Source organism: Gavia stellata, chromosome Z (genome assembly GCF_030936135.1).
Source record: "Gavia stellata isolate bGavSte3 chromosome Z, bGavSte3.hap2, whole genome shotgun sequence".
Classification (NCBI taxonomy): Eukaryota; Metazoa; Chordata; class Aves; order Gaviiformes; family Gaviidae; genus Gavia; species Gavia stellata.
Genome location: NC_082637.1, coordinates 7,301,538 through 7,445,716, shown reverse-complemented (window position 1 = coordinate 7,445,716; position 144,179 = coordinate 7,301,538).

Genomic DNA, 144,179 nt, shown 5'->3' with positions numbered 1-144,179 from the left:
ATAGTGGACCTTAAAGAATGAAATCCCTTAAACTCAGCTACAACAATGCCCATCTTCCAGGTGTGTTTAAACCCTATTTTTTTTTCTTCTGAATTACAAGCTATGCAGTTCAGGAACGATAACACCAGCAGCAGCTGGTTATCTTCGATTAATTTTTTTTGGTTAGCAAACATATAAACGTGTTAGAGGTTGTGTTTATAGAGAAGTCTGTTCTTGAGAAATCATTTTGGTGTATTACAAATTCTACCTCTGGGCAAGCCTTACTCTAATCTTTCTCTGAATAGGTTAGATTATCAGCTTGAAGAGTCCTTAAAGATATCAACCATTTCTTTTCATCCCCCTTCTTTTACCAAGATTAACAATTTCAAACTTTCATATTTGCTAACTGTGCATAATGCATTTCTAGATGTGAACACTTGCTTAACCCAGTGAATTCTCCTGCACAGTAAGATTTCCACCTGAAGAAACCTGGAGTTCCAACAACCTAAACTCCCAAGCTTTTCTCTAGTACTTTGCCACCAGTCACCATCTCTCTGTCAATCTGTACGAAAAGCCTGTTACAATGTGAGCTTCCACCTTGGAAAATAAGTATTCCAGTATCCTCTTCTCAGTTTCTCTAGGAACTTGTATGTCTATGACATATATTTCTTCTTCCTTATTTTCTAACTGTTGGCATCCTCATTGAGATATCTTTTAAAATTAATAGTCAGCTCTGTAGTAAACTGAGTATTAATTTAACTCTGTAGGAAGGGAAGAAAAGGCACCTCTATTGGTTCATCTAACAGCACAGATTTTTCTCTTTACTGATCATACAGTGTGTAAAATTACAGTCTTACCTCCTGCATCTCGTGTAGGGAACACTTTATGTGTGGTGAATCCATGAAGTTTTAACTGTATGTAAACAGTGTCTCTCAATTTTTATGTAAAGAAATTAGTCCAAAAGGGGACCTAACATCATATGGATTGTGGAAGTATGACCAAAATATCTATTGTTCATAACAATCAAATAATAATTTTACATCATTGATACCCTGTCTCTTTCCTGTCTTCCAAAATCCCCATTATTCTCTGCTCATGCATCTCTCAGAATCACAGAATCACAGAATCTCTGCGGTTGGAAAAGACCTGTAAGATCATCAAGTCCAACCATCAACCCAACACTACCATACCCACTAAACCATGTCCCACAGTGCCTCGTCCACACGATCCTTGAACACCTCCAGGGATGGTGACTCCACCACTTCCCTGGGCAGTTTATTCCAGTGCTTCACCACTCTCTCAATAAAGAAATTTTTCCTAACATCCAGCCTGAAACTCTCCTGGCGCAACTTGAGGCCATTTCCTCCTGTCTTATTTCTAGTCACTTGGGAGAAGAGACCAACACCCACCTCTCTGCAAACCCCTCTCCATACTCCCTTTCTTCTATTACTTTGTTAGTAATCTGTGTAATACTGATTTTGAAGCTCTGAACACAGTTGATGTTGCTGATAAAAAAACAAACACCCCCCCCCCCCAAACCCTCACACCACGCTATTGCGAAGAAAGCTGTATTGTGCTATAACACAAAGCATGTGAAAAACAGATTTATGTGGAGTAATTTAAAATTTCCATTTCCAGACATGGAGGAAGACAGAAAGAGAGTAATAGGGGACTGGGATGGAGGGAGGCTTGGTTTAATTTATGGTTTGAAAGCATTTCTATTTAAACCTTTTCACACAGAGGGTCAGTTGCGTGGAAAGAGGTTCATTTGCATGAAGTGCTAAAGGTGTGAGCCCCTGAGCAAGTCAGCTCTTGGTGTTCAGGTGCGAACGGTACCGTCCATCACGGCACAGCCTTAGGTTGGGAAGGTGCTAAGGCCTAAATGAAGCTGAGTATTTTTTATTGCGGTGACCCCAGCACCCAGCAAATATTGTACAACATCTTGTGCCAGCAGCCAAAGTGATTTACATATTTTTTTTTTCTTCTCTCTGAATAGAGTGGACAGCTGGTGAATCCTTACGCCTATTAATCTTTCAGTGCACAATCATCTCTTGGTATGTAACAACTATTTTTCAATCTTTGGGGCATCAAGTGAAGTAATGAATAACTCTGTTATATTCTTACAGGACTGATGGGCATTGCTGAACAACACATTAGGTTTGAGGATGAAGAGAAGGAGGTAGAAGGGAAACGCTGGCATAAGGCAAACAGCCTATTATTGCCTTTTCATTGTGGCAAACAAAAAGAATTCTTTCTAATCTGCTCCTCAGGGGATCACCATAAAACGCCGACCATCTATATATATTTTGAGTGTGTATGCATGCATGTGAGTGTCTGTGTTAAACTTTCTTGCTGTCAGGTAGGATTTTTAGTACTTCAAAGCTCTTGGTGTCTCTAGCCTTAAACTAAATTGGTGAAGCTATAAAAGTTTTAATCTCTCTTGGCCCAGAAACTGAAATTTCTTTGCCAGCTGCACAGAACAAGTCATGACAGTATGTAGCACAGAATATAAGACACTATGTGTGGTTGAACAATGAACTCAGGCACCCAGTTTTATGCAAAAGGGAAAGGAGATGAGCCAATACTTTGATAATTTAATCAGCTCTAAATTGAAAGGAAGATATGTATTTGATGGAGAATGAGGCAGTGAAATTTATGGGATTAGGTTCTGATGTGAGATTTTAGAAATTTCTTGTTAATATGTTTAAAACTAGAATCTTGATTATTATTCATAACAAATCACATCAGCCTGAAATGTAGCAACAGAGGGATGAGAAAAAGGCTGGATAAGTTTCTCCATGTGAAACAGAGATCCTTATTCCAAAAGTTTCTTCTTCCCCTTAACTTTGAGGAATGCTTAGAGAGTTTAAATAACTTTTCATGGTCCTTCCCGATGATCAGCCCCAGGTGCAATCCGAATGTGCAGTCTCTAAATTCAGTGAGTGGAGGATTGCAGTCCTTCCCAAATGCCATATCACAGGAGCATCAGTTCTCTTGAGATCCCTGTTCTAACTCTGAAGGGTTATGATGTGCAAATACTTTAGATCAAGGTAAAGCAGACTGGAGCAAAATCTGGAGACGACACACTGATCTGGCTTAACGCCCTTTTGAGGTATACCTCTCGGCTTTGCTGTCTGTGTCTACTCCTTTGCATTTTCTTTTACTGTCTTGCCTTATTGCAATGTGCATAATTCACCTTTGAGTGGAAGCCTTTGAGTCTGTGACAGCCAAACATGATTGAGAGAAGACACGTATTTCATTTTAACAAAAAAAAAAAAGAAATCAGTCACTGAACAAGGAATAAGGCTGGACTCCTAACAGAGGCAGGAAGATTTTTCTGAGCAGTAAGTATATTAAATAGCACCCTTTGCTGTGTGTTGCAGAAAAGAAGACAGAGAAAAAAATCCAGTGTTCAAAGAAAACTGTCATTAAAGTTCACAAGTTAGCAATTTGATCGATATTATTAGTATTATTATTAGTCTGTAGGCTAGATAATTTGGCAGCCTAAAAAAGAGGAGCACAAGCAGTATAAATCATTTACTCTATTACAAAAGAGAGGTGCTTCTGCAGAATGGGATGCTGAGAACATTTCAAGGGGTTACCCCACAGAATGCTGATTAACTCCTCCCCAGATCCCCCTGTAAAGATGCACAAAATATTACCATATGATTAAATATGTGTTCTTTGATTATCAGTCAAAGACTCACTGTGAATGGTACCAACCCCTCTGGAAGGCACGCAGCCCACTTCCAATTTAGAACTACCTGACCATAAATAATAAAAGCGTATTACATACACAGTAAATAATAGTTCTTAAAATAATGTATATCAGGAGCTATATTTTAAGAACACCATATGTGTTTCCTGTATAATGAGCTCTTCCTTCTATCAGTACAACCAGCAGTCTCTCAAATCTAGAGAACTAAAAAGATTAATTTGTTGGGTTATGTTTTTTCTAAACGTTAACCATTTGTTTTTCTTTCTCTACCTTTAGAAAGAAATTCTCTGTTTTCTGCATTCCCTTTCTCCTTCACAGTAGAGAACAACCTGAAGGGATGTAAAGGTCCCTTCCAACCCAAATCATTCTATGATTCTATGATTCCATGAAATTTAAAAGTAAATTTTCTTTTCTGAAAATTCTCTTTTTTGAATGAAGATTCTCGTTTTTGAAGATATAATCTTAATGCATGCATGAGGATGTTTGTATGGAATATATATGTCTCTCTGGTGTGTGTGTGTGTGTTTGGTATTATGTTTATGTATGTGTGTGTGTATATATATATGTGTATATAATGTATACAAATATATACAATGTAAATAAATATATACATAATGTAGACATAATGCTAAAACCAGCTGCATTAGATATTAATGACACACTGAATAACAAATATTTTATGAAACTTCTTTTTAAAATATAGTGTTGATTATTCAAAACAAAGACATTATGCAGTTCATCATGTACTAATTGAAAAAAAACCCATGGAATTACTGGTAAAAACAGGAATGGGATTCTTCCATACTCTAGAATACACAATAACCCCAAAGGACACTTCCTCACTGTGAGTTTGATGTGACAACACATCTGAGTGCGTGTGTATTTGGCTATTTTGAGGAGGTGAAATTATCTTTTTCCCATCTGAAAAATCTTAATTCTTACATTTTGGAATTTTGTAGTGCTTAGACCTTTCCCCACAGAGATGTCTATATGTACATACACACAAACATAAATAAATGCGCATTATACCTTCCACATTCAAAGCCCTTAAAATGTTTTACAAATTATGTAGAAAAGAAACTGAGGATTGTCTCATACTATATATATAATCCAGAATTGAAATTTATTTTAAAGAGAAAATGGGAAGAATATAGCTGCCATTCCCAGTTTGAGGGGGGAAATGAAAAGCATTCAAAGTATACTGTGGACAAGATAACAATTTACATTTCCACTCTTGGAGAAGCTTATACATGACTTTGAGCTGTCAGGATCATGACTTTCGTTAGGAAGAAACTACACCAACTTAGAGGTTATTCCATAATTGGCTATTTGAAACGTTTCCTAGCTTTCTGTGCTACAAAAGCACAAAACAATTGAAAATGAATTATTAGGAAAAATGGACCAAAAGTTAGGAACAGTATCAGGAAAGGAAAACATTGAGGATCCACCAATGTCAGCCACAAACACTGGAGTTAAAGCAGTCTGTTTTCCAACAGATTCATGAGGTTTTTGTTGATTGACTTTTTACTAAATTATGTCAGAATTTTCTGTTATCTCCACATTTACTGATAATATTATTTTTCTTGTCCTCCTATTAGTGATATGTAGTGGTTTATGCTTCTTAGTAACAGCATCAATGTAAGCAGCCACCGAGCTGTCTGCACTCATGAAAGAGAGACAGTCTGTATTCCTCTGTTTGTGCATTCTTGCCATTAAATGTTAGTATTTGCAAAGCCAGGAAGTTCTGCTACATTTTTTTTTTCAGCTGATGTTGGAGCCGTCAGCCTTGATGTTTTATTGGCATTTGAGGCGACTCGGACTTGGAATTGCTTTGAGTGTCAGAAGACTTGTATTCGACTTCCACCATGAAGACCTCACAAGATAAAAACATGTTTGTGTCCTATTTAGCTACTGCAAATATCTCATCTGCTTTATCTGTTATTATTTTTCAAATCTGTGAGTACCTAATTATCTTGAGACTATCACTCCTCAGCCCCACTGGGTTTAAAACAGTCAAGAAGTTCAGAAAGATATTATGGCAGACCCAGATATACGTGCAGACCAATTGATCATGTTGCCTCCTTCCCACGGGAAAGCAGCCTACACATAATTATAATTTATTGCAAAAGAGACTGGAACCCCCATGTCCCACAGATAAGTATCTAGGCCATGGAAATGTGCCTCTGTGCCTGCCTGCATCTTCTGACCATCTGCCTCTGTTTCTCTATTTCTTTTGTTTTCCTTTGTTTTCCAGCTTCCACATAAACTAGAATAACTCCAACAACAAACGCTAAAAAGGAAAACAGTTTCATAACATTACATGTTCTTTTCTTAATGGTGGCAGTTTTAGGTCTCAGTATACCCTAAGGAAGAGGGGGAATTCGATACTAAATCTTTTGTAAATGTGTAACCTCACTGTATAAGAAGGAGCATCAACTGCGTAACTGCCTGTAAACATTAATTTTCTTTCTGTTCTTTAAAAACTTTTGAGGGATGTTTCCCAGAAGTGAAGTAGGTAGCATGGGGATTAGATCTCAAAATAGACTGAGGTATCTAGTACAACTGGAAATTAGGCATTGTATTTCTCTTTCCACCGTATTGAGAGAGCTGGGTATTTAATGGGAGTTACAACTGTGTCAGGAAAAAGCAAAGGGACATTGAGGACAGCAGCATGTTTGAAAATACCCCTCTTTTTTAGTAGAAGCACTTCTTTGAACAAGCCACCTCTGGGAGCATGGTCTCCAGGGTATAAACTAGCTTTCTGAAATTAGCCATGTATAGTATTCCCTTGGGCTGTCCTTTACTGATACTCTGTTATTTGAGAAAGAAGAGGGCAAGATGATGCAGCAAGCATTTAACATAACATCTAGCCATTACAGCCCCTGTACAGAAACTGAAACATTTGGGCTTAGTTCAGATCTCAGTTTCTATGGATTAAAATCCATATCCGTGAGGAAAGTGGCTTAAATGTATAAACACAAAACAGCACCTGTGACCATGCTATATGCCTTTCCAGCTGCAGTGAAGGCATTACACAACAAGAGCCATGGGTCCAGAAGGACAAGAATGAAACATTGGCTAGCGTGACTTAGCAAAGCACTATTTAAGGGAGACCTGGATTTAAGAGCAAGTCTGTATTTTAATCATCACTATTAGTGAATGAAATTCTTTTGTGCAGGGACCATTAAATGTGTCCTACACAGAGAGCTCAGTGAGCTGACAGCAGAACCCCTCTGCCCTCTCACTGAGAGCTTCCATGAGACGTGCATCACGGTCATTTCACCTGATGAAAGGCAACACCTCTTGTAGCCGTTTTTCACCTTCACACAATATAATGATGCAAAACAAGAGCTTCACTTTGTCACTGCTTTGAATGCCCGGCCCCTGTACTTGTGACCACCTACCAACAACAACCCAAAATAACCCAGAAATTTTAGAAAAGGTTGCCCTATCCCTCACTCAGGTTTCATGGTCTGATCTAATGAACCCTGCTTTATAATATCCATATACACATCATCACTGTGGCTACTACTTGACTTCATGGTTACCTTGGATTCAACCAGAAAGATAATCTCCTCTGATTTCAAACCATCTTGTGCTCCAGACTGATAATGTTATTTTTAATGCCTATATTCCTTCACCTCCAAATCACTAGATTAATCAGGCTTTCTGCAGCCAATTAAAAATTACTGCTATCTAGACCTGGAGGGAATAATTCTATTAGAAGTATCCAGAAAGTTTCTGGTGAAACAGAAAAGATGTATCAGTTGTCCCCTATAACTTCTGTATAGTTTCATGGGAATTGATACCATAAATGATTATTCATTCAGGTGAATGAGGAAGGTTGTAAACTTTAGCTAGCAATAGAAGAACTGGAACAGATTTTTCAAAGCATTGTAATTTTGTCTTATTCTGTTTCTTCATGACTGTTATAATTTCAAAGAGACAAGCTGTATTTTTTTTTTCTTTTGTTGTCTCAGGAAAATCACTGCTATTAGTAAAAATCAGAATATTTTACCTGTGTCATTTTTAATAATTCTCTGTAATATATAGGAAGCTAGCAAACAGTTTTCTCATTCATTAATAAACCTTTATTGTTTGTTGTTTAAAGAGGAAATAGAAAAGGAGAGGGGAAAATGAATCATGAACAAGTCTCAGTTAGGAGATGATACCAGAAATCTTTCTGAGGATTTCTTTTCACAGTTCTGTGGCTCATTGCTACTCTATGTATTTTTTTACATTGCTTAAATTTTTTCCCAATCTCAGGCAACGGTTTCATTTGAAGTAAGCTGGAATCAATTTTAAAATGGAAGACTGTTCATCCAGAAAGAGAGTGTTCTTATTTGCAACCAGATAGCCATGTGTTGAGGGAGACAAGTTTCTGTGGCCCAGTGTCCACATCCCAAAACTGTGAAATGAATTTAGACATGTGTCACAAGGCAAATACATAGGACCTAACCAACGCCCCCCCCCCCAAAAAAAAAGAAAAAAAAAGAAAACAAGAAAAATAAAAAGGTGTTCTTTTTTCCTTTCTACTTTATCTCTCAGCTCTATATGAGCTGATGTGATACTTGTCAATCAATGCAATAGGAAATGAAACAACTGGAGTAAGTCTCTGTTTATCTGAGATGTGCAGAACTGCTTTCTGTTTATTTTTTTTTCCTTTTCTGTAGACACTATTACATTTTCCATTGCCACCTGACAGAGAAACTTATGATTTACTGCGATACATACTAATATGGTACATATACAGTTTAAAAGAAAAGGGTAAGAAGAATCTATTGCTGAATAAACTTTTACTAGGGAACATTGATTTGGTAGGTACTACCTTTTGAGAAGAAGAAGCTGTGAGAAGACTCATCTGGGGTCTCCATCCTTTGGCTTAGGAGCTACTGTTGTTGTCTGAGCCCTTGGTCCTTGTCTGAGCTACACTGCAGGCATACCTGTGCCCCATCCTCGCTGATGCTTACCCTGACCTGCTGACTGGGCTTCCTGCCTTGACCTCAGACCTGTTTCATCACTATGGACTTGTCTGGGAATCGCTGCCTGTGGCTGGCCCTGGGTACCATCACTAGACCTGCTCTTCTTGCTGTCAGCTTTGGTTCCTGGCTCACCTTCCCCTGCTCAGTAGTCTGCTCTTGTTGCTCCGTAGTGATATATGAATACTGCTATACCATCTTCCCAGGCAAAATATAAATGTGCTAGGAGGACTGAGATTTACAGGGCTCAGAAGAAGTCCAGTCTATTGCCACAATCCATTTTACATACCAGGTGGCCAATGACAAAGCTCTTTGAGGATGTACTTGCAATACTCATTTGAAGTTGTCAGATAAATAATAATAAAAAAGTTCTATTTATTATTAATGGAGCACATTGATCCTCAGTGTTGTCATTTTCTCCTCTCATGTCACATGTCTTCTTTCACAAATTGTATTTAAAATACCTCCAGCAAATAGAAAATGACTACTTCCAGTCTCTTGAGAAAATGGCCAGATCATCATCAGGACACATCTCCATTCATGTTACTGAAAAAAATTCTCTTTAATAACATATTGATGAATTATTATGCTATATATATGAAAACAATACATTGATCCTAATTTTAAAGTTAGTCAAATATTCTTTATTCTTTATTATTTACTTTACCACAGCATCCAGAAAGCCCAGAACATGCATTGTAATATTACTGCATTAGACGTTGCTCAGCACATAAAAATTATATCAGTCCTAAATAGGTTTGGTTTTGTTGTTTTTTTTTTTTGCTGTACAGCTTGCTGAGCTAAATGCTGTAAAGGCGAATTTTGGGGATAACTTCCTGGGAAAAACAAACAAAGCAAAGCAAAGCAAAGCAAAACAAAACAAAAGAAAGAACCCTGTAAGAATTATTAACTCTTCCTAAAAGTCTTCAGATGAAAATGCAGCTAGGTCTTATTGTAAATACAGTGATCAAGGAAGTCTAATGATTACTGCCCCAGGATAGGAACTCAGATCTTCAGAAGTTCTTATTTCTGAGTCTGTGTCTGTCTTCTTGGTGTGTCTTTGAGAAGACACATTCCTGCATCTCCTTGTTAATCTATAAAATGCTTCTAACACCATTTGAATGCACTGTAGGTCTTATTTACACATTTTTTCCAAAACCATTTTGTTATCCTTTGTAGAAGTATCCACTTTTATACAGATATATAAGCATGTTGTAGTGTGAGATTTCCACTGTGCCCCAAAGCCCTAGACCCTTAAGAAGAGAATTGCTCTCTGAAGATGCTGTTCTCACTTTTGCAATTTGTTATACAGGGAACCTAGAAAAATCACGCTTCCTTCCCCAGTTCCTTAGTGAAGTGCCAAGTTAGGTAGGCTGAATAACATCAGTGATGTTTCCACTGCTACCTAATGGCCCATGGGTCATTTTAGGAGGGTTCGCTGTTAATGGTGGAAATCTGTGAGTCTGTAATACCCATCAGCTCTCTCCATCATTGGAGAGCTTCAGAAGAAAACTTCACTTTCAGTACTTTCCGTACACAACTGACTTTCCTTTTCTCTGTCAAACCCTTTTGCTACGGTCTGGTCAGTGCATACAGCATTCTAGCTTAGGGTTGATATCATGTTATGGTAGGACCCAGAAAAGAAAAAACCCTCTGGTCTCATTCACAAGGTGAAGCTAATGAAAAATCAAATTATATGGTTAGGCAGGTCTGGCGGAAACCAGGTAACATGAATCTTTTATTACCCCAAGAATTTGATAGTATCTCGATTCAGGCAGTATGTCTTGGAAATAGTGTCTCCCCAATGTCTATAAGATTTGTTTCCCATGTTCTCTTTCTTTTTTCTGTAGGTCAATTCTTATTTTCTATATTTACTATGGTATGTAGGGCTGACCTAAAGACAACTCTCTCTAAAGTTAATTTATACTCCAGCTACTTCCATGATGAAGGAACTCTATTCTTCCACCTTCAGTGGCTATCCAGCTTGACGCTGAGAGTTGTACTGAATGTCTGCATATAAGGTCTGACCTTTTCTGGAATGTATCTACCGGTTACTGCTGCTCTAGCATGGCAGCAGCAAAGATATTTCAGATTCTGTTTTAAGAGAAACCTTCTATATGACCTCAGAAATGACATTTATTCCTTCTGTGACTAAATCTCTTCTATTTTCCTACCTCCCACTAGTGCTCAAATATGGTGATAACAGGACCCTGTCCCCTGTTATTACCATAGATTGATGTGTATAAGCACTTGTCCCCTCAATCAGCAGGTATCTTTGCACTAATTGTCATTTGAAATGTTTGCTTTTGCTTTCTGTATTCAGCTATTTTCAATACTGTGGGGTGCATGACCCAGTGAAATAGTGGATCTCTAGTACAAAACACTTTGTCCTTTCCCTAAATGACAGGGCAGACTCCAATCTTGTTCTTGGTATTTTGCACCATTTGTTCCTTCTGAGCCCTGAAGCCTTGTCATTCTGTTTGGAGTATTAGTGTGGATCAAGACTATCCAGGGGAGGATGTGAATTGAGGTTGGCACAAAGCATGTGATTGGCACCAGTGATGAATTCTTATTGTGTTGAGATTTTAGGCATGACAGTTATTGGTAAGCCAATCCGAAATAATCCCATTCAAACCTGCCAGATTTGCTACAAAGTGATATGTTCCTGAAGATCCTTGCCAAAATAATGATTGATGCCTGCTGCCAATCAGTGCTGAGACTCAGTCGTTTCTTGTTGTCATTGAACTATGGCTACACAGAACATTTAACAAAATGAAGGGGCATATTTGATGTTTAATGAATATGGCTACCTATAGTGGCTCATTTAATAGGTGCACACCTTTGTTCACTGGAAGGCAAGCCTGGGCAAATCACTTGACTTTCTTGTGCTTCAGTCAATACATCACTTGAGTAACAATAAAACAAACAAACAAACCATACACATACACAAAAAAAAAACCCCACCAAAACACAAACTCACCTGAAAACCAGTCAGCATTTGAGCTAGTACTTACTAGGGAAATTGTATGTGCATTGCCTGTGTTCTAGTATCTTATCAAAGCAGCTCTTAGCTTCAGTGATTGTACATTACTCCACAGATGGCATGAAGATATCTTTGCAGAAAAAAAAAAAGATTGTTTGATTTTATATTATGTTATTTTACACTATTTGTCACTTGCAGGTGAATATAATTAATGGATAAGGAAACCTATTTTGATGTTATTTTGCTTTATTTTTATAGACGTGGGATGCCATGTTTTTGCAGATCACTCCTCTCCAGAGAAGTTCTAAATTTTAGAAAAATGCCTAAATTTCACTAGTAGCAATGGGATATCAATGTATGCTTGCATTTAAGCATGTATTCAAATACTTTCTGAACAGGAAAACTACTCAAAAAAAAAAGGAACATTTGAGCACATCAGACCTGAGATGCATATGCTAAGGGATTATAAACATGCCAAGAAATGTGGATAGGCCACCAGCAAAGGTAGGTATAGTCAATAAAGACACCAGTACTTTACCTTAAGCTTCAGTCTTAGTGTATTAATTAAAAACTCCCTGAGACTCAGGACACAGCAATTACATTGATGCAATTTTTCTCTTTTATGCAAGGAGAAACTCACCTGATAATACTAATAATGGCACTTGCATAGCACTTTACTTTCGCAAAGTGCTGTACCAACAACACATAAACTACACCCTGGTTTATATTATTTCTTTCACTGCTGTTACAGAATGGGTTTTAGAGGACAAGGAATAGGGACAAAGCTCCCTTGCAGTTACTGCGCTAAGGGCTTCATCCAAACTAGTCTTTCCCTTGGGTTCCTGCTAAGTCAGGTTCTTTTTGCTTACAACTTTTGTACCTTTTCCAGACTAATTAAAAAAAAAAAAAAAACAAAACAGAAAACCACCATTCTTTTCTTGATTCATCTTATAGTTATCTTAAGCAGCATTACTGCAATGTTTGGACTGGACACCAACGAATTCTGTAGAACCTTGAGAGCTGTACTTAAAATATTGCAAGCACTTAGCGTCAGCACAATTTTATACTCATCTGAGACAAAATAAATGACACACAGCATGTTTTTAACCAAGTTTAACAACATTTAACAACAGGGGGATGAATTATAAAGTTTTCTGTGATGCACATTGAGACCTCCCAACAGAAACCAAGATGTCGGTTCACAAGTCTAACCTCAAAGAGTCAGCTCTTCTCAATATGTATTACTCCACTTATCAAAAACTGGTGACCATACTAATCCTGTTAAATATTTTACACTCAGCATTAACTACAGATCCCCCCCCCCCCGCCCCGTATTTCTGCACTACAAAATATTAAACCAGTTCTGCCTTTCTGTGGGAACATGAACTAATGAGCTCTTTTACAACTTCTTCCACCCATGTTGGGAGAGAAAGGAATAATTTGCCTTTTTAGTTCTTTCTTTCTTTTCATTTAAAAAACTCAAAGCTTTGCAGTCCACACTGCCATGAAGTCATGTCCATGCTAGGTCCCAGAATATTGAAGATCTCAACTCCCAAAATCTCCTCTGAGTGTAGCCAATACTCTCAATATCCTACAACAGCAGGGTCTGCTCAGGAGATGTAAGGAACCATTGAAACTTTCTTTTCTGTCCCATCATAGTGCTCTCATATTTCCTAAACTTATTTACCTTGCTGAAATAAATCCTGGTATTTTCTCCCTAAAATCTTCCCTTTACTTCCTAATCTTCATCTTTGTCTACTAAAGGAGTCTTTTACTCACAGGGTTCAGCTGACAAAGTCCAACTGCAACAGATGAGTCAGTGAGCTGTGCCTATATTCAGCTATATTCAGTACATATTTTATTAGCCACAGGCTAATCTGCATTAACCAGAAGCATAACTTGTGTCTTCCTTCATAAGAAGGTTTTTTTTGTCATCTTCTGAAAACGATTTGACCAAGTTCATATGAGTAACTTCTGCATTATTCCACTGGCTTTTTTCAGAGGCATGCAGCTTGCCAATTAAATCATTTGAAGTTGCTGAATCATTTGCTGTGTGTGATAGTCATGTAGGTGTGTACAGAATGTGCTGCATTTAATCTTTAATGGATGGAAAATTGCTGGCACTATGAATTTTGCCAACCCTTGCTTCTTCCCTCCCCCCTCCCCCCACTTTGCAAATGGTTTTAGAATCTAAATGCAAACACATTAAGTATAAAGAATGAATTGGCCATATAAATTAATGGTTTCATGTCAGAGACAGTACAGGTTTTGTTTGTTGGGGGAAGAAGCTAAAACGTGAATTAAAGCTGCTGAATGGCTTCAGGTGATTGACCAGGACATTTTGTCCATAGGATGAGTTGCAGAAACAGATCTCAGCTGTGAAATGGCTGGCTGACTTTCAGTATTATTTTTTTCCTGTTTTTTTTTTCTTTTGCTTCAAAGTGTCTTTATCCATGAACCAGTAGAGTTCCTCCCAATACAAACTATCAAGTTTCACACTACAGGTTTTCAGTGGCAGCCAATCTGGAGGACTGCATATATCTACCCCCAGACAGCTGCATTATGGAGCTAAAGGAACTGCATCTAAATTCATGAGCCGATAAAAAGTAATCTGGCTAAAGTCTTTTTTATACCAGAATATACACTGATAATCACACCCCCTTGAATTACAAATGTTCCATAACCATTCAAACTGGTACCAAGTTACTGACATTATTTGAAGTAATGACATAATAAAACACACTTTAAAAGACAAACCCATAATTTACTTACTTCTCGCTTAAAAAATGTTTCAGAAATCTTTTGAGATGGTAATTGATGGGATACCAGATTTCATAGACCATCAAAAACTTGAATATGTTTTAATAAACCAGAAAAATTAAAGTCTCTTTAGCTTACCAGTTGGCTATAGGGTTTTTTTATTATTATTATTTCCTATGCTTTTCCCCTTTCTTTTATCTTCCTGCTCAGTTCTCTCTCTCTCTATCTCCCTAATATTTTAAAGCTGCAGCTCAAAATTAATTAAAAACTATATTGACCCGCAGCTTTATCTCATGAACAAATATATGCGTTTTTCTTTTCTCCTTAGAGACAACAGATATATCTCCATTCTCAACTTAATATTGTTATAGAAAGGTAAACTGAAATGAGGCATTTGATGCACCCAGTTTAGACAAGGCATCTAACTTCCTTCGTAACCGTATGACTACCTCCCTGTCTGTGCTATACAAAACAGTGATAATTAATAAGGTTGCTCAGCATAAGGGCTTGGAGAAACTTGCAGTGTCCATCTATCTTTCTAATTGGCATCCACTGTATACTAGCTGAGATTTCAAGGAAGTCAAAATCATGTTGATACCTCTGCCTTCCCCTCTCCCTTCCTTCCACTTCAGGAAGAAGTCAAGCTAATTAAACTCCCCAGCTTTTGTTTTAAAGTAGAAGTGAATTCTTCATAGCTAGTTGAACTGAGAAACTCAAACAAATTAAATTGTCTAAATGACTACGTTACATTCTTCTCTCCAGGTAACCTCTCACATAACTGAGAAAATTTTGCGTAAGGACAGAAGAGTGATCGAAGTGTCAAATTCTCTCAAAGTCATGTGATTAAATACTCTCATGGGCTTGAAAAGCAGACTTAATAGGTCTTGGCCTTAAAATAAAGGAGGGAAAATTGTCATTTCCTGGGTGAGTTCCTTAATCTTTTAGCTTTCAAATATGGCAAAAGAAAGTGAATCAAACGAGTTTGCCTGTGTGCCTGAGTGAAAAATGGTATAACATGTGGTTACATATTTCAAGGTATATATTTTCATTAAAAATAAGAAAAAGGCAAACAAAACGAGCAGATTTTTCCCCTACTCAAAACAAACCTAAGCACATAGTAGTCAGCATGGATAAAAGGTTGCATTTTTCATGGGAAGTATCTTTTAGCTGAAGATGGTGGTGAAATAATGAAATAAAAATAGTTCATTTTAGAGTTGCAGGGAAGTTCACAGTCCCTATTGTCAGGCTCCTAACTCCTAAGGTGCCCATAGAGAATCCTGCAAATCTTAATTGCCTTAAGTCACTTCCATGAACAACCTCCACGCCCAGTTCTTGTGTACCCATGCCCTAACCTGCCTGAAGCTGAAAGATCTTCTTTATTGAAAGGAAATGTGATGTCATAACAGTACAATGACAGTTTTGGGGCTAAATTCTGTATCTGTAGACATTACTCTTCTCTCAGTTTGCATTTACATGGTGGAACAGGGGATAAGTACTTTACAAAATGCTAGCAGGTAGTGGTTTTGTTGCAATGAGTACGAACATCTGAGTAGACCCAACAAAAGACTACTTAAAGAGATTCATCTTAGCATCACCTGTGGCAAACTGACTTGTGGAAGACTCTCAGCTGCTTATCTTTAACACCCAGACTTGTCTTTTGATACATCTGGGTCCGGCTGCCAGGGTGCAATACTCTACCTGTTCATGCCTTAAACCTCGGTTCTCCACCCACATGTCCACACTCACTGAACATGAAAGTGAGGGGCCCTGTGTGTGAAAATGGAGTGGCGATGTGACAGCAGGAGAGGACAACCTGCTGGCCTACAGCACTTCACTGCACTGCGGGAGCGGCTGTGTTCTTTCAAGCTGGTGGTCCATCTAGTGGCTGTTCACATGATACCTCGGAGAAAGATATCAAAAATCCTCTAACAGGCAGCAACTGAATAACCTGTCTTTTCATAGCTGCTTCTGCCTTTTTCACAAGACTCAGAGTTGGACACTAACCTAAAGAATGGCAAATTATACTGATATATAAAGGACTTGTGTCTATTATCTCTTTGCCTGTTATACCTTTCACTCTTCCACCTGTCTTTTACTTCTTTCTTTGTGTTATTTCCCCTTTTTAATCAGGGAACACATCTTGTTTCATGAACAGGAAGAAAGGCAAAGATTAATTCCACCGAATTTTGGGTTCTTGGCTAAGACCATTTACTTAGTAGCTTAGTCTATTTATATAATCAAAAGAGAAAAATATACCTCCTGAATTGGCAATTTACTCTGTTTAGATCTGAATCACCCTGGAGGTTCCTGTAGCTTTCCAGCAGCTAAAGAGGGAGCAGAGAATAATTTATCTAAAGTATTCTAGCCTAAATACCTCAGTTATGAGTCTAAAGCTGGGTTCAGCTTGGGTCTTCACACCCACAATACCACCTGTAAATCTTTCCTTGCCTCTCTCAACCACCTATTTCTATTCAACCATTTTGTTTGAAGTGTGATCTCATTGCTGTCTGGATACCACATTTTCCTCTGTGGGCGAGATCTTGCTGACTTGCTGAACTATCGTAACGCAGCTTAGCTCAGGAGTCTATGTAGAAATAATCAATAGTAGGTTAACAAATAAGAGAAAGCAGCATGATGCATCATTGACGGAATTACTCTCTCCTCAACTGTAGTAAATTGAGGATAGGTGAACACTTGCCTTTACAGAATCCTGGAGACAAAGACTGAATTAATTATTAAAGATGATGGTATCAGTACAACTGCTTTTCAGCCAGGCACTTGACTCCCATCTCTTTAATAAGAGAGACCAGAAGCTGGGGGTGGGGATGAGGTTGTTTGTTTGTTTTGCTTTTACCACAGCCTATCAGCATAAATACCACTTCCTTAGTTAGAATCCATCTGCTCTGTTGACAATGTACTCAAATTGCAAGCAAGCATTTAATGGTGTCATGCTGAAGCACAACAGAGTGGATGCTGAGAGAGCCTTAGGAGTCACTAAAATGAAAGGGCTTTTCTCTTAATTTCAGTCACCAGAAGACTTTGAACAGAACATGACATCTTAACCATCTGAGCTTTTTAAATGAGACTTTGGCAGATACACAATGCTCAGCTCTGTGGTACCTAAATAATTGAGGCTTTGAAACATCAAAGTACTCACACCTTCAAACACTCAAGTAGCTTTATTTGAAAGATTCTTTTTACAAAAGAAGACTAACTCTGCCATTTGAGATCAATGGATGTCTCTGAAACATAGTGTCCCCACTTTAGATTGGAACACATTGGTTGTTTACTACATATTGACTAGCAGTGTCCCAGGTGCAGAAGGCATTTGATTAAATGGATGTCTTTGTGATGGCATGATACACTACAGAATTAGGGATGACATTTGAAAAAGGGGAGAGGGGGATCATTACAGCAAAATATAGAAATTCCCAGATATTTCACTGTTTATATGTGAATTTTATTTTATTTTTTATTAATTTAATTTAATGTCATTTAATTTAATTTAATTTTGTTTTGCTTTACATTGCTATGCTTTGTTTTATTTTATACCCAACTGATTTCTCCAGGACTAAGAACTGAGATTTGTGGCAACTCAAAGGATTAGTCATTGCTGACATACTCTTTTCAAAGGCCATGCAGTATCTCCTGGATCGTCTTCTCATTAGCAGGTTTTGCTCTGAAAAACTTAACTTTGTTGTTAAAGTTATTATAGTTGGTTTTTACAATTATTAATTTATTCTTCTAATTGGTACATACAGTAGACATTTATACTTCCTGTTAGCACATAATAGACAAGAAACCAAACCCCAACAGGAAAATATGTCCTTAAACTGAGCTTTATGCAAAATTTATGCCCCAATGTCCAAGGCAGTGATCCTCAACCAACACTTCTTAACAACTTCAGCTTCTGTAAAAACATAGAAACCTGTATTTTCTAGTATAAACTTAGAAGGACCTCAAGTTCTGGTTTTTCACTTGACTACTGTGGTAGCCAACTTGGCATACCTATACTCATTTACAATTCTTCAAATCTCAAGTGGAGATTTGAACAACCTGGTCTAATCTGGCCCTGATTCTGGCCCCTTCTTCTATGATAAATAGGGATTCTCATGCCCAGTACCCTCAGGAGGCTCAACTGTTAGAAATGCTCACAGCTCAGGTACTATCTATCCATGGAGTTGAATACAGAACAAAGTACAGTAATTAAGCAGTTTTACATGTAAATATGACCGAAAGAAGTAAGTCTGTGTATGCCTTTCAGTACTGTCACTCACATATGAAGAAAACTGCTTATAACTTCTGTCCTATTCTCAGTAGATCTGAACTCTTATATCTTGATGGTATTACACTCAAAATGTTGTTGGTGCAAGAGGGAACACTATCTCTTGTATTTGGAGCTAAGACTTTATTGTTAGTTTAATTAATGTTTAACAGTCTAATAAAAACCTATTCTTTTTCTCTTATTAGTTGCAGTACCAATACACATAGTGAAAATTAACACAGAAAAGCCCTTTACAGCTAAAACTGTTATTCATAAAACTTACTAGTTCTCTTTGCTTTTATGCTTACCCTTCCAATGTGCCTCTGGGTCACAATGTTGAAAGCTTCAGTCCTCCCGAAGAGGAATGCATGAGATGGAGTTACAAGTCAACAGTGTCCTGATACAGAGTTTGATGTTCATAGTGGGGGATTCCTTCTCCTCAGTTTTCAGTCCACTTTTAGGTCTTCTTTTTTTCCCCCCACATTTTCTTTGCATGATCTGCTCCCTCTTTATGGGTTCCCAGCTGAAGTTTGAAAGTGCACTATAGCCTCCACCAGTCCCAAATAACACAAAAAGCTATTGTTTTTTACGCAGGTGTGACATGTACTCAGTTCAGAGACCCTGTACTGTCAGGTCAACAGAAAGCCTGTGGGCTTGTACCAACAAAAATCATATTTACTGGGATAAATCAGGGGAATACCATAATTATCTATAGTCCAGGTATTTACATGTACCCATCTTTGGATTTCAGCCATTAGGCAGCAAATTTTGCAGGGTAAAGAGGAAAGAAAACAGAATGTCACTTTAGTATTCTACTGTAAAAGAAAAGGTTTAAATTGTCTCATTTGTTCATAAAGTTGTTTATTTATGTTATCCAGTGATAGGTTTTAAAAATATAATTAACTATAAAATGGTCTTGACTGTAGCCCAAGATCTTCAGCCACTTAGGTAAGTACTTTAATCTCTAGAATGCAAAAGTACTTCCTCTCCATGTAGCTCTGAATCCATGATGACTGCTTTCCCAAGTTAAACAACTACATGCAGATCAGTGCAAGGTATTTTAGTTTATCAACCCTGTAAAGATTTGAGATCCTCTTGGACATGAAGTTCACTTGAGATTTGGCATTCCTTTTAATTTCTCTAGTAAGGTGCTTAATGCAGCAATGGCAATAACATATAACTCTGTTCTCTTTCATATATATCTATATATATTTATATCTATAGCTATACATACAAATGTTTATATATATAGACTGGAAGATAGATGCAAAATGGAGGAAAAGTATATTTGCTGTTTCTTTAGTCTAATAGTTTAATGTTTACCTCGGTTCAAGAAATGATTAGATAAAGAAATGAAAGGAAAATCCATCTAAGGCTGCTAAATACAGACATGCAGCCTCTAGCTCAAGAAGTTTCCAAGACACAAACCACTAAAGGCTGTAAGAGTACACTAGGAAAATGTATTGCAGTCCTGCCTGTTATTCTAGTTTACTTTAGTTATCAACTGCTAGCAAGTAGTGGAAAGGGGATATTGGCCTAGGTGAACCTCTGGTCTGATCCAGCATGGCCAGTCTTACAGTCTGATGCCTTTTCTCCCAAAATGAGTTAGTGAAGCAAGAACCCTTACAGCAAAACATGGAATATGTCTGGTTTGATCTCATTTTAAAACTGGCATGTCTATCAGCTGCAAAACCAAGGTTTAATAGCAAAAGAGATGACATTTTCTCAAATTCCTGATTAAAAGTATGCTTTTGAACCAACAAAAGTCTTACTGCTTTCCATAATGTGTTGTGTCAGCCATATGTTCACTATATCTATGACAGAAAAAAAGTTTCAAGGAGTGTTGAAAAGTTATATTAAAAAGAAAGGCAAATGAGGTAGATGATCATGCCATTTATTGCTTTGTTGGTAACTCTTCTGATATCACGGTGACAGATCCTGTCAGATAATAGAGCAAGGTAGTACTGCAAAGCTTCAAGTAAGAGATACAGAAATTTGTCTGGAATAAAACTAGATCACTGAAAAATAATCTTTTACATTTCTGCCAAAAGTTCTATACCTCTGTCCTACTGATGTACAGAAAGAGGAAAAATATGACCTCAATATTGCTCTTTTACCATTGACTCATCCCAGAATTGATACACTTGTGCTGTGGTTGCCCTGAAGTGTAATAGTCTACCATTAAATTCCAGCTGCAATACCATTATATTGCTATTAGAAAAGACTGCCAAGCAACACAATTTTTCAAATAAATATAAATTGTGAATGGCTGAAATGTGAAATGCCCTCAAGTGCCCAGGAGTAGGATTTTCAAGAGTCCTTTTTCAGTGGACAGGTTTTATGCTCTCCAGCAAAGGAATGGCTCAGTTTCTCTTTTGATTTTTAGTGGTAATCTTAACAGGCACATACAATAAAGAGCCATACAGAAGTCTGGGCTATGACCTCTGTGTAGCCTGGTGAAGGCACTGAAGTTCTTCTGAGTATTACCAGTGAGGAAGTTGCATCTGTGGACTCAAAGAGCTGGTTCAAAACCTGGTGTGATTCTCAGTCCTATCCAGTTGTCATCCTATTATTTTGTGCTGTTCACCAGCTTGCTTTGTTTGCCTTAAACTGGGGCAAAATTCATCTCATAATAACAGAATAATACCAGAAACGTACACGACCCTTTATCTAAATAAATGAAACAAATACAAATCTTTGGCTTTCATCAGGCTTGTCTCCCTGAAATTCACAGTTCTGTGTCAAGAGGATGGTTTTTACACCTACTCAGCTGGAATACAGTATACACTGCATGTTGATAGCCAGCATTTTCACACCCACTTATTCATGCATATGCTAATAGTTTTCTCACTACAACTGCTGTGCTTTGTTCAGGACCCCTTACAGCTGTTTCAAGCATGCAGCACCAATCAAAGAGCTTTGGAGTAATTTACACCTTCTGCCTACCCCGTGGTATTTCCATAGCTGAACATACAAGATAGGTATGACCATCAACACTGACCACTGAGAGACTTCATGTTCTTTCCTATCATCTTAAAGGTGTAAAACAGATGGGATACCCAACAGAAATAGTGTGAGTGATGTTAGCTGCAAGTGGAACTCTAGAGTACCGTTGCATACAGTCACTTAACAGCACTTTGTTCACAATTTCCAACTGCTTTTATGATAATGTTGACAAATATGCATAGATATAGATGCTTTTAATCCTCAAGAAATATGAGTTTAATCATTAATTTGTATTTAAATAACTATTTAAAAAAGGGAGCAGCATCGTTTAAATCACAGATAGGTTGTGATTCCTTGCTTAAAATACTACCCCAATTGTTCAACTAGTGTGCCAGACTGCGAATTACAGCTTCCGCAACTGCCAGTACATTTTATTGCTAATTCTGTTGATCTTTGTTCATTTAATAACTTTAAATTAACGATGGGAAAATCTCCAAAATAAGGTTGGGCAAACCTGTCAATGGCAAAGAAGGTCTTTTTCTCTGTTAAAGCTCTGCCTTGGGACTTCGGAGAATTTTCTTCATTCATCACTGCACTACAATTTTTGAGGACTTTGACTTAACTGCCTTTGGGGATTTCACTGCAGGATCTGAAGAGATCTGCCTAGCCATAGGTGTCTGTCCCATATTTCTGCTGGAGGTAGAAGAATGCTTCGTGTTTTCAAACATCTGCTGTTACAAATCACAACCCTGAATATTAGATAAAACCACAAACAACTTCACTTTCTATTTTTACACAGGACTGGGAATCATGGCCACACCACCCTCTCTGCCATTATTGCTAAGGGTGGGGAAAGCTCTTCAACTGGTGTGGGGGCTGGCAATTACATAGTGTAATCTCTTCGTATATCTCAGGTGAACATCTACCAAGTCTGAGCACTTCTGTCACAGCAGGTGAACTGTGTAATCATTCTTTGTTTCAAGAATCCCTCTCAAAATTTTCCTTATCCCTATCCCTGTGTCCCTACCTGTTTAAATTTCAAGTTCATTTGAGGAAAGGACTTGTTCATACAAATATTAGCACAACAAGGTTCTGACCTTAGTTAGTCTCATGAGAGGATGAAACACATCTGAGCTTCCTGAAATCTCCTCCTATGATAAATCTTTGTTGTAAAATGAGATTTTTGTGAAACATGGAAGATTAAATAAATTAATTTTTGTCCAGTGATTTCGTGAAAGCCTTGGAGGGATTCATCAGAGTCCTTTCTGTAAATGTTTTTTAATATAGTGGTTTTTTCATTATCTTATGCACCTTCTCCCTGCATGGAAATCCGCTAGGTATACCCCTATTCAGCAATAAACTTCCTCTGGAGGCTCCCTGGGGACTGACTTCAGGGTTTCATAGGGATCCACTTTGGCTGGGGTTATTTGCTCATGTAGTCTGACTTCCTGTACATCAAACCCCCTTTTTTTACTAAGGTATGTTGTATTACATTCATTGATCTTAGCTAAAGTAATTTCACTATTTTGAAGGCCAGATTATCCTATTGAATTTAAATGAGGGGAAAAAAATTATGAGGTTGAGGTTCTGTGTTATGACATAAACCTAATTAAATGACTCACTACTGCTGAAAGGGAGATGACTTCCTCCCTCCCCTTTTTTTGTCTATCATCATTCACGCTCATTTGAAACATCTGACAATAAAATGAATATTTTTGCTACAACATAACTGAACTTAATCAACCCAGAGAGGGATCAAATGAATGCCTGAATCTGTGCAAGGTGTACACAACAAATGAGGGAGCCAGGGGAGGAAGGAGCTTGGAGCAAAAATAAAATCATAGGATAATAGAATCATAGAATCATTTAGGTTGGAAAAGACCTTTAACATCATCGAGTCCAACCGTAATGAGCAAGGGAAAAGAGACGAGGGACCAGTAGTTGCTCTTTGGTGAAAACAGTTTAGATTGGCTTTGCCATCCATGGGCATGACGAATCATACCACACCAGCTCTCCTTGCCTGCCTTAATTTTAATCTAAGCGTATGAAAAAGAGAGACTACATAGGCATTTAAAGAGAAAAATTCTCTGCAACACAAGTATATCCAGGTAGTTTGAACTGATCTATTTTATTTGCTTATTTGGTTTTCATTATTTTTTTCACTAAAATGTTATGGGATACTAAAACTGTGTATGCTGAAACACCCTTCCCAGACTTGAACAACTAGACCTTTATTTTGTCAAAAATAGGAAATGGGTTTCAAGACACACCTTGCATGAAACTGCACTAATTACTATTAGCAATATTTTTAGCTTCTAATTCTTTGTTGATACATTCTTAGGATATGATGAATGACACATCTAAGTCAGAGTTTAGAGCAGTGACAAGTCCTTTATAATAACTGGGTAGGTTAATGACATTGGAGAAAAGAGTTTGCGAGTGAGTGTGTGTGTGTGAGAGAGAGAGAGGTAATTGTGTGCCTGGCTTGCTCAGGCTGTTAAAATCAGCTCCATCAAATGACAATGGTCTGAATGAGAACTTGTCTTAGATGTTACATTTCAGCCCAGGATTTTTAAAGAGTAAGTAGATTCACAAGGTGAAAAGCTTACAGTTAACTTCTAAGCTAATGTTTTCTTTATTTTTAATTAGAATTGATGTCAGATTGATCTGCCTTTTATTCCCTACACCATCTCCTCTTATATTTTTTGTAATATTGGAGTCTATGTCAGTCTTGTAAAAGAAATCCTTACATATTAACAATTGCAAAAAGAAGAATATTATATTCATGATCCCATCAGAATGCGCAGTGAACCAGGAGGAGGCAGTAATGTGTAGTAAGCTCTTGGTTGTTGTCAACCTGCTGATTAGAAGTGATGCCTGGGATGGAGCTATCTGATTCCATCATGAATCAGGTGGAATCCAAATATTCTAGATCTCATGAAAAAAAATCAGAAGAAACTCCATATGGCTCCTCATATTGAAATGCCTGGAGTTTTCTTCCTTGCTGTGGATTCTCCTTACTCAGGGCAAAAATTGCACTCTTTCAACTGATATAGATCTTCCTTGGAAGAAATTTCATTTTATATTAATTTATGGTACCTACCATGCCTCTAAACAGAGCAGGAACAGGAACTACATAGCCACATAGCCATGTCTTCATCATTCAGATATGAAAGCTACACCGCACAATACAACTGGTGTGAGGGCACAGAGAAAACAGAAAGTGTACTTTTAGTTGACCACTGGTTTGGAATCTGAGTAAAAAAAATGACCTCTAAGAATATTAGACTTTGGAGTTCAACAGCAAAAAGAAAAGAAATAAATCAATGGGTTTCGGTTTGTACAGCAGGAAGTTTCATACAAATCAGAAAATGTTGTGTTTCATTTTAAAGTTATTTAAGCCTTTTCTTTTTCTCTTTTTCTTTTCTTACCCTTTAAAAAGATCAATTTCAAAATGAAAATGACATTTTGAAATGAAACATTCTAGTTCATTCTGAAAATGTTGATATAAAGCATTCTGACATTTCCTAAAACCATTTTCTTTTATGTGTGCATGTGTATATGAAGACTACTTGAAGGATGAGACTTGACCTTATAAATTCATACTTGTTGATAGAACAAAACAGGTAGAGGTGTGCATAAAAATGTACTTTTTCTCTTGCTAAAAATATTTCACCCAGCTGTAAAAAGCCCAGAGGAATAGCTGCAGGATTTAACCAATTATTGTGAACCATATGAAGCAGAATAACCCTTTGTTGTAGGCCCCACAATGTTGCAATGTGAAATAGCCACAGCCCTGCCTCCTTCCAAAACCATTTTCTATATCATCATGCAACAGCAAATCAATGAAAAAACAGCAACAAGAAATTTCTTTTAGGGATTCACTCTTTGTTCCAGGAAATTATATTTTAAACACCATCTATACCAGTAGGCACAATGGCTCATAAATACCCACTTGAATACAAATGACAAGAAAGAGGGGCTCTTCTTGGACATTCAGCTTTACAAGGCCACGTTTTGTTATTTTCATGATCTGGTCTATCCCCAATACAAAAATTTAGTACAATATTATACTTGTATTTAAAAACAAACAATCAAAACCCTAACCATTTTCCTTTTTGTTCTGCAGTGTCAGCAATTTGCCTGTGTGTGTAACAGCAGGACTGAGACATGGTGAGGTGAAAGGGACTCAGTCTTTGGCCCTGCTGCACATCTGATCTGAGGACAGTGAAAGATAGTACATAACCTTGACGCTTGTTCACAGTCAGATCAAATGTCTGTGTAGGTCAGTTCAGGATGGCAGAGGAGTTCTCAATTTTCTGAAAGGTTTTGCTGGTCAAAATACCATGTGTAATCTTGTGCAGCTAAGGGATGCAATCCATCTCAACGTAGTTAGTATCTCCAAATTTGCAGGAACTTGTTGAGAAGACTTTATTGATAGTGCTCAAGTCTAATTTCCTGCGATCACCTTGGCTGTTATCTAGAAGAGGAGAAGAAAAGGGCATATGCAAATCTGTCTGTATTGCCTCCTCTTTCTCGCTCTTTTTCTTTTTTTCTTTCTTTCTTTTTTTTTTTTTTAAATTTAAAAACAAACAACATGTAATTGGTTTTAATCCTGCTGAAAATTGGGGAAGATTTATGAAAAAGGGACTTGAAGGGCTCATTTTCAGTGGATTTGATATTATTGATTAACTGATATTTAGACTCCTGAGGCATCGCTTCTCATTGTGCAAAATAAGCATAAAAACACTACAAGCAATTAATTGCATGGTTTTTGTACTATGCTTTGAGATGGCCTATCAGCCCTTTATTAATATTAATGAGAAGAATTAGTACCAAAGATCAGGGATCCATGATAGCTGGAAGAACCTGCAAGGACCCTCCAGCTCTCATGCTTTATTATTTTTTAATCAAAGTGGCTGACTTGAAGGCACAAAATTAAAGAACGGAGTCCTTTATGATTCCACAATGATTCAAATTAAAATGATCTATACTTGCATAATTCCAACGAGCCATTTTGTGCTAGTTAAAAACAGTTAAAAATTGCATAAATGCATGATTTAAGGGCTGCAGCTTTCTAATCTTAATGAAAGGGCCAGTTTTTGTATATTTCTCAACCCACACATGTGATCAGAATAAATCCACCACAGAAGAGCAGGGGAGGGAGAATATATTTGATAGAAACATTCTGCTAGTAAGTTATCTTGAGAAAAGGTGGGATTTGGGATCATAGGAAATATTTTCTGCTTGTCCAAATAGACAATTATCTTCTTGTAAGTATATAAAATATCCTGTCTTACTTTTATTTCTATTACAACAGGGTTTAAAAGTCTCATCCAAGATGGCTTTTCTGGAAGACACTGTCTACACAGTAGTTAGTGATAAACCAAGCTGTGATGAGCTCTTCACAAACGATATAAAAACCTAAAAAGGCAAGGCAGGAATGGAAGGGGAAACAGTGAGCAGCCTACGGTCATCCCGCAGGTAAAGAGCAGAGTCAGGGCTGCAACCAAAATACAATGATGCAGTAATATTCAATGGATCATACTGCCTCTCTAGAATTTGTGTTATTGTAATTTATGTAAATTCAGCCAATCAATGAATTTCAGAGAACAGTATTATGGGCTATTACTCCACTGATGAAATAAAATAAAGGAGAAAAGAAATCCTTAGATCCAGACTCTTTCTTTTGGATACTTTTCTTGATCCCTGACAAAATGTGCATAATCTGTGTGGCACTGATATACACTAGCTAAATGAGGCTTCCGTATCTACCTAGCCATTGCAGCGCAGAAAGCAGTGTGAGCTGTAAGACCCTCCCAAGACTCTAGGAAAATTCTTGAGCCTTTAGTTTATGCTGAGATCTGTTTTACTGTGCCTAGGATAACATAATTTCCCAAGAGAGATTATTTGAGGAAAGCGACGTTTGGACTATGCCAGATTCATGACAGCATGATTATGCCCTTAAAGTAGTGAAATTTTGGCAAGCTCTAATTCTTAGTTCCTCTTTGGAGTCATGTCAAAGTGCACTGATTCTCGGTGCCTTTAACAAATCCTCAAAGAACCATGCTATGGATTGTAAGGCATGGTTCAAATATCTACAAACAGCCCATAATCTACATATCATTGATACAATATAATGGATCACCAGAGTACTCTGCCACTGTGCATTCAGAAGTCCTAAATCCATGGATCATGAACATGATAGACTGTAGCAGTCCCTTCAAAGTGTTTACCATCTATCCTATCAAAGTGGATTTAGAAAACAGCAGATTTCCACTTGCATAGCCCCTCTGCGTACTAAGAAACCTTACGTGGTCTTAATGGACAGAAGGTATGGTGTGTGAAAAGCAGGAACGTTTTATAATTCTCCTGCTAGGAAAAAACACCTCTTTTTTTCAAACATGTATCAGATGTGCACGAGCTATGAATTTTGTCCCCTTTAGATATGCCAAGAGGTTCTGTGTAACCTTCCTGATAACTAGAGCTGAAAAACTACAGAGTTGCTTTTCTGTCAATGTATTACATAAATTTTGTGAATGGGAGCAATCATTTGGTCCCAGTTCCCCAAATGGTGTAGTGAAAATGGGATTAGAATAGTTGCATGGAACGCAAAGCTCCTGTGATGATACCAAATATTGTGGTCCTTAATATTTTAGTCCAAAGAACAAGAAAAATTTACACGTAGGTCAACTTTTCCTACCCTTTAGTATTAACTGGAGGAGTTTCTTGGTTAATTCAGTCCCTATGGTTCAATCAATATGTTCCCCCAATTAATTTCTATGAGGATATCTATCTTCAGCTGTGAGTTCAGTTTTTCATTAGAAAGGTTTTGACTTTCTTTGCTGCTGAAAAAGCCAGAAGCATGAGTTTAAGCCTCATCCAGACTTAAGGCCAGCCTAAGTAAATGTAAGTATGTCCTGGGGCATCCAGGCTGAAAGCCAAAGGTAGCCTCATGCGATACTAATCACACTGTTCCTCTGACACTGGCTACAGAAACCTTTGGGACTTATATCAACCTGCTAAGCTATTTTTGCTCCAGTGGGTTCTTGACCTTAGCAATGACCTTGTCTCTAACCAGGCCTGAATTTACCCATGAGAATTTTTAACAGTTTTAATAGCCTCCACTTGAGATGGGGGAGAAGAAGAAGGAAACTCAGCTGATGTAAACTATTTTCTTCAGTACACACTGGAGTAAGCTCAGTTCAGTTACACCAGTTCATGAATTTATGCCAAACAAGGGTATATAAAACACTACAGCCCATTTCCCAGGTAGATTACAGATGCTTGATTTCCAATTGACAAGTATTAATGACAATGTGTTTTAATTGTGTAAATTCTTTGAGATGCATATTTACATCTGCAGTAGCAAACCGCTGCAACACATTAGATCACAGAAACACAAAAATGGACATAAAGGACTTATACTAGTTGGTTTTCTTTCTTTTGGTGCTGTGCCTCCTTTGGCCCAGCTGGAACTTCTGAATAAGCTTCTGTGATTTTGCTTTCTGAAATTTACAAAAGAAATTTGCTCTGGGACTGAGACCGTGCATGTCAGGTAACAAATTTATACGGCTGGCATACAATGTACGTGGCCCAGAACGTAAGGCTTGATAATGGAAAACCTGACAAAATCATAAGTGGTCCTAGTGGGCAATACTATAATACAGTGTTATTATGCCAGGTTTCCAAAAACGTGTATTACTCAAGAACTGAAATTACTGTTTGGCAGCCCAGGAGCTTGTAATGCATTGAATAAACTATAGTTTCTGACTAATATTTGCATGCCTGTCTAAGAATATGTAAATGTGACAGTTTCCCTCCTGGAAAAACTAAAATCCCTAATGAATTGAAGGGCCAAACATGCAAATAAACCTCATGATTCACACATGTGTCTCTCATTTAATTTTTCAAAATGTATTTTGCATTTTGATTACGCTACAAAATGCAGCATGGAGGGCAGAGCAGTGAGAAAAATAGAAGTGTGTGTACAACATATTTTTCATATCAAACAATGTGATTTACTTTAATCATTCCAGGACTAACAAATAACTGTAAGTGCATGCTTTGAATGCCTTCCAGGTGTATGTAGTCAAGTTCAAAAAGAAGTGATGCTGTTTATACTTGCACTTTATAGTCTGTAGGCCTGATTTTTCTCTCAATCACTCTGTCTTTCTTCTGGTATAATTCTAGTTTTGACTTTAAAGGAATTGTACTTGATTTTTACAGATGTAAGTGAGAGGAGAATCATGCCTCAGATGCCTCTGCTGTGGGGGAACTGAACCAGTTCGCTTTGGCTATGTTTACGTCGTTGGACATAAAATTCAGTATTATTTATTTGGACCCTCAGATACATTCAGCAATGCAATGACTCTCCAAGCAGGAGGAAGCTCACCCAGGAAATGCCCCTCAATGCATCCCTGAGCAATGTACAGAATTTAGCATTAAGCTTCCCCAATCTCTTACAGGTGTAGGCAGAAAGTATTTAACTGTCACTTGTCCTTCATCTCAAGGTCAGGGAACACAAAGGGCAGTGGAGTAGAATATCCTCCTTGAAAATTGTTCTGAGAGAGCAGATAGGAGAAGTCCTCTGGCAAATGGGGTTGCAGAGGTTTTAAGACGCACATTCATTCAGCCCTTTGGCTCACAGCCTCTAAGCTGTTCTCCCTCTAAAAACGTAACAGAAAAGAAAAACCTAGCTGCACCTCATCATTTCAGCTCACAGTTAAAACCACTCGTGGAATTTAGTGCAACTTAACTTCCAGCTGACACAACTGAACAGTGGGTGCTTCTGCCACCCACGCTGTAGGGGTAAGCAGAAGGGGATGGTGGGTAGGTTGGGTTGTGGTAACACCTTATGCTGCAATGAAAATGTTCACCAGGAGATGCCCCTTCAGCACCCAAACACCAGTACTTTGCTAGTCCCCATCATAGCTGCAAAGTATCTGCAAATTACAAGTGCCTTATAGTTAGTTTACCTATGGTATCTTTGCCCCAAATAAAGATTAGAACATTTCAGATCTTCATATGCAAGACAAACTGTTGTGGTTGAGCTACAGGCTTTTCTGTCAGTCAGCAAATGACATCTGCTTTTTTCTCTTTTCAGCACCGCTGTTGAAAAATTGAAAGGATCAGTTTTGTTTTGTTTTGGTCCTGGAAGGTGTTTTTGTCTTCATTCAAAAAGTGAACAAACAAACAAAACTGCCTCCTTTTTTTTTCTTTTCAATTTTGAAAAGATGATTTTTTTCAAATACAATTTTCCAATCAGCTCTAAGGTAATACAAATAATAACCAAGTGAGACCAAAGAAGGTGATTTTTTTCATAACTGTCAAATAATGACAACATGAAGCAGAGACAAACATCATCCTGAAATTAATCATACCAAAGGGATCACAGTGAATGTCCTTTCTTTCTGCCCAAAAGATGCATTTCATTTTCCTATCTTTATTCACATACAGATTCAGGCAGAGAAAGCTGCCTCCAAAAGCCATTTCTTTAAGATACCACAAACTAGAAAGGTTAATAGTTAATGCTGCTAAGAGTCCCATTATTAAAACTGCTTTGCCATGCAATACCAGGACAAATGGAAAATGAAAATTAGCCTAGACATCTACAACCCCACAAAGGAGATTCAAAGTCTCCAGGGTTGTCATTCCAGCATCTTTACATGATAATCAAGCAGGTTTTGTGTACTTACTGTAGTTAATGCCACCTCTTCCCATTTTCATTTTGTTGCAAGCACAGAAAATATAACCAATAATGTGCATGTTCTTTTTTCTTTGAGGGGAGGAAAGGGGAAAAAAAAGAGTTTAATTGACAGATAAAACGGATGTAGAAAGGGTAATTTCATTTTCCATCAGAAGAAGTAAGGTTTTATGTTGGGAATTAAATTAACAGCACATGAAATTGGTTTTTCCTAAGTTCATATTTTTTAAACTTTTTTAGAAGAAGAAGAAGAAGAAGGAGAAGAAGAAAGAAAAAGACCCCCAAACCAAGGTAGAGTTGTAAAAAGCCTGACAATGAGCACAGATGATTTCCAAAGACGATAAAACTTCTCCATTGCAGTGTGGTTGTGGGCCTGCTTGCTTTTCAATCACTCTGCATTTTCTGCTTGTGTGATACTAAAAAGTTATGCTTATAAATGTTTCCTGATTTCTGTGTGTGATGTTCCATCTTCTGACTCCAGCTGGTTTCAAGCTGCACTCCCCACCCCACATCTTTTCCTCGCTTTCCTCAGCTTATTCACGTTGCCTGCAGGTTGTGATTTATCTTTGCAGTTAATACATTTGTATTCACATAATTTTTTGCTTCTGTTTGGCTAGGCAAATCTCTATTGGAATACCAATATGTATGGATTTCCATATTGTCATTACTGACAAAATAGCAACATGGGAGGGAAAAAAATCTAAGTGATGAGCAAGAAAAAAATATGCAGAAAAGGGAAAAAACATTTTGAAATCACAAAATGCGGTGGATTCCCCCTCCCCCTTTTAATGCATAAAAGTGAACTTAATGAAAAAAACCCTTACTAATGTTGTGCTTAGGAGAAACAAAGAGGATATTTATAAAGAGAACCCTTGATAATTGATCAAGACAAATGTGAAAATCAAGTATGAACCAAGCGAAGACAAAAATGTGCACACGCGCACGCACACACACTTGATATGTGCCCATTAAAAAAAGAAAAAAAACCCCATAAATTATAACAAACAAAACCAGAGGCTGAGTAGCATCATAATCAGCTACAAGCCAAATGGTTTTGACAATTTTTGATTTATTGGTGAGTTGAAAACAAACATTCTCAGGTTTAGTCACACAACAACAATATCCTTTAAAAATTATTTTTATTCTTGAGAAATCTGTTATTGTGTTTCACTAGCAGAACACCCTTTAATACCAGAAGGTCAAATTTTGTAACAGATTTGCCTGGAGTTAAATTTCTGATAAAAACCTCAAGGAATTTAGTGGAAATGGTGTTATTTTCAGACGTATCTCACAACTTCGAATGTCCCTGAAGTGAATACCAGCTCCGGGAGCTCAGAATCCTTAGGCAAATTTGTGTAAGTACACAAGAGGCACTAAATGCTTAAGTCCATGTAACCGGTCATCTAATCTTCTGCAGCCTGATATATTTCAATAGGTGATAGTCAAATGTATGTCTGTCTTTGCAGTGCGCTGACCTTGGCCAGCTGGAAAACGCCCATCCAGCTGCTCTCTCATTCCCCTCCTCAGTGGGATAGGGGGGGAAATGGGATGAAAAAGCTTGTGGGTCAAGATAAAGGCAGAGACATCACTTACCGATTGCCATCACAGGCAAAACAGGCTCTACTTGGGGAAAATCAATTTAATCTATCGCCAATTAAAATAGACTTAGGTAGTGAGAAACTAAGGCAAAGAATTAAAACAACGCTTCCTTTCCCACCATCCCTTTTTCCAGGCTCAGTTTCACTCCTTCGCTCCAATCCTGTCTACCTGCCTCCCTTGAGCGGCGCAGGGGGGTGGGGATGGTTACGGTCCATACAGAGGAGCTTCTCACTGCTGCTCCTTCCTTCTCACACTTGTTCTCTGATCCAGAGTGGATCCTCCCCATGGACTACAGTCTTCTTCAGGAATATCCATCTGCTCCAGTGTGCAGTCCTGCACAGGTTGCATTGTAGATATCTGCTCAGCATGGTCCTGTACCACCGGCTACAGGAGGATCTCTGCCCCGGGGCCTGGGGCACCTCCTCTCCCAGCTCCTGCTCTGTTCTTGGTGTTTGTAATGGGTTTTTTTCACTTTTTTCGTCATCACTCTTCTGCCCATCTGATGGTTTTGCCCTTTCTTAAATATTTTTTCCCAGAGGTGCCATCAGCCTCGCTGACAGGCTCAGCTGTGCCCTGTGGTGGGGCTGTTGTGGAACCAACTGGAACCAGCTGGAACTGTTGGTCTGCCACAAGGCAACCCCAACCACTTCTAACAGAGGCCACCTCTGCCACCTCTGTGTGTATATATATACATATGTGTGCATGTATATGCTGGTGTGTGTCTACATTTCCGAGCGATTGTACAGGTAGCATCCTGTGGAGACAGGCTACGATTTCACATGATGGGAAAGGATCACAAAAGCCATATGGAAATCACACAGTCAAGGAGGAGGTTTGTCTTTCTTTTGATGAAGACCATGGCAACGTTGCCTTGATCAGAGTGGTGGTGTCATGGTAAAGACTTGCTTAGGGCTGGTAGGTGAGGCTCTCTAGGACTGGTTGATGGATACAAATAATAATGTTCATGTCCATCGTGAGGTGTGATCATCAATACTCACTGACACTAGTCCTGACAGCTTCAAAGAACTCTGGACCAAATCTCTCCAGCAAACAGCTTCCAGTTGGTAAACCAATATAATCAGGTTTGCCCATAACTTGTCTTCATTTTTATTTCTTTTCTAACTATCCACCTGATCATACAAACATTTACTTCCATAATTGGCCGTGTTTATACATGCTTATGTGGTATTGATAAAACCAAAATTAAGTAATCAGATTACATTTTATGTCATTTTTAAATGAAATGCCTTTGGTTTAGATGTGATGCCAATAACCCAGGTAACTTGCTAAAGCTCTCAGTTATTGCCAGTGGAGAAACTGGACACTTCTGAAGGCCACCAGATTTCCAGGACCTGATTTTTGGAGTCAGCCTCTGCCTACTGACTGTCTGTAGGGTGAAGGCACGAGTATTTGTATGCTGAAAGGGAACCACAGCAGCCAGCAAAGGGTTATAAGTAAATCTTATTTGAGGTGTCTCAGCAGGGGACTTTGCTTCTGTTATCTTCCTTCTACTACATCAGCGAATGCATCAGTGAAGCTAAGAGAAGTAAGTGCAGACAGATGAACACATCAGGCCTTCCTCAACAAGAGTTTAGGCATTTCCCTCTCCTCACTCTCAGCAGACATTAGCTGCTGGCTGGCTCCCACCCATCTCTTCAGGACACTCTTAGCATCTTAACATGTGCAGTAGCTTTTGTTTTGACCCAGCCTCAGCTGTAATCTAGAAAGAAAGTGTTAGTGGTTTAATTTGATTCCAGTTTTTTTTTGGATGTTCTGGCAGAGAGCATTTCTATTTTGATATTTAAAGCCATGTGCTTTTTTTCACATTTTTCCCCTTCTTAGTTGTTCCTTAGAGAAGTGATAGCTGGGATTCTGTGAACAGATTTAAACATTATCCTGATAACTTCAGTGAGGATGATTCAGTTGCTAAGTGCTAGCTATAAAGAAAGATAACAGGTGGGATTCATCTGCCCTAGCTTAGACATCTGGCTTGTAAGCTTCTAACTCTGAGGGAGTCATCCCCTAGAAACAACAGAGGAAAATGAGTACACCCAAAGAGCAACTACTCTCACTCCAAGATGAGTGTCTAAAATAGGTTCAAAGAAACTTCATCTAGAAGTATTTCTTTCCACTGATTAAAGAGGGTCCTTATCATAATTGGTTCAGACATCGATAACTAATTTTTAGACATGTTAGTAGGTGAGCATAGTCTTGATCTGATACATAATTATTGCTTGGGGGTTGGGAAGGCAAAAAGGCAGAATTTTTCCATCAGTTCAGCAACTGATGGGAACTGACCTGACTCACCTACTGCTCTGGTATTCCCAGTCCCAGTGCAAAGCAGGAACAGGAATGTTTACTGGGGATGGGGAAAATGTACACAGCCGTCCTTCTCAGCATTGTCCCACGCATGGACAGGACTAAGCAGGCTGTGGAACTGTACACTTCATCCACTGTGGCATCTGTGCAAAAGATAAAGGTTTCCTAGTGAACAGTTTGAGAGAATGGAACAAACTCTGGTAGGGTTTAAGAACCTGCACAGATTTTACCGTGTTCAGGGCTCAGGTCAATCTAACTGATTTTGCCCCACCATCTCTTATGTATACCTCCGTTTGGGTAAATATTTCATAAGATGAAAATAAAAGACTACCAAAATGAAGTAATATTCTGGGCATGTACAACTCTGACTGGAGAGAGAACGAGAGAAAGAAGAAGCCACACCAGGCAGATGTCAATCATGTTATTTAATACTTCACTGTCTTAAATATAAGTAAATGGATGACACTGAGAGCATAACGTAACTAGCCTCTATAATGACAGCTGAATCCCAGCTTCTAAGAGCTCCTTTATATCCATATATACATACATACAAAGAACCGTTTATAACTACATACATGCCTACATATATGTACTTATACATATATTTATGTGTATATATTTAAACAATATATCTAAATATGCAGATGTGGAGTTTTATATATATATTTGTGTGTGTATGTATATGCATAAATACATCTTTCATGTCTCAAAGTTTGGTTTTGCTCCTGTTTTTCCAGTACTGTAGATAGGATCTGTCAGGAGGGCAAAAATCCACATTAAAGTTATTTTATTAGGAAAGAAAAGAACATGAAGAAGAAAAGACAGGAAGAGAAAGAAAGGAAAAAAAAGAGGGAAAGAAAAAAGAAAGAGCAAGTGTGAGATGGAGGTATGCGTTTTAGGGTGACTGCATTCTCAGAGAATAAGAGCTTTATCTTGATTTCAAGCTCTCCTTCTAACAATAAGGGATAGCATCTCAGAAAATGGGACTTCTTTTTTCTTTTGCTGACCTGCTAAAAAAAAATAAAACACACTACAAAAAAAATCTCCATTGCTGAGATATTTCCTTTTTCTTACCTTTCTGCTGATAAGAGCTCTCAGTGTTTCTGGATAAGAAGAGATACTTTATTGTCTCCTGCAAAGATATAAGAGAAGAGAGAGGAAAAAACAATGCCTTTTGTTAGAAAGGGAACTAACTGCAATTTGAAGAGCGATTGTAATAGACAGTATTGCTGAAGGCAAACAGAAACTCAAAAGTAAGCTCTTTAGAATATTATCCTTCCTTAACATTTTGATAAAGTTCCTTAAAATGGGAGCCACTTTTGCCTCTGCAGCACTTTAATTTCCTATAATCATCTCTGATGGAACAGATGATACACACAGAGTTACCCCAGGTATTGTTTAAGTGGGGACTGAATTACTTTTATACTATCACTAAATGATTGAAAAAAGGAAGCAAAACGTGTTTTCAGCATTGCTCTGCTTCCATGCTGCAAGCCCAGCATAGTGATGCTCTCTCTAATTCTGTTTAAACTGCATTCCAGAAGTATTCACAAGTCAATTTTTTTAAAGCCGTTAAAAAGAATGTACAAGCGACGTAGGGTGGAAAGCAGAGGCAATGTTCATTATCAGGCCCAGAAGAAAAGGGTGTTTTGAAGAGAAAACCCACAAACTACAGGACTTTGAGGAATTTGCTAGTTATCTTTTCTGCTTGGGTGACTTTAGGCTTCACTACCAAATTGAAGCACCATTTTCTGAACAATAATACTATACATTTTTTTTGACATCACAAAAGAATGCTTTTAAGGCATAAAAAATGTATTTCCCTTATGTAATCAAAAACAAAACTCTATAAATTATAATGCAATGTATAGTTCAATTCCTCCATTCAATGCATTTAAATGGTATGTGCTGATTAAGCTCTTAGTCATTTATGTTAAATGTCTAATGAAAAGCTCTTTGAATCTGGTTTAACCCATATTAAATGCCCTAGTGGTGCCCCTGGAATTAAAAAAGAAGAAGAAAATTAATCCTATTCTTTGTTCCCTTTACACATTTTAATAAATTATACTGCATCTTCCTAATGCATTTATGTCTCAGACAAAATGCCAAATGGTTTGGTCCTTTCAACAAAAAGCCAAGGAACAAATTTGCACATTAAAATGTAGAATGATTCAACAATTCAAGGCATAGTGTCTTCCAGAAGGAGATGATGTGTTTTCTGTATCTGATATGAGAAGGCCTGCTTGTCTGTTTGCTTTAATGCAGGATTTCTTACCTTGGGAAAATTTTAAAATGTCAAAAATGGCGAAGTTTGGATATAATTCTGGTTAGTTAGTTACTTAAAAGAACTCCCTTTGTTCTAATGTTTTAGCTAGTATTGCCTGAAGAGAGGTTGGAGTAGCTAAACTGATTGAGGTGGAGGAAATGAGGTTGTCAGCAGTGGGAAGATAGGAAGTTATATGCTGGACCAGCTGTACAACATTCCTGCTGGGTACAGCTGTAAACTGCAGTGCATAAAACTGCAATGAGTGCTTCTGCGGCCTGATGAAAAAAATGGAGAAACTCCCAAGAAATTCAGGGAAATTGTTGATGGATATGAATGGGATATAAGCAAAGGCACTCATTGCATAGAAAATACCTCTTCTTGTTCCATATCTCTGGTAAATATGATAGAGAATGATGGGAATAAGAATGTTAAGGAGTGGGTGAAAAATAAAATATTGTCCCAAGAGCTGTACATTCTCCCTTCCTCATGAAGTCATGCTTCAAACCACTGTCACGGGCAGGTGGTACATCCTGAAGATGAATCAGCAGCAGCTCACAAACATCTGCAAAGACCTGGCACAAGCTTTCCCAGTTTGTATTTGCCAGCTCACTAGTCAACAAACAGAACTTAGTAGCAGGTTGAGAGTGAAGGGTCTAGTCACCTGCAGAGGTTTCATATAGAGAAGTGGGCCATATAGCCTGATGCTTTTATAATAGGTGTCTCAATCCCAGATCTGTCTGAACATTCATCCACAGTCATGCTCTGTACTCCCTCCACGCTGCGTTACAATTGCCTTCCATAGGGCATCACTCACCTTTGCATCCTCAGCCGTAAAAATAAACGATTTGGGCTGAAGTGTTCTGTTGGGCACAGAACAGATGGTATTAGCCACAAAAAAAAAAGAGCAACACCTGGTTTCAGATATTCAGGCAGCAAAGTCCCTGCCCCCAAAGCCATGGCTCATTATTCAGTCCAGATAATGGACCATTCATACAAACTTCTGCTATTTAAATCTCAGTTTCCGAAACCAACCAGACTCTCCAATTCCCTCTGCAGATCCAGCTTTGCCTTGGCTACATCTGTCCCCAACTGTTCTCTGCATGGACTTTTCCATACATTTGAAATCCTTTCCTAGTAACAAATATATGCAGCTGTAGCTGTTTCAAGCTGTTTTCTATGTAATAGTCCCAGCAGCTGTTTTCAATTCAGTGGTCTCCTGTTGAGCTATTATTTAAAAACAGTTATTCTCCAGTCTCTTATCTTCATTCATTAGACCTGTCATCTTCTGAATCAAGTTTTGAATTTTTCTTTTCTCTTAACCATTATTTGACAGCACTGCATAATGCGTTGTGTTTACTCTGGGTTCCTTCATAGCGGTTGACATGATATATTTAATAGTTATATCTAAACTATAGATTGAGGAGCAACTAGGAAATAGAGAATGACCACAAAACCCCTTTTTTGGCTCTACATTATGTAGATGTGGTCAGATTTCCCTGTACTGCAAGTTTCCTTGTTATGTCTTGCAGTTCATCATCAGAATTCCAACTTTGTGTGCAGAATAATGGGAGATGGTAGGGGTTACATACATCTCAGGATTCAAAAAAGTAGGCCACATCCATAACTGGAAACTAGATCTCTCAGTTTGAAATCTGGACCTATCTCTTGTGCTGCAGAGGCATTAGGAACAGTAATGTACTCTCTACGTTACTGAACTTTATAATTGGCTTCTTTTTATTTGCGCCCTCAAAATAAACCATTGATCAAAGAAATAGTTTTGTTTTTCAGGACCCTTAAAAGCAAAAAGAATCACATTGATTTAATTTCCCAACACTTCTCATTAGGGCCACCATGAAGGTTTGGGCATGTTTCCTAATCAATGAACTTATGGGGGGAAATCTGCAGTGACATCATTATCTGCCTGCCTCTTGCAAACATCATCAAAAAAACCCAGCAGCCATTCTCAGGGGATAAATTAATCCAATCATACCTTAACATATGGTCATTTCACCTTCCTCCAGTACATCTATTTCCACAAAAAGAAAAAAGAGTGTGTATGGTTCCATAGTTAATAAGGGAACTGCATTCATATGATGTACTATCTAGGCATACTTGAGAGGAAAGATTTTAAAGAATCGGTATTCCTTGTACAAAAACATGCCGGAACTGAATGCAAACTCTGTGACTCCTTGGTATGTTACATTATGCTGGTACCTGGGCGAGTGATATTGCATGGGTCGTGTTCTTTGATTTCATCCAGTCTGAAACGACTTTAAGGAAGTTCCTTGCGCTCATCTGGCAACTTCACAGTATCACAGAATCACACAGAACCATTAAGGTTGGAAAAGACCTGTAAGATCATCAAGTCCAACCATCAACCCAACACCACCAGGCCCACTAAACCATGTCCCACAGTGCCACGTCCACACATTCCTTGAACGGTTCCAGTGAGGGTGACTCCACCACCTCCCTGGGCAGCCTGTTCCAGTGCTTCAACACTCTCTCAGTAAAGAAATTTTTCCTAATATCCAGCCTGAACCTCCCCTGGTGCAGCTTGAGGTCATTTCCTCCTGTCCTATTGCCAGTCACGTGGGAGAAGAGACCAACACCCAACCTCTCTGCAACTCCCTTTCAGGTAATTGTAGAGAGCGATAAGGTGTCCCTTCAGCCTCCTCTTCTCCAGGCTAAACAACCCCAGCTCCCTCAGCTGTTCCTCATAAGACTTGTGCTCCAGACCCCTCACCAGCTTCGTCGCCCTTCTCTGGACACGCTCCAGCACCTCAATGTCCTTCTTGTAGTGAGGGGTCCAAAATGGAACACAGCATTCGAGGTGTGGCCTCACCAGCACCGAGTACAGGGGCACGATCACCTCCCTAGTCCTGCTGGCCACACTATTTCTGATAGAGGCCAGGATGCCGTTGGCCTTCTTGGCCACCTGGGCACACTACTTACTCATATTCATCCAACTGTCAAACAGCAACCCCAGGTCCTCTTCCGCCAAGCAGCTTTCCAGCCACTTGTCCCCAAGCCTATAGCATTGCATGGGGTTGTTGTGGCCGAAGTGCAGGACCCCACACTTGGCCTTGTTGAACCTCATACAATTGGCCTGGGCCCATGGATCCAGCCTGTCCAGATCCCTCTGCAGAGCCTTCCTACCCTCAAGCAGATCAACACTCCTGCCCAACTTGGTGTCATCTGCAAACTTGCTGAGGGTGCACTCAATCCCCTGGTCCAGATCATCGATAAAGATATTAAACAAGGCCAGCCCCATACCTGAGCCCTGGGGAACACCCCTTGTGACCGGCCGCCAACTGCATTTCACTCCATTCACCACTTTCTGGGCTTGGCTATCCAGCCAGTTTTTCACCCAGCAAAGAGTGCACCTGTCTAAGCCACGAGCCACCAGCTTCTCTGGGAGAATACTGTGGGGAACAGTGTCAAAGGCTTTACTAAAGTCCAGGTAGACAACATCGACAGCCTTTCCCTCATCCACCAGATGGGTCCCCTGGTCATAGAAGGAGATCAGGTTGGTCAAGCAGGACCTGCCTTTCATGAACCCGTGCTGGCTGGGCCTGATGTCTTCGTTGTCCTGCAGGTGCCCTGTGAGCGCCCTCAGGATGAACCTCTCCATGATCTTCCCCGGCACCGAGGTCAGGCTGACAGGCCTGCAGTTCCCCAGATCCTCCTTCCGGCCCTTCTGGTAGATGGGTGTCACATTGGCAAGCCTCCAGTCATCTGGGACCTCCCCCGTTAACCAGGACTGTTGATATACAATGGAGAGTGGCTTGGCAAGCTCCTCCGCCAGCTCCCTCAGCACCCTTGGGTGGATCCCATGAGGCCCCATAGACTTGTGAGTGTCCAGGTGGCATAGTGGGTCGTTAACTGCTTCCTCCTGGATCATGGGGAGTTTATTTTGCTCTCCATTGTTGTCTTCCAGCTCAGGGAGCTGGATACGCTGAGGATACCTGGCCTGGCTATTAAAGACTGAGGCAAAGAAGGCATTAAGTATGTTTTCCTCATCCTTGGTGACAATGTTCGTTCCCTGCCCCCCCGCATCCAGTAAAAGACAGAGATTCTCCTTGGTTCTCTGTTGTTAATATATTTGTAAAGACTTTTTTTGTTATCCCTTACGACTGTGGCAACATTGAGCTCTAGCTGGGCTTTTGCCTTTCTAATATCCTCTCTGCATGACCTAATGAGATCCTTATATTCTTCTTTAGTTGCCTGCCCATTCTTCCAAAGGTGATAAACTCCTTTTTTTTCCTGAGTCCCAGCAAAAGCTCCCTGTTCAGCCAGGCCATCTCTCTTCCCCGTCAGCTCATCTGGGGACTGCCTCCTCCTGCACCTTTAAGATTTTCTTCTTGAAGAAGGTCCAACCTTCCTGGACCCCCTTGCCCTTCAGGACCATCTCCCAAGGGACTGTCTCGACCAGTGTCCTGAACAGGCTGAAATCTGCCCTCTGGAAGTCCATAGTAGTGGTTTTGCTGACCCCCCGCCTTATTTCACCAAGAACTGAAAATTCTATCGTTTCATGGTCGCTAAGCCCAAGAAGGACTGCGACCATCACTTCTCCCACCAGTCCTTCTCTGTTTGTGAAGAGCAGGTCAAGCAGGGCACCTGCTCTGGTATGCTCGATTACCAGCTGTGACAGGAAACTTCTTTCAGCAGCAGACTAGCAAACATACTTAAGGTCTTCAAGGGCTGGAATGGCATATGATTCTTCTACAGTTAAGCAAACTTATGCTGAGTGATTTGCCAAATGTCACACAGAAAACTGTTTATAGGACTCAGGAGACCTTACTCCCAGTCTGGAGCTCTACCCATTAATGACACTCCTTTCCTCAGCAATTCTTCATGAAGCTGGTATGATTCACCCACCACCTGCTCTACAATGTAACTAGGCATGACATCTTGCAGCAAGATTTACTCCTAGGTGCTACATGTCGATGACATTTTGCAATTAAGGGGACTGTTTTTTTCCTCTGTTTCTCCCCTAAAATGAATTATTTGATTCCATAGACCTTAATGATTTTTCTTTTGCTTTTAATTAGATAATTAAACTCTGAGTTCAGATCATAACATGCTGCATTAATGATATATATTTAATCAAAATATCCATTTGTTTTCATTATATTATATTTAGTAGAGATTTTTAAGAGCGTTCCATGTTAGTTCAGTTTTTTCTTCCCCTTGGCCTTTTATTATTTATTTTGTATATATCTATAGATATAAAGACCAGCAAATGTTATAATAATAATAATAGCAACAATAACAACAACAACAACAACAACAATAATAAAAAAAATTATTTTTAGTGAACAAAGACAAGGCATGTAAGTCTGTTGGCATTATACTGTCATAACAGAAATGGCATGATAGTGTGTCCAACATTTTTGAAAGTTTGTAGTGAACACAGTCAATCCATCTAGCAGTTCAGATTTTGGATGTCATCTTTCAGAATATTTTAAGGAAGCTTCTTTTGAACTCTATGTTCTTCATAGACACTGAGAAATAAAGGTAGCTGAAAAATATTGGTTGTGTTTTAAAATCCTGTCTCATAGATTTGTAAAATAATTTCCATAAAAAAGCTGAAATCGTTTCTAGCACACCACTGATTTTGCCTTCATTATTTCCCATGAAGGCTTAATCTCCATCAGATGTTAAACTCAGGATGGAAGTAGTGGAAGTCGTGTTTTTCTCCATGATACTGTAGGTTGTTTTTTTCCCCTACATATTTGTTAGCATTCTTTTCCTTATTTCATTTTTTTCCTTCTTACAATGCAGGAGAGCAGCAATTGTACTTAATTTTTCAAAAGATAAGACTGAAAATGATGAACCCAACCACGTAGTACACTAAAACCACAGAGAAAATGAATGGCTGCCTGTCCTGTGACTTTCTTTTAAAAGACCTCCTTGGCCTTGCCAGAAATTTGGCAGATAATAATCCTTTAACATGACAACTCCATTAATGAATGCCCTGGTTCTTTCACTTGCTGACTCATAGCAGGACACCCCTCTAATGGAATACCAACTGCATCAGCTCTTTTTCTGCTGTTACCATTGAATGAGGAACTTTCTACAAAATCATGCCATGAAACCAGATTAGGAATGACACTGAAGCTTCTTGGTGGAAACGAAAATGGAGTCATTTGTCAGGAACATTTATTTAAGGACTTTAATCCCTGCAAGAAAACATACGTTTGTCAAGACCATAAAAATAAAATTGTTGATAGAGATATCCTGTGAAAACTCACTACAGTCACACAAAGGAAACTTGAATAAGTACATTGCTGTAACTTACTGGTGCAAGATTAATGTAGAAAAATTATGTTCAAAGTAAGGTACTAAAATGAAAAATAAAAGGTTGGTTTAAGAATTTGGGCAAGGCTCGTTACCTTCCTATGCCTGCTTCCAATCTCAAGAAAAAAACCTGCAAAACACAAAATGAAGGAGGGAGGGAGGGAGGGAAGGAGGGAGGGAGAAAGGAAGAAAGGAAGGAGGAAACGAAGGAGGGAAACAAGCTTTTTTGTCTCCTGTTTGAACTATGATAGTTAATTATATACCTACTACCACCTAAGTGGATGTCTTAGTGTAGACAGAGAAGTGTAGACTTCTTAGCCAAAGATGAGATATGAACTGTATTGGAATGAAATATGGACTAATGAGTCACCATTGTATCAAGTATTTCAATACCTTTTTCGAAATTAAATTAGATAAAAACCCTTACTGATTTCTAATTCAAAGAAATATGAATATAAATTTGTGGTTAAATTTCCATTATTGTTAGGAAGAAAAAGCATATTTTCTACTGTTTTGATTTTGAACATGGTTCAGATACCTATGGCTATACTACTCTTCTGCCAATCCTACAGCATACTCTCTTCTTACTACATTGCAGAATCTAACATGACACTGTCATTGCTGGTGAGAGCTGTTTTTATTGTACTTAAAAATCACAGACTCACAGAATCACAGAATCATTAAGGTTGGAAAAGACCTGTAAGATCATCAAGTCCAACCATCAACTAACACCACCATGCCCACTAAACCATGTCCCACAATGCCACGTCCACACGTTCCTGGAACACCTCCAGGGATGGTGACTCCACCACCTCCCTGGGCAGCCTCTTCCAGTGTCTCACCACTCTCTCAGTAAAGATAAGACAACTTAAGGAATATGTCAACATGGGTCATAAAATCTTTAGCAAATCTTACACAGACTTTTAGCTGCATTCATTTCCACATGCAGAGCACCTAACACCTTAGCTGGGCTTGAATGGTGTGGCACAAAGCATTGCATACATTTGAAATGGCTGCATGCTGAAGGAGTGGCTAATTGCAAAATGTATTCTGCCCATATTGCGTGCTTGTGTGCTGCTATTTACAATTCATGCTGCCAAGAGTTTTCAGTGGCCTACTTAGGAGATTTTCATAAATCTTACATCATTTATAAAGCATAACACGATAACGCAAATACTTTGGGAATGGACAGAACTGTTTGCAAATTAAAAAAATAACCACGCATCTTGATCCAAAATCCAAGATTTGCTAATATGTTTAGAAAACTGACGATTTCAGTCTTAATCCTATTCAATCCAGTGCCTTGTAATTGTGCACAACTAAACAGTCATAATTTATGAAGCAGTAGAAGAACATCCAGGCTGAAGCTTTGCATCTGACGTCGGGCTATGGGGACAGGAACAGTGGTGGGGGCGGCCTCTGAAAGCCATCCTGCTACTTGCCAATCTTATTTAAATTTTATTGCTGCCCAAATTGGAAAGATTAGATGGTAATTAGCAGTTTCCCCACCAGTATAGATTGTGCCTCTCCAAACAATCTTTGATAATGATCCCGTCCCTCCTCCCCGACAACTTCAGGGAAATTTCAGAGCCAAATATTAAACAGACAGTTATGAAATTGTGCTCAACCACCTGTTCTCTTGACCCGTGGCTGACCCACTTAACAAAGGACTGTATATCTCAATTAGGCCAGGTGATCCCATAGATTTCCATTCAATAATTAGCATGTTTTCCCCTTCCCTCAAGCTAATGCAAGGCTCTTTTCATTAAGATGTATTCTCTGATACAGAAGGGGATGTCAAAATAATGCCCTGTCAAAAACATAGCTATAAATTTGAGTGGTATGTTTGAAGAGTGATAAGGAAGAGATGAAATCATAGAATCACAGAATCACAGAATCACAGAATCATTAAGGTTGGAAAAGACCTGTAAGATCATCAAGTCCACCCATCAACCCAACACCACCATGCCCACTAAACCATGTCCCACAATGCCTTGTCCACACGTTCCTTGAACACCTCCAGGGAGGGTGACTCCACCACCTCCCTGGGAAGCCTCTTCCAATCCTTCACCACTCTCTCAGTAAAGAAATTTTTCCTAATATCCAGCCTGAACCTCCCCTGGCGCAACTTGAGGCCATTTCCTCCTGTCTTATTTCTAGTCACTTGGGAGAAGAGACCAACACCCACCTCTCTGCAAGCCCCTTTCAGGTAATTGTAGAGAGCAATAAGGTGTCCCCTCAGCCTCCTCTTCTCCAGGCTAAACAACCCCAGTTCCCTCAGCTGCTCCTCATAAGACTTGTGCTCCAGACCCCTCACCAGCTTCGTCGCCCTTCTCTGGACACGTTCCAGCACCTCAATGTCCTTCTTGGAGTGAGGGGCCCAAAAGTGAACACAGGATTCGAGGTGCAGCCACACCGGTGCCGAATACAGGGGGTCAAATCACTTCCCTACTCCTGATGGCCACAGTGTTTCTGACACAGGCCAGGATGCCGTTGGCCTTCTTGGCCACCTGGGCACACTGCTGGCTCATATTCAGCTGACTGTCAATCAACACCCCAGGTCCTCTTCCGCCAGGCCGCTTTCCAGCCACTCATCCCCAAGCCTGTAGCATTGCATGGGGTGGTTGTGGCCGAAGTGCAGGACCCGGCACTTGGCCTTGTTGAACCTCATACAATTGGCCTGGGCCCATGGATCCAGCCTGTCCAGATCCCTCTGCAGAGCCTTCCTACCCTCAAGCAGATCAACACTCCCACCCAACTTGGTGTCATCTGCAAACCTGCTGAGGATACACTCAATCCCCTGGTCCAGATCATTGATAAAGATATTAAACAAGACCGGCCCCAAAACTGAGCCGTGGGGGACCCCGCTTGTGACTGGCCACCAGCTGGATTTCGCTCCATTTACCACAACTCTCTGAGCTCGGCAATTCATCCAGTTTTTCACCCAGCAAAGAGTGCACCTGTCTAAGCCACGAGCCACCAGCGTTTCTGGGAGAATACTGTGGGGGACAGTGTCAAAGGCTTTACTAAAGTCCAGGTAGACAACATCGACAGCCTTTCCCTCATCCACCAGATGGGTCCCCTGGTCATAGAAGGAGATCAGGTTGGTCAAGCAGGACCTGCCTTTCATGAACCCGTGCTGGCTGGGCCTGATGTCTTCGTTGTCCTGCAGGTGCCCTGTGAGCGCCCTCAGGATGAACCTCTCCATGATCTTCCCCGGCACCGAGGTCAGGCTGACAGGCCTGCAGTTCCCCAGATCCTCCTTCCGGCCCTTCTGGTAGATGGGTGTCACATTGGCAAGCCTCCAGTCATCTGGGACCTCCCCCGTTAACCAGGACTGTTGATATACAATGGAGAGTGGCTTGGCAAGCTCCTCCGCCAGCTCCCTCAGCACCCTTGGGTGGATCCCATGAGGCCCCATAGACTTGTGAGTGTCCAGGTGGCATAGTGGGTCGTTAACTGCTTCCTCCTGGATCATGGGGTGTTTATTTTGCTCTCCATTGTTGTCTTCCAGCTCAGGGAGCTGGATACGCTGAGGATACCTGGCCTGGCTATTAAAGACTGAGGCAAAGAAGGCATTAAGTATGTTTTCCTCATCCTTGGTGACAATGTTCCCCCCCTCCCCCCCGCCCCCCGCATCCAGTAAAGGACGGAGTTTCTCCTTGGTTCTTTGTTGTTAATATATCTGTAAAAATATTTTTTGTTATCCCTTACGATCGTGGCCAGATTGAGCTCTAGCTGGGCTTTTGCCTTTCTAATTCCCTCTCTGCATGATCATGGATATGAACGTAAGATCAGCTACACTGTGTCACACCAAAGGCTCATCTAAAACAGCATCCTGTCTTTGAAATTGTCGAAAAATAGATGTCCAGTAATGAGTATAAGATCAGGGTCAATGTATGTGATATTTTTCTCCCTACCTCCCAAGCCTGCAATAATTGCAGCTCAGGGTTTTTTGAGCTGGAGCTGGGTTCTACAGATGTAATTATCTTCAATGACCTTGTCCAGTCTCCCCTTGAAACCATACAGACGTTCAGATTTGACGAGATCCTGTGGCATGGAGTTCCATGACTTAATTAATGCAGAAAAACTGAATAGAGAGTGGTCATTCATTATTTCTCAGGATACAAGAACAAGAGAAATCAGCAGGCAAAGTTTAAAAGCAAAAGAACCAGTTTTTCAAGCAAGGCACTGAGGAAGTGGTTGCTTCTGTACATTGTGGAAGTTGGAAGTACCAATGGATTCAAAAACGTATTGACATAATGGATGCATCTAACCATGACTATAAATTGTTGTTGATTTAAATATAATTTTCAGCTCTGGAGGACCAGTCATTATCAGAAGATGGGACGTTATTCAGGGGGATGAAATATATCCCATTATACACGTTCCTTGTTATATACAAGCACTTTATAAATCTACCACTGGACAGTTTGTAGGCACAATTCAAATGGCTCTTGTTGTCCTGTAGAGATTGTAGCTATATAATATAATCAATTTTATGGAAGTGGCAAGGGAATATGGTGACTGTGATGGTAGCAAATAAAAAAGGAGAAGGACTATGAAATTGATATGCAGATTTAGGGTAAAATATTTGTCTTTTACCAACTTCTGTGAGAGCCACAGTCATAAAAAATACTTGTTGCCTTACAGGTCCTTTAAGCTATTTGAAGGGAAGATGATTAGCGGACAAGACTGTCAGAGACGTAGTGTAGAATAAAGGAGGGAAACACAGCAAAAAGTAAGAAAAAGGGACTTCAAGGAAGGAAAAAGAGGCAGAAGGATTTGACAGGAAATCAAGGAAGACAGGAGAAAGAAAATATTGGGGAAAGAAGGGGGGAGGTGAAGGACCATTTGAAAAATGAGGAAACAGAAAAAGACGTAAAAAAAAACAATACAGAGGAAAAGATGAGAAAAAAATAAAATATAAATTAGAGCTGGGAGAAAAGAAACATAAGTATTTGAAGAATGGGATAGAAGAGTGAAATGAAGAAGTAAGGAAATTAAAAGAAGAAAACAAAACAAAACCATGAACAAGCTAATGTAACTTTGAAGTTGGTTCTGCTTTGTGTGAGGGTTTGAATAAGATGACCTCCAGAAGTCCCATCTAACCTTAATTATTCTGTGATTCCGTGAATGAAAATATCTCCGTGTTAAGCTTTAAATAGTTCTGCTTATGGTCTTAGTTGTGGATATAGTGATGGAAAAACATTGCTATTTTATGTAGTGTACTTTGACATCTACAGTTGGACGGTTCTATAAAAAGATGTAGGAATTTCACTTAACTTCAATACAAACCATACAAAGGCATTATTTTCCTTGAAAGAGTGAAGTGTATTCCAAAACAACAATGTGTTGATATGCAGATCTTGCCATTTCTTTAACTAGGTTATAAATTAATTGCCATGATTTAAAGAAAATTGCTGGTCTGTGAGCTAAAACCCCATTGAAATACAGAACTGAAAGCTTTATTGCCTTCTACAATCAATGCTACTAATTCTTTGAGTATTTTTACATACACAATTGCAGTTCCAAGCCTACAGTCTCAAGTGTGTATTTGAAGACTGCTAATGGAAAAATCAAACACGAGCACTGTTTTCCATTCGGTTCTCTAGCTCTTGGCATTCATTGTGATAAAACAGACTGGAGTGAGAGACTTTCTTCTTCCATTACCAACCATCATAGAAGCACACAGGTATTTTTTTCTTTCTTCATGTCCAATATCCAGGACTTTTGCTAAGTTTCTTCAAACAAAGCAGGTCACTAAGGAAACAGATGAGAAAGATAATTGCACAAAGGAACAGATAGCAACTCTCTGCAAATGCTACCTGTGTTGTAACCTGGTCAAAATACAAAGTATCAAGATTCCTAAATTTCTTTTAAGTATATCTGTAATAAATGGCTTTAGCAGAATTAATTTCTTATAAGAATGACCTGTCTGGCCACAGCTGTCTTCTGCCCCCCCAAAAAAAAGTATTTGTCCAGGTACAAAGTCCTGGAAAAATAACCAGTATGCTCATGGAGATCTCCTCAGCCTCATTCTGGTTCTTCTTGCCAGAGCAGGAGCAAATCTCTGCACAGCCCTAGAAGGGAATAGAGGTAGGGTCTAGAGAAAGAACAGGAGAACCTCCTCATGCTCTCCTGAAAAGCTGGAATAGATAATAGAGAAGAACTGCTCTGCATGGAGGGGTCTATGGCTCCATCTGTTCTAGTAAATTAAACATTGGATAATTTAGATTAGAAGAAAGCTCCAATTCTAATTTCCTCCTCAGATTAAAAGTTAGATCACATTGGTCAGGCCTGCATCGTTGTTACTGTAAAGGGATTTTTACCTTATATCTAATTGCCTTGCATTTTTTCTCCGTGCATGAAAGCCATACATGCTTGGAAATATATCTGACAGTAAGACTAACTGGCACAGAGTGCCGTATCCAAGCTATTAAATCCTCTTACCCTTCAAAATGGGGTGTCTGCTTCTGAATTGCCTTTTGCAAGTGGTCTTTGGCTGGTGCCAAGTCTTGAGCTATGGTCAAGAATTCTTTGGGAGAGTGCTAATAGGTTTGTTCCAAAATCTTGGTACAGACCGCTGTGACAATTTCACAGTATGACTAACGCTCAAGAATGTTTTCTGAGACTGTTAAATCTGGCAGTGTAGACAGACATCCAGGGAGGAGACCATAACAGTAAGTGATCACAAAGCCAAAAATGGGGAGAGGGGGAGAAGTGTTGAAGTACCACAGCCTCCTTCAGCTGTGGGATAAAGTCCTCCAGGAATGGACTGTTCTTTCATTGTGAATGTATTGGTTATTTCTCACAAGTTGTAAGAAAAGCAAGCTTTTTACAAGTGAACTACGGGTCACCAACTTGTATCATTGGTATCAATAGAGAAGTAGAATGTGTTTTTAATGTTACTAAGATCCATCTTTACTGATTAGGTTTCAGAGTCCTTCTGTATAGCATATATACATATAATTTACTTGGAACTCTAGTTATAGAGTTTAACTTCCCTTACATGTGACTCTTCTGTGTTCCTGAACAATTCATACATATTATGAAGCATCTAAAACCAGTTCAAACACATGCTCTCATATGTCGGAGAGGTTGCCCACCACTGACTTATTCTCTGTCTCCAAAGTTAAAAGCATCAACCCTGGAAAAAATAATTTTCTCTGTCAAAAAATGAATTGTTTGTCATCTTTTTTTGTTTGTTTGTTTGTTTGTTTGTTTACTCTTTTATTCATTCAGAGTCTGCTGCCACCCTTTGGAGTCCTTCTGGTTTGCTTTCAGTTAAAATTAAAACCTCACCATCATTTCTGATCTCTTTGTTGTACTTTCTCTGAGCTCTGGTTGTTTGTGAGGTCAAAATAACAGCCTACCAAGCAAAAAAGGACAGTGATACCATCTCCCTGTGGCTAGTGCAAACAATTTGATTGCTATTAAGTATCCATACATATGAATATCCTTGGGACCTCAAGGAAGAAAATTATGAAATAAGATTTTCATATTTCTTTTGCTCAGCAAGCAAAACTGATGGATCAGGTACTCATCTGGTGTAAATGGACGTAGTCAGAGGCTCATAATGGGAATTATAAGGCAATGTTTAGGTGGCTGGTATGAGTCGGTGCCTTTCTAAACTTTACATAAATAGGTTTCACTTTCTAAATTCAAATACATTTTCTTGCAGCGATGATTGATGGTTATCATCAGAAGAAAAGCTATTTCCATGTAAAATGTATATAGAATGGACCACGTAATTAGCAGGAAATTGTCAGTCAGTTAAAATTTCCTGATTTACTCATGATTCTTCTAGGGAAAAAAGCCTAAGGAGCAAGCCATTATAAAAGTGCTTGTTACAGGCCATCAGGTCATTGGATGCTTTAATCTCTAGATGGTCATATGTCATAAAGAACAGGACTCCTGAACCACAGCCAAGAAAGTTCCTGGTGGGTAACTGTCTGCTACTGACTTTTCCTACAGCACACAAATGTGTGCTCTGAATGTCTCTAAAATCCCTCAAAAGTTCTTTTGTGACCCTAAAGAAGAACAAGAAGTGCCTGACATTTTGGAGAATGGAGGATCAAAGGTAACGCAGTGACATTCTGAAACCTGGCTTTGTTTTTCATGTCAGTGGAACAAAATATGTCTTCTTAGAAAAAGGCATAAGGATTCATTCCAAGTGAAGGAATCAGCACGTTTTATTTGATTTCACAGGACTTCTAAATAGAGCAGCCTTACATCTCCATATTAAAAATTGACACAAAGAAAAAGAAACAAATACAAACAAAACCAGTTAACAGAAGCTTCTAATCCCTTAAGCATACCTGCAAGTTAAGAAGGTATATTACTGTTAGTCTGACTCCTGAAGTGATAATATTTCAGCATACCTTCACTGAAGTTAGCAGAGTTATTGGTTTAAAATGCACAGTAATTTATTTTTATTTGTGTCTCTTAAAGCCGCCTTATCTCTCACAATAAAAACTGGGCTGCAAGAGGCATAGTGTGCATGTTCAAGACTGCTATGATCATATAGTTTGACCTTCTATGACACAGTTTTTCTTGAAAGGAAAATATCTGGTCATGCTGGCTACATTTTATTTACTGAACAAGTGAAGGGACCACATTTGTTGCCCAAGAAGTTGCTCTCAATTGCATAAAGTAAAGAACTGTGAGATCTTCAGATGAAAGTTGCTGTGGAGAAGCATGGATTATGTATTTACAAAGAAAAATTAATATAAGACAGGAGCAGGTAAAGTTTGTTGAGTGTTTTTCTGACCCTAACTGCCCACAAAGGCACTTCAAGTACCAGCTAAATGAAGGCTAAGGAGAGTCAAACACATTATATTAGGAAGCTGCTAGTTTCCTAATGAATCTTCTGCTTCTATAGCAGTCCAAAGATTTATTCTGACTTGTAGACTCATATCATAAGTCGGTTTCCATTTGAGTGAAAGCATAAACCAACAGATTACCTAATCAAGAATAACACTCCCTAAGAAAGTGGAAAGCTTCAGTGAATCATGAAGTCATTCTACCATTTGTGTCTGATAACTCAATACCTGTAGTCTTTGCTTCACCAAACAATCATAAAGGACATTTAGCTTCCTATTGCTTTAAAATCCTGAACATTTGCCCTGTGGAAAAATCTGTATTAAGCAGGCATTTGAGTGACATCGTTTACCCAAATTCTCCACCCATTTTCAATGTAGGAGTGTGTTTGCAGATGCCTGAGTAGCACAAGGGACTTCTGATGGAGAAGGCTTTTCACATGTAGAGAGATTTCCTGTTCTGTCCTGTTGGAAAAAAGTGTGGATTCCAAACTAAACAAGTGTATTATGGTTGTTATCAATTTAACAGGATCTAGGTGAAAGTTCATTTGACAACCTCAGTCCACTTCTCAAGAGTCAGGAGCATGTGTCGCAACCCACAGCTGGCTTGCTGCACCATGTGCCCCCTTTTTGGAAGTCCTAGCTTCTAGACAAAGAGTTTGGAAACACGGTTTGATATAAGAATTTAGTATGCTCATTAATTACAACTTTAATATTTTCTCCTACCTGGTTAAAAAGTATCCCTCTTTCTTTAAACACCCACATGACACTGAAAAAAAAAAAAAAAAATCTCACTTTTGTCCCTGATGCTGTTTTTCTCCATTTGTCTGTATGATTTTGAAAGCATAGTGGAGTAAATCTGTTCAAGACCTCAGGTATTTGAAATATATGCTGAATCACTGTTGGTAATTATAGAAATAGAAAAACTAGTCTAGAATCTCAAGGTAAGCTGGATACATTTCAGTATTTTCTGATCAGAAATGCAGCTAATGCACTTGGAATTAGTCTATTAAAGATACTTTGCAAATTCTCCTGATATCACTTCACATTATTTCCCCTTAAATCTCTATCTTTCCAAAGAACATTTCAATATTGGGTCAGATTATGAATATTAAAGGCTCTCCAAAACCCACGCTAATTTTAAACTACAGGCACTGTGAATTGCAAATGACCTGAACTGTTTAAGCCTCATAGTGTATGTGACTCATCTGCTTCCAAAAAATCAGGTCATGAAATTTTCTGTCTTCACCACTCAAGTCCCTGAAATACCAAGTCAGTGTTATGATTCTCCACACTTTCTTTCTTTTCAGACATATTTTTAAAAGAGAATTTATAGCCTGAAAAAGACCTGCTATCAGAGATCCACAGTGCCCCAGAGACTAGATACGTCTCTTCAAGCACTGAGTAAGGTTTCCCGTGCACCACAATACCCTGTCTTGAACATAACTGCTGCTGTTCTTCTCTCCTAGATCACCCCAAAGTATCGTATTATCATTTGTGACTACAGGGCAATGATTTTCAAGAATTCCTTTGCTGAGATTCAGGATGGACAATGCCAGAGGAAGCCTGTATTCTGCAGAAAAAGTAATTATTCATGAGGGTTAAACTAATGAGGCTGAGACTCATCAGTCTTTTCTTGTCAGAAGACTAGATAACTTATCTAGTTACATTTACATATACATATATCCCTAAACATATCAACAGAAATATGCAAACTTTTATAGAGGTCAACCACAAACCCTGACAAAATTCATTTTGTAATCCCACCTCTCCTCATCTTCCTCTTCCTTAATGCAGAAGCTGTTGTCACTATTTTTCATCACAATGCAATAAAAGGTTTTGAAGCTCAAATAAAGATCTAAATAACCTATACAACAGCATAGTGAGACATGGGTGGTTTTTTTTTTTTTGCATAGAAAACTAGCTAAAATAGATGACAGAAACTCCAGAAAACAGAAAAAATTGGACACAATGCACTTTTTCATTACTTTCCCTGCTATGCTTATCCACAAAACTATGAACTGACACAGAATGGCTGGTGAAACCTAGGGATAGGTTGACCAGCCTTGCTTAGAAGCCCCACTAAACCCTAAACTTCTTGAAGAGGCTGATTTATCCGATCTAAAAAGCTTTTTTTAGGATCAGTTTTCTTGCACTCTGGAGTTGCCTATTTCTCTCTGTAATTTATAAAGGTGTTGTGGGTTGGCCCAGGCTGGCAGCCAAGTACCCACACAGCTGCTCCCTCAATCCCCATGGAGGAAGAAATAGGGAGAAAGAGAGTGAGAAAACCCATGGGTCAAGATAAAGGCAGGAAGAGCACTTACCAATTACTGTCACAGGCAAAACAGACTCGACTTGAGGGAATTAACATAATTTGTTGCCAATTAATATAAATATTTAATTACTGATTTGGGTATTGGGAAACAAAAACAGCAACAAAAAAGAAACATTAAAACGCTTACCAAAAGCATTTTTCTGCCCTTTTTCCCAGATTCAACTTCACTCTTTCCCACCAGACTCCTCTCCTCCCGCCTTGCCATCACAGCAGATTACATTCAGTCCCTTCAGAGAGAACACAAGTGGTACAGAGGGGTGGTTAGTCAGTACGTAGCAGTTTTTCTCTAGCATTCCTTCCTCTGCTCCAGGTGGGTCCTCCATGAGCTACAGGACACATCTGCTCCACCATGGAGCGCTTCCCTCCCTCCTCCTCTGATCTTGGTGTTCCCTCTGATGTTTCTCACTCTTTTCCCTTTCGTCCTCTGTCAGTGTTGTATTTTATGCCCTTTCTTAAATACGCTTTAGCAGAGGCACCACAGTTTGTCTGGTGGGCTCAGCTGTGGCCTGCAGCGGCTGCACTGCAGAGCTGGCTGGAAAGGGCTGTGCCTGGCACGGGGCAGCCCTTGACCTCTTCTCACAGAGGCCACCCCTGCAGCCCCTCCGCTACCGACACCTTGCCTCATGCACCCAATACAAAAGGAAGCCTACATAGTGAAAAGAAAAAAAAGCTTTTTGATGCTTAAGTTACTACAAATCTTTTCCATCTCTACCATTTACCAGCTGCAACTTTACTGGTTAAAGTGCTTTCTGGTCCCTATGGACCCACAGACAACCAGCAAGGCTAAATGAGTGCCCTGAATGAGCTCTTCTTGTAACTGATCCTTAAATCTTTTCAGTAAAAATGAATTCAGGTAGAGAAGTTAACTGTTTTATAGTTGGAACTACATAACATGTAGCGCACAGACCTTTTCTCCTGGACTGTAAACATTTTGTATAAGTTTTAATTAACCCTTTCTTTTTTTGACCAGCTCAACAAACAAAAGGTCGTAAGTCTATTACAATTAGCTGGCCTTTTGCATGGCAGCACCTTTCCGAAGATCTCTATTAACATTTAAATGAAGAAAGGTCAGCTACACACATTATAGCTCAATTGTACAAAGCCAGCCAAATGATCAGGGGAAAAATACAATACTGCAATAAAAGCAAGAATTAGGAAGCACACTTGGAAGTTATTCTTGGCCTAACTCATTTTAAAGAAAGGTGTAGAAGCAAGATGAAAAGCTACTTCTGAACCCAAAAGTTTTGTTCAGATTGTTTTATTTGATTAGTGGCAAAATGCTTTTCTGTTTTCTCTTCTCATTAGGCCAAAAATCTCTTTGAATTTATACAAACCAGAATCTGAAGTTACTCCAGATTCATGTTGCTCTACGTAGAAGCAGAATTTGACCCATAAGCTTTCTAAATCAGATCAGATTACTGACTTCTGTAATGTTAGAGGTTCAGTTTTCCACTTGGTTATTGAACCGGATGATCAGATTCAATCTCTGGCACAGGAGTTTCCCACATTCCTTTTGCTAGATGGTCAGTTCTGATGAAAAAATATTTCATATTTGCTCTTTTTTTGTATTTTTTCCATAACTTTCAAGGTATCATTTCTGACCAAAGTCAGAGGCCAGATATAATATAAATGGAATTTCATTTTGATCCAGTGTGACAGTATTACAGTAGCACTACCATGACCTTCCCACACTTTCTCTAATCTGTGGAAATTTGCTGTAAAATACTATATAAGTGGGTGTCTTTGTTCAGTTCTGCATGTATGGTATTGTACATTTGCCTGAGTATCATAGGTGTACACGCTCCAAATATATCCAATTGGTGCACATTGTCCTGATTTCGGCAAAGGTGGCTTGAGAACAAATGAAAATGAACCACTTAACACAAAAAATATTTAACTCTTTCAGGACCAGGAATGTTATACGCTTCCCATTTTAATCCTGTCAGAGCATCTAATCATCCTGTACTGTGCCAGCACCCAAAGGGAAAGAGATATGCTTTAATTTCATAAGACTTAAATTGCCCAAATGGTTTGGGATTTAACTTTTTTGAAATTTACACTTCTATGTATCCTCAAAAGAATCCCAAGTTATTGGTCCACCCAAAATCTTGTTGTGGAACAAGCAACAGATCCATATTTTTTAGTTTCTGGCATGAGCACCTGTTCTGTTTGGGTTCCAAGAACACAATGTGAGTCCTAATGTAACAAAAAAGCAAAAAATTAAGTATGTGTTGTTTCTAAAAACAAAAAATGTCTAAAAATAAAAAATATAAAAAATATTTACACACAACAACAATGTGGGGTCCCTTAGAGATAGAGGCCATGCTGTGTATATCTGTGGTAGCTCATAGAAGCCCATTCATGCTCAGCTATTGAAGAATTCTTTTCCAATACGGGTTCATGCCTCCTCTCTCACTCTTCAGTTTTTCTTTTCCCTTTGCTAATTACACCTCTGAGGTGGTGATAACTCCTGTGTGTTACTGTCATTTGCTCCACACAGTTCACCTTTACACTCGGCTACACAGCCGAATCCTGCAATCCGATCCACCCACTGCCACTGCCTCAAAGACTTGGTGGCCTGTTCACGTGCAGAGATCTTCCAGCTTCACTGCTGCCCACAGTAACCTATGCTCTCCCCCTTTCACAGTCCCTTTCTGTTACATAGAAAGAGAGACCATTCCAAAGGGTAGGTCACACCATCCTAAAATAAGCAGTTAAGAAAGCTGGGATGAATTGCATTTTTGGAGGTGTCTAATCCCTCCATAAAGAGAACCTTGATGGTAGCCAAACTATACACTTAACTATCAGGTGGATAAATTTAACTCAGATCATCCCACCAAAGGTGTTTATTACTACTAAAATTGAGAAAATAACTCTCTTCTAAGAAGGTTTCTTTAGAGCTTTGTTTGCCCAAAGCATGTTGCTCAGTTGTACTCTGATTCAAGAAGCAGATTCTTAATATCATTTGAAATGCTAATAAATCAATACGTAGTGGAGCCATTTCTATTTTGAAGGGTGCATCAGCCATCGATGATTTTCTCAGATGCAATTATTTATTATTATTTATTATTACTTTATTTTAATAAATAAAGTTACTTTTATTGTGCTGCTTATCCTCACAATAGAAAGGTAATATAGCTACATTTAGACACGATTGCATGCAATCCTTTACCAAAGCATCCATTTGACCACACATTCATCATTTTGGATTGGTCAAAATCATGTTTTATTTATTTCCTTCCCTGATTGGATAAGTGTGCCAAAAGACTTGGTCTCAAAATTTGTATTAAAATTAATATTTTATCAAATATTTACGCACATGGCTTTGGGATTCTATTCCAGCCATAGTCAAGCAAGACCACTTAATGTATTCGTGAGAAAGCCAGTTTTACCTAATTGCAATAGTTATTGAAAATTGCAAATTAAAACTACTTCTGCAGGGGAAATCTATCCACTTCTGGTTGGTTTCAGGAACAAATTTCTTTGAAAAATACTATTTCTCCTATACATATTAGAGAGCCATTCGATGTTTTCACCATGCTAATGACTCTGTGAACAAATTCCTTTTACCTCCAGCCAGGCCTTACTCAGTTGATTGCTTGCAAAAAGTCCTCACTGATCTTTGGTAGAAGGTGAAAGTGAAATAAATGAGTAGTGTTGTCTAATGTGGTCACAGAATAAGAAAATGCTTGCCTCGTCCCTTTAGCTTCCCTCTTAGCTGCCAGCAAATCTACTGCCTGGCTGGGTCTAGTCTCCTGTTTTTTCTTCCTATCCTTCTGGTGGCCGAATCTCATTGAGAGATTTTAGCACCATTTCATGGTTGTCAGTGTAGCAGTAATGAGAGAGTCTGAGTCAGTGATAGAACTGCTTTAAACAGTGACAATTTCTTTTAGAGAAGACTTTAAATTTTCTTTTTGTTTTATTAAGAATAAAGGCGTGGGGGGAAACAACCTACCTTACATGAGCGATGGGATAAGCAGTAGAACAGGCAGTCAGGTAATAGCTGATACGTCCCAAGTTCACTCCCTAGCTTATCGTTATTCAGCTTACTCCAGTATAATTTTCTCCTTGCAATAAAGCTGAATGTCTCTTTTTCTTAGAGTATCAACTTAGAAATCAGCTTGGTGATCTGGCAAGCAGATAGACTAGTTGACAAAGCATTGCATTAGCCAAGTGTGACTCCATTATAACTTTTCTGACACATGCTTTACAAAATAGAGATTCATTCTAACAGATATGTTTTGCTTAGGCTTTTGTTTTGTTGTTGTTTTTTTTTTTTTTCCAAAAAAGCCAGACATGTTCTACCATTATTTTAAAGCAAAGTGTGAATGACTGTGTGTGAAGGTGTATGTATGTGTATGCTTGTAGTCACCACACTTGCTAGCTAAGTTCTATCCAAATAAAACAAAATAACAAGCAGGAATGCAAAACTCCATTCATTTGCTTGTCAGCTTGTGTACAAGACAGAGAGGAATTGCCTCTAATGATGCTTCCTTCCTTGTTAGTATTTAAAAGGGCAAAACCATCATGGAGGTCAGTTTTGACAAACCTGTTTATTTTCCATTTTCCACAGTATTTGCTGAGCATTCTGCTCAGTTTGTGATTTCCTTTATTTATTTATTTATTATTTTATCTGCACTGCCCCCTCCTCTCCTTAGCCTTTTCCCCCTTTTTCGTCTTTGAAAACTCTAATGACTAGAATCAACTAAAATGTCAACATTTGCAATTCCAGAGCTTCATTTAAGCAATAAAAATAATAATTAAAAGGGTAAAACCTTAGAGAGATTTCTTCATTTTATATGGTTTGCCAGAGATGATACACATTCAAAAAAGCCAGTAAAAGAATTAATTAGAAACAGCTAAGGCTCAACAAGCTATGCAAGTTAATGAAGCAGAGAGGGAAATGTCATCTTTGAGACCCAGAGCTACATTGGCTTGGATAATATATACTCCTGCCTTGCTTTCCTAACTAAACCTCTTTTAATCTCTCCTTTAAAAAATCAATGCTAATGACACTGATTTACCAGGAAATGACAGGCGAATAATACCACAGGAGTTGTTCTTGTTTAATGGTAACTTAGTTCTGAAGAAGAACGGCTCGGATTTTATTTTGAAGTGTAGGTTTGGTTGTTGCAACTTACTTTCAACTATTTATTTTTTACTTTTCTCCTTCTGTTTTCTTTTGTAGCTGATCCTGAATTGGAGAAAAACCTTCCTCCATTCCTTGTAAGAAAAGGTAAATATCTCGCAGATTCAGATCAGAAAAGATCCATCTAGCTTACTGTCTTCGCTAAGTTTCTCTTGCTTTTTCTCTCCACCTCTCCTTTGTTATGCTGAAAGGTAAATGAAGAACAGAAAAATTTACTGCATATAAGCAGCACTTACCAGCAGATCTTGTTCTCCAGGAGGTACCTATGCGTGTTCACGTTTGCAGAATAATACATGGCATTGGAGGAGGAATTCATTTATTCTAAAAAATAAGTCAGAAGTTGACAGTAATAAAATCACACAAGACAAAGGAAAGTTACACTTTCTCTGAATAAGTATCAAAAAATCCAGGAAAAAAAGGTTTTTATAAAATGACCTTTTATTTTGGAGTGTGTTTAACACTACTGTCCCTTCAGTTAAACTCTCACTGTCATCTAAATATTCCTCCCAAATATTTCATATACATTTCCAACTACTGTCAGTATTACAGTGTCTGAAAATCTTCCAGGAGTTCTGGGACAATTTTCAGCAGCTTTTCTGAACTATCTTCCAGGAGTTCATTGTGAGAATTGACATGGCTTTTCTATGCTTTCTTCTCATTCTTCCAAATATTTCATTTTTCCTTGCAGAGACCTAAAAAGAGCTTACTGTATTATGTATTTAGATATTGAAGGTATTTTTAGTCTTTTTTTTCAACTGAAGCCTCCACCTACGCAGAGAAAGCCTATATACCTAGTCATGCAATTGCTTGACAGATTCAAATAATAAGTAGGAAAAAAGTACATAAAGTATGAGTCTAGACCAGTGATTTTCTAACGGATATATGAAATGTCTTTATTCTAAAATTTCTGCTTGCCTTCTGTTAAAAGTTTTAGTTATATTACATATATGTATCTCTATTACTTTTTACACAGCCATAAAAAAACATTTTATTATTATTTTATTGTTATGTATGTATGCGTCATTAGCAGAATTTCGTCCTAGCTTGATATATTATCGACTTAGTGAACCTGGTTAAGCTGGGTGATCTAGATGGTTCAAACTGCTCCTAAAGCCTATACAACTACAGAATAGGTTTGGAGGAGTAAAACGTTCCTGTAAATGACCATCTTTTCCAGGCAAAGTATGGTAGACTGGTTAGAGAAAATCATGTACAGCCTAATCTCTTAAGATATGTGCCAACATCAAACAGTGCTGTTTTGCACAAATCTGAGATGGATATCAACTCTGGAACCCTGATCCAAAGAGTTCTTGGTCTCAGTTGTGATAAATGTAAAGTGTGTACAATACTATTTACCTCCTATTTTGCACTGCTGTGAGCAGTAACATATAAAAAGATTGGATATTCATTAATATTTTAAAGTTATCTAAGAACCTTAGCTCAAAGGTGCCATATTCATGCAAAGCTTTATTACTGCTATCACATGGGAGAGCCATGAGGACTAATTAATTAATGTTTGTAGAGTATCTTGCAAATGCAAAGTGCAATGTGAATAAGGATCATTATTATTTATTATCCTAAAAGATATAAAGATATATGGGAGAGCCTGAGCTCCTTTTAAGTTGCACTTCTATTGCATCAAAGTGGGCATAAAACTGCCTTAAGGCACCTGCTGAGGATTCAAAAGCAACAAGGATGATCAAATGTCTAGGAAGCGTGATCAGTGAGAAAGGAGCAAAGTTTATGCTATAGAAAAGACTGATGCGGAACCTGATTAAAACCTTCAAATACTTTAAATATGCAAACAGGAAGCAAATAATCTGCTCTCTTTATACCCACTATGGCCAGACATAACAGAAGAAAAAAAAAACAGAATTAAAACTAAGAAGGCCTTTTGAGAAGGGAAGATAGTTTACCTTACATTTCTTCTGCAGGGTTAGGGCTTCACTGCTGGAGTTTTATAAACGTTACGCATATAACTGACAAGAATGGCCAATATATTTGATTTTACCTTTTGAAAAGTTACTGGACAATATGACTAATTTGTACCTTCCCCATAACTATTTTCTGTTATTCTGTGTGTCATTAGGACCAGAGAAGCTTGGACCGTGCTTGGAGGTGAGATGTTAGGGTGGATTGACATAAGGCATACAACTCATTCCTCTCATTATTGAGTCTAACATCCTTACCCAATTTCCAATGCACACTGAGTTCCCAAGACTGCTCTCCATTTTCACATCTAGCCCCATACTTACTACTGGAAATATGGAGGAGAAAGAATTTGCTTCCCTCGTAGATTGGTGTACTTTATTTTTTTCTCCCCTCAGTGAACTTTTTTTAGATCCAAAGTTAAACTTGGGCTGCAATCTTAGCTTTGAGGAATAATATGCCTTTTTTTTTTTCAATAATGGTCATAAAAAAAAATCTACAAAGGAAAGATATAAATATTAAAGCTGTAAAAAGTGATAGTTTTAGACTCCTGCAGCTTCCAAGAAATCTTGCAGCAAATATTTACCTTTTCTTTTTTGCCATCAAATTACTTTGTGAGCCTTAGCATGAAGAAGATGGCTTTTTCCCAGTTATTCTCAATATTGCTGCTGTCTGGGTGATGTCTGCCTGCTTGCCCCCCTCCACCCTTTCACACCGTAATGCTATATGGAAAATGCTTAAGCTGTGCCTACACACTGTGAATCCAAAAAGATAGTTAATTTAACAAACAAAACCAGCAGTGCTGCCTTTCCCCATGTTTGCTGCTCAGCCATTACTTGGGAAAGTCATAAACACTGTTTTAGCAGGATGAGAAATATAAAACTAAGTGAGGAAATGGAAGGAAACAAACTAATCTTAGTAATATCTCCTTTTTTAAAGATAAACGCATAGAAGAAGTGTCATTTCCTGGATAAGTATACATATGTACACATATATAAAAATAAAAAGTTTGTAACAATTTATCTTCATTTGATAGTAAGTTGCATTATATGTTTATCTGTATACAATGAATATATTGACAAATAAACACCCCCAAAATAGGTGCTTTTAAGTGAGGTAATGAAGGTGGATATAAGCCAACAATGTGAGCTTGCAGCCCAGAAAGCCAGTCATATCCTGGGCTGCACAAAAAGAATCACAGCCAGCAGGTCAAAGGAGGTGATTCTCCCCCTCTATCCTGCTCTGGTGAGACCCCACCTGGAGTACTGCGTCCAGCTCTGGGATTCCCAGTACAGGAAAGACATGGGCCTGTTGGAGCAGGTCCAGAGGAGGCCACAGAAATGGTTAGAGGGACGGAACACCTCTCCTATGAAGACAGGCTGAGAGAGTTGGGGTTATTCAGACTGGAGAAGAGAAGGCTCCGGGGAGACCTTCGAGCAGCCTTCCAGTACCTGAAGGGGCCAACAAGGAAGCTGGAGAGGGACTTTTTACAAGGGCGTGAAGTGATAGGACAAGGGGTAATGGCTTTAAACTGAAAGAGGGTAGATTTATATTGTGCGTAAGGAAGAAGATGAGGGTGGTGAGGCACTGGAACAGGTTGCCCAGAGGAATCATGGGTGCCTCATCACTGGAAGCTTTCAAGGTCAGGTTGGACAGGACTTTGAAGAACCTGATCTAGTGAAAGATGTCCCTGCCCATGGCAGGGGGGTTGGACTAGATGATCTTTAAAGGTCCCTTCTGACCCAAACCATTTTATGATTCTATGATTCTGTGATTTGCAACATCAAATTGTTCATGATGTTTTTGTCCATTTGTTTATTTTTCCCAAAGGCTTCAGTGTGAAAGACATACCTGTAGCTCTGAGTGGCCTAACCTGGATGAAATGTTCAAAGTGAACTTATTGTGGACATGAGACTTCATCAGAAGAAAAGTCTGAAGTGTAGGTTACTCCTACACTTTCAAATGTATGGGGAATCAACATTACTCCAAGGTGTACTGGATGCCCAGTCTGGAAAGCAAGAGTGATTATTATACTTTTAATGCAGGTGAACATTACATTTCTTAAGCTTATTGAATTATTCTGTGCTCTGCTAAATAACGGCATAGCCATTACTTTATTACTCATGGGCAATGCTGGGAAAAGAAAAAAGAAACCCGAACAAGTGCTAAACTTGATACTTTCATTTACAGATCAGGAGTTTCTTTTATCATAGTGATATATGCATATCTGAAACCTTCTCTATATTTTTAAATATACCACCATGCCCTTGATGACAGCAAAAGGAATTAAGACCTTAATTTCTACTAGGCAGTAAAGCCTAAAGATCCAGATCCTTTAAGATATGCAGATATGCCCAGCTCCTACTGAAATCACCATGTGATGAGCAAGTGATGTACCTAAGTGACCTGACCAAACCTACACAGATAATTCATGACAGAATAGGTATTATGCCCAGTTTCTTTACACACTAAAACAGAAATAGGCCTTTTAAGCCACCTTGATGTTCCCAGTCCTCAGGAAAAATTGCCTCTGATACTAGAAACTGAAAAAAAGAGTGAGGAATAATGGCACAGAAGTTGAAGATAGGTAGATAAATTCATACTTCATAGAGAAATATGGCTAACAAAGACGAAATTCTACCATGGCTACTGCCACTGGCTTTAAAGAGTATCCACACTGACCACGGGGTGCGGATCACACACCCGCAGTTATGTGCCATTTCTGAAAGAAGAAAATAGGATGATTGCCTCATCAGGAAGGCAATCTTTCATGAAGGTAAGTTTCCCTGTATCATTCTCTATCCTGATCAAAAGATTTTAATAACTTTATTTCTTATTAAAGCATCTTTTTCCTTGTTCATGATGAAAGAACTCATTTAAACAGGAAAGCTCAAATACCTTTTTATTCAATACCTACAGGGCCTTACTTTTTTCCTTCTTTCTTTCTTGTCTATAGTTCCTTCAAATTAAGTTGTTCCTTGCAGTTAATTTGCTGTGAAAGGTAATCCTCATCTCAAACCACTCTTCTGGCAACATCAGCATTTGATACAGTAAATAAATTTTCAGTTATCTTCATATTCCACCAAGTATACCAAGTACTGTCCCACCACAAATTGTGATCAAGTATTAAAGACTCCTGAGAACTAAATGATCCAAGCTCAGAAGCTCTGAATCCCATGATAAATTATACAAAAGGGGCACTTGAAGAGATTTGTAACTGATTTTGCCACTCAGAACGCCTCCATTTCAATTAGAGGTAACCAAGAGGCATGACACTGAAGAGCAAAACTAATAATTTTTGCTGATGTCAAGAAAGGTTATGGGAGGTGAGGGGATAGAAGCAATGACTTCCATAAAATGTATGTAATACAAGTGCCTTTATCCCTGTTTTATGTCCTTGAAGGGGAAAATGGCCATTTCTATTTTGTTTCTACCCCACAGCTGCAGTACTGTCCTGAAGAGTGGAGCCCACCCACCGTAGGATAACTTTGGTCCCAGGAAAGCTCAGATGGAAATAGGAACATGTTCATTTCACTGGTTGCAGATAAAAATTGCCTAGCTTGTTTCACGGTCATGATTTGCATCCAAACATGTACCTGATGGAAATCCCTACAACCAAGCCAACCAAAACCACAGTATTTACAGTTCCTCTGGGAAATTGCAGCAAGAATTTTGGCAACTGCCAGCCAGCTCATTAGTCTGTTAGCCAGATTTTGACTGCTCTGACTCCCAAACTTTTGGGAACCTCTGACTCATATGCTACCTCCCTATGGGCTTCAGCGGCAGCCACCCCCTCTGCCACGGCTGCATCATCTGTTTCCTGTGGAGCACACAAATCCTGTCCTCCTGCTCTCTCATAGATAGGGCCTATTCAGTTCAGCACCCTGGACCTTTTCAGCAAAAAAAGACAATTTCTTCCCACTTCTGCAGTCTTAGTTGGGTTATCTGTGTTGGGCAGTGGCAGGTATAAAAGTTGGCTGGCTGCGCCAGTTGCATTTATAGCTAAAATACCCTTTCTTTTTTTTTTTTTAATTTCTTCAAGAAAAATGAATAGGCCAGGCAGACATGACCTGTGTTACCACATACAACTGATTAGACCATGACAGTGTAAATTATTACAGTCACTCTGTAGTCACTAGATCAATGACAATTTACTTCAATGGAAAGTCTTCCCGTGGAAATCTGACTAATTTTATGCCAATAATTTCTTGAATTTTTGCCCCAAATATATTTACAAGTTCAAAACACGAAGGCCATATTTTTATAGCTTTAGTAGAGTTATATTTCTGTGTTTTATAGGTACTACTCACCAGAAGGCCAGACCTCAGTGTAATTAATAATTCCCTCTTAAAACCCGCAGGTTTTAAAGCTTGTCTTGGTCTTTGGGTATGTTGTTCCTTTTTTTTATAAATGCCACTTAGTCACGAGACTTAAATCACCTTTTCTGGTCTTGGAAAGCTGAAAGCTATAGGAGTTTGCTTCCCTTATCACTAGTTATGAAATCAAATCGCCCACTCTTCTTATGGCACCTGTATATATAGAAAAACACATATGTTCTGTAGGAAAAAAGTCTTATTGTGAGTAAGGAGTCCGTCTCAATGACATTTTGTGATAAAAAGAAAGGCAGAGGATTAGAGAGAAAGGTAAGAACACAGAGACCATCACTACCCGAAGAGAGATAAGAGTCTGTATGGGAAGTTCAGCACCTGAGAATTATATTTTAGTGTTATTGTACGTGACCCTTACTATGAGAGCTCCTGAGAAATTATCTCAGTCTTTTGAAGCTAACAGTAAGGCTTTGCAGAATACAGTTTAGGTCCTGGAGAAATCACTTAAGCTGCATTTCAGTATTAACCAGTTTAAAGAGTGGACCTCTGCTAACCTAGAGCGAGTCCTTAGGGAGTCTCCACATGAGGAGCACACAGGGTAAATCAGAGGGGGGGGTCGTTTTCAGCAATGGGAGAAGGTGAGAAGTACCTGGAGCACAACTGCAACTGGTAGAGGGCATAACTGAAACTATTGTTTCTACTACTAGTGTTAATATTGATATATTCTTTCCTAAATGACTACAAGCAATTGTATTTTTTTAACTTAACTTTTCTTACAAAATAACTTTTCCTAGAAATTTGTTGCATAGGGTAAGATTCATCTTGCCTTCCTGTGATATACATGTCTACAGAGGAATGTGCAGGTATGTGTAAGTTTATTTGTGTGTGTGCATGTTTCTTGTTCTAGTCAAATTCCAGAGGGTAGGTTTTTCTAAAAGATGCATATAAATTTCAGAGTGCATGATTTTTCTGCCTTTCAGCTTTATAACAACAGAACTTCCAGAGAAACTGCAATAGTGTTAAAAAATTAAAGAAAGCTGTAAAGTCAATTTGTTTCCACTTGCAAAAATATTAAAGATTTTTGGGAACTTAAAAAATTTGGAGACATGTTTCAATGCTTTCAATTCTTATATGTAGTTCTCAGGATATTCTGGGTACTCCTGGCTCTCAATAAAGGTAACATGGGATGGTCATAGTGGAAAAAACTAATATAGTGATTATTAGATCACTATATTAAATTTAAAAATACTCTCTGAGAATAAGTACCATCACAGCTGGTACTATAAAATCCATCATGTTACTAGCCCCATCAGAAATAATATGTAATCTGTACATCAAACAGGTGGGTAAATCTAAGATCAGATAGACAGATATGCAGATCCAGTTCTCACTTCTGCCATTAGCTTCCTTTGTGTTGCATTAAAAGGAACATAGTTTCAAGATTTGTCTGTCAGAGTCCCAGGACTCTCACTGATTCGTTTATCAGAGCCCCAGCGAAAGGACTTGCACTGAGCAGATGCACAAAAATCAAAATCAGTTATTTTATTGAAAGCGACAGAACAGGTTCGAGATTGCCGTTGATAAATTCACTGACTACAATAGTGCTACTAATTAAGGTTAATATTGCTAGCAAACTTGATAGTAATACAACAACCCGGGGATAACTTTCACCCGGAGGGTGAGTGGCGCAGCGCGTACCCAGAGGGGCGTCCCTGCCTGGGGTGGGGGAAGAGAACACAGCCCGTCGACTGGTCCGTCAGGTATCGAGGTTCTTCTCACCCACTTTAACAATCATTTTCTCCACCTTTTATCCCCAAAACTACGAGGTTCCCCCCCCATATGTGACGTGTAACATGATTTGGGTGGAGGCATGAGTGCTATAGTCATACATGTTTAGCATGATCTCTATAATCTTCATTAGCATATGCAGGGGTGTGAATTGTAATATGCATTTCACCAGTAACGAGGCAAAGGTCAGTTATCAGACACGAAGCCTTTCAAAGAAACAAAGGACCCCTCAGATTCCTGTTATTTTGCTGTCTTTGCTGACCACAAGCAGGGCTGTCCTGCCTCCACAGGGCCCCTCCTTGTCTGCACACTGTGTTAGCCGGGCGAGTCTCCACTCCCCCGGGTCGCAGAAGAGATAGCAAGATCGATCTTAATTGTTTTTTGAGCATGGAGACCCCACCTCATTATCCAAATTCCACACTTTGTGATCTTAAGTATGTTGCTCACTCTGTCTGCTGTAATTCTCTCTTTACAGCCAAGAGGTATTAGCTCTTTCTTTACAAAGAATTTTGAAAATACATTCATAAAGATCTGGGATGTGTTTAGGTCTCTTAAGTGATGAGAAGCATAAAAGTACTTAGATTTTTGGAGAAGATAATTTTGTCTGCAAGGGAATCAGTCCAGCTGTCCCTTCATGGGCTAATCTCTTGCTAAAATTGTTCAGATATTGCCCATAATCAGACTGTCAAATCATGTATTTTGGGGTAGGTAATTAAAACCCCAAGTACTTAAGCATGTGGCTAATTCTGAGTACATAAACGGTCCCATTGAAGCCAACATTTGAGTGCGTTTTGGAATCAGAAACTTATGGAACATCTTAAATTAGGGGGAAAAATCTCTTTGAAAGTCTCCCTTCTCTGCGTTTCAGAATCTTCCCCAATGAACTGAGTGTTTTGCTTATCTGAACTCTGTTTGGCTTGTAAAGCAAACTGAAGTCTCAGTTTCAATGCATTTGACCTTGATGACAACTTTGTTGTTAAACTTTGCAAAGCTAACTAGGCTCCTGTGCCTGTGCTATTAAACCTTACATAAATAGCACAGAGCACATGGAAAGAATAATAATAGTTAAAAAAATTTAAAAGAAGAAAAAGCCATAAGTTGATGGCATGTTTTCCTGAATTTGGGCCATATTCAAACTCAGATCACTGCCACATGCCACTGTGCCTTCCAGTCCCCTACTCACACAACTACTGCAAATGATATCATTTTGCAACTAATTTACTCGCTTAGTTTTGGCCATTAGTCATTCCCAATATCCTCAATCTGCAGGTAATTTTCCACATTATTAGTTACCCACCTGTCTTATTAAACTGGACTTTCTGAAACCCTGTGTGTCTACATTTTCTGCACCTTTAGATCAAGCAAATAATTGCCTGTACCTGGATGGAAGGATTTAATAGGAAGATTATAGTTGATTCCAAAAGTTAATAACTATAACATCTGGTTTCTCTTTTTAACATTTAAATGATAAATTCAGTGTTCGAGAAGAAAGGAGAAAAAAGTGAGAACACAGAAGAATGAAGTCTTCTTATCATTTGTAGGACAGGTTAAATATAGGTGGGCAGAAGGTAGGTTTTACTCTTTCCCTCTTAATGTACCACTACCTTGACCCAAAGGGACCAATCTTTATCACATTAAGAGAAAGAATTTCTCAGTGCCAAGACAAGACTTGGCTTCTTTTTCACTAAGAATGCCAAGTGTGCTGCATTATGCAAAATCTTAGGTATCTTCTGCTGCTCTTTATGATAGACTATGGCTGTTCTGAGATGTCTCAACTCATTTCTATTCAGACCTCTATAAAACCATCTGCATGGGAAGAGTTTTAAATATTGCTGGGTAAAACTGGGAACATTATTTTTCAAATCAGTTCAAAAGGGATGGGGGAAAAAAAGAGAGAAACAGAAAAAGAGAAAGAAGAAGGAAGAAGAATCTGGGGTCTGGCTCTCCAGACCCGAGATGCTAAGGGCTGTTTTGGCAGCTGTCCATGGGCACAAGTGCTAAACCTATTTTGCATATAAATTGACACATTTAAAAAAGATGCACACATCTTTAGCAGATGCATTTTCCTTGCTAGGCGAATAAAAACATGCTTGTTGCTTAAGTTCACCTGCAATGAAAACAAAATGCCCAAGAGCTATTCAAGAGGAATAACAGACTTGAGTTCCAGCCTGCATGACTCATTAGTCTTTATGGATTCAACATCCAAATCTAAGTGTCGAAGACCTGACGGCCCACCCTGGAGGGAGAGTACTTTCAAAAAGAGCTGAGTATCATAGGCACATTGTGGGCAGTGTAATTAACCTACCCAGGTGAAGCTCTCCTTGGGGAGACATTTACTCCCTAAGTCGTCAAGATCACTGACTATAGTAGCAGCAAAAATAGAGGAAACTATCCTAGTCCTGTTGCTTCATCTGGGGTTAAACATAATGTCCCATTCTTTTAAGTTGTTTCAGAGCATATAGATCCACCAAATTCAATTGGAAACACCTTGGACCTTCTCAGTAAACTCTGATATAGAAGAAAGATGCTCTCGCCTTGACTTGGACCTTTTCTTCCTTTCTGAAAGTTAGGATGGAAGGGTGTCCCCTACAGAAATCTGACCAGAGAAATCAATACGCATGATTCTTTTCCAGACCTACTGTGTGGACTCTGCTGTTCCTTAAGTGATACAGCTATGGCAAAAAGACTTCCTGAAGTCCATGCCAGCTGAAAGACTTAAAACCAAGCCTGTTCTTGCATCTGTCCTTTGGTCAAAGAGTTTTCTTCATATATTGACATAGAACGTATAAACAGAGATAGTAACAACCAAAACCAACAATACTGTAGTAATATACACTATAAGATGCATGAGCATCTTCTGGCCCAGTTGAAATCTGTGACAGAACACCTGTCAACTTCAGCACCGAGGTTTTACCAACTAGTTGTCTTCACTCAGTTTCACGAATTTCCCCATACGTTAATTTATGTGTAACTTTAATGTGTTACCAGTTGTGAAACAGCTACTTTGGATTTGAAAAACTGAAAACAAAATTTCAGGACATTGGTGTTACATATCCAGTTCTGCCACTGGGGTGTTTGTGTGCTGATTTTGACTCCCTTCTTAGTTCTTATCTCACTCCACAAAAAGCCTAAATAAATCTGCCCTATAGTGCTGTTAAGACACTACATGAGATCCTGTTGTCATTTCAAGCAACAGTAACATTCTTATTAATTCTTATTAATTCAGACAGTTTCAGCTAAACCTATCTTCAAGAGTGTTGCTAGAATATGAGAAACTGTGGATTTGTATACTTTTGTTAGAAGTTCAAGTATTTTGCACCTTATACAAACTGAAACTAGCTACCTGTAAAATGTACATAAAGCTAATAATCTGCTTCATGAGTGTTTAGTCAGTACTATGTAATTAATATTTTGGGGTTTTTTTTAATGAGAAGAAACCATACAATTGTTATTGTTATTAATTTACATTTGCATGGTACTCTAAGCTGTTTAGATTAGTGACTTTAAAAACTTCTATGTTTTCTTTTCTCCCTTCCTCTGCCCCCTCCCCTCCCGCTTTACTTTTTTCTTTCTAGGTAAAGTCACTGTGTAATTTTCTGTAATAAAAAACAATTCTTAAGCAGGTATCCCCTCTTTTTTTTTTTAATTGTGGGGTTTTTTTTTTTCTTTTTTTTCTTCTAATGCAGGTATGGAAAAGACATTTTAAATTTTTGGTCCTGACAATATAGTTTGGAATGATTGATTAAGTACGTGCAATGAATGGAATATACCAAAATGGTGAATTCAGACCAGCGCTACCACTGGGGCTTTGAACCTTCAAGTCATATTCATAGCAAAAATGACATTTTGGGGGGGCACTAAAACTTGTAAATTGGGGAAGAGAGTTGTGATCATTTACTGGAAATTGCTGAACATCATTATTAACTGATGCTGACTTCTTGCTACATGCAAACTGTAATCCATTGCCCAAAAACTAAACAGAAATTGTTTTACTGCCAACTCTTTTCTACTTTTTCATTAAAGAGTACGTCAGGGATGCAAAAGGTCAAGGCTTCAGTTGCCACAAGTATCAAAACCTACAGAAATCAGCTGGAAAGTGTTTCATTTGCAGGATGCTGTCCTTAGTTCTAAAACTTGTCATATAAAAGCAAATCTTACATATAAATTCCTAAAATAATAATGAAACATCCCCGTTCTTTGTTCTGATTAGTATAATACTGTATTCCACACACTCATGTCTTTTGGAAAGAAATGCTCAGCATGAAAGTTTTTCTGTGACTTCATCCCGTAGCTGAAAGCAGCTAAAAAATAAACAAAAAACTGTCATTTGGACAATGACTTTGGGAAATCCAATTAACATTAAATTAGGCTGAGATTATACATCATAGGCAATTAAGGTAGGGCTTTGAAAAGTACCTTACCTCTCTGATGCTTTCAAACCTTTCAGTGTTAATATTCCAATAAAAATGCTATTTTTCCCCACAGGTTCCACAAAGAATGAATTTTTGATTACTCAATATGGGTGATCAGACTGAGTTTATTAGAGTTGTTTTTTTCCTTTCCAAACTTCAGCCTTTTATTTCCCTCTCCTTCCTCTCTAAGAACTTCAGCAAACACTGAATTTACTCCCCCACCCTGCAAATGGCAAAAGAAAGTTACCTTTTATTTATGAGTGATCATTTTTTCCTGTCTATGTTTTGACAAATAACATGGCAGAAAATGATTAAGGGACTCATTTTACAATGTGACTTGTATGTTATTTATTGTCAAAATAAAAGTCACTTTGTGAATTGAAGTTTTTAATCATTTTTCCCCTCTTTCAGGAAACGGTTTTGTCAAAAAGTGATGATATTTGAGAGTGCTGTTTTTTAATGACAGGTGTGATCCCCATAAGGATTTTATCACTAATTATTTCACTGTACTATAATTATATGGATAAACTATTATTTATTTATTTTCTATTTAAATACTCTTCCCACATACTGTTAACAGGAATATTACAGTGCCCTGATTAACTCCTACACAAAATAAAAGATAAGATATTCAAACTTCTTTGAAAATATTTTCCCTTTCTTCTTCTAGAAACATATTATATCAAAAACTCAATTCAATTTAGCAACAAACATCATGAAGACTCTAATTTCTTTGTAAATCAGACCATAAAGCATCCTTGTTTTCAAACCTCTCCTTGGAAATCACTGTTTCGTTGTCCCAGCTTCACATTTCCAAGTGAATTATACGTTTTCCATTTCCATGTTACATCCCATCTAACTTTAGCGACTTTCTACGAAGTTAAAAATAGATTTTATCAGTCTCCATCTGTATTAAATAAAGACAGACAAGGACTTCCAGAAGATGACCCAGAACTTACCTGGTTAAGTCAGCTTTGGTTGTTCATTGAATGCACAGGTCTCCATCAGCTGAATGGGAAAAGATAGAAATGATTAGCTCTTTGATAAAAGTGTGCTAAATGCTCAAACTCAGATACAAATGTCTAACTTTGTTCAGATACACCTACACATGCTCTTCAGAGTGTTTCTCAGATAAGTATCCCGGAGAACTTTGCAAACGCCCATTAACTCATCACAGCTCTATGGGGGATACAAGGGAACTGCTGTGGTCAATTTGTAACTATAGAAAATGAGGCCCAATATGTCAGTAACGTAATGAGGAGCCAAGAAAAAATCCTGGATCTCAACCTTGTGTAGGTATCTATAAGCCATCTCTATGGGTAATACTGAGAGAAGAATGGGAGCTAAACAGGCAAAAGAGCGTGTCCTATTACGCTCTGTATTGCTATGTTGTTATTTAATACTTAACACCAATGTATTTTAACGCAAGTTACTACAGAGGGAAATCATGTCAGAAGTGATAGCGTTTTCTTGCTATTCGTGAAGCATTATAGTCAGACATCCCCACATGGACTACAGGTCTGTGCTTTCAAGCACTGTGGAAAAATTTGCGCTGGTTGTACTAATACAGCAGTAGAGTTACTGTCACCCTGGTGCAAGTACCATACTGGCACTTAGTCTGTCAAAGCTACGCTTCTAATTTCTCATTTAGTTTAAACACTAGGACATTAAAGGATCACTTTTTATCCCAGAGTACAAATATTTTAATGGCATATCTGTTCATTCAGCATGGTCCAGCTGGCTGAATATCCTTTCCCCGTAGGAGATGAGGAGAGGCTGATTCAGTGGGATCAGCTCAGACGAGTGAATGCTTGATGGGCTGAAATAAGGAGCTGAGCTGCTCTTCTTACCATACACATGCAGGTGTTGCTACAGGAGTTGAGAGCATAGCAAGCAGCCAGTGGCAGTTGTTTGACAGGAGTCATGAGAATCAGCAGCAGCTGGTAAGGGAAAATTTAGTTTAAAGCGGAGTCCCAAAACCTAAATTTGATTTCCCATCCCTGTCCCCTATCCTTTAAACTCCCATCTGATGTTTTTTCTGAAGAAAGGACTTGCAAATGGAAAAAAATGGCATATTAGTGTCAAGGAGAGGACTGAGCTCTTGATTCTTAGATGAGTATCAACTGCAGTAATCACAATGCAGACTCCTAATTTGCTGCACACCTTATTTTTCCCAGTCATGGAGATAAATGTCTCAAATGAGGAAAAGCTGAGTTGAGGCAGTGTTCTAAAAATGTCATCTTGCCAGTGTTTCTAATCAGGGCAAATCGTTTGGTTTATTCAGAGAGTGGGCTGGTGTTGATGGTACCATATTGCATCTTTTGCACTAATTATTTCTAACTGGTCACTAATCAGACTTTACCTTACCTTACCTTACTTTACCTTACCTTACCTTACCTTACCTTACCTTACCTTACCTTACCTTACCTTACCTTATCTTAACATTAAATCTGCAGTAGCTACAGACATAATTTTCCTCCTGAGTGCTGGGCAGTTCTTCCTTGCTTCAGTCTGTGATCATGTCAGCCTCGAGAGGAAAGAGTTACATGTGTAGGTCACAGAGATCAGAAAAGAAAGAATTTAGGCAGCAAAACCCTCATGCAAAACATCTGAGGAGGGACAATTTGAAATTGCCATGCGGGACTCTGAACGAGAGTGTGTTAACTAGCACCTCACAAGCTTTGCCTGTTCCTCTGGTCCTGCTTCAGTTTGACAGGATTGGCACAAGGAACTGTAAGACTAGCACATTTGATGAGTCCACGTTCTTTTCAACCTCTATGGCAACGTCCTTTCTTCATGCAATAAAAGCTTGTTACCTGTTCACAAACATAGTGCTGCTTCAAAGCTCCCTGCTCTGTTACCTCTGCTGATTTCTGTATTTTCCCAATTATTCAGCATCAAACCCAGAAAGTCCTGGACTGCTGGACTCCTGAGGCTTTCTTTTTTTTTTTTTTCCTTTTTTTTCTTTTCTTTTTTTTTCTCCTCAAGTTCCTAAGCTTAGCATTTCCCCTCTGTCATTCTGCTTTATGACAACAAAAGCAAAAGGAGTAAGATTGTTTAGCTAGATCTAACACACAGCAAACAATTCAAGCAAGGAAACAAACAGTTGAAGATCCTCTCCACGGGTCTGTGGAACTCAAATAGTGTTGATTTAATAAAGCACATCAGCAGCTCGGCAAGACAGTACATAATGAAGCACAGCACCAGCCAAGTAAGATCAGGTACAGAAGCACAGGCTATGAGAGCACAGCACAGATGTCACCAACTCTGTAAGACATTTACACACATAACACAGGACATGACAAAATATACATTTACATGGCATGAACTGAAACTGTGCTGTGTGCCGGTGTGAACACGGTGTAATAACAAATTCCTACCATTTCTTTTTCAGGTCATCCAATCTGATGTAAGTTGATCTGACCAGCTATTGTGCCTTGCTTTTGGTCCCTGAGCAAAAGAGCTGTGCATGGGAACTTATGGGGCTGCTGGGGTAATAATAAAGTATGCAAAGGGTACAACAAAGTAGGCAGAAAGAGGTGTAAAAAACTTTATGTGGCAGCAAAGCAGCTTTGTTCGTGATGAAATTAGTCCACTTTATACACTGCATTGTCTCTAGGCAGAAGCTCTCTGTTGCGTCCCTCTGCATGACAGAGGGTGATATTCCGTTTGGAGAATATTTGGATCATCCAAGCTGGAAAGACATTGCCTGGAGTTGCAAAGTGCAAAGCCAGGAAATAGGGGAGGCAGATTTTTTGCTTTCTTTTGTTAAAATTGCTGTTGATGTTTTACTATACAAGTCGCTTTCCCTGTACTCAGCCATTTGTTGTAGTTGTGCTATGACATGCCCAAGTCTGTAGTCTCAGGCTTTGAGTAAAACTGGGTTGAGAGGAAACTTCAACCATTGGTGATGAGCTGTGTAAGGTCTTATGCAAGTCTGGATTACAGAGAAGATATTGTCTGTACAAGGAAGATATAGCTGAATTTTGAACTTTCCTGTTTGGTTCAGGAACCTCATCTTGGCTACAGTGCTGCCCATATGGGATATATAAAGTCTGAGCTCATATTTCTGCTCTGAGTTTCCGGCTTAATTCCATCCTCATTACCTACACCTTTTCTTATTTTCAAAAGACAGCACAGAACTTTGTGCAGGGTGCTGGGTGCTAATGAGAAATATCACCATCTGGAGGTTTTTTTCCAGCTACGTTGATTTTTCTTCACTGTTATGAGATTTCCTACTGTGTGATAGGAACCAGAAAACCAGAACTCTTTTCAGGTTAGTACTGACACCAGCCACACAAAAAAGGACCTTCCCAGAGCCATTTATAATCTGAAAGGCTAGATACATCTGTCTCTACAACTACCTGAAAGGAGGTTGTAGCAAGGTGGGGGTCAGTCTCTTCTCCCAAGTAGCAAGTGATAGGAAAAGAGGAAAAGGCCTCATGTTGCTCCAGGGGAGGTTTAGATCAGATCTTAGGAAAAATTTCTTCACTGAAAGGGTTGTCAACCATTGGAACAGCTGCCCAGGGAAGTGGTTAAGTCACCATCCCTGAAGGTATTTAAAAGAGTGTAGATGTGTCACTTAGGGACACTGTTTAAGTGGTGGACTTGGCAGTGTTAGGTTTACAATTGGACTTGATGATCTTAAGGGTCTTTTCCAACCTAAATGATTCTATGATTCTACACCAAAAAGGCTAAACACTATTTCATGAGGGATTTTTGATGTTTTAGGAAGTGTATGTCTATATCTAAAATCCTTTAAAATACAAGGTCCTTTTCTATATATTCCTGTGTGACCTTCTTAAATCTCAGGCATACAAAGCGCCATGAAGCACCAAATATTATCTGAGCAGGAGGCATTGGAAGAACCTTCATGTCAGCCATGCCAGGTGAGCAAGCATGGAGAAACCAGAGAACACTAATTTGAAGTACTGATGGTAAAACATGGTTTTCTCCCTGAGCAAAGCATCATGATTTTTGATGGCAGTTGCAAGAGAGACATTGTACATGGATCAAAACTCAGTTTCTGAGTATTCACACGTGTGATGCATCTGCTGGAGGCAACTAAGCTACATGAAGAGCAACAGTAGGTACCTGGTTGTCTGAGGACAGTAGCAAGGAAACTGTCTTGCATTAGGCCGAGATTTGCAGGAGTTAAGTGCTGATTTTCAGAGCATGACTATAATTCGGCTTCAAATAATGTGATAAGACAGGCAAATGCAGAAAACTCTGCTAAACTCTCTGACAAGGGAACAGAAAATCCTCCACAGTTACAGAGACTCTAAGGACTTCTTCTCTCATTTGTAATTAACTTCTTCCATATAAACCCGGCCTGACCTTGTCTGTACAGTATTGTCCAGACCTTTTATGTGTCATATGGTATATGGCTTGGTAGCATAGCTTGTGTCTCAATGTCAGTGAGTGTCTGGGGCTTGGGATTTTTTTATTGTTTTTTTTTTCCCTCCACTTTATGATTACAATGGCTAAAAGAAAAGCTGTGAGTGTGGATGTCAAAAAAGGTCTTCAAGTCTTTGCAAGAGTATTAAAAGTTGGGAAAGTACAGTTATAAGGTGGAATGAAGAGAAAAAATAAAAAGAAAATTAAAATTTCTCAACCGAGGTATCAAAACCTTTAAGGTCAGGTGAAGAAAATGTGGTTTCCCTACTTTCCTAGTGATCAGATGAAAACTATCTTTGGTTGCACTTTTAGTTTAAAGGCAAATTAATCCCAAAAAAGAGTGGTTTGGATTTTTTTTTTGTTTTGTTGTTTTGTTTTTAATTATAGAGATTGAGAGCACTGAGAGGTTTTAGGTTTGTTGGATTGTTTCTTTGCTTTTAAAGTGATTAAATGGGATTGAAGACTCAAAGATTTCAGTATGAGTCCAAAGCCTAGCCAATTGTCTATATGGAAAACTAATGTGAAGTGAACTAGAGGATGATTTTACAGATTGCTTTGTACTAAGGACCAAAGTCGTCCCCTGTAACACTGACATCTCAGGGAGGTATCATAATTTAGCTGTGCTGCTTTAAGGTAACAACAAAGTTCAACTACTGTACCAATGCTCAATATTAAACCATGTCTCACATATGAACTAAGTTAGCTGAAGGTTTCCAAGTTTGCTGTCAAACACAAGCTCATTGCACAGCTTATTCTTTTCCTGGCCTTGAATTTCAGAACAAGGATTTCACTTTTCTTTACTAAGACAACACTCAGCTGACTACTGCTCAAGCAGACACATTTTAATTGCGTGTTTGTGTACATGTGTGTTCATTTTTATTCAGTGTATGCATATGTATGCATGTACTGTGTGTAAGCGTTTGTGTACACAGATTTCTACAGTATGCCATTTCCATTTGAATGGATGTTACTGTGAGAATCTTCCAGAAAGAGTATCTGTTGCAGTGGCCAGTTTTTAAAATTGAATTATGACATCTAAATGAAGCAGAGAACGTGCTCAGGTGCCTTTCAAAATCTTTTCTTTCTGGGACCCTGATGAAATTATCTTTATACTTCTTGCGAAGTGAGTAAGGTTTCCCCAAGATCCCCCCGAGCTTAACAGTCAATTTTAAATTCATGAGGTCTTTCTTTGGATCTGCAGTATCTTTCTTTTGGATCTGGAGTTTATAAAAAACCAAAAAAAACTATGAAACTCTCCCACCCGTCTCCACAAAACTTTAAAAGGCATAAGCTTTCTTCAGAAGATTACAAAGAGTTCTATGGCACAAAAAACAAAACAAAAAAAAAAAAAAAAAAGAAAAAAGGAAAAAAGAAAGAAAGAAAAAATAATACTCAGAATCTCCTACAAATTATACAAAGATGACTTGAGAAACTCCAGCTTGTCAGTTTTCAAAAGTTTTGCTACACCCCTGAAATAGAAATTCACATATATGTTAATATATGTATTTATTTGCCATCTGCCCAAGGGAAAGTGTATTAAGAGCTGGAGATTTTTTCTACATATTTGCACCATGCAAAATAGGCAAGTATAAGTGCAGAAGGGGAGGAAACATGAATAAAAAAGAAAATTGTATGTAAGAGGAGAGATTTTCACTATGCCAAAGTTTAAATATTTATCTTCTTTCTTTGTTTTTTTCAATTTTTATTCTCTTTACCTCTACCTTCACTGAGCCCTCAGCCATGAAATTTATCCCAGGCTTTATATATTCAGTGAAAACTTTGCATATAAAATGTACATCTAGTGCTTCTTAGAAGGTCACAGAAAGTCACTATCTTAAGTAAAAATCAAGAACAAGCTTTGCACCTCACAGATTTGTACAGTAAGTTTGAATGACAGATAAAGAACTGGACGAGTGATATGAGCACTGCAGCAAACCTGAGACTGTGTAGCTGAGATCCAGAGGATTCATACTTGCTGTGGATGGGGTTATAAAAACACTCAGACTTCTTTTCTTGTCTATGGCTGTTTGAGCAATACTGAGGGTATCACATGAGTCAAAACTTCGACTACTCTTGTAGGACTTGAAATAAATGGGTTCTCCTATAATGCTTGCATCCTATTCTGTAAAATGCCCCTCCATCTGGAGGTAGCGATGGTCTGTGCCTGCTGTGTTCCTGTTAGCAAACCAAGTGGGTGGACAAGCAACTCATTCATCTCCTTTGCATTGATCAAGGTGTGGCTGGTCAAGTGCAGGGAGATCCATGTAACGTGATAGGAACTTTACATCCATGCTTCTTTTCTGGATCTCCTTCCTGCTTACTTCTGTGGCGTCCTACACCTGCACTCTGTTACCTTACTGTTTCATAGTAATGTCCCACGCTAACAGTGGAGGTTGAATTAATGTATCCAATCTACAGGAGCCCTAAGAAACTTCATATAGTAACATCTTTGTGTTCTTTCACAAAAAAAAAACCCAAAACAAACACCAAAAACCAAAAAAACAAAATCAGAAAAAACCCCAAACTCGTGGGTTTTAATGTTTTATTTAAGAAGTTGTAAAGCAATCTGCACATGACATCCCAAGTGCTAACAAACTTATTTGCTTTATCTGGACAATTCGCTGTCTACAAGTCAGATCTTGAATTCCCCAAGAAGCCATTCTTCTCTGTCTCTTTTCTGTACATATCCTTGAACTGATCAGCCACATCAGCAGCGTTAGGTATGAAATAAGAAGCCTGACCTTTGGAATTGGCTCTCCCGACTGATCAGCTCAGCACTGATGTGCCTGGCACATTTTGACAGCGCTGGGAGTTGCACATGGGAATTGCACATGTCTAGATGGGAAAACGTTTTAGCAAGAGAAAAATTCTATAGAGAGGGGCACAGGGCAGGGAGAATTTGGCTGAACAGAGAGCTGCAGTTTGGCTGGTTATTTTCCGGCCATCCTGTGGTGTATAAAATCAGGTTACCCTCAGTATTGAATTGCCTACACATTCACTGAGTTCACAGTCAAGTCAAAGAACGTTCTATAGGTATGAAAACTATTGGGATATGATCTATGTGGAGCCTCTGAGCAGCACCAAATTTCCAGAAGACCAGAAATGTCAGCGTATGGTCAACTCCCACTGTCCCAATGCCTTTGTTTCTCTTACACTTTTTTCTATTTACAGTCATCTCTAGCTCATGTTTTCTGAGTTTATCTGGACACCCGTGGGAGACCAAGAAAGGACTGAGGGATGCAATCACATATCCTCGAGCTGCAAGGGCCCCACAGGCCTTTTGTCATAGGTTGCTGCTCCTCTGGTAAAAGGATAGAGCTGCATCCCCTTTTACCATGGTTAATGGCACCTGCTTTCCCTGGATGTGCTATGCTTTTCTTGCTGTGGATACACACCCCGGGGTTCATGCATGCTCTTTATGCGATGTAAATCATTAGCTTCGGGAATATAGAAAATGTCAGAAAATGGCAGGAACTTTGGGATCATCTCACAGGCCTGGAGCTTGCTGTAATATTTCTTAGGCCACCCACCACACCATGAGATCAGCGGAGAGGTCTGCCATGTGCTCAGACCACAAGCACAGTGCCATGCAGCAACAGTTCCAGCAGAAATGGTGATAAGTTGGTAAAGTTTGCCGTAAAATGACATTACCACCCTTTTGATGAGGAAAAGGCTTTTGTTTAAGTAATGACATCAATCTTAAATAGATCTGACAATAATACTTGCGATCGGTGGAGCTTAAAGAGCTTTCCGTGGGAAGCTGGGGTCAGCGGTCTGATGCAAAGTGACTTTTCCAGCTCAGCAGCAGAACCAGGAGCAGAATTTAAGTCCTCGGAATTACAGCGCATCTTTCTTTGGGCAGTACTAGTGTGTCCCTCTCTAAAGTGTCGCACTCCTTCACCTTGATGTATGTGTGATCATACCCCTAAAACAAAGAAAAGCCATGTGACAAATGTTTGTTGGAAGAGCCTGTTCAAATGCTGCCAGCACATCCTGGCATGGTTGATTACCATATGTACACTGCTTATTAGATAGCAAAGAAGGACTTTCTTGCAGTTAAGGTATGTGACACATAAAGTCAGATTGAAATTGCACCTCTGCTACCAATCTCCTTTCTGATGCTGCACACGGCTGTTAATTTATCAGACCTACAAACCATACAACAGGGAAAACATCTTGCAACCCTGGTGAAAAGAGCTATTTAAAACAGCAGATACAAACAAATGCAGATTACAAATGAATTTTGCTTATATGGAACAATGTGATCATTTCAGAAGTGCAAATATCAGAACTTACTCTTTTCTCTTTTTTTTGCTATTCAAACAATTTAATGCTTTCCAAAACTTTCTGTCTCAAATCAAACTGAAAATGCAAACAAAGCTTTTGTTGGACCATGGGTGAAGATGGTGTTTAAATTTATGGGAAGAAAAGGAACAGTTCTGCCTACTGTACAAAAACTGTACAGGTATCTTCACTGTTTCCTTTTGCAATCTGCTGAAATGTGGCAGCTCTGAACAAGCTCAGCAACAAGGACAGACATGGAAAATCTCAGTTAAAAGCTACTTCAGCTAGACTGTTTAAAGATATAACCAGTTCATAAAGGATGCCAATCTGAAATACACCATAACTTCATGGCTTGAGTTCCCTGAACCACATGCTTAAAAGAAGCTGTAGACATCATGTTAAAATTTTTTAGCCATAACAAACTGGCTGCTTTTCTGGCAGAAAAGACAAAATGAGCAACAGAGTTGTAGGGAATTAAAACTAATTTGGGGCACAATAAATGCTCCTTGACTGTGATCCTTGTCTGCATCCTTTATGTCTGGTGAGTTTAAATTGGAGGAACTCTTTCACATGGGTAAGATCAGACTGTGCTCTCAGTGTGTACCCCATAGGGATCATACAGCAGAGAGCCATGGCACACACTCTCCCTGGCCTGGTGGCCACCCAGTGTTGTGACCAGCCATCCCAATATGTGTGTTGTACTGGACTGCTTTGTGCTGCCTTCGAATGCAGAAAGTGGTCACATCTATACAACGTGAGCTTTAAATATTTCTGTAGCTGTTGGTAGTGTGCCATCAATACCTGTGTCTGATGAGCCATGCATCCGCCTGCATGGTGCAATGTTTGTAAATGTGGGTGGGTGTATTTTTGTGAATCTGGTGTTGTGTGCATGTGTTTCTCTACTAGTGTGGATGTTACTGTACATCTGCATCTGATGGAAGAGTGCTTCTGGACCTCTGTGAAGAGGAGAAGAATTTACAAATGTTATGGGGCATTTGTGCAAAATAAGGGCTGGGGGATGTCTGCTCATCTTTGTGTAGAAGTGTTTCTTTGCCTCTTTCTGTGTGAAAAGGAGGGAGTTGGGCACTTGTCTGTACTTCAGTCTGTTTTGGTATGAAGGGCCTTCAATAAACTATGATAAGCTCTTCTATACTCATTCTTCAGTTTTATATTCCCCTGATTTTTTCAGGTGTTCTTCAGAAACTTGCATTAGGGATTTTATATTTAGAGCTGTCAGAATTCCTCTACCCTCTTCTCTCTGAGGCCAGGCAATTGCATCTCAAGCATGAAAATAAGGTGAGAAGGTCACTGTTTCTTTCCATGTTCTCCAGCAATAGTTTTCTTCTCCCTGTCCTCTTTATTTTCCCCTCCCTTACACTGCTCCTTCTACCCTGGAGCTTCTTCGCACTATCAAATACACCTAGATTCAAGGTTTTCTGTAGGTCTCAACTTCAGCAGAATCTTAGAAATCATGTTTCAGAAAGGATATTTTCTGTAAACACATCTCACTGGAGTTGTAACTTAGAGCTTGTTAATCAGTTCACATTATCTATATCTAGGTTCACATTATTTATAGGTTAAGGATCCAAACCATGTCCTGATTCTCAGATCTTCTTCATTGACAAAGTAAACCTGGGTATGCACACTGGATAGCAGATCTGATGTCCTTCAACAATATTGTGACCTCGACAGGTAGAAGACCAGGATCCTGAGGCACTTCATAATACACCCTGAGAGGTATGTCTGGACACAGCAACAGAAATTATACCTAAAATAGTAACAATTCAGTTGATCATAGTTTTTCCATGTTTTGCCATAAAGCCCATAAATGCCTAGAAAAAAATGCTTCTACTTGAAGCTAGGGCTTCCAATAGGCACAAACCTGCTAGCTACCTGCTTAGCACATCAGAGTGCAGGGAGGTATGAGAAAAGGTGAAGAGAAAAGCAGCCGAGTGCCCACTGATATCACCGTGCCAAACCTGCAGAAAACAGATGTGTGCACTCATGGAGAGTGGTGGTAGTCACTCTCAGCAGACTCATCTGCTGTTTCAGGTCCTCTTCTCTCCCCATGGTCAACCAGAGAAGCACTAGGGCTGCCCAGCATCTCTTTGCCCTGTGGTCGCTCTCCTGACCTCCTTCTCCTTTCCGTGCTGCAGGAGTGGTTGGACACTGGATGCTAGGATTTCTAGACTAGTACTTCGAGACTAGGAATCCTCTCTACAATTACCTGAAAGGGGGTTGCAGAGAGGTGGGTGTTGGTCTCTTCACCCAAGTGACAAGTGATAGGACAAAAGGAAATGGCCTCATGTTGTGCCAGGGGAGGCTCAGGCTGGATATTAGGAAAAGTTTCTTTGCTGAGAGAGTGGTGAGACACTGGAATAAGCTGCCCAGGGAAGTGGTGAGTCACCCTCACTGGAGGTGTTCAAGGAACGTGTGAACGTGGCATTGTGGGACATGGTTTAATGGGCATGGTGGTGTTGGGTTGATGGTTGGACTTGATGATCTTACAGGTCTTTTCCAACCTTAATGATTCTGTGTTTCTGTGATTCTGTGACTTGCTGCAAAGCCTTGAGCCTGTGTGAAATAGTCCTCCAGAGTGTTTAAGGTCTAAATCTTTACCTGAACACCAAATTCAGGCTACTTCCAGAAAAGTCTGTGGCTAAAGGCAGTGATTAATCATTTGGACAACGAAATATGGAAACTAGGAAAAATCTAGCCTCCAGCTTCTAATTCCCTGAAAGTGAAACAGTAATCATTCAGGAACTGTGAACTCTGAATCCTATGGGAAGAATGAAGCTATCTAGACCAAACTAAGAAAAACTAAGATCAAAATATTACACTACAGACAGAGAAAACAGGAAAATGAAGGTGACCTCCAAGTCCTGCTACAGAAATTGTACAATCGGATGGCATTTTCCCTCCCTTCATCAACTATTCAAAACTGTTTACCAAATATATGTATTTTCTCCGATAAAACCATGGTGTGAATTTAGCTTGTGAGCAGATGGTTGTAAGTACATAAAATTTAAAATCTGAAATTCAAGATGGTGTGAGCAGACACATAAGTCATACGATATGTTTTTCTGATTGGATGAGCAAACCACAACTCTTAAAACCAGACTTCCATTACAAATAGCAACATTTTGTGAAATTCACCTTCTGTTAGTATTTTTTAATAGTTGTCTAAAATTAGCTGTTCCCAGGAACATCCCAGCCAGCAAACTCATTAACTAAAATAACTGCAGAAAACAAACACAGAGTGGGGGCTAACCTAGTCACTGAGAACTTGTTCTAAAAATTCAAGTAAATATTAGTAGAGCATTTAAAAGCACTGTTTGCCCAGCTCTATCAAAAGTTCACATGTGTTACAATTGTGCAGGGAAAATAAAATAAATAAAAAAACCCCACACAAATCTTCTCAATGTAAGAAAACAGAATTGAGAAAAGCATAGCCTCATGAATAACATTGACAAGTCAAATAATGAAATGTACATTCTTCTCACACAAAACCACGATCACAAAAACTTCTTCAGCTTTGTCCAAATAACATTGAAAATTTTGATGTGTCTGGAACGCTAACTGGGTTATTGTCTTGAATTTCAGACACTTGCCCGACACCTTGTACTAAATGTTATCTGACTGGAGAAACATGACCAAAACCAAATTTCTGCTCTCCTGTGCTCCCCTCCCTCCCCCACAAACCCTGTACTACTTTGTCACTCTTTTATAGAGGTTCGTGAAGCCCTTCTCCATTAAAACACAGCAAACTTTGTGTATAACTATTGCAGATGGCTGGGACATTTTCATCTATATAGGTTTGATCATAAAATATGCACTTATTAAATCTATCTTCTCAGACTGGGATATAGTAGTCTGAATAGAGCTTCCATAAGGAAATGTTATTTTAACATAAAGATTTGTGGTTAAGGTAGGGATGGTGATGTAAGAGATCTGGGTTCAGAATCTGGATTTTGATATTTTAGCAATTATTTGTAGACCATGATGTTGACAGAATTTTGTTGTTTAGGTGATATAATAAGAATATCTTATGGATTATATTAACCTCTGAGGTTAAAGAAACAAATCCCATTTAATGTTTTCTGAGGTGTTGCAGTGAAGTAGGAGAATTCAAGGCGCTACCGTTTATGAGGACATTTCTCATATCACTCCTCTGTTTCCAGAAGAATTAATTCGGTGTGGGGCAAAACACACTAATACTTTCTGGAAGGGACATTTCTGTCTCTCTAAATGTGAACTGAGAAAACCTTTGGCAGACAACTGAGTCCTTTCAGCAGGTCTCTATCTTTCTCCAGGAACAGGTTCCACTCATATAAAACAACCAACTAAAGCAGCTTGTGTCCAGGGTAGAGAAGGGATAAGAGTTCTCAGGATCAAGCTTGGAAAGGGCGTATCAGGTAGACCTAAAATTATAGCCTCTTGCTTCACCCCTAGCTTACAGATGTGTGAGGATTTAGACACCCATCAAAAGTAAAAATGGAAAATGGATGAGCAATTTTTAGTGAATTTCAATTCATGGGCTAATAATGTTATTTAACTTTATTTTGTATATGTTTTTTAAATTGAACCACCGTGTTTCACTCTCTCCTATGACCTTATGTCAGCCTGACAAAAGCAAAGATCCTTGTTATTTTGTGACCCCAAAGATGTTTGATTTCCTTCTTAACTCCTGCTTCACAACAGGAGTTCAGCTGGCCATAACCATTGTCCTGCTTCTAGGTGAAGAAAGGGCTTATAAACAAGCCTTGCAGTGACAGGACATTGTTATAAAAACATTCATGTTAATGTTTTTTATCATGACTCTCTTTCTGTAAAGATTGTCTTCTCAGTCTTTCCCTGAGAAATAACCCAAGGGAAGTGTGAAAAAGTTGCTGGAAAAATAGCAGCAGTAACTGGAAGAGCATCATTGGTCAGTGATGTTCCTGGGTTAAAACTACAAGCCCAAATTCTTCCCCTAGGCCAACCTCCCACCGAAACTGATGAGCAGTCAGCACCAGTGGGTCTGTTGCTTGTTATTGGAAAGTGGTTGTTACACAATTTGAATATCCGTTGGATGAACAGAGACCTGATGCACCCGTGAAAGCAGAAGCACACTGAACAGATTTTAATATTAACATAAACACACTAATAAAGCATAACTGTATAAGCATTTTTTTACCTAATGGCCCATAAGAATAGTATAAGCAAGTGCTAGTAACAGATCATAAGCCTTCTGCTAACAGTGCTGGGCCCCCGTCCTGGCCTCTTGTTATCAGAATCTTGGACTTGCTATCAGCTTGCTACAAGAACTTGTGTGAACCTGAGCATGGTACCAGATTTTCCTGTCATCATGTCTATTTAAACATGAGATAGCAGCAAAGGCCTTGAAAGTATGGGCATGGGTCGAAAATAGAGGACCCAGAACTGCAAACAACTCACTGATGGACAATTACTGATCATTGAAGCAGCACAACCTTAAGAGCTGTGAAAAGACTGCTTTCACTGAAGGAAAAGAATCAGCAGCACAGTGAGGGCCAAAAAAGAGTCCCAGCCAAACAACAGAAGAAGGCATCTGCTTCAGCCTGGGAATGTAGGACCCCCCTCCCATCTTTGGGCAGCAAGGGAGGTTTAGACTGGATATTAGGAAAAATTTCTTTACTGAGAGACTGATGAGACGCTGGAATAAACTGCTCAGGGAAGTGGTGGTGTTGGTTGATGGTTGGACTTGATGATCTTACAGGTCTTTTCCAACCTTAGTGATTCTGTGATTCTGTGAAGTAGTCAATAGCTGAAGGCCGAGAGCTAGGCACTATCTAGAAATCCAAAGACTTTATAACAGGATGAGATTTCAGATGTGGTGATGGGGATCCCTTGTAAGAGAGCCTGATCACTTTGACCTCATCTATTAAGATCATCAAGGACTATAGTCATCAGAACTAACTCCATGGCATGAGCTCCATGGCACTGTGTACTTGTACTTACTTTAAGATTGATCGTTAAGCACTATGTTGAATATGCAGTGATAATAGTTGTTAACAAATAGGACCAAACCATTAAAATAATATGTATTATTAATGAACATCAATCTAGTAGAATTCTGTTTTCAAGTTTAAACTAGCTTGATTGATCAGTCTTCTAAATACTCCCATCACAGCAATTTCCAGTTCCCTCATATATATATGTATATACATATATATATGATATATATACTGACACATATGTATATATACATATATGGATACTCAGTTGCAACATGTAAATGTCAAGAATAGAAGTGTTAAATACAGTTACAGAAATATAAGTGAGAATGATAATCATTTGAAATTATTGCAGTTCTGAGATTGAACTACTGAGAATATGAAAGCATGGCCTTTATTTGAGACAAATTTTTTGAACAGGAGATGGACAGCATAAGAATATGGTCATCAGTAATTCTTTCCGTGACTTAATAAAACAGGACAGGATACAGAAAAACATTGTGTACTTACATTTAAACATTCCAGGTTGTGTCAAGGCAGACTAAGTGTTAGCCATGTTGCTACTGAGTAATCTTTGTTCAGCAGCCTCAATAAATAATAATTGCCTTTATATTAAAAGCAGCCAATTTGTGTGACTTCTCTTCCATGACAAGCCCAACACTCCAGAATGCTCAGGATTTAATTACTCTAAACAATGGTCAGAATAGAGCAAAGCATGGTAATTTTGGTTTGCCAGATTCATTGAAATATATTCAGTTCTTGGTCATGTGATCTCATACCTATAGCTTTTGTTGGTATATCTATAAAGTTCTTTAGGAATCAGATGTTCTGGAATTAAGTCCTGGACCCCAGGACAAATGGTGCTGACTGTCTTATGTCCACCCTATTTGGACCTTTCTAAATGAATAATATTTTTAGAATGACAGCATAATGACAAGACGTAACATTTGTCCCATCTGAGTTTAGATAATACACCTACTCAGCACAATATGTTTAGCTAACCATATAGATTTCTGTATAGATTTGATTTACAAAGAGATTTCCTGAATATGTATCACCTGGCTCATTTTATGAAGAGATGATCTCTTTCTCTGAAGTCTCAGAAGCTCCCTTGAAAAGTGTTCCTGAAAGTTCTGGCTCTGTCCACTGACGGTAAAACACATTCAGGTCATTTCCTACCAAGCAGGTGTGAAGATCATAACCTTTGGTGTGAAATGGATCTCATACCAGCGAGCACTATCGCTGGCCAATATTCTAACTGAGAAATCAACAGCCTTGTCTTTTTAAAATAGTTGTTTCTTCAAATGTAAAGAAAAATAAATGAGCTTCAAAACCAAAATGGATGAAGGCATTTCTCAATGTTTATTTACTCCCTGCTTGCTTTCAGAAATCTGAGGCAGGAGACCTGACTTTTGTATCTCAGTTCACTGAACTACTATTGTTGATACGAGGGTCAAGGCTGGTGATTTATTGGCTAAGAAACCTCCAGCTTCTCAGCTGAGAGCAAACTGCAAAGACAGATTTACTAGAGATGAAACTATAGGACTTTAACCATTTTCCTCATCTTCCTTCCACTATAACCATTTGGTATGAGGTGTACACCATATTGCATGCACTCAGTTGATGTCTTTATTAGCAGCCATGGATAGGAGTCCAAAGAATTAGTCTTCCATTTTGTGAGTACCTTTAGATTCATGGGAGAGGGGCTGGTGTTGCAAAACATCAAGCCTGGTGTAAAGCTAGAAATTATCTAGGGCTATATTCGATCACTGCTGTCGGGTACATTGTGGCTGAGATAAAGTGTTCTGTCCTGAACGGAATCAGTGCAGAGTATGGCCCAGGTTGTATATTGTAGGTCCAGACTCTAACCTCACTGGCGTAAATGTTTCTGCCTTCAGCGATGGAATTCTGATAATGAAAAGCTTGCAGACAAAATTAGACAACTGTGAACTGGGTAAGTGGAGTTTTCGTCTGTGAGTATTTGAGATAAGGAATGCAGTAATAAAATTTGTCTGAATGTATTGAGTAGACTGCTGCAGTTTATGCCTAATCATGTATTTAGCAACATTTGCAAACAAGATCAGCAATTACACAGCTAAATGAAACCAGTGCATGTGTCTGGCTATGCCATAGGGGTTATAAGTAAAGAAAAACAAGCTAAGATTTTTAGATTCATCTGAAGTGCAGTAAGAAAGAGGATGCGAGAGAGGAGTGCTCTGATTTTAGTAACACCAAAACAGGGAGACCATCCAACTTGTCGATTGATAAAATTGTTTGTTGTATAATTTTTATATTAGCCACACAGATGTTTTGTTAAATAAACTTTAACCTTGACAGGTGCACAATAGTCTGATTTTCCTGAAAGTTGGAATGGTCAAACCAAAATTCATAGCTGAAGCAAACACTTCTCATTTTTCAGAATCCAGGAGATGATCCGTTAATGCAGTAGTCATCAGCCACAAAAGATAAATATAACAGACTGACAAGTGCAGACAATTTGTATGAAAACACTGGAAATTATGGAAAAGTTGTTTGGAAAAAAAAAACAAAAAAAAAGAAAAATGGATACTTCTCCCAGCCCTAAGCCCCTCTAGGTCAGCTTTACCAGAACACATGCAGCTCTGCTTTGAACATATACAGATATGCACTCACTGAAACTTTCATTAAACTTAAACTGGAAAAGAATGGCTCCAATGGGAAAGGGATTTGGTTTTTCAAGATGCAAAACCTGTTTCAAATAAACATTCAGCCTGTTTCGTCCCTCCCTGTTGAACTTCTCTTCTAGTAGAATGTTCATTTGTGTTATCAAAAAAAACCCCAAAAAAACAAGAAGAAAGAAAAATTCTCCAGCCACATTTTTACTTTGGACTAATGTTCACCTGTGTGAAACAGAACATTTTTTTCTCTTCCTGCATCAGAGAATGACCAAGGACTGATTGACATCCTTAGCAGAATGGCAGCCTTTCAGCTCCAGACTCCACAGACATTCCTCTACTCCTCAAAGCCCCTACCCTGGAGGCACTTGGCTGTCTTGTTTATTTGATTGTGGTCAGATAGGGAAACTGAGCTTTGAAAGACAGCTGTTCTCCTGCTAGATGCTACTAGATTTGGTCTGTCTTGTTTGCCTGTGGTTTTTTTATTATTGTTATTATCATTATATATTCTATCATATTTAATTTAATTTAGTCTAATCTTATTTATTTTATTTTATTTTATTTTATTTTATTTATGTTTTTTATCTCTTATAAAAGATTGTTAAGTGCTTGGGGAATTCTGGTACTCATGAGATAGGAAAGAGGACTCCAATATTTCAATGAATTTTAGAAGTTAAAAGGTGAAAATCTGGAATTCAATGGAGGGATACACAACTTCATTAATGTCTGTAAGCAGAACTTGATGCCAGATATAAGGACAATATTTGATTCTTAAAAATTTTCAGCACTGTGTGAGTATCTGAGCTTTCACTGTTGGGCTTTTTTTTAGCACAGGAATTGCTCTGAGGTCAGTGGCATTGAGGATGTTTATCTCAATCTGAAGATGGCTTCCACCATTATCTGCTGTTCTCAGTGCCTTGCTGTGAGACCAGAACCTTGTGTGACCCTTGGTGGTGTTTACATGGAAAGGTGCAGAAAGGTGGATACTGCTCTCTTTTACTCCAGTTCTGAAAAGAGATGGCTTAGTGGAAGCCACTGGAGACTCCAGGGGACAACTAATGTGAGCAATGGCATCTTTCATAGAATCATAGAATCATAGAACCATTTAGGTTGGAAAAGACCTGTAAGATCATCAAGTCCAGCCATAAACCTAACCCTGCTAAGTCCACCACTAAACCGTGTCTCTGAGCACCTCATCCACACATCTTTTAAATACCTCCAGGGATGGTTTCATGCCTTTACAGAATCAGTACGGTTGGAAAAGACCTGTAAGATCATCGAGTCCAACCTGGGGGGGGGGAAAAAAAAAAAAAAAAAAAAAAAAAAAAAAAACACAACAACACACAACATCAAAAAACCCACAAAAAAAAAAAAAAACCAAAAAAAAAAAAAACACAACCACAAAACCCACGCCACACAACAACAATAACAAGCCACAACCCACCCAACACCACACAGCACCATGTCCATCAAGCTACATCCCACAATGCCACATCCACACGCTCCTTGAATACCTCCAGGGAGGGTGACTCTACCACCTCCCTGGGCAGCCTATTCCAGTGTTTCACCACTCTCTCAGTGAAGAACTTTTTCCTAATGTCTAGCCTGAACCTCCCCTGTCGCAACTTGAGGCCATTTCCTCTAGTCCTGTCACTAGTCACTTGGGAGAAGAGACCAACACCCACCTCTCTGCAACCCCCTTTCAGGTAGTTGTAGAGAGCGATAAGGTCTCCCCTCAGCCTCCTCTTCTCCAGGCTAAACAACCCCAGCTCGCTCAGCCGCTCCTCATAAGACTTGTGTTCCAGACCCCTCACCAGCTTCGTCGCCCTTCTCTGGACACGCTCCAGCACCTCAATGTCCTTCTTGTAGTGAGGGGCCCAAAACTGAACACAGTATTCGAGGTGCGGCCTCACCAGAGCCGAGTACAGAGGCATGATCACCTCCCTGGTTGGTGTCTCAACCACTTCCCAGAGCACTCTGTTCCAATGGCTGACAACCCTTCCATGAAGAAATTTTTCCTAATACCCAGCCTGAACCTCCCCTGGTGCAACTTGAGGCCATTTCCTCTTGTCCTGTCACTTGTCACTTGGGAGAAGAGACCAGCACCCACCTCTCTACAACCTCCTTTCAGGTAGTTGTAGAGAGCGATGAGGTCTCCCCTCAGCCTCCTCTTCTCCAGACTGGACAACCCCAGTTCCCTCAGCCGCTCCTCATAAGACTTGTGCTCCAGACCCCTCACCAGCTTTGTCGCCCTTCTCTGGACACGCTCCAGCACCTCAATGTCTTTCTTGTAGTGAGGGGCCCAAAACTGAACACAGTATTTGAGGTGTGAGGTCCTTTAGCTTCTTTGTATCAAGAACCAACCTTGTGTTTTTTACAGTAGGGAATTTTTCTGTGGATACCATGAAATTTTTCAATATATTAATGAAAAACTAATTCTGCAGATTCAGTAAGTTAAGTTTCTGCCCAGCTCCCTGGGACCTTGATTTTCACTGTGAATGCTGCTATCCGATAACATGGCTGGATCACAGGAAACGCTGTGAGAACTGGGAACTAAGGTAAGGGGTAACCCTCTATTTTTCTCTGTGTTGCTTCATCAGCACAGAGATTTCTCAGCTCTGAACTGCTTTTTTAATAATTTATTAATAATCGGCACCAATAAGGGAATGTGGATAGTCTGAAATGGCATTACGATCAAATACCATTATTTTCAAAATGTGGGTCTAATTTTCCTCTTAGGCTTGAATAAATCAATTGTAACCTTTCTGCAAAGTTGAAAGCACTACAGGTGTGACAGTGTAAGAAGGGCACAGAACAGTGCTTATGCCAGGATGATACCTTACCTCCCACAGACCTACTCTTGATGTCTTTGCATGCCAGCTGTTGAACTTGCTAACCTAGGCAAAATGTCCTTATTAAATCCTATTAGATTTTTCACTGCCATTACCAATGTAAACAGAGCAAAAATGTTTTTTGTGTTTCCTTGCTGACTATCAGCAACATTACAGTGCCTTTTCCTTGAGTTCCCAAAGATGTAAGTAGGGCATCAGTTACAGGATGGCCCTAAGAAATTACACTGGAATGCACCCTATCAAGATTAGCCCTATAGATTCGACTTTCCTTTCTTACATTTGCCACCCTCCTGGCCAAATGATAAAACCTCAGCCACAGTAAATGTATAATAAAGTAAAGGAAGGAGTCCTGGTTTCATCCTCTTCCTCCTCCTTGCAGCTCTTTTACAGTCTTTTTCCTGCCCAACTGACTTTTGGGGGGCAGAGCAGCAGAAGCTCATTTATTTCTGCATGGGCAAGGAATATTATTTACACTCTGTCTCAAGGGAGTTGTTCAAGTCACTGCATAAGCCATAGCGTGCATAGATGAAACCTGAATTGCCCATCACTCTCAAATACTATGAGGATAATCTATAAAAGTGCAGATAAATCAAAGGATCGAAATTCCCCAGGGCTCCATACTCTGTGGGCCAGTCCTTGTAGTACAACAAAATTCCTGTGTCAAATATATCTGTCTCTGAGGTACTGTTGAAACTTTAAAACATTAACATTCTAGTGGAATATGGATATGAGGAGACAGACATTAGTACAGTCAGATGACCCTCTGGAATAAGAAGATATTTTTTTCTGAAATAAAATGGGGCAGGGATAATATATGAAGGAGGGGAAACTCAAGTCATTTCTTCAGAAAACATTTTTCTTCTTTTGTGTGCTGAAATGTATTTATTTACACAAAAAATCATCCCTTAATGGGACTGTGAAAAGCCTCTTGGTATACTGAGACCAATCTCTTTTTTATTAATTTTACAGCAAAAGGTCAAAACTATATCTATTAAGTATATTTATACAGGAAGGTGCTAGACACACACGGTTACATAATGAGATTGACATCCGTGTCTTGTAAGATAACGATCTTGAGTCACAGTCCTGGTGTAGCTCTGATTGAGTTAATAGAATTTTCTGTGGACCCTTTTGTTTCCTCCCAGCTCTTAACCCAGGATGAACTGGGTTAATCTTTTAAGAAAATCATCTTAATTTTGGATGCTTCATTATAGATTATGGGCTGTGGTGTCTGAGTTTCCTTTTGTCTGACAACAGGGATTGCTTAGACTTGTGCTTTGCTAAAACCCAGTTGCAAAATCTGCATGTTTTTTTGTAGAGGGCAGTTTTCTGTGACTTGAGAAGATTCCAGGCAAGAAAAATGGTGCACCTGGAAGAAAGCAGAGTTCTTTCTTCAGGTTTGAAATCAAACCAAAAAAATCCAAAGGAAGGCTTGCTCACCTGAACTGGTAGAGGGCAACACTTTTATCTACAACCATGTGTAAACTCAGAGGTATCCGAACTATTATCTGACAGACAAGAAAAAACTCCATCTTTTATTCTGAAGTCCATAAAAACTGGTACCCCACACCCTAGTTTTGCAAAAGGTACCAACCCTCCTTTAAACTCTTCACCACGAGTCAGCATTTGGGGGTTTGTGCCTACCTCACCAGCAAGCAGGCATTTTGCACTGTTGGAGGCAGACAAATGATTTGTAACTTCACCACCCCTACGTCACCTGGGTGGATGTGTGACTTTTAGGGCCATTGAATGGAGAGCATTTTCACTATTTATCACAATTACAGAAACACCTGTGCTTAATAAACTCTGTTAATCTGCTGGAAATTCAGTCCTTACCTGGCTTCAAAATGTTGTCTTTATGCACTGAAAAAAAACCAGAAACAAAAACCACAAAAGTGTTTCATTGATAAATATGCAATTTCCCTTTTAAGCTGAAGCTTTCTGAGTTTCCGTACTAAGGTTAAAGAACTAATCTGAATTTAGCAAGAATGGATTGCAGCTTTCATCTCACCTAAATTTGCCCATATAAAAGTTGCAAGTTTAGTCTTATTTAGTCAGTAACATAAGCTTCCTCTGTACAAAGGAGGAAATATAGCATCTTCAGAGAGTGATCTCTCTCATGCTAAAGTAGGATAGGATGAATTATCTTGTGGAGGTGCTGATTTCTCTCCACTGAATGAACATAGAGGGAGTCTCCCTGGTTACTTAAGATGAGCCAAAAAAGTTTTAGAAGGCCAAAGTTAAATGCCATGAACACCAATCCAAGATAAAGAGCTTAACAAGTAGGAGTAAGATACTTAAACACCCTAAGATTTAAAGGTTGCAACAGACTTTCTTGAAGATTTGTGCTTCTAAATCCCCATTCCCTTTGAAAGTCCCACCACACATATTCAGTTGGACATCCAAATCTATATGTATAGATGTTGAAGTTCATTTCTAAGAATTTACAAGCTCAGTTTCACTGAGAGTTAAGTACATAACCCTTGTATGACCTCCCTAGATTGTGCTTTCTAGGTATTGTGAATGCTTCAGAGAATGAAACAGACTCAATCAAGTGCCACATTTTGGATGCCAGTTCCTAACTTTGGCCTCGTGAGATGACCAACCCAATGCTGCAGAACTGCAGCTGGAACACAGGACATGGCTTAATGAGGTCCTTGGTTAATCTTGTGTAGAAGCAACTGTGCTCTGGATTTACCCAGAGATGAAGGTTCCTGGAAGATGCTTGAGAAATACTGTACTATGAAGAGTTCCATGTTGGTTTTAGTTGCCAAAGGACACAAACAATGCAGAGCATCTGAGAGTTCACACCTAAGTCATTGACTTGCAAGTAAAAAGAAAGATGCTAAAAGGCTGTTTTCATAAAACAAAGCAAGCCAGCTAAATGTTTTCTGCATGTAATTGAAAAATTGTCTCAGCAATAAAAGATACAAAACAGGGAGCAATGGCATGTAAATAACCAATCAACTTGAGACCCGGTATATCTTTGTCCAACAATAATACCTGGACTGTTAAATCTCTGTCACAGGTGCTTTATGTTCCTTTACAGCACTGCATTGTATTTTGCTTTCTATATCTTGCACTGAAAACATATGCTTTGCTGATTCTTTCTTTTCCTTCCAGTAAAATGATGATGTTTACTGGATTTCATGCTAATATAAAAATAAGAAATAAACCAGCAATAATACCATGTAAGTGGGAAGGATTTCACAGTGCCTGGACATTCATCTGGATCTGTAAATACCAGTTATAAATACTCCAGTATGAAATGAGCTATATGACCAATACAGCAATGCTTTCTGTATAGATAAATAAATAAATGAAAATGAATGAATAAACAAAGGCCTAATCCCAATCACTGCTAAGATGCACGGATCAGGTGCTGAGGGTCACAATGGAATATCTGAGTTTCCATTCATTTCTGATTTAGCCTGCAAACAATTGCGTATTCATGACATAAAGTGTTATTACCTGTGTGTAGGGCTAACTCCAGCTGGCCTGAGAAACTTCAACTCCTATTGGATAGCTGATGGCACGATTTTCAAACATTGCTAACAATTTTCGGTGTCCTTCAAAAGTTTATAAATTGATTTTGAAGTCATTCATCTCTTCAGTTGTTCATACCCTATTTGGATCCCCAGAGATGAAGATGCAAAACCTCTCACTGGAAACAAATTCACTCCTGAGTGCTCAGCATACTGATCTAGACTTTCAAGAACAAAATAATCTCCTAGTTAGTCCTAGGGTCAAAATTCCAGGTATTAATTCTGTTTGTAAGACTTCTCATCAAATTTCCCAAAGAGAACGATGTTACATCATCCCAGTCAACTTCATGATGACAGCCTAGCATAAGAGCAGAGTTTCTCTAGGCTTCCACTACTGTCAGTGGATGGAAGGAGATATTAACAGTGTGGTACAGACCATTCAAGAAATAATCCCATCTTGTGATTCTTCTGGCTCTTTACAATCACTTTGAAGATTAATAAAAATTGTAATAATATATCTTACATGGTTTACTCAGTAACCTAAGGCTAGACAGAAAGATGCAGGACTCGGAGTGCAGCAAACATACAGAACGCTTTTGCATATTGGGATGCTTAGGATGGGTACTAGAAGGACTCAGCCCAATCCTCTTCCCACTGAAATCAGAAAATGGCGCTCACCGCCTCCTGGCATGAGTAATAGAGATATACTTTATCCTGTTAAAGGACAAATACAGAGGATTAATAAAATTTGGGAAGTCTCAAAATTCCTTTTAACCTCTTATTTTTAAACAAAGTACTTACATATTTTAAAATGACAGCTTGTTTGGAAATACAAACATTGATATTTTTCACTGAAAATTTTGCAAATGTCTTTTGAACTATTAGAAAACTCTTTTTCATTAAACCAGGTTTTCTTCTGTGAAAGAGTTTATTTTTCTCATATGAACTTTTTGTACAAAGAAAAAATGTCAGAAAATTCACAAGCAATATTTCTCTGTCCCTTTTCAAGTTTTGCCTTGTGTTTGCAATGATCTGACATCCAAAATGACTGTTATTTTTCCTTCAAATGGTTCTCTTGTTTAACTGTAACCTGCTATGCACACACTCCTAAATCTCCCTTCAGATCCCTGATCTTATCCTGTGACTGCATCACTTTCTTTCTTTCTCCCACCTTGTACCTTTAAACTTATCTTTAAACCCACTCTCTACCATTTGTTCTAAAAACTAATCTCTGAAAATGTTTGCCCACTTGTTTTCCAGATGCTGCTGCCAATGAATTATTCCCCAATGACTTAAGCTTGAATTTCACCCATTACTGTTTGGCTCATAGGGCACATTCCTTGAACTCAGAAGACTTCTAACTTCGTTTTCCTCCCCTCAGGAAAACTAAAAACAAAATAGTAATTTTCACCCCAAAGCAACCAACACACCATAGGAAAGGTGGAAATACAACAAGCAGTTTCTAAATAAACAATTAAATAAAATAACCCACTGGCCATACATCTAAAAGGTTGTGATGTTTAATAAAAGACAGATCTCCCCCAAAAGATCAAGCTTACTATAAAAGTGGCACCATGTTAATTACACTGGATTTGATACTAAAATAAAACATCCCTAAAGTGTTTCATTATATGAAATGGCAAGTTTTTTACACATTCCATTTTTCTACTGATATGCCCTATTTCCAGTGTAAGAAAGGTGGTTGGTGAAACTCTAGACTAAGAATCTCATTTATTCCTGCCTGAGTAATTAAATCAGTACAAAACTGTGAGCATATCAGAGCTCACGAAACTTCTACGCCTGTCGGAAACGAGAATGCTGAAAACCTTTTTCCAGCTGCTGCCCAGTCCTTTAAAAGCCTCGTCCCCAAAAGTTCATGGATGTGTTGGAGGTGGCTTAATTTGCTCAAACCAGCTGTTAGAATCACAGCTGGCTTCTCTGTTGTTTGCCCCAGTTCTCCAGGGCAGCACTTCTCCCTCCTCTCCCCCACTGTCTTACTGCCCCTGATAAATTTGGTAGATGAGCAGGTATGCCCTGTGCTTCAAGTGCAAAGGAGTATAAAGAAGGAGGCTCAGCAGTGCTTGATCCAGTCTTACCTCCTGGCAAAATTCTTGCTCTTTTTCTCCTGTCATGTTCTACTTCTAACATGGAAATTCCCTGCACTGAAACAGGGGAGACTCAGAAGGAGCAGTTTGAATTGGATGCCCACTTCTGTTTATCTCCTTCTCTTATTTCTGTGTTGCTTTTGTATCACCCAGAAGAATTTTTTGGGTTTTGGTTTGGTTTTTTGGTTGTTTGTTTTTTTTTTTTTTTTAATCAACAGTTTCTTATTGACTATTACCGTGCATCAGATGAGGCAAACTTAGGACAGAAATAAAGTGCAGTGCACAAATAGTTAATATTTTTTCAGGGATCTATGTGTAAAAAATCAATTTTAGTTATTCACAACCTTTTTTCTTCTTTCTTCACTCAATTAACTTATTGACCAGTAAATTCATGAACTAAAATAAAAAAGACACATATTCTCCCTGTCTGTTTCATAGAGGAAACAAAAAATGCCCTTATTTAATCCTGATGTTGGAATTCTACCAAGGGAAAATTTAGCTCATACGTTCGTGCAGAAAGTCCTTGAATGAAAATAGATTTTACTTTTGTTTAGTTATTCATCTCACCTCATTTTATTTTTCAAATATATGTTTGCACATAATCTCAGCAGATGCAGAAGTCTGTCATGACTGTTAAAATTCAAGTAAATTATTATTTCATATATGCCCAATAATTATTATTAATAATAATACTTAACATGGATACATAATTTTATCTCCTCATTTCTTATGAGCAGGGATGGGGAAAGTATATATTTAACTAAAGTACTTGAAAATGAAATAAATATGTAAAGCAAACATTTTGAAAAGTTGATCCTAGGAAATAAAAGTGGGTAGGTTTCATAACTGCTGAACACCATTACCTGCTATTGAATTCCACTGCAGAGAGTGGATTAACAGCTGTTGTCAGAAATTGTTGGTGTAATGGAATTATTTATGGTGTCATCTGTTTAATTCTTGTGGGAAATGTTCACACAGTCTGTCAATGAAGTGCATGAATACAGCTAAAGCACGGTTTATTGACTATTCCAGGTTATTTCATTTTATGTATGGTAAACCAGGCAAATTTGAAAGTGTTAACCTTAACTGGCTTCTCTGAGTTACCTAGTCAATGTTAGAGCTGATCTGAAACATGGTTCTCCCTTGTTCTACCTCTGACCAGACTTCATTGGTTCCACTGCCTGGTTTGTCCAGAAGTTCACATTTAATAAATACGATAACACATTTTTGTTACAAAGAATGCTACCATGTAAAGATTGATAGAGATTAATTCTAGTCCACTCATTCTCATCTGTTGCTTCAAAAAACATTTTGGATAAAACTCTATGTCTGTGTGTGTACTTATTTTTCATTTCTCTGCACTTCTGCCATTGTCTCTCTTGGCTGGGGCTAGAAGCAGAATTGCAGAAATGCCACCAGAAAGGCTGTGCTACTGGGGAATAGATGAGGCATGTTGTTTCAGATTTAATTAGAAAAGTTTTGTACAGATTTGCTCTGTAGGCCACATTTCAACATTAAAGTTGAGGGCAGCTGATGCCATCTGCTCCGTTTAATGCAAATTCAATGCAGCCCTTCGGCTCTTGGCAACTTACCAATACGGTCCTCAAAGTGTTTGGGCAAAGTATGACCACCCCTGCTGTACTCAGTGCCCCTGTTTTCTCTCCCCCCTTTTGTATGTCACCCCTTTTGAAAATCAAAAGTAGTCCTTTCTGCTTATGCCTCAGTGCCTAAGCAGTGGTGGATTTTTTGTGCTTCTGTGGCTGGTCATGCATGATTTCAAGAAAAAAGCTAGTTTCTATCAATCAAACAACAGCACTCATCATTAGTCTTCTGGGACACATGCTGCAAACCCTTAGGACCAGCTTTTCAAAGAAGGAGAATATTGTTTCTGATGTGAAGTTGATGGATGGTTCATGTACTGCGTGTGACAATGACACAAGAATTTCCAAGAGCAGAGGATCCTCCCAAACCTGTCTTAGCTGCTTTATATGATCCAAGTTTTAAAGACTATCTATGCCTCACTTCTTAATGGGTGCCAATACTGAAAAATACAAAGAGATGCCCAGGAGAAAAAGTTGTTGTTAGAAAGTAATTATTTGTCACATTATCTGTCCAATTCAGAAGGGAACTGCCAGAGAGTAAGGGTCTGTCTTTCTTGTGTCTCAGTAAAGTGCTACATACAGTTATGGAAGAGTGGAAATTACCAATGAAGTAACAAAGGATAATTAACCATTATTATCCTTTTCTATTCTTAAGCACTAGCTAACTCTATGAAATGTCATACAAATATGTTTGATCAGAAAAGTGATTTCTAAAGTTCTTCTTAGCGAAACCACCTATCAAATGAAAATTAACCAAACAAAATCATACTTAAGCAGACCTATAGTTATCCATGAGTTTAACCTTATGGTTGCCTTTGTAGGTCAAAATGATTATTCTTATTTCAGAGAGGGAGATGGGAGACAAAGGGAGTTCAGCTGATTTTCCTAAGGTCACCTGGGAAATCTATTACAGACCAAGGAAACATATCCATGTCTCCCACTGCTGAGCTAATGTCAAAGCTACTGACTAGTGTGCATTGGTCATGGAAATAGTTTATAAAAAAATAAGATATTTGATGTGCCATAGTTGTAAGACTGCTCAAGGATAATTGCACGCTTGATAACTAAGAGAGGAGGAATCAAATGTATTAAAAACAGAAAATGGTGGGAGGGGGAGGGAGAGAGAGAATAGAGTGCAGTAAGTCTGCTGCTTGTGACACTTGCAATGTGCTGTCATGCCTTGAGATCTGTATTTCTGCGTATTGGTAAAAATCTACTCTACAGCACTCCGGCAGAAGCAAAACTGTAGCAGCTACAGCTGTTGAAGGTATGTTACAAAGAGGACAAAGCCAAACTCTATGTTGTGCCAAAAATTAAATAAGGAATAACAATCACAAGAGCCAAATTTATCTATCTATCTATCTATCTATTCATTTATTTATTCATTTGCTTGCTTGCTTATTTGTTTGCTGGGGGTGGAGGACAGGCTGGACATTTGGAAAACCTACTTTATCTGGAGGGTAGAAAAACACTGGGTCAGGTTATACAGAGACGTTTCTTACCCTCCATCCTTGAAGGTTTTCATCCTTCACCTAGAAAATGCCATGTATGACCTCATCTAGTGATGGCAACAATCCCACTATGAGCAGAAGGTTCAATAGGGGACCCCCAGAGACACCTCACAGCTTACATTTCTATGGTTTTATAATTCTTTAATAGCTTCTTCTTGAGACCACAGCCTCCATTGGGAACTCCAGACATTATGTTGGAACATCTGGGGTTGGAAAATTATTAAACTTAGCAATTTCAAAGGGTTTCATGTAACTAAAGCAGAAATCTTCAGTTTAGCTACCTCTGAGAAAGTCACTTAAGGCTCTGTTTATAATCCATGAACATTTTGAACTTTTGAGGCATAATTTAGGTGGTTTTGAGACATAATTTAGATGTCCACTTTAAGATGAGATGAATCATGCAATAGAAGGACCCCTTTCTCTTTTTTTCCCATTTACCAAAATGTAAATATGTATGTTTATGTTTATATGTAAACATAAGATGTCTTTCAACCTTGTTTGAAAAGTTGTAGGATGCCTAGAACAATGACTTGTCAAGAATGTATCAACTTCATTAATTATCCATTTCAAATCATTGGAATCAGTAGGAAAACTTTATTTCTAAATTAGATTTTTAACTCTCCTGTGTGCTTGTGAGTCTGTCATTAGAATATCACACATTTCTTACAATACACTTCAGAGGTAGAGATGTATTTCTTTCCCCATTTTACAGGAAGGCAGAGATAGAGAAAAAAGGAGATCCGGAAATGTGGTTTGCTATCTGTCTCCATTTGGCTGCAGAGGGAGTTAGAGCCAGACCTTAACATCTGTTCTTAAGTGACTTATCACACCCTTTCAGACTGATGAAATGCTGAAATATCAATAAATCACACAGTGACTGGATTAAGAACAGCAGAACTTAAGAACAGCAACCATCAATAGGAAAAAGCTGGTGAATGCATGTAGGTGGACTCTCCATAGATTCACATTTTCAGAAAGGATGTGGAGGACCTTAGACAGATGACTTTGGAGAGCCATGTACAAAGGTTTAGCTGACCAGCTGTAACAAAGAGAAAGAAACTCTCAGCTTAAACTAGAGGTGACAGAGCTTTCTCTGACCTGGTAGGCTCTCTGAGAAGTAGATTTCTAAAATCAAGACAGGACCAAAAGGGTCAAGTTGAAGAACTGCTGTTCTATCAACCTTCAGACTGAAGACTGTAGAAAGACTATTTGGAAATATCACAGATTTTCATAGATTACTACATAAACATGAGAGAAAATGAGGCACACAAGATTATCTGAATTACACAAAAAATTTGTATCTAATTAAATAGCAAGTGCTTTAGTATAAGATGATGTAAAGTATTTGAATATAGATCATACATAAAAAAAAGGTGTTTCCAGGAAAATGGTGGTAGTGGTTACAATAAACATAACATGAGCTCTTTTCACAGGGTTGTGGATGCACAAATAGGAGAAAGGGTAGGAATAAGAAGGTGGTTTCTCTGTATACGTGTTAGTCTTAGGTCAATATACTGGTGCTAGTTTTCTTGATTACAATGAGCTTTGGATGAGGGCCTAATTCAAAATGCTTCTCTTTGGAAAGATTGCTGAAGAAACAAGCATCATTAGGGATGATACACTAGGTAAGGGAGATGGGGAATTTAGTTGATTGTTTCAGCTGTGTGGTTACCTAGAAATATAGTATATCATGGGGTTGCTCTTTCTGCTTTGATATATTGTGTTTGTCAGTGGTGCCTGCCATACTCAGATAGGCACCTCTTCTTGTTTTGCAAATGTAACTGTCTCAATGAGGATAATTAAATAAAGCCCTTGAGGTCCCATATACCACAGTTTCCATTTCTTCTTTTCTGTTCTAGCCAAGGAAGCAAGTGGGGGTATCGTATCTGCTCACCACCTCTCAGTTTCTATTTGGGAGGGCTGTTGCTGTGCCCATGCAATGCACTATACTCTACTTCCAAGGCTCAAATCCAAAACCCTCCAAGATTCTGGTCATCTTATGGACTCATTAATTTGTCTAGGATACACAGAGTGAGTGAAAGGCCTTCACTTTGGGGAGAACTCTGGAAAACATTTGAACTGCTGTTGCACCAACTTCCAATAATTCAATCATTCCTATTTCTGAAGACTGAATACACGTCCTTAGAACCACATATCAGGAGGCACAGTATGAATGAAATTAAACAAATTAAAGCCTGTAATAAAAAAAGATAAACTTAAGTTTCTGGAAAGACTTTTCTAAAACAACATTTCACAATTCTTACCCCTGAAACACCAAACAGGGCAATCAAATACACACCATGCACATTACGAACTTCTGTGTGTTAATTGCTTGTTTCACCATGAAAGTCTTAAATGACTGCACGGAAAATAAAAAAAAAAAAAGAAAAAGAAAATGATGCTCTGATTGGATGTAAGTCACCTGGGATGATCAGTATGGTAAATTTTTAATAAGAAGATGAAGCATTGAGTGATTTACTGCTAATCCCATTGCGTGAGCTGGAGGAGGCTAAAGAACAAAGGTTTATGGTCCCTTTGGAGATTTGTTTCATCTGCACATCAGCCTACAATTAATGGCCATTTAACTGTTGTTCTCCTGCTGGACATTGGTGGATTGATTCAGTAAATAAAAGTGACAGAGCAGTGTCCCATGGCAGTATAATAGAAACTGGCTGCACCTGTTATTTGCGAATCATTGCTTGCCAGGGCATTGACCTTTTCGAGTCTAGCTAAAACTAATAGGAGAAATTATGGGACTGATTACTTAAATTTCATTATAAGACCTTGTATGACAGAATCTCAGTTTCTTGAAATTCACTGCAAACCACAGTACCATGTCAATATTACCAACTCCTCCCCTTTTCCTAACTAGTCATTACCTGGTGGTAATGACCAGTTGGTTAGTTAACACTCATCAAAGCAAAAAGCAACGATTACCTATTATAAGGGCTTGTTGGGAGGAAAAGACTACTGCGTAATGAGCAGTATGTAACATCAAAGTCTTCTCTCTTTTTCTTTTTGCTAGTGAATAAAAGGGGAAGGAAGGATTATGCTGAGAGAAGGGGAAAAAAAAGCCAAACGAAAAACCAAAAAACTGGTGTAGCTCCTCCAAGCATCTGTGCTCTACATCCCAATCCAGTTAGAAAACAGCTGCCATCAGATAACTGAGCATTTACAAATATTTAATGACAGATTTGTCCTCTATTTCAGCTGCCAGAGATATGAGGGGAGGGGTGGGAATAGAGAGGGGAGGGAAAGGCAGGGCAGAATGATTTCATTTCTTTATCCCTGCTGCTGTTACTGAAGTTAGTAGAGAAAAGAGACAGTGCTCCAAGTTTTACAGTTGGCCTAATACTCTCATTTGCTCTGTGTCTCCTTTGGGGCTGCAGCTGCTCTCTTGAAACAAGCTGGCTACAGGGATGGATCTAAAGTTGGTCGGGAGTCCAAAGGAGTGGCATATGCCAAGAGGGAATTCAACAGGGTTTGCACAGCGTGTGCAAGATGGGGATCAGGACTATAGGAACTGGATAGAACTGTTTTCACAGCTGAATTTGTCAGCAGTGCCTGGGGATGTTTTCAGAGTGCATCTCCAAGTTTATTCAATAATATCTTGATGCAAACAAAAGGAGAAACCAGTAAACCTTCTTTCCTTATTCAAATTTAAAAGGTGTAAAAGGAAGGAATAGTAATGATGGAAAGCCTTTTTGGAAGGGGTCTTCTTAAATGTGCAAGACATACTTACCCTTCAGAACTGTGTAGGGAACAAGAGGGCAGGGAGTGGACCGAACCTAACCCCAAAAAACACAGGTATGGGATTATTTTATAGCTCATTTCTCTCTTTGCGTTCACTCCACACAGCTGGAATATTGCATCTGTCTTCAGAGCATCTTCTTCACCCCAGCTTATTCTGGAGGGGAAGAGGAAAAAACATGACCCACTTACATGGCAGGGTATCCAAAGGAAGTACAGGCACTGTGTGAGCTGCTGCCCTGCAGAGCTAAGCTGCGGGAGCGAGGCAAAGACAGAAAAACATGCTTATTAAAGCTTCATTGATTAAGACTAACGAAATCGTGACCTCCTCAGTGCCAGCATTTGGCTGACTACGCTCACACTGTTCTCCAAAACCAAGAAAACACAGGTACGGGTAGGCTGATACAGGGGGCCAGCTGAAACGGGCACAGAGTTGGGCTGGGGTGGGAAGCACAGCATGAATCTTCAGCCCCCCTGAGCCTCCTGGCAGGAAGCAGTGAGAGAACTGAATAAAAATGTGGACTCATTTGCTGCACAGCTCAAGCCTTCTGCAGAAAGCCAGACATGTAAGCTTGTGGCTAACAATCCTAAAATTAACGTGCTGTGTTCAAATGGACTTTGAACAATTTGATTCCATTCTGTCAGCATTTGCTTCTCTGAAAATAGAGGGGGGAACCAAGGGGGAGTAGGGGGAGAAAATAAGGATGAAAGCAAAGGACTAACAAAAGCCAAACACAGCAGAGTGTGTCAGGCATCTTGAGAGCTCTCCGAGAGTCTGCCAGCCAGTGCATGTCAAACACAGTCTGTGGTGTCACTGGTGCTGGAAACCACCACAGTGAGGACTCGCAGAGTCAGAAGTGGCCTGGGTGATGCAAAAACAGTTTGCGAGGAACATGAGTAAGCTGGGACTATCAGAAAAAAAGGAGATGCCAGGTTGCTACCCTTGTATCTTTGATAATGCTATAAGTTTTTTGGAGGGCTTGGCCACCTTAACTTCCTTGGTGACTGGTCTACCATTGTTTGTATGCGGAACAGAAGATTTAGCTTTCGTTTTGTCTCCCTCTTAGCATCAGTTGTGCTGCCATGAACCAAACACTATCATGCATATAATCCTGGAAAGAAGAAAAGTCTGGGAATCGTGAAGCAATAACTCACTACACTCTTCAAGGAAGAAAAGGGCCCCCTAGCACGACATAGCAGTTTACACAGACACATCATAATGGTGAATCTGAGTAAAGAAGGAGATAATTGGTGAAAAGAGAATGCACAGAAAGGGAAAAAGACTTAGCCAAAGTCATGCAGCAAAATGGTAGTGGTGCCAGGAATAAATCACAGGTCTTCTCATTTACTTCAAGGTACATCCAGTAAATTAGTATTTCCTAGAAAGGCTTCTCCACTGTGAATTGGAGCAGATCCTCATGTGAACAGACCATCAGATTCTGGCCAGTGTCTGAACCGATGGAAACAGTTAGGATTTAATAGGTTGAAATTACGCTGGAGGTACAGCAATTAACAATGACATTTTGACTACTGATCCAGACATTTCTTGCTAACTTTTTTTATTTTCCACCTTCTGTGTTTGCCTGTAATTGCACATCTGCTCGAACAGAGGACACTTGGGTTCCATAGCAGATTATTCAAAACCACCTCCAAAACACAGGAAAATTACTCTGCGTTTTGTGTTCATCAGCTGTTGCTATTACTTCTTCAAAAAAACTTTTATTCCTCATGTTAGACATGGTGCCCCTTGGGTGAGTCAAGGCTGGCGATCTTTAATTAAATTAATCAAAGCCAGGGACAAAATCTGTGGGGAATATCAGGAAAGCCTCTAGGTTAATTAATCAGACACAGACAAGTAGTTTAGGCCCAAAACATAGTTGTTGTGCTTTCTTAAAAAATGAACTGATATGAATAGACATATTTTCATTTTCTGTTTTTAAAGGTCAGTGAAAAAAGGTATTGTTCAGCCCTTCAGCTCATACAAGGTCATAGATGATTTATCCTAGTAAAGGCAAAATGCTTCTAATTTTAGCCCCAGCCTCTCTCCACATTGTTCCTCATCTCCAATTCAATTTGCTATTCTTGTTCTTTTTTCTTTTTCTATGTTGCAAGTATAAATTTACTACTCATGAAAACAAGTAACTAATTACCTTGGGATGAACTCAGGCAAAATGGTAAAAACTTCACCTTCTTCTTTTGCTCCTGTGCAATGACAGAAATTGCCCATTTCTGTCATTGTAAATAATTTGCTATATGCCCCAGCACCCAAAATCCGTTAATGGCAAACCATAATGGGCAGCTCTACAGCAGAGACACTTGTGGTCTCCCCCGACCATACAAAGGCAATATGGCTGGTGAAACCATCATGCCTGTATAGAAAAAGCATCAGATGAGATGCCAACCAGACTTTTACGGGACCAGCGAAGGGAATTAACAGGATCTGCTAGTAGCTCCTTTTTGGATGGGTCTTTGCATTGTGTCTCAACAACCTTTCTCATTGCTCTCCTTTCACCTCATAACTAGCGACAAGGTCTAGGAGGCCATTTTTTCCAACTTAATTTTTTAGTCAAATGTCCACAAGAATCTTGGGTGAAACCCTATTTTTATATTTGACATGACGATGTCCAGATCTTGGAGGTCCCAGAAGAATGAGGTAGATCTGGCAACACAGTTTAGCACCAAGAAGGGGAAAGATGGTGCCCACATTTTCACAGGGTTCCCATTTTCTTTACATCAATTTTCTGCTGTAATCTTTTCAGTCCTGTCTCCTCTATCTGATGTTTTATACTTTGCATATGCCTCTTTCTTGCCCTTGATTGCTTTTTGCCCACTCATATTCATTCAAATTAGTCTTTTTTACTTCCAGCATATTTATTGCTAGTTGGCATGAATAACCCTTGGGTATAAATTAATTTATATTTGAATACTTTCAATTTCCACTCTAATTCATATGTTTCAGTTAAGCCCCTGATGTCAAAAAGCCTCTCTAGAGAAGAGTGGATGGCTCAGGGGATAGGTAATAAGCTCCCTTGTCTTTTCCCTGTAGAGCACTGGTTCAACTGGACCTACAGAGAGTTGGTAATAGCTGACAGATCTTATTCTTCACTGGTTTTATAGACTGTTGAGTTACACAGGCTTCAGTGCCTTCATATCCTCATTAAAACTGGGCAAAGAAAGAAAATGTTTTTCCTTCAAATGTATTTGGTCGAATATAATTTTAAACAAGAGTTCATTCAGACTATACTTACATACTTCCTCCTAGTAGTTCCCAGAATATATAATTTTTTGGTTATTTTTTAATATATGTGTATTATCTATACCTCATATATATAACATTTTGGCTTATTTGTGTTTACTTAAGAACTAGAAGGAGTTTTCTTTTATGAATCAGAGCATATTGGTGAGAGGCAAACAACCACAACTGCAGAGGAACCAGCCTATCTGTTGTTCTTATTTTTAGTTTGCCACTAAAACAGCTAGAAATTTCAGCTGACGTCAGGATCCTCTTATGGAAGGTGGGGTACATGTGCATGGTAAGAGGGAAGATAGGTCCCAAAAGAGCGTACTTTCTGCATAATGAGTGGGAACAAAATGCCTCCCAACAGCATTGCCTATACATGTGATGGCTTCGGAGGAATGTGACAGGTAAGAATTGGATGCAAAGCACACTAAAGAACTATCTCTTTTTGTCACGTGGGGAAGGAACAGAACTCTTTTTACAGCTCAAATCTATGTATCTAGGCAAATATGCTGATCTTTATTGTGCAAATAGACATTTAAAAATGTTCTAAAATCGCTATGCCAATTTATTTCCTGCCATTTCATCCCCCCTTTCCCCACAGATGCAAAGCCTTTCTGATTTGTTCAGTTTTCCCTGCTATTTATAACATCAGGGTCAACCAATTAGGCAACAAGCAGGGGAAGGAAAAAAAAATTTAAAAAAAGGTGGCAGAGGTGACCAATCATATGGCATAAACAGTGAATCAGGATTAGTGGACATTCATAGCCAGCAGCTTGCAAGAAATCCACAGGCTCAAAATTGTTCACACAAACTGCTCAATGAGCAAGTGCAAAGACACTAATCCATAAAGGTCACATTCTACCCTTGCAGATTCCTCAAGCAGAAAAAGAAAGGGAGGGGGGCTAAATTAATTGCATAAATTATTTGCAATGAATATTCTGAGAAGCTCTAGCCGGGTTTGTTTGTCACTTCCTACCCTAACGTCAATTACTCAGGGCCAGATATTAGCACACATTGATGACAATACTCCCTCCAGGTCCTGTGGCAGAAAGTAATGAGTGAAGGTGGCAGATCTATCCTAAAAGAGTCTTTAATAGGCTAAGGTCTAGGTTTTCATACGGATTTAGGTATCCAAATCTCTTTGGAGACCTCAACCATGGAATTCTGTACACAATTCAGTGAATGCATCAAGGAGCTCCGGCAGCTACTTGTTTTTCTCTGGTTTTGTTTCTGGCAGTCTGTCTGTTTGACAGAGAAAGACAGAGTCGAGGACACCCTGAAAATCTGAAATAAAGTGAAAAAAAAATTTGCTGGTCTACACTGATGCCAGGAAAAGAACTGGTTCAGTGTCATCAACAATACCTAAAATTGCCTACAGATTTTGAAAATAGCTTATTTTCTTATGAATTGCAGTAAAAAAAAAAAATAAAATTAGGCCTGTTTTTTGTATTTTCTATAAAAAGAAATATTGAAGTAACTTTTCCTATTGAGTTTGGGCTTTTCCTGTCATTTTTCATGTATTGTTTTTACCTCTGAGGTGTAGAGGTTCTCATAAATATACTGGTTGGCTGAACCATATCACAAACAGAGGCTCTATGATCTTGGTTTAGGCTTATATTACATTATGTGAAACATATTACTGTTAGGCATCATGGAGGAGATAGTCCAGTAAGGAAGAATGCTTTATATGGAGGATTGAGGATATTTGGCACTCCAATTCTGGTTCCCATAAGGCACCACAGTACCGTAACCAGATGCAGTTTACTATTGAACTGCCTCCAAATGAAACTTTCACATTTAATTTAACACACCAAAATTAAATATTTTGATCTGGGAATCTGGAAGCATTTTGTTTTGACTGAAAATGTCAAAACAAAACATTCCAACATTTCTGAATAGTTTTTTGTTTCCCAAAACTTTTCATGTAGAGAAAAAAGATATTTTGATTTTTTTGTCCGAGTTCAAGATAACAGCATAGAAACATAGGAGTGGAAGGAATCTAAAGAGGTCATCTAATCTATCATCTTGCCTAAGGAAGATCAGGTATCCTAATGTCATTCTCAACCAAAGTGTATCCAGTGTGTGCTCCAAATCTTCCACAGAGATTTCCCAACCATTCAGCACAATCCTGGTATTTCACTATCCTCACAATTAGCTTTTCCTACTGATTAACCTAAACTCTCCCGCTGCATTTTCACGCCTACTACCTGTCCTGCTGCTTCTTTATTTTTACAAAAGTCGTCTGTTTATTTAATGAAGATTGTCAGCGTGAGTTTCAGTTTGTAGATTAAGACACACAAACTCAAATACAGTGTCTTCCTGTGGGCTGTGTGCCTAAGCTCCATGATAACCATAGGGGTTCAATTCAGTTTGCTTAAATATAGATTCTGTTACCACTCAGGGTGCAGTAGAGTATCTGCAGTGCCCACATGGGACAGGCAGGTATGGCACAGAGCTTTTGGGAGACCTCCTCTCCGTGGAGATAAAAGCAAAGACAAGTACATCAGGGTTTTATAAATGGCACTAGATATTTGTCATTAGGCAAGTGAGCTGGGTTTTGGAGACCAGTAAAATACAACCATTATAGCCTAAAAAAACCTAAAGTGCAGATGGATATATTGGGTGTCTATATACTTAGCTTGCATGAAAACATCTGTGTGTAGATAACTACATATAGGTGCTTTCATATGCGAATTGAATCTGACCTTCAATGTCCACTCCATTCACCACTATTCTGTTTTCTTTTCTTTAGGCTAAAAACCACTGATTCCTTCAACAGTTGTCATAATTTTTCCCAGATTTTGGTTATTCTTGTTGTATTCCTTTGTCTTTTTATAATTAGTCTTATTAGTCTTATAATTAGTTCCTTTCATAAGAGCTGTTCTCCTGAATCCTATTCCTTCTTATAATGGTTTCCTACACGATCTTCTTCACTAAGTTTCAGAGCTGTTGGAGTCTGTCTTAAATTCATTGTTTCCTTTTTACTATTTGTTGCTTTTTCTTTTTTCTCAAGGCTTATACACTCATCCTTTTCATGGCTGCTTTATCCTAAGTTTACTACTTATTTCACATTCCCAGACAGCTCGTTTCCATTGGTTAGAAGGATTCTCAGAAGAATTTTCATGTTGATTTTTCTGCCATTTCTTAAAAAAAGAAAATAAAATTAATCGACTCAATTTTTAAAGTCATGTTAGATCATAAGGTCTCTCCAGCATGTGATTCCAACAGAATATGTTGCCAAAATAAGTGTTTCAGAAAAGAAAATTATTCCTCTCTTACATTTATTGCAAAATATGTTTTGATATGAAAACCAAAGATGATACTAAGGATAAAATACACTTCAGTCCTTATTCAGCAATGTATTTAAGCTTACCTAATTTGCAGTCGAGTTGGCTTCATCTAGATTATTTATCTTCTTAAATCATGTGACTAAGAACCTTGTTAAGTGCCTGATGAAATTTCAGTATGCATGTACATCATGGCTTGCTACAGGATCAAGTTAGATAGACACAACTTTGCATCCTAAATTCTGTAGTTTCATCAGAACTAGTCCTCTCTCTCTTGCAAAGCAGACTACATTGTTGCTGTAGTGGTTAGAGTAGTCTTTGATATGGTGTTAGTGTGAGGTTCTGTTTGTAGTGGCTTGCAAAGGAACAGTTAGCTCAATATATATATAGCTAATATTCTTCTGAGTCAGAAATATCGGGAACTTGGATTCAATTTCTTATTTTGATATTATACAATTCCCATTCATTCTTTAAAATGTATAAATCACCCCTGGCCATTCTTCCCTCTGCTCCTTTCTAGAATCAAAGGCAATTCCTTAAAAAAACCCCAAGGGATAAAAATTGTATCACTGAATATTGCCTAAAATCATCTATGTATCATTGCATTATTTAGGGCCAGAAATCTGGCAACACATGCAACCAGAGGATCCTCCTTCCTCCAAGATTTTCTGATTCTAGCTCTCAAAATAAGGACACTGACAAGTATTTTTAACACATTTCTACTGATATTGCATAAATCCAGAAGCATTTATATGCTAATCAAATCAAAATAGACGTGATTAGTGAGTGGAGAGTATCAAGATGGCTGTCCCTTTGCCATCAACCCATGATAACAGCACTGACGCTGCATTAAAGCACTGAATATTGTATAAGCCAAGAAAGGTTATAGGACATGACAGACTTAGATAATAGTAAACCCTGAGAAATCATACCCTTCCTATTACATATTTATTATGCATTACAAATTGTAAATATTTAAAAAAATATGAAAACCCAAAGATACAGTGTGGGTAAATTCTTAATGCTTAATGAAATTATTCATGATATACAAAAAGCAGACTAACTCAACAAATAAGATGAAGGTTAATGCATGCGGATGAATATAAAAGAGAACCCAGCCCTGACGACTAATATGCTGTGTCCTTCCCCTGGTTGATCCCAGAGCAAAATTAATGCAACCTCATTTTCATGGTTAGGAGCTATCCCTAGCGCTGAGGTGCAGAAGACCAGATAGGATGCAAAGAGCAAAATCCAGACACTTTCTTTCCTTCCATTTCTCAGAAGCTTTCACAGCTGAGTAGTTATGGAGATATATAGTTATATACATATACTAAAAACACCCAAACACATTCTATATTTATTTCCCCCGATCTACATACTTAATTCATAGTTTTTCAGCAGTTTGCTTTATCTACTTTCTAACTCAAAAGTTCAGTCACAGGTTGAAGAGGCCTGTGATATGTAATGATAGCTGAAAATAATAGGAAATTCAAGAATAGGTAAAGAAAAGGAGCAGGCATAATAATCCCATAGGGGATTTCTTTCTCTTTCAGGGATTTCTGATGTTCTTACTTATAATGATCATAGATCATGGTGCATCATGTCTACAATTTCACTTCCCCTTCATTTGTAGCTGCAACAGTCTGCTGGCTGTAGAGTGAAAATGAGTTGAGAGCAATTTGTGGTTATTAGAGATACTCCAGCACTTTTGTCAGTCTATAGATGTCAGCCTGTGTCCTGGCCAGATAGTAAATGACATATTTACCTTCTGTCCTTTCCTAAATGATTTCAGCTGTTTGCCTGGGCATTTTACACATTCCCATTCCCTGAGTTAAGTGATGGGGTAGCGCTGCTAAGCAGTGTTAAACATGTTGACCCCCAAAACTCCAGACAGAAGACTACCTGCGTACTGCAGAAGGAGAAGGGAATATTGCAACTCCCTCCTCAGTCTCACAAACTTGAAAGAAAAGGCACCGCACTGGGAACTACAGCTCTCCACTGTTAATCTTTCCCACTTAATGACTACTTGCAGCAACTTTCTTCCTCAGTAATGCTTCACAAAGGCTATTTAGTTCTGCCTCATCACACCTCTGTTTCCTAAATCCCATTATTTGCAACTAGAATCCTGGACTATAAAGAGAGAGGATTGATCTATGAACTCCCCTATCTCTTGAGACAGGCTATTTGGAGTCGACGACATTGCTTACTCGCAGCGTGATCTGCAGGGAAGCCTTCCTCCCGCCCCACATTCACAGCCCCAGCTGCTGTGGGCTGGCTGCCCAGGGCTGCACAACTGCACTTCTATGCTATAAGGCCAATATTGGTCCCATCCCACTTCTGGTGCTTAACTGAGGTACCTCCAGAAGGCTTTCCACTTTGAGGCCCTTTCTCAAGTCACTCAGCGATGAAGGTGTCTCCAAAAGGCAATTATTCTCCAGAACTGCTGCCTCTCTCCCTTCACCAACTTTAAAGGCAAAAGCCACTGGTCCTTAACTGAGGTATCTCAATCCAGTCCCTAAATCTACGTAGGGGTAAGAAGATGAGTCAGAGCACTTTGAGCACCAGCTCCTAAAGGAGCATCGCTGGCCACCTCTGCATTTTACAGCAGTTGTGGAAAGATGAAGCCATGGAGACTGATTTGTGACCTGCATTTTTTTCACATGTGTAACAGGGTTGTAGATGGGTGTGTGTGAATCTTCACCATGTGTAATCCATAGTTCCGGCTGCCTGTTCTGCAAGCTTAGCCTTGTATATAAATGAATGGATTGTCCTTGCTTTTGTTTCCTGAAATCTTCCTCAATAGCCTTCTAATAAAGAAAGAGAAATGACAGATTTTCTAGTGTACCTGGAAAATTAAGAAACCTGAGCTCTGACATATCCATGAAGGATTGAATGCTACAAGTGAGGATAACTCACAGGGGATATTTTTCTCTGTGTAATGCTTATGAATACTTTAACTTGTGGCCTCTGTTGATCCCACCTAGCCAAATCAAAGGGAGAGACCTAACAACTCAGCTAGTTATGTCCTAAACACAGAAGACCACAGAGCAACTCAGGACAAGAACAGCAAAGAAACAACAAAATTAAGATGACCCTTTTTTTTCTTTCTGTTTTTGTTGTCATATCCACTATCTACAAATCTCTGGTGCAATAAAAGTCTTCCGACCCCTCCTTGAAAGAGTTTTCCTTTTCTCCAGGCATGTCATACATCATCAGGACAGAAGACCACTACAGTAGCTCTGTGCCTCGAGCAATACACTGGGACTTCTCTCAGCTCAGACTTGTAATAAAAGCTCCCACAGAAATCCCTTGATGCCTATCTGCCCTTTGGTCCTGTGGGTACCATCTTGGTAACTTGCATAAAGATGAGAAATTGCACAGGGGATTTAGAAGCTGAAAATGCATTGACATTCATCAGAGGGGAAAAAAAAAGTCCTATTTATTATATCTGTTCTCTCCTCTCAAATCAGAAACTTAGTCTTATTTAATTAAGTTGTAAAGGTTTTCCTTGTAAATAATCACTTTATCATAATTTCCTGAAACTATCTAATGGGAGTTGGATGTAAATCAGAGCATTTATCATACTTCCTACTGTTGGTGTCATCACATCTTGAACCTCTGGATCTTTCTGAGTAATTGATACATCCTTACTATCCCTCCCTCCCTGCCTCTCCTCTTCTTCCCCCCTCCCTCCCCACCACTTCAGGTTGGGGAAAGCAGTGCTGACACTCTGAAGAACAGTCTCAGCAGTGGAATGTCATTAAAATTAAAAAATACTGATGGAAGGAATGAACAGAAATAAACAACGGGTAATTTAGGAACTAAAAACACTGACATAAGGTGCAGAATAATGGAATACGGAAAAAAAAAATATGATGATGCGTTGCTGACAGATTGTTGTCATTCAACTCTCAGGGGCTTTGTCACAACCTTCCAGTAGGGATGCAGTCTTGAACATCTGGCCGGCAACTGGTGCAGAACCTCCAGGCCGTGCTACTGTGGGGAGGGAGCAGGAGGCCCAGGGAGGGAGGCAGGGACCCCTGCTCTGCCTCCAACCTCCACCATCATGTGCTTTCTTTCTGTGATTCCTTTGGAATAGCATGGCTGCTGGGACAGGGTAACCCTTACAGCGAAAAATTGAATTACATTAAACCAGCCTTAAAAGTATGCTGCCAGTGGTTTAGCATTCAGAGGTGGTTTTGGCTTCTTTTCACCATGACACTTGAAGATTGCATGTAAACCTCAAAGGGAGAAATGGGGACTTGCATGGACGTGTCTGCAGGCAGGTCGTACCTCACCACTTTGTTGCTTAAGCCATCCTGTCATCATGCAACTTAAAATACAGTTCCTTAATGGCCATATGCAGCCCTTCACAGGGATAGCAAGGTTCATCTGGAGCAGGGCCACTAAATTCAACACAACAGAAAAAAAACTGTCAGGCCAAGTCTATTTTCATTTGCAAAAAAGAAATTGCAGTGAATCAGTGCAGCTACTCTAGGTAAAAGAGGTGAGTTTATCTGTTGAGTTAACATTTCAAAAGTGAGTCATTACTGAGTTAGCCAAACCTTGAGATTTTGTGGTGCAAAAGGTGCAGTGGCTTTTATTTATTTGGGTTTTTTCTCACACAACTTCAAAGTAAATTTTCTCGGATGGAAAATGAGGTTTTCTGGAACTTTTATGACACAAATCACAGGACAAAAGGCCTCATCTTAGAACAGCAAACAGTTTGGGAGTTTGGAAAACATCACTATAGAAAGCCAGACATCACAGAGAGATGGATATGGATATTCCTGTTGAAAGTCTAAGTCATTAGGTTATATAAAAGTCTAGAGGAATTTCTGGTTTCTCACAAATACCCTGGGGTCAATTTGGTATGAAATATTTTCAAAATTCTCTCTGGCTAGAAATTTCATCTTGGATTCAAGATACCTTCCATATAAAAATGTAATAAAAATTTTTATTTTTGTTCCTGTGGGTATGTGTGTATTATGTGTATATGTGTGTATTCGCACAACTATTTTTTCCATGAAAAGGTTTATATTTTTGGAGGAAAGTTTGCAATCGGTTTGGGGGTTGCCCCACTCATATGGATTACTAGCATAACTCTCTTTCTCAAAAGAGTAGTGTTGTTTTGGTTTTTTTTCTTAGGCAAAAAATTTCTATTACTTATCTAATCTAGAACAAGAATAAGCCTGTTTTTTCACTTCTAGATCTCAACACACTTCACAGGGCAGATTAACATCTTGTCGGGGTTTAACTCCAGCCAGCAACTAAGCACCACTCAGCCGCTCACTCCTTTCCCCCACAGCAGGATGGGGGAGAGAATCGAAAGGGTAAAAGTGAGAAAACTCGTAGGTTAAGACAAAGACAGTTTAGTAAGTAAAGCAAAAGCCGCGCAGGCAAGCAAAGCAAAACAAGGAATTCGTTCACCACTTCCCATCGGCAGGCAGGAGTTCAGCCATCTCCAGGAAAGCAGGGCTCCATCACACGTAACGGTTACTTGGGAAGACAAACGCCATCACTCCAAACATCCCCTCCCTTCCTTCTTCTTCCCCCCAGATTTATATGCTGATCTTGACATCGTATGGTATGGAATATCCCTTTGGTCAGTTGGGGTCAGCTGTCCCGGCTGTGTCCCCTCCCAACTTCTTGTGCACCCCCAGCCTACTCGCTGGTGGGGTGGTGTGAGAAGCAGAAAAGGCCTTGACTCTGTGTAAGCACTGCTCAGCAATAACTAAAACATCCCTGTGCTATCAACACTGTTTCCAGCACAAATCCAAAACATAGTTCCATACAAGCTATTATGAAGAGAATTAACTCTAACCCAGCCAAAACCAGCACACCATCTTTGTAGAAAAAGAATATGAAGTAGAGAAAGTGCAAACCCATCTGATATACCACACTGCTTCTTGAAACTTTTACCATTATAGTAACTTTTATAGCCACAAAATTTACATCTGTACTAAATGGGAATGATGATTTAACTGTGCCATTACAATTAAGGGGCAAAAAAGTACGTGTCTAAAATACTGGATTTTTCTGAAGAAATCTGAGTGCAGCTCCCAGGCCTCCTGTGTGACTTTCTACTCAGGTCAGTGCTTCAGCTCTCAGTCCCTGGGAGAGGGGGTTGCCCTGTCTTCATAAACTGGGACCTGTAAAATTGCAGTGGTTGTTTTCAATCAAAAGATATTGAGATGGGTGCTGGAATTGCTAGGTGAATTTTATGGTTTTTGTTCAAGAGGAGGAGTATGAGATTAGACTATAATTGTTCCTTCCAGCCTTGCAAACCCATAAATATTTGTATTGAATTAATAATGGTGATGGGCTGATTTTTGCTGATCTTACTTCTGCTGGTTTTACGTTCTTAACTGAATAATGTGAGCAGATCCAGGCTCAATAGCTTAACATTATGACAGTAATCACTAAACTATATAAATGTCTGTCATGGGTTTTAAAATTGTTGCATCTGGTAATTATTAGTTGCCCTGATCTTAACAGCTATGGGAAAATGTTTAATTGCATTACATTACATTTTATTTATCTAAACAGTGCCTTTGTTTGATCCAAAGCACCGGGGAAGTATGAGAGAACATCATAAATTAATACTATCTGACAGGCCAGAAGTGTGGTCTGATCTATTCTGTAGCACATCCATCTAAAGGGAACCAAAAAAAGTAGTTAGAAATATGACATAATCCAGTATTACAGATAAAAAATGTTGTGAGACTTATTATTAAATCTATTAGATGATAGATTGCTTTGGAAACAACCATATAAAACGATGGATGGGTGGATTAATTTATCTACTCATCCACCAGTCTTTGACAGCTGACAGTATCTAAGTCCTAGATTCATAGTGGGTATGAGGTGATACTTTGCTGAGAGCGCAATTGCTGTTAGTTAGGTCTTTTTCTTGGAAGCAGGATTTTCAGTTACAAGTGAAGTACCTAAATCCCACCTTCAGTAAGGTTCAGACAATCAAGTCCCTTTGGAAATCTGAGTCAAAGTATCTAGCCTGGTAATTTACTGAACAACAAAAGTTTTTGTTTTTCTTTTTTGCTGGACTCCTTCAAAGATTAGCTTTTTGGTTTAAGGAAAATCAGAAGTAATAATGCCAGCAGGGACTCAACTAGCAGTCAGAAGACTTGATCTTCCTGGATAGCTACCAACCTTTTGTGTGAAACTAATCAAGCAACTTTACTAGTGTATACTAACATTTCTTTTCTTACCTTTTCTGTCTCCCACTGAGTTTAGGATAATTGAGTTTTTATACACAGCTCTTTAACAGCATGGGATTCTGATTGTGATCAGAAGACTTGTTTATAATTGATTTAGCTACAAACTAAACTTCAAGACAAGTAAGTTCAAGATATTATGGACATAAAGACCTAGACATAATACAGATTTATGTATATTCAGTGCTTTCAAAGACTGAAATCTACAATCAGATGGCCTTTATGAGACTATCTTCTCCGATGACTATTACAGTCAGTGTGAGGTTGTCCCTGGTATGGACAACTTTCATCTTTAAAAATTATGTTTATCTAGGGCTTATGAAAACTTCTTAAAAAATAATTGCAAATGTCTTCTCAGAATTTTTCGCAGTACTAGCTATTGTTCTTATTTTAGGAAGTTTTGGCTGACTAGGCTAAGCACACAAGGTAAAAAATTGTTTTTCAAGAAGCTTTTTGTCTTTTATTTTTGTAAGTCTCACTTGGTTCCTCAGTAAGGTACCTCAGTTGTTCTTTCTTAATTAGGAGGAATAAATCCAGGTGTTAAAGTCTACATTGACAATGCAGAACAAAAAGGTACTATACGCCAGTTCTCAGGCAATACCAAATTCTCAGTTGGTCTTATGATCCATTTCAGAACCAGAAATCTTATTTTCACTTTATCCTAATGCAACTCACTCAATTCTACATTGATTTATTATGCTTCTGTGCTGTAAATCTTATTAGCTCTGTGTGCATGTTTCTTTTATAAATACAACAGTGCCAGAAGTTTGTCCTCATCATAGTCAGACATTGTGTGAGCTTAATGGAAAAAGATAGCATGAAAATTAAGCAGGTTGAACAGAAAGAAGTGGAACTCAAAAATACTAAATATTGTGAGAAGAGACATCTAAACTGAAATGTAGTTGCACTTATTTTAAAGATGTTTCCATCCATTTTCTTTTTTTTTCCAAAGTCTTTGGGAACCTGGGTAAAGAGGTGTCATGGACTCATTCATCTCCTTATTTATGTCCCAGATTCATTTGGAATTTATGTGGATCAGCTAAACTTTCCACTTTTACCTGATCTTCAACACATTTGAGATTTGCTTGCTATGATGGGACTGTCTGAAGTCACAAAAAAAAGTAGTAGAGTGACAAAGGGAGACTAACTCAAACCATACAGAAACTAGACCTGTAACCATCTGTCATGCATTTATGAATTCCTCTCTGGCTTTATTTCAGGGCAGATGCATCTGTAAATGTTAAGCCAAGAAACTGAATCTTTACCAAGAGACTTCTAGGAGTAGAACCCTTGCAAATAAAACCTGTGTTATTTCTCTTCCCTATTCCTGAATTATTTGTACATTGTATACTAAAAAGCAGCACCTGAAACCTAAGAGCTGATTTTCCTTACTTGTAAAAAGGAGGAAATTGGAATATCCTGGATGCTTAGAAGACACTAGTCTGCCTTAGACAAATTCTAGCTAAGGAACAGAATCTGAGCCTTTTTCTCCCAGTCTATTGCCTGACCTATTGCTTGTGGAAGAAAATCTTCCACACTTTCAGAACAGAACACTCACAGGTCTCTCTTGCACATTTGTTCTATCTTGGAAAGGATTAAAAAAAAAAAGAAAAAAAAAAGGAAAAAAGAAACAAAGAACCCTGGGTAGTGGGAGAAACTCGATGCTAAGCAGGTCTTCCAAAAAAGATGAACTGTGCTTCTCCATACATTACCTAAGGGAAAGCATACACCTCCATGATACACACTTACTCCTGCTCTCTTTTTTCATATTTAGACTTTTAATCAGTATAGTTGCAGGATTTTCCCGAAAAAAATGTATTTAAATTCCTGAGAGAAACATAGTCTATTCCTTGATTATTTAGAGATTTAGAGATGCTTTTGAGTCAGGTGACTTAGAGACCAGTTCAAGCACAACTTGTGTTCTGAGGCTCTTCCTGAGAAGCAGCAGGGCTGTGCTACTTGAAAAGCTATTAAGTTAATCAAATCCCTGGCTGTGGAAAGAAGTTTTCTGGCTTGACTTATTAAGGCTGACCTCATCAGGGAACACCTCCCAGGCCCTACCTACAAGGATGTGCTAGGACCCTTGAGCAATGGTCACCCTCTCTTTAAATCTTTTATGGATCGTTCCTGGCGCAACCCTTGCCCTCCATTCTCCAAGGTCCAAGATATGTGCTTTATAGTCCTTGAGCATATGACAGTTCTGCCAGGCAGTTTGTAAGGAAGATTCACTTCACTTGCCCTAAATGAGACTCCAAACTATCTGAGTTAGCTTTCCAATCCTGTTTCAGAAAGCTTCTCTCACCTTGAATCAACCATGCAGTTTCCTGTTTCCCCCTTCTGAAAAATGACTTATAACACCTCTCAATCTCCAAACGGTTTTGTCCACATACGCATTAGAAATTGTACAATGCTAGGTCAAGGGAACCATAGAAACACCAAAACCAAATTTAACTTAGAGGTGCTTGAATGGAAAACATCCTAAAATCACAAGGTCTTACTATTATAACTCTTCTTTCTTCCTCTGATGCATTCAGTATTGGCCTCTGTCACAAGCAATTGGTACAAGACAGGAGTGGATGGACCATTGGTCAGTATTGTTATGCCAGTTCTTAATTGTTTAATGTTCTGGTACAGATTTTTGCAACAGCATTGATGCTTAATCTAATTTTTGGAAGGAGAAGATGTCAGGCTGCCTTTTCCATTAGCTCACACAGTCTATTTAGTTTTCCTAGGTTGTTTGGAAGCTTGATGGAGTTTAATTGAAAATGTCAGAAGGGAACGTTTTAATTTGACTGCATTTGATATTGTGGCTAATGCATTCAGCAATTCATTGTAATTCAAAGCACTATTCACATTCTACAACTGGCATTGCTATTATTTTAAAAGGTGAGATCTTTCATTGTTAATCAACGTGGGGTACTTAGAGTAGTTTATACTGTGTGTTAATATTTTTTATATTTATGTGCTACACCTTTACAAGGGCAACAACAAATGTGTATTTTATGGAGTAATAAAGTCCCTGCCTCAATCTTCAAGTTCCAAAAGATCACAAAATATCTCAGTTCTCTGGACCTGATTAATCTTTCAATTGTTGGGCCAGAAAGAGAGCACAAAAGAGTACACACTAGAGACAGCAAATATTAGTTTTTATTAGAGCATTCACATAGGATATGAGAAGATGAAGGTCGAGCCCATGTTTCCAGTTCTTATTTAACCAGTGGTATAAAGATGCATCTTGAAAGACTGAAAGAACTGCAACACAGACAACATAATTCCTGTCTGTTTAGCAAGGGGTCCTGAAATACAGGTTCATGCTTCAAATACGGTTTTCAAAAATGATTCCCATCTTCAAATGAACATCAGGGTACTCAGTTGCCAGGTATAACAGACCACAATGAGCGTGCCTAAAAGCTTATACTTGGCTCTCTTATAAGACTTGATCCAGGAGACATAACATAAAAATACATATCTGGACAAGTCTAGGGTAAGATTTTGCTCCAGTTCAAGTTTTTCCATACTTTAAATTTCAGTTTATTGCTCCCAGACTAAGGGCCTGGAGCTGTCACAACTCTATTCCTTATAGTGACAACCAGCTATTTTCCAGCCCCACCTGTGGTATAGCAATCAGCTTCTTTTTACATACATCTGGCAAAGATACAACACTGAATCAAGTCGGGGTCATTTTCTTTCCCTGGGAAGTCTTCTGCCCTAGACAATTTTGCCTACCCTTACGGTAATTCAGGAAAATGTCTTTTTTTTTGTGAATCCTGAAGAGGACTGTATATGAATTGCCACAATTAGTAGCTTGGAATTTCCAGATATAAATGATTTTGTGCCTACCTATTTGTGAGCAGCTTGAACCACACAAGACTTTTTGCTCGAATATATAAAGGTAAAAAGGTTAGGCAAATATGAGGTTCACTGAAAGTGGAGATATTTCAGAGCCCCAGTCCTTTGTTGATTCAGCTGTGAGTGTTTTAAGTGAGCTGAAGTGTTTGTTAACTTAAAGTGACTCTCACTGAACAACATTTGCAACACATTGGTATTAATTGGCAAATCTGAAGTAAAAAAAAAAGAAAAAACCCACAGTGACTGATATATTGAAAAGTTTGACCTATTTTCTTATCTCATAGCAGTGTTTAGGTTAGTGTTGAAATACAAAATTGGCATGATCAAGTTGTGACTGCTCTGGAATTTAATTTCCTTGAACAACAACTTGCTATCTACATGAAACATGAAAAATTTAATGAAAAAGGGGAGTCTCCAAAGAGTCTTGTTCAGTAGTTGGGATCATGGTCAAGCTTACTCTGTCCTCCATGGAGAATAAGACCTATTTCCTTGGTATTTCAGTCACTGAAGCTCTTGTATTTCCTCATTCTCTACACTAATGCCCTGTTGGGTGCTATTGCATCTTTTCCAATGTGTTTTTGACCAGTGTTAAATTGTTCATAAGTCCTGAAGTCAAACCAAGATTTACAGAACATGGCCAGTAAGCACAATTGACAAAGAATGGGAATTCCCAAGCAGGTTTATCCTTCTTAGGCCAAAGACGCACAGATATTTTATAGATATTGTTAAAAAATGGGTTTTTTCCCCTAATGATCCAAGTCTGAGTATTACATATATTTCAATGCCGCTATGCCATCAAAGAATGAAGGTCCCAAAACATCAATTATATGATGTTTATCTTGATAACTTTATCACTAGGGACAGGCGTACAAGATTTGTGTCTGTATCTGCAGTGCGATTCCCCCAAATCTTGGAGGAGAGAGGGTCAATAAGTAGGAAATGAAGGGGTTTTTAGATAATATTTTTTAAGGAGAAAACCCCAAATGATTATTCCAATTTATTCAACCAATTGGGATATTACAGAATAACTTCTTATTGTTCCACATTTTCAGCAAATTTAAAGGAAAATCCAGACTTAAAAAAAATATTTTGTTCAATCCAGCACAGAATATAGAAGTTTATTTTACCCTTACTGCTACTTATTGAAGTGGTAGCAAGAGAATTTTAATGAAATAACAGGAGATTTAAAAAATCATTTTTATAATTAACAAATTTTAAAACTTTCTTTTTCCTATCTTTAAGAAATAAAAAATCTTGCAAAATCTACACAAACACTTTAAATATTTCAGTTGGCCTAACTCTATTAATCAGCAAAACCAAAAAAAACCCCATGTAACCAGATAAAATCCATACAATTCTTGCTGTAAATTAAATACTTTATTAAATTTTGCAATATAAACTGATTTTCATTGATGCATATGTGTTATGATTTGAATTATCAAGTTAATTTGTATACATTCCTTCCACTGTGACACAGACTTTCTAGCAAATGTGTGATATAGATGTACTTTAGCATTCCTAATAATAAAATGTAGATAGTAAAATGATCTATAAATAGATCATAAAAATATTAAGAAGGCGAAAAATAGACACAACCTTGCAAAATGTTTTGCTGGTTTTTTTTTTAGCATACAAATCAATTAATATACTTGTTAAAGAATCTCTCTGAAAGAGGTCCAATTTAAGATAACTGTTACATAGAAAGTCTGATTTTTGAGATTTTTTTTCACCATTAATATTTGAGGGGAAAAGTTAAAATACTCCCTCATTCCTCTATGCTCCCCCCACACCCACATCCCTGAATTAGCGAGTCCAAGACAATATCAGTGTTTCAGGAATCTGAAATGTTCCATTGTAGCTTTGTTTGAGATGACCCTACGTCTCTTCACGTTGCTGTTCTCTCTCATGGGAATTAGAGCTTGAGTTTGTCATCATCCCTTTTCTCTTCTAAACTAGCGTGATTCAACCAAGAAGTCTGCAGCAACTAAATCACAACTTCCCCTAGTCAGTACGCAGCTCAGGCTATCATAGATTACTGTTGATCTGACCTAAAACCTCATGTTTCATTTAGATCAGGGCTCTCTACTTCCTTGAGCATCAATAGAGATTATACTGCAGCAGTTTGCTCAGGAGCTGGGTAGCAGATCAATCAGCCTTGTAATGGTATATTGAGGTGGAAAAATAATGCAAGGGATAGAGGGAAACACTCTCGTGTTTGGAGGCTGCCACTTGAACAACTCTCCTTTACATTTTCCATTTAACAAATGGAAAAAGGGATAATAATGAAATTTTCCCCGATGGGGAAAAACAATCTCTGGGTGCCCAGTTCACAGATTTAATTCTTCTGTACCTCTGAGGAACTGGCACTTTCATTCGTGCTGTAAAGGATCTGAAGACCAATTCATCCACTTGATATCATGACTAAGGCAATGATCATCACACCAGCTTTTGCATGCACATGCAGGATGCTTAGTGCCAGACACAGAAGGTGAGTACCCGTCAGAAAGGGTCTGTGTCATTGGCTGCATCAGCAGCTAAGATAATAGCAGAAACCTGGTTCCATGTGCACATGAGAATAGTATCACTAACAGGATATTACAAAGTATTTCTCATACATGGTCAGAATTAATTTTCTGCTAAGAAACAATTCACAGTCCTTGGAGTGATTGTGTCTGCTGCCCTTCATTGTTACTGGGAAGGTGCATATTTGTGCATGTGTGTTGGGGGGTTAGGGAGATGCCAACAGAGAACACAATCAGAGGAACATAAGGACTCACCGAAGTTTGAAGTGATTAGACAAACGCTTGTTTTAACATTTTCATCCTCTCCTATATATTTTTCAGAGATTGGTTCCAGTACCAGACAGAGCAGCAATGCATTTATCTTAATCCCCAGTGCTATATACCATTGCCAACACTATCTCTACATCCTTTGATAATTCATCATCTACTGTTCCTGGGTAATCTGATCCCTGATTTTAGGCAAATCTCTGTTCCCTTCACTTGTAAATACAAGTCTCAGCCTAAGAAGAAATCTCCTGCTTTGCAGTTCATGTGTCTCTAATTCATAGCTACCATTATGAAGATCATAATGATTTTTCTTTTATCTCTGCTCAGCTAATACACTAGTGATTGGGGAGAAAACGGAATATTTTAGTTGAGATCCTCTATGTTGTTTGACACTCTGTGGTTGCTTCTATTTTTCACTCAGCTTCAGATTCTTGGGGAGAACTAAACCCAGTGCAGTCTTTGATCTTTTTGACTGGTTTCCTCAGTGGATGAAGCAGCCTTATAAAAAGGGCACAAGCCCTTTTTAGATGATAACATGCTGTACACTTTCTATCTCATTCAGCACCAGGGTGTTTGCAAAAAGCTCACCATCACTATTCCAGCCTGTTTTTATGTGGTTTTCTATTATCTACAAAAAACATTTCCTGATCTGCTTTCTCAGAAGGTCCATATTAATTTGCTATGATCATTTCATTTTCTACGCTTTCTTTCACCTCGTATTAGTTTCTGCTGAGGCAGGCAAACTGCATACGCTATTTTTCTCTGCAAGCAAAAGAGGTCTCTTTTGTCCCTAACTGTGACACATGTTCTTTTCTTTTTTTTTCTTTTCTTTTTCATTGTGCTTTTAAATTATATGCCTTAATATTTTAATATTCTTATCTGATTCTTTAATTTAACAAAGTCCTGGTTGTCCCATGCAAATTGCCTGGCATAAAAAGTCTTTCCACTCCTGAGTATTGCAATTTTTCTTTCCCTGTTACTTTCCTTTGGTGTAGGCAATACAGTTTCATGCTACTCCCATGAATTTATGAGGAAAATATTTATTAGAAGAGGTATTTCTGCTCTCCCAAATCCATTCTTCAACTTAAGACACCATGGTTTTTCACATCATATTTCTGCTTATGACACCTTTTCTGGTACCGCCCTCCCCAGAAACGTATTTGAAAAGTTCATTGAAAAATTCAGGCTTCAGTAGCTCAAAGAAACGAGAATTAAATGGGCAATTGTTCTACTTTTATTGCACGGCAAATCAGTATATGCATATTATGTAACATTTTTATCTTGGCATTTCATTGGATGAGCAGCATATTCAGATATGAATTTCTTTCTATATTAAAGTTCACATATTGTTTATCAAGGTTATATTTATGTGTATGATGGGTTTTTTTCAGGATAATCAGAAATAATAACTTAAAGACACTTTTATGCTCTAAGAGATGGTTATAGCCATTGATGAAGACTCTACTAGTTGATTTCATTAGTCACTGATACAAGAAAACTGAAATCTTCTTGAGCGCTTTGTTACCCTCTTTACAGGTTCATGTGAACCAGTTTCGCCATTCGGTCAAAAATATGGTGGTTTAAACTGAAGCAGTATAAAAAACCTGCAAAAAATGGGTATAAAATGAAAACATGAGAAAAAAAGGCATTTTTCTTCAAAATCAATTGAAAGATTTCATTTTGATTATTAAATTATCTGTGATAGGGTAATCTTGCATTAGATTTCCTCAAATACTTTTTGAAATGGAAAATACTATTTGCTTCAAAAACCTCAAAGAAAAACATTTCAGTAAGTCCACAACTTTTTCTTTTGCCACCACAAAAATCAATGAATCCAGCCCTTCCCTGTGAAAGGTTTCAGTTTCGATGAATCACCTTTTTCTGATGAAAAAGTGGTTTGTTGAAAAATTCTCACCCTGCTCTGTTTACTGTAGTGGCTTAGTTCTGGATGAATGCTTCTAGCAATCAGGATGGCAGAAGAGAATATAATCTGCAGGGCTATTGACTACTTGTTGAAGGCCAAAGAGAAGTTAACAATAAAACCTGCTGCAATGTACATTTAAGCTAGTTCAAGCAGAGAGAGGCTTATCACAGGTCTCAAGTGGATGGAGGCTTCTATTTAGCTCACCTGGTAAATCTGCTGCATACCCTTTTTTGAAAGTGCTGCATGCGGCTAGGGCTTGAAAGATCCATCCTATTTCATGCAAGTTGCTTAGTCTCATCATCCATAAAGCCCATGGGAACTGAGGGTGTCACAGCCACTGCTCTGGACGTGCACGTACTCCCGGAGAGTCCAGCCCACCTCACAATGGATTCAGCTGAATGACTACTTTGTTTTAAGATTTGAAAGTAGATGCAGAACTGAAATCTAACTGTGAAGTACAGATTTGTAAAAGTTTGATGTGCTTCATTTTTTTCTTTCATCATAGCTATCTGGCAATGTAAGATTTAATAAATAAAAAAACAAATTTTTTAAAGCTAACAAGTTAAAACCAAAAATAACTACTCTGAGGGAGGCAAAACTAGTAGAAATCATTCAGGCATTTGAACCAGACCTTTAGCATGGGAGAAGAAGGATATTTTATGCTTTCTTTAAAAGCATTACAACATAAACCAAAAAAACGACCCAGAGAAACAAAAGAAACCCCAAAGTGCTACAAGTAGATTGATTGCCTTATAACCAGTCATTGTAGTATCAGACTCGGATGGTGGAAAACTTCCATTTAGTGCTCACTTAGCACTGTCACTTAATCCCACCCATGAAAGCCTCTTTTAGGAGAATGAACATAGTTCGTCATAGGAAGAAAGAAGAAAGAAAAGAAAAAAGAAAAAAGAAAGGAGAAAATTGCCTGTAGTTATTATGTATCATTACAGTTGCCTAATCCACTAAGCATCTCTTCTACTAAGCTGCTTCTACGACAATTTTTGCTGGAAACACCTCAAAGAAACAAATAAATGAGAGAAAAGGTGAAAAGTAAAATAGAACAATTACATGATTCAACCAAAATCACTAAAATAGCCAAAAATAGAATTGAGCATCCCATTTTAACTAGTGAGGCAGGCAATTGTACTAATCTGAGTCACTGTGGATGCCCTGTGTAAAGAAAGTACATTTGATATGTAAAAGCACTTGCTTGTTTTGTTTCAGCATTCCTGTCTGAGGAAAGTTCTGCTGAGGGCATCTGCCCATGAGGCATCGTATTTTTAGCTGCCCATCATTTACCTCTGAAAGAAACTAGAATTAAAGTCTGGCTCCTATAGAGAACATTATCAGCAGCCAAGGTGGCAATAGGGCTTCCTGGTTTAGGAGGTGAACACAAAGTCACCTTCAGACATGTAGATGAAATAATTTAGAACAATAACAAACAGAAATGTTGTCCCTGAGATTGTTTGCAGTGGTCACAATGAGCCCCAGAGGCAGGGAGAATCCGTAGGTACCAGACCCGCAATAACACAGGCTACTAAACTTTGAGTATTAACACTTTAACTTCTTGTATTGATGTTACTGGTATAAGCCTTCTCTCTTTTCTTCCTTTTTTCCTGTGGCACAAGCTGCCTTTCCTTCAGCTCCTGACAGACCTGCCATCACTGACAATCAAGTACCAGAATCTCCCTTCATTTCTGCTGTGAAGGACTTTCTCACTTGTAAGTAAACATCATCTCCAAGTCAGAAACAGCTCATCAGATGCATAGTTAAAAAATTATTTGTATGGTCCTCATCTAAGAAATAAGCCTTCTAGCAGCCTCCTAGCACACAAATGATCTCAAACTCCCACAGTGACATTTTTGAAGGAACACAGAGGTGACAGAGGTATTACATGCAGCAGGTCCAACACTCAAACACCTGGGGCTATCTCACCAACCTTTCTTTTTATAGTTTTTCTGCTGGTCTTTGATATTAAATACAGAAAAATGGATGGAGTGTTTGAATGACTAGAGTCATTCACTCAGTAGCAAATAACTATCAGGACTAGTAACTTGGAGGTTTTGTTGAAATAACTGCAATTTATTTCACTTGAGACCTGAATTTGAATGCATGATAACAGAGTTACAAATTGGGTAACTAAAATAATAATTTAAGAAGCAAGTGTACAGAAGGTGCTTACTAGTTAGCCTAGCATTTAAGGTACACAATTATGGGCACTGATATCACCAATCTGAAAAGTTAAGAGAATCCTGAAAAAACTTTTGAAAATTGGGTATCTGAAAGGAATTGCACCTCCATCCTTAAATACCTTGTTGTTTGTGAGACTATTAATTACTTTTTCTTTTTAATTACTGTTACGTTTTTTTATTTACCACATGAATAGATGAGATGCATACTCTGGCCTCAAACCGTAAAAATTGTTCATTGAATGATAGAAAACAGAAACCTAACTACCATTGAGGATTTGATGTTTAATCCCTTTTAAAAAAAAGCTTAAGAAAGAGAGATTTTCATGTACCCACATAACACTGGAATCTGGGACATTTAATGCCCCTAAGATTTATTTTGTAATATTACTTTCTTTCTCACAGAAGTCTCAGAGTGAGTTTCTCAATCCCTTTTGGATCTGCTAAGTACTGCTATAATGTAAATAATAGTAAATAGATTTATTTTTCTTCTCCTGTCAAGCCAATCTAATTTGGACTCTTCCATCACACTTATCACTGGGACACCTGACAAGTTGTCCAGTCGCTTTTGAAATTCTTGACAAAGAATCCTAATTTAACCCGGGAGAAAACTAGCCTGACTCCCATTAATGTCAACGAAAGGTGGGACTGCTTACACCAAAACTGAATTAGGTCTAATATGCCCAGAAGTCATATACTTTATTTCAAAAGTGGGATTTTTTTACACTTGATAAAAGGCAGAAACTACTAGAAATGCATTGCCCTTCTATTTAACAGCTTGAAGATGCTTTGTAAGCATGGAAAAAGAGTGGACATGGGTTTTCTTGAGCAGAAGAAATTCAGATTTGTATTTTAATGGCCTTAAAGTTCCATTTTAATTACGGGAAAATAATTTGAGGGAGATTGGTAATAGGCAAAACTTTGAGACCTTTTGTTCTTCAGTGCAGTGAAGGAAACCTCATTAGAGAGGATTTTCTTAGTTAGCAGGGCTTCGGGGTTAATGAGCTGTGAGTGATAATATATAGTAGTAATCCCTCATGGCTGTAACAAGTTGTATTTTATAAACTCCTTAATCTCAGTGGTGAAAGAGATGTGGGGTATGGGAAAGAGAAGAAACTAATTTGCAGAGCTCAGGGAAATTCCAGAGATTTTCTCCCTGTCTGGAAGTTATTTGGGGAAAAAATACGGATACCACATGTGCAAAGGAAAGTAATATTATCTTTATAATTACCTAGATAATATCTCCAGAATGACAGGTCTAAGCATTTCCTAAACTCCCTTTCTAGGTAGAGAAGAGATATTTACATGTGGAAAAAAGAAATTCAAAAGAATATCTTTGGTGAAGAGTCAATGGAAATTAGTCATCTTAAAAGTAATTTTGAGTATCAGAGGCACTAAAAACCAAATCTGTCCTTATTAAAAAAAAGCCAAAAAAGAAAAGAGAAAAGGCATGTAGTTGTTACTGCAAACTCACCTGCTAGGAGCCTGGTACTTGGGGATGGAGCCCAGCACCCTGATAGCACATAGTGGCAGCAAGGAACATCAAATTGGAGTTTAGAAGGGCTGTTACGCTGCTAAACCATGCCAAAACAGCACACAAGGGGAACCTTCAGACAGCAAGAAACAAAACTGTGCTTTCCATATCTGTCTTGAAGGCTCTTCCTTCTGCTGATGGTGTCAATGAATTTTCCTGTACTGGGTTAGCTTTCTTTTCTTAGAACACCCTTCTATCTGAAAGTACTACAGATATTTTCCAGGAGAAGAAACGTAAAAGCTCAGTACCTCCAGAAAAAATTAAAAACCAGGTCTTTTGTTACCAGTTACCATATTTTGTGAACCAGTCTATCAACTTCATTCAGCCAAGGGACCAGGACCCCAGTTAAATTAAGGAAATTAGGATCACACTCAAGTGCTGATCACCAACAGAAAGCCTGGGAAACACTATAGTAAACTTTTCTGGGGCTTGACACAGGAACACATACTTCAGTCTGCCTATAGCAGCTTTCTGTTGTCCAAGAGAAAAATTTAGATCAATTGGAAGGATAAATCATTTAATGAAAAATATAAAAAGTAATCTATTTTTTCCCCAGAGATTATTTAGTTTTTAAACTAAAGTAATATTATGTACAATTGTTTACATTTTTCTACAGCTGCTTATTAGCAAGACCCCTCTGGAAAACTTTAGAATTATCAACAGTGATATTTGAGACCCTTCAGAAATCTTTTCAACTTAGGATAATATGTAACACATGAGTTATCCCAGGTGCCACTGTTCAACATTTGTGAGAGATAATTGTGTGATCATTTTAGCTTTCCAGGGAAACGTTGTAAACATTAATCCTTGCAATGCCCATGTGAGTGTGATAATAAGCATTAATCTTCAACTGGTGTAAGTCACTCTAATGCCATTGACTGGTTGAATTTTTTTCCCTTCAAAACTGCTTTTCAAGAGAAAATTAGGTTTTTTGTTATTTACGTGTTAAAGGGATCTGCTTTCTGGGGAAAAAATAGTTTAGAAGTAAATTTAATTCAAGGAACATATCAAGTGGACTTAAAAATCAGTATTCTGATAATTCACTATGATTTCTAGGGGCACTGCTCATCAAGTTCTGTACCTTCCCTCAAGAGGCAAGTTCTTCAGCTGTATTTCATCTTTCAGAATGTGCTCTTGAAAAAGTAATAGATATTCCAGTTTTCAGTCAAAGTATTCTGATTTTTTTGTTTTTAAAAAAAAGAAAAACTTTACAGGATGTGTCTAATGAAGTACCTGGTCAAAGTCATCCAGAGACAGCTTGTGATTTTCTGTCTGGTTAGCCCCTGATTTGCAACAGGCCTCTTACTTTTCCTTTCAGCACGGTTTGAGGACTTTACCAAGGCTGTAAAGACGACCCTTTTCATGGAAATGGTTTAAATTTTTTATTTGTATAGGAACAAGGAATCAGGTAAGTTTTTTTTTCATTCTGACATTTAATTTGAAAAAGTTTTATTCTGTCTAGAAGGAGATGGAAAGGAGACAACAGTTCTGCTTGGTGAATTTGAGGAAAACAGAACACTTCCCTTAAAGTAAAGTGCAAATAACAATGCAGCAACACTGAATAGAGTGTTTGGTATATATAGATATAAATATGCATAAGTATGTGTGTGTATATATATAAAAAAGTAATTTGCTTGTACTTTGAAATAAGAGCCTAGAAGGTGAAATAGGTTTTTATGATTTGAAATGGTTTAAGATTTTAAGACTTTAATTTGTATATCACAAATCATTTTACAAGAGGAAGCAATAGCATTGCCATATTAACAATAAATTAAGTAACTTCCATAAATTCTCTTCATCTAATAGTTGAGGACAAGACTCTTGTTGGTTCTGGTTGTCTCTGGATTAAGGCTCTGGCAAGAAAGATTACTCTCACGGTGTCCTATTCAAGTAAATAGTGTAAGCAAGAGGTTCTGTATAGAGTGGAGCATATGCTTTAAGTTAAAGACATGCTGAAATGTTGTCCTGAACAGGGTTGTTTCCCTAAAGTAAGGCTATGGGCTCGCTGCCCAGCTTACGACATAATACGAAGAATGATAGTGAAGTCATACAGAGGAAGAGTATATGGAAGAACAGGCTGGGGAATGCAAAACATACAGGGCCAGAGAGGTACCATTGTTTGGAACAAAAGATTGAAACACCTTGGAACAAAACTCTTAAATTAAATTTAGAAATAAAGTGTAATATTACCACAGAGTAACATTGTCAGTAGCAAGAGTTTTGGAGGGGGGAAAAAAAAAAATAACTGACTGGTAATATTTTAAAGGGTAACCAATGCTCACTAGCAGCTGCAGTAAGACATTAAGTAATAGAGCACAGTAATGTTAACAGCTCTCTTGGTAAGAGTGGTAAATGAAATAAACCTCAGCATTCGGTGTATCATTAATCTATAGTGAATAATGGCACTGGTAGTGTAAGGAGATTAAAAAGGGCATTGTAAACATTTGTGGCTGTATAATATACAAATTAAAAATGTGTGAACGCTTGCAGCTGCATAATCTACAAATTAAAAAGTGTAATAGCATAGCATTAATTACTGGCTGATCAATTCGCCCATAATTGCTGGCATGTAGATGAACAATTACAGGTCCGAAATGTTATTTGAGAAAGAGACGTTGACCTTGGAACCATAAGAAATGATAATATGTTATAAGGTAATACAGGCTTGTGTCAAAATCCTCTATCAGTATTTGCTGTTGCAGGCTGGTTTGCTCGGCAACCCTAATCATACTTTTTCCTGTATGTTATTCTGCCTGAAGTAGACTATTTTACGTTTGGAATAAAGAAAAGTCTGACTGCAGAGTATTTCCTGTAATCACTGTATATAGATGCTTAGATGTGTGTAACTCAGTAGATATATAAGCAGGACCACAGCTTATCACAGGACAGGGGTTGATATCACAGCTAATTAGTAAGGCTGCTGAGTATTTCCCTATTACCTCAGCCCACTTCTATTTGCTATGTTTGCCAAATGTCAACGGCTTAGTCTGTTTGGTTCAGATTTCCTGGTTGCTATGTTTCTTTGAAAATGTCAGCCAGAACCCTGCAAATATTTCTGAGAATGAACCTAGAAAAAATGCAAGAGGGAGGAAAACTTGGGAGTAAATGTAGAAGGAGAGAGCTTTGCGAAAGAGAGACTTGGGTGGGAGACTTGGAGGTATGGCTAACCTAAGACCAAGGATCAAAGATGGGAAGCAATGAAAGAAGACTAGTCTTGAAAAGGGAGAGAAGGAGATAATTAAATCTTTTCATGTGTAGGCACAAGTTATATCATCCTTAATTACAAACTGCTTTTCTACTAGAGGCAAAAACTGCAGTGGTTTGTAGATGGATGTGATTGCATAATTAAAAGCAGACAAATCTGACATTTTCTTGCTTGTGTTGCAACAGTAATAACTTTTCTACCGTAATGCATAAATTTTATATACAACATTTAGGACTTGATTCTGCACATTATGTCCACTTGCTAATTACTCAAATAATTGCACTCACTTTAATGTAATTTCTATATACTTAAAATCAGTCCTATGTACATGCAGGAGGTAGTATTGGTCCTCATCTCAGTCCAGAGACATGGGTATTTCTGTTCACTCATCCACAATACAAACTTCCTTTACCTCCCTGTACACAGTCTTGGTTGATTTCACAATGCATCTCCTATCTGCATACTTTTAGTATTGTTTTTTCTGTCACGTCATCATGTAATATTTCAGAGTTTGTGCAACAAAAGAGCACCAACTAGTTATTGGCAATAGCAGAGGACATTTGGAAAGCTATTTCTCTCAAAAGAAAGTTTAGTACTAGGTTCAGTAAAATCCCCTGACCAAGAAAAAGTCCTCTAGCAACTGAAAGCATATGACCCCAATGCTCTGCTCTCTGGACTGGCTCTCCAAAGAATACAAAATCAAATTCAAGGTCTTAGTCCTGATAGTCACAGCTCTCCATGGGATCTGCTCAGGTTATCTGAGAAATTACTTCCTCCTGTGCAGTGCTGACTGTCCATAACAGAAAATGGTAACTCTGACCCTGGGAGCGAGACTTGAAAGTGCTGACGGTATCTGTGCACAGAGTCCCAAAACACATCAGTGAGGACAAGAAATGCAACTTCTCCAGCAAAAGCATGAAGGAAGAAAAGCAAAAAAAACCTCAGACTCCCTTACTTGATTTAGTTTTGTTCCCTTCTCTTTGGCAGGGATAATCTTTAGTGTCGGAGACACTGGAGCAAGGCGGTAACTTCTAGAGCTAATGTACATTTTTCACCAATGTTTTGCACTTCTTTATTTAAAGTTACTCCTTGTTAACAGATCAGCCATACAACACCTGTTTTAGGAAGAATTTAAGACTTGAAATTCATGGAACAGACATTCACTGGAAGAGGCAGCTCATCCTCGTGAGGAGGCAGGAAGCTTTTTGGTTTTCCCTGCTGCAAGCCATGGCATGTTGATCAGCTGGTTCGTCTCATTTGCTTGCACGTGTTCTTTGTGTGCTGCTGATGTGCTGGACGGTGATGCCACAAACGCCAGGGAAGAGCATGTAGAAATTCTGTTCCTGGGCCATGAGGAGTGATGTGTTCTCTATGCACAACCTTTCTGGGACCTGGTGACCGGGGCAATCTTCTCTTTGTGATATCTTTGGAAGAGATATCTTTGGAAGACCTGATGATGGACAAGTTGGTGGGGCATGTCCTATGGGCATCATCCATAGCAAGATGCTCGAGCATGGGTGGTCTCAGAGTGAAGTGCAGCTGGGACAATTATATCTGTCAACTTTATCCCTACACAGTTAGAACTGTAATATGTACACTTTCTAGTTTCTGTCCCTTTTCTTTGGTGTTATGCACACCCTCAACCGTCTTCAGCAGTCCTTATGCTGATGGATGGAAATGGCCTCAAGTTGCGCCAGGGGAGGTTTAGACTGGATATTAGGAAAAATTTCTTTACTGAGAGAGTGGTGAGACACTGGAATAAACTGCCCAGGGAAGTGGTGGAGTCACCATCCCTGGAGGTGTTCAAGGAACATGTGGACGAGGCATTGTGGGACATGGTTTAGTGGGCTTGGTGGTGTTTGTTGGTTAATGGTTGGACTTAATGATCTTACAGGTCTTTTTCAACCTTAGTGATTCTGTGATTCTGTGATTTGTCTGGGGTGGATAACAGCAAGTTACCAGCATGCGAACCCTTCCTTCTTAAGGAAGAATATAAGGCTGACAGTGATGGTTTCTTACTCCTCAATCTTGGATCTCATTAAGGTCATTTTTGTATATTTCGTATATATTTTTACATCTTCCATTGGCCTGCGATTCCATCTTACATCCAAATTCATTATATATTGTGCATTTTATGTATGTGAGATACTATTTCTTCTCTTTATTCTTTTTGAGATCTGATTTGGCATACAGCAGCGTGTCCTAGGTGGGAAAATTATCTTCTGCAGCAAAAAAACAAGTGAAAGAACATTTCACATATTTTATTTATAACTTTTGTTTTAAAATTGCTGTCTTTTTCTGAGAAAACAATGAAGAATTAAATATTTTTTCTAATAAAAATAATTTTTCAAAAGAAATATAGATTTTTGGTTACTGAACAATAACTAAAAAAACCCCCACACTAAAATATTTTGATAAAAATAGCTATTTTCCAAAATAGTTTTTATTGAGGTTTTTTTAATTGTTGTTCCTGTCAGAAGTTAGAAATTTTTTTTTTTTTTTGCTAGCTATAGTTTCATTGCCTTGTTCTTTCTTGCATTTATAGAAATAATTTTGTGACGGCACTTTTAGTAACCCAGACTGGACCAAACCTGAATTTGCAGGTTGAAACACAGGGTAGTAAGTAACCTTGGGTTATTTATGAATGTCACAGAACCTGAAAGTCAAAGGAGACAAAATGTGAAATATAAACCAAACCTTTTAACCAGTGATGGTGACTTTTAAATGATTCTGGTTTTGGACAGTCAGTTTGATATACATTGTACAATGACACATTTGTGAAATACAAAAGGTCCAACCACTGAAAAGCTGTCCTTCTACCCCAAAGGTACATCGAATTATGTTGTGTTGTGCAGACAGTTATCTTTAAAGACGCAAAGGTCCAAGTCAGCCTGATATATATATATATACACACACACACACATATATATGTATATAGTGCTAAATAAAAGGAGCTGAAGAAGTGCAACAAACTGCTTTTTCAAAAATATTGGCCTTGTGTCTTGTATGATAAGCAATTACAACTGCTATATTGACAATTAGGCTTAAATGGTGGCTATCTTTTTTGGATGTTAGAATAGACATAGGAAAAGGTATTGTGATTCCAGAGAGCTTTATAGAAAGGAAACATTGAGCTCTGCCATCAAAGATGGTGCTTTCACTGCTGCCAAAACCTTCCTTATCATGTCCCTGAGCTACGCAGGGCACCCTGAATAGACAGAGAGGAAGCAATATCTTACGAAGTTTGATGCAGTTGTAAGTTTGTTCATCTCAAAATATATAATAAGACCAGACCCTGCATCTTCTTTTCTTGAGAAGAACATTCTTGGAAGTCCTCACTAGAAAAAGCAGTGTGTCACTTGTTAATTATTCTCCTTTGGGATACATTCATCATGAAGAAGCAGGACTGAATTTCAACAGCAATAATAATGGCAATAGCAAATTTTGGGGGGTTTTCCCACTTTTACAAAAGACAGATACTAGAGAATAGAATAATTTAGGTTGGAAAAGACCTGTAAGATCATCAAGTCTAACCATAAACCTAACCCTGCTAAGTCCACCATTAAACCATGTCCTTAAGCGCCTCATCTACACTCTTTTAAATACCTCCAGGGATGGTGTCTCAACCACCTCCCAAGGCAGCCTGTTCCAGTGCCTGACAACTCTTCCAGTGAAGAAATTTCTCCTAATATCCAGTCTAAGAATCCCCTGGTGCAACTTGAGGCCATTTACTTTTGTTCTATCACTTGTTACTCTGGAAAAGAGACCAAAACCCACCTCCCTTCAACCTTCTTTCATGTAGTTGTAGAGAGTGATAAGGTCTCCCCTTAGCCTCCTCTTCTCCAGACTGAACAACCCCAGCTCCCTCAGCCGCTCCTCATCAGACTTGTGCTCCAGACCCCTCACCGGCTTCGTTGTCCTTCTCTGGACAACAGAAGGACAACCAGCACCTCAATGTCTTCCTTGTAGTGAGGGGCTCAAAACTGAACACAGAATTTGAGGCGCGGTCTCACCAGCGCCGAGTACAGGGGCACGATCCCCTCCCTGCTCCTGCTGCCACACTTTTTCTGATACAGGCCAGGATGCTGTTGGCCTTCTTGGCCACCTGGGCACACTGCTGGCTCACGTTCAGCCGGTTGTCAACCAACACCCCCAGGTCCTTTTCTGCTGGGCAGCTTTCCAGCCACTTGTCCCCAAGCCTGTAGCGTTGCATGGGGTTGTTGTGAGCCAAGTGTAGGACCCGGCACTTGGCCTTGTTGAACCTCAAACAACTGGCCTGGGCCCATCGATCCAGCCTGTCCAGATCCCTCTGCAGAGCCTTCTGACCCTCCAGCAGATCAGCACTCCCACCCAACTTGGTGTCATCCGCAATCTTACTGAGGATGCACTCGATCTCCTCGTCCAGATCATTGATAAAGATATTAAACAGCATTGGCCCCAATACCAAGCCCTGGGGAACACCGCTTGTGACCAGCTGCCAACTGGGTTTAAATCCAGTCACACAATCCTTTGGGCCCGGCCATCCAGCCAGTTTTTTACCCAACGAAGAGTGCACCTGTCCAAGCCATGAGCAGTCAGTTTCTCCAGGAGAATGCTGGAGAATGCCACCATCTGAAAGACTGTGAAACATGAGATTTTCCCAACAAAGACTTCCTACAGATAAGGGAAAAAAGATTATGGAATGCCGATGAAAATATGTTCTTGTTTACTCTTCGTTTAAAGTCTTTCTTCTCATGTTTTCAGTGTTATTCATAAAATATTGCAGTATTTTTTTCAGATTGACCACTCAATGGAACAAAGCAGTACAAAAAAATTTGTGTATTTAAAACCTGAAATCAGACTTAAGTTATATCATGACCAAATCTTTTTAATGTCTTCATTTATAGTTTAGACTAATTTATTCTTTAAAATTAGTGCAAGGTTTTTCAAATCCCCGTATCATCTAGAAACCATCAGTCATACATTGAAACTAGCCAAACCTTACCCCAGCATTTGTGACTTGTTGTTGCATGATGTAGTCCGTGGCACAGAGCTGTGACAAAGCTAGGTACCCTTCACCCTCAAGACTTAGTCTGCACTTTAACCACAAAGCATCTGTCCATCAGTTTTAGCTTGTGAGAGAGGAAGCACTGTTTCAGGGAATTGATGGTTCATGTTGTGTCTGATGGGGAAGAAGAAATTTGAAGAGAAGAGAGTCTAATGGTCAAAAATCATTAAGAAAGTCCTTATGGAGCAACCTAGCTAGAAGAAGCTCCTTGTTATCCAGTAACCAGCTGATTTTACAGCTCCCTTTACACATAAGTAGATTGGGCCTCTGTTTGAAAAGGGGAAAGAATGGTAGAAAAAAAGGCCATTTGGCTTCTCAACATAAGGCAAGACTGCTCTTTCACAGCACTTATTACATCCTGCTATGAGAATGAAGAGAAAAAACAACCAAGACCAGATGCAGCTCTTGACTTATCCTATGCAGTCATTGTGACAGGTGGTTTATACAGTTGTAAGGAATGTTTCTTTCTGAAATTTAACAATTGTTTCCATGACACTGATGTCTATTGAACTGTGTTTATATTTATTACATTGTGGAATGGTTATCCTGTTTTATACATTGGTAGTTTTTAGATGGATTGAAATCTTATATAAATTCTCTTCTTTCACAAGCTGGGGATGAAGGGGAGAAAAAAGACAGAATGAGCAGTGTTATTGAGGTGTTTTATAACCTTCAAGGAAATGTATAAAAAATGATTTAGGCTCCAATATCGGTCACAAAATATATGTGCAGACTTTAAAATAAAACCACAAATAAACAGAGATTCCAAAACAGAAATCATCAGTTTTTTCTTTACTGGTCTTTCTTTTTGGTGCATCCTTTGAAATAAGTGATAACAGACATGGTCCTAAAACTGCGTGAAAACTCTTCTCTTGGTTACTCAGGCTTGGCAGGGCTGTGACATTGTCCTTCAGCTGTGACACCTTTGAAGGGGAGGTGTCGGGGGAAGTTGTGAAGTCAGGAGGAATTCAGAGCTGCAGAGAGCGGGTAGCATTACACGATGCTTCACCAACAGTTCAGCCAGAGGGGTACGACAGCGGGATGTATCCAAGGAACAAGTCGCCACACGAGATACTGCAATTAACCCTGATTGGTGGAATGGCTGGCCGGGACAAATGTTTAGTCCATCAAAACCTGATGGGATTATTTCTACGAAAGAGTTTTTGCGGGTAAAATGACACTTACCTCTATGAGCTTACCAGTGTTGACTGCAGGAGAGGATGTGTGGCATAGAAATGACATTGAGACCTAGCGGCTCAGTCTTTGGCTGTTTAGCAGCCACAAAATGTGTAAATGTAGACCAAGCATCCAAGCTTTTAAAGAGGATGCTGGTGTAAGGCACTGCTTTACAAAAGATACCAGCCTTGCATCTTATTCCTAACCTAGTACACCACATATTACGTTCATTCTTCCTTTTCTTTGGATCTGAATTGAACCTTAGGGATGATATCAGTCTTTAAGTTATTGGCATCCAGAGGCAGAGCTGAAGTTTCAAAATATTTGTAACACCTGACTCACACAGCTAAAACAAAGTTGTTTTAAAAATATGACCCTCAGACTGTATAAGCTTATATCAACTTCTTTCTTTCCTCTCTCCCCTGTGAAGCATGGCTTAGAAGTCACAGCTGGCACATTAGAAAAAAGAAATACAGTAAAATGAATAAAATATACTCTCATTCACAATTTCCTAGAGGCTCCTTGGTTGTTAATTGAAACTTTTGTCTACTTTATTGAACAATAAAAGTGACAGAAACTACTCTCAGGTGTCCTTCAGTATTAAAAAGAGGATAAAGGGTTCCTAGCAAAGGTGACAGAAATTAATGTGGTGAGCCCAGCTATCAAACATTTTGATATGTGAATTGCCTGATATTTCTATAATGCCTTCTTATGATTGGAAATGTTATCGCTTCTATTGAATCAATAGAAAATGTTAAAGCTCCGTGGAACCCCAATTACAAAATAAAGCTAGAAGGTTAACATCTGGGACCAGCAGAGATAGAAACAATTTCTATTGTCATACCTTTCTGACAAGTAAATGTCAGAAACATAACACCTTCCGCCAGGCTCAGTACAGAGCACATGTAAAAGAGTGATTGCAAGGCAGTCTCAAGTCAAATCACCTGTCATCTCAGCTTTGACATGGAATTACTTTTGTTTTATGCATCTATTAACCTTGAACTATCAGCATTTGTTTTAATGTTCTGGTCTGAAGTGACCTAAATGTACTTCTTTAATGCACTTACTGCTGTAGCTAAAAGGGGGAAAGAACAGGGGAAAAAAAATAACCTGTTAAGAGGGGGTGGGCAAAGTTGGTTGTGGTTTCTGTGGCATGCCTGTGAGTGCAGCAGCCCATTTCCCAGCTCCCATCTGGTGGTAGAACTCTCAGGGACTCACCTGGCAGAAAATGTGGGAGAACCAAGGGGTGTCAGAAGCATCTCAGACAAGGCTTCTGGCCTACAGTGTGATGCTGTACATCCCATTTCTTTTTCTCACACTAGGGCTTGAGGGGAGAAATGATGAAGTCTAGAGGATGCAAAACCCTCCAGCTGTTGCAAGGCAACAGGAGCTCTCAGTGCTCACAGGTGTGAAGATGGCTGCGACATCACATCACTACGAAAAACATTATGTCTGAAAAACATTATGTCTGATCTACGTTCTAGAGTCACATAACAATATCGAGATGTTGGTGGTGTACTCTAACCAGTACAGTCCACAGCAGTAAAATGCTAGCTGGATATTAGAATATGAGGCTTTTAAAGGTTATGCTAGAAGAGCTTTTTAGAGAGATTATTCCCAATTTCCACCAGCATAAAGCAAAACAGAATACAAAGCTAAAAGAATCAAAATTACCAATGCCAAACATTCCTGAGCAAAGAAGAGAAAGCCTTTTCATCTGTAAGTTTTACACTGTGTCTCCCAGCTTAATTTCCCTCCGCTGCAGAGAAAGAAGGGTGTGCCTGAACCACCGACTGAATAAATTACGACCAGATTTCTCAGGTGATTGGAACCATTTATTTCTTAAGGAAACACATCATTTTGAGCCAAGCTTTGGAAGCTGACTGCCTACAAAAATCCTTTCCATTGGAAGATGTAGCCTTTTGATCCTAAATATTATCTGTATATATTGCACATTCTAGTCATGTTTAGGTTATTCTTAGAGCCCCTATTGCCACAGTGCTTGGGCACCTTATACACTTTAATATGGTGAGCCTCAAACCTTTCTGAAGGACAATTATTCTTACAGGAATCTAAATTCCAGAGGTCTGGTTCTTCAATGCCATTAATAGTAGTAAGATGCTGCTACTAGACAGTGAGTTTTGGGTATCCAGATATAATTTGGAAATGTGACCTAGATAGAAAGGGCCAAATGTTTGTACAGGTTAAATATATTGAGAAGAGTGTAAGGGAGCTTACTAAAGCATCAAAATATTGTTTAATGTTCATGTCAAACAGCTGTCTCTCTGGTGTCCAATCAGAGAACTGGACATTAAAATAGCTTGTTATTATTTTTATTTAAACTGCCACCTTCATCCCCATCTAGGAATACTTTTACTGCTATCCAACACCACAGACTAAGACAATTTCCCATGAGAAATAATTATACATAATTTTAGGGGACCTGCAGTGTCTCTCATATGTGTGACTTTCTGGGGTTAAAACTGTGCTTCGCATAACCTCTTCTG